The 115,098-nt window shown below is 44.5% G+C and overlaps 4 protein-coding genes and 2 long non-coding RNA genes across 12 annotated transcripts in view; 4 read left to right on the plus strand and 2 right to left on the minus strand.

Annotated features, from left to right (window-relative positions):
- Nucleotides 1–6,009: 6,009 nt before the first annotated feature.
- Nucleotides 6,010–9,329, minus strand: LOC109525186 (uncharacterized). Its single transcript, XR_002170091.1, has 3 exons — nucleotides 9,250–9,329; nucleotides 8,705–8,869; nucleotides 6,010–7,143 (listed from the first exon to the last, which is right to left on the minus strand). It is a non-coding gene; the product is annotated as an uncharacterized LOC109525186 (long non-coding RNA).
- On the plus strand, nucleotides 8,900–36,304 carry LOC109525167 (transducin-like enhancer protein 4). 7 transcript variants are annotated; one of them, XM_019885461.1, is made up of 21 exons: nucleotides 8,900–9,497; nucleotides 9,952–10,037; nucleotides 14,411–14,474; nucleotides 14,567–14,611; nucleotides 22,575–22,637; nucleotides 24,928–25,002; nucleotides 25,507–25,708; nucleotides 26,034–26,050; nucleotides 29,031–29,153; nucleotides 29,293–29,346; nucleotides 29,423–29,575; nucleotides 29,751–29,886; nucleotides 30,465–30,676; nucleotides 30,971–31,047; nucleotides 32,290–32,413; nucleotides 32,643–32,768; nucleotides 32,855–33,102; nucleotides 33,424–33,571; nucleotides 34,103–34,253; nucleotides 34,360–34,436; nucleotides 34,638–36,304. In XM_019885461.1, the coding sequence occupies exons 1-21, from the start codon at nucleotides 9,453–9,455 to the stop codon at nucleotides 34,743–34,745; spliced, it is 2,334 nt and encodes a 777-aa protein (XP_019741020.1). In that variant the 5' UTR covers nucleotides 8,900–9,452; the 3' UTR covers nucleotides 34,746–36,304. The 7 variants fall into 7 exon arrangements, with proteins under 7 accessions (XP_019741020.1, XP_019741025.1, XP_019741024.1 ...); XM_019885466.1 differs by having other exon boundaries at nucleotides 30,501–30,676; XM_019885465.1 differs by having other exon boundaries at nucleotides 29,751–29,883; nucleotides 30,495–30,676.
- A 4,872-nt stretch (nucleotides 36,305–41,176) lies between these two features.
- On the plus strand, nucleotides 41,177–49,761 carry mccc2 (methylcrotonyl-CoA carboxylase subunit 2). Its single transcript, XM_019885485.1, has 17 exons — nucleotides 41,177–41,308; nucleotides 42,300–42,366; nucleotides 42,662–42,746; nucleotides 42,918–43,019; nucleotides 43,690–43,817; nucleotides 43,929–44,041; nucleotides 44,171–44,284; nucleotides 44,414–44,478; nucleotides 44,636–44,735; nucleotides 44,805–44,900; nucleotides 45,346–45,418; nucleotides 45,870–45,946; nucleotides 46,835–46,901; nucleotides 47,480–47,636; nucleotides 47,956–48,070; nucleotides 48,445–48,530; nucleotides 49,423–49,761. The coding sequence occupies exons 1-17, from the start codon at nucleotides 41,177–41,179 to the stop codon at nucleotides 49,538–49,540; spliced, it is 1,695 nt and encodes a 564-aa protein (XP_019741044.1). The 3' UTR covers nucleotides 49,541–49,761.
- Nucleotides 49,762–51,302: 1,541 nt separating this feature from the next.
- Nucleotides 51,303–85,186, plus strand: tmem8b (transmembrane protein 8B). Its single transcript, XM_019885500.1, has 13 exons — nucleotides 51,303–52,550; nucleotides 57,163–57,352; nucleotides 58,272–58,479; nucleotides 63,219–63,352; nucleotides 64,204–64,472; nucleotides 69,487–69,869; nucleotides 73,816–73,912; nucleotides 74,033–74,156; nucleotides 75,643–75,785; nucleotides 77,316–77,494; nucleotides 78,224–78,370; nucleotides 81,268–81,384; nucleotides 84,321–85,186. The coding sequence occupies exons 1-13, from the start codon at nucleotides 52,475–52,477 to the stop codon at nucleotides 84,654–84,656; spliced, it is 2,403 nt and encodes an 800-aa protein (XP_019741059.1). The 5' UTR covers nucleotides 51,303–52,474; the 3' UTR covers nucleotides 84,657–85,186.
- LOC109525187 (uncharacterized) lies at nucleotides 60,133–61,721 on the minus strand. The gene is made up of 2 exons (XR_002170092.1): nucleotides 60,438–61,721; nucleotides 60,133–60,337 (listed from the first exon to the last, which is right to left on the minus strand). It is a non-coding gene; the product is annotated as an uncharacterized LOC109525187 (long non-coding RNA).
- Nucleotides 85,187–110,161: 24,975 nt separating the features above from the next.
- tars1 (threonyl-tRNA synthetase 1) overlaps nucleotides 110,162–115,098 on the plus strand; it is an 8,774-nt gene continuing 3,837 nt past the window's right edge. The window contains exons 1-11 of the mRNA XM_019885448.1: nucleotides 110,162–110,325; nucleotides 110,792–110,869; nucleotides 110,960–111,150; nucleotides 111,762–111,885; nucleotides 112,169–112,293; nucleotides 112,714–112,831; nucleotides 113,447–113,511; nucleotides 113,575–113,653; nucleotides 113,847–113,993; nucleotides 114,303–114,401; nucleotides 114,823–114,990. Of these exons, the coding sequence (XP_019741007.1) occupies nucleotides 110,266–110,325; nucleotides 110,792–110,869; nucleotides 110,960–111,150; nucleotides 111,762–111,885; nucleotides 112,169–112,293; nucleotides 112,714–112,831; nucleotides 113,447–113,511; nucleotides 113,575–113,653; nucleotides 113,847–113,993; nucleotides 114,303–114,401; nucleotides 114,823–114,990 (1,254 nt within the window). The 5' untranslated portion in view covers nucleotides 110,162–110,265. The remainder of the gene's footprint in view (nucleotides 110,326–110,791; nucleotides 110,870–110,959; nucleotides 111,151–111,761; nucleotides 111,886–112,168; nucleotides 112,294–112,713; nucleotides 112,832–113,446; nucleotides 113,512–113,574; nucleotides 113,654–113,846; nucleotides 113,994–114,302; nucleotides 114,402–114,822; nucleotides 114,991–115,098) is intronic.

The following is a 115,098-nucleotide window of genomic DNA, read 5'->3' on the forward strand; positions in this document are numbered from 1 at the left end:
TGTGTGTGTGTGTGTGTGTGTGTGTGTGTGTGTGTGTGTGTGTGTGTTTGCGAGCATGTGTGTTTACAGGACTCAGCTAAGTAGAATGTCAAATAAATCAAACTGTCTGTCCCCTCCTGCATTACTCCCCCATCACTCGTCGACGCTCATATTTTTTACCACTTTTCTCTCGCCATCACGCTCTCTCTCTCTTTGCTTTGTGTCCTGTAATTCTCTCTTTAAAGCTCATGGGGGTGTCACGTGTGCCCCCCCCCCATACATCACTGTCATCTGCAGATCAGAGTTGTGCATAGATACTCTTGCGATGATGATGCTATTTTTGTATACCCGCGCGTATTTGCTACACCTGCGTCAGGTATTACACTATGTCCGCATGCAGAGCGAGCAGACTTTCTGTCCTGGACCGATGTGCTTGTCCTGCTGAATGGTGGCTGATTGAGACACATGAACTGGCTTTGTGCGCTGATCTTGTTGCCATTGATTACCTATCAGGGTTTTTGATTGCATGCAGGAAGTAATTCTTTTAAATAGGCCCTAATGGCCTCCAATCTGGGCTGATGATGCCCTCCGAGAGTCCAATTGCGGGTCCATTTAGACCCTTTCAGACCTCTCGGTGTACATTGTGAGAACCTTTCCCATAGCTCACTGCACAGTTCCGTGACCTGCATCATGTCGCCTCCTTATGACTGAGCGTTACTATTCCAATGCCATGTACATAGGCTTGTGTATGCTGTAGATTTTTTTTTGCACTTATAAAGTATATTCTGTGAATTATAATTTGAGGATCATAAAGTTGACCGTATTCCTTTTTGCCTATATATATATATTTTTTTTGTTATCGTACTTGGATCGCAGATTATTCTGTGTATCGCCAGATTTGGCGGTGATGATTTTTTCCGCACGGGCTTTACTGCAGAGCAAAGCGCAAGCCAAGAAGGAAGAATATGTCAAAAACAGCGAATGTCCAAAGTTTGGGATCATTTCACGCCTCATAAGAGAAGCTAAAGAAGAAATGTGCTTTTTGCAAAGCGCAACTGCCTGAAGGTACACAACTGCACATCCAAGGTAAAGTGGACGCCGTTAGCTAATTTCATATCGTGTAGTTTATTACTACAAGGTAGCACGAATTGTTCTCCCGCCACCCATCGAAGAATAGACACAGCGGGCGGTGAACTTTCAGTCGCTTTATTTAACAAAAGTAACCAAATAGTTAGGATAGTAATAGTTACAAGTACGTATTCACACACAAACTGCCCTCCGCTGCAACAATTAGCTAATGGTTAGCCAATTAACAGTCAGTCATTCGGGGTGGATAAAAACAAAAGAAAACAAAAAAAAAGTGCTTCACTGCGGTCACATGACCCTGAACAAAATAACTGCATGTTAAATTGCAATTGCAATAATGACGAAAAAAATGCAATTGGGTTATCTGTCAAAATCGTTCAGCACCAACAAACAGTAACGTAAATGTCAGCCCATGACTCGGCTGTCACGTAATGCAGTTCTAGTAAAACGCGTTGACCGGGATGATTTAGGTTCCGAAACGTGAACGATGCAGCTTAGAAGGTGAACCAAGCGATTGAGGAGGCTGAGATGTGGTGTAATCCTGCTTTTAAAAGGACGTGACAAGTGCAGGTTTCTAACATGCACCGCCTAAAAAAAAGAAGGGGGAGGGTGGGGGGAAAAGGTGATGTGAGAGGAGAGCTTTGACAAATCTGTTGAGGATAAGAGAGAGCAGGCCCGGGAAGTGGGGGGTCGCTCGATCATCAGAATGTCGGGCCGTGTTATTATAGTCTGAGTTGGACAGCAGCGGCGGGGGGAGGACGAGGAGGACAAGGGGGGGAAGAGGAGTTGGAAGAGGAGGAGGGACGCAGCAGACAGGAAGAGGGCTCGCCGTCTAATCCTCCAATTTTCTTACATTACTAACCCCCAACCGCCCCACCTCCCTCCTTATCCCCACCTCTGCCGACAAATGAAACTGGAGATGGCGACGGCTTCTTTCCAAGATTGACTTGCAGGAGGAAAACACACATCGGGAAAGAGGAAGCAAGTCGGAGACCTGCGGCACCTCCGGCAACATAAATGGAGCCACAAGCCCTCCGTGAACCCCTTCGTGTATGGTTCCTAAGCAGGTTTCTGTGTGTGTGTGGGGGGCGGGAGGGGGGTATTTTCTTTATTTGCGACATACATTTGTGTCAGTAGCAGCTACACAAGAAGCCCTTCAGCGATCAATAACTTCCTGCTGATAAAGGGGACAAATCAGATGACGGCATATTAAATTAAGATATCGTTTTACGTTCTCATTCATGGAGCACGCTTGAGAGTTTCATGGGCATTTTTCTTCCTCACTTGCTTGTTGCAATTTTACTATGGTCTATGTTTTTGTTGTTTTTTTTTTTTTTTAAATGTATTGTTATTTTTACCTTGATCTACTCTTCAGGTCAAATGTGACTTGTGCTGACATTTGACAGCAAAAAAAAACAAAAAAACAAAAACAAACAGTTCCCCTTCTAGAACACAGCATTTCTGAGGTCTCTTGAGCAAGGCAGCCAACTCCACAGCTGCCGAGTTTTCCACTACTTCGGCCTGTCACGATTGGTTTTCTTTTGGTTCATTTTAGAATAATAATAGTCATGTGATGTCCAAAGAACCACCACGCAACGGCTCAATATCAATCGTGCACTTCATTTCCAGCATTTAACTGCAGCGAAGAGAACAAAAGCAGTGTTAACAACGATTCCGACATGGCTGCCGTGCGACTCTCTCCGGCTGCTAGATTGGTTCACATTCCAGTCACCTCTCGTTGGGCGAGGCAGAACCCTGACTGAGCGGGACTAATTTGCCATGCTAATGAGATGGCACCAGCAAACACAGCCAGCTGGAGACCAGAGTAAATGATCCTGTCATCGGGCGAGAACACAAACACGGCTAACCGCTAATTAGCGCGCCTCCGCTCGCCTGGGTGACATTCCTGCCGGAATCGGAAGAACGGCGATGAAGAACAGAGGGCCGGGTGGTGGAAATTGGACGCAAAGGCAGCTTATATATTTTGCAGCGTCGGGTGCTGATTCGTCCTCCTTTCATTTTTTTTTTCTTTTTTTTTTCGGTGCGCCGTGCGCTGAGGGGTGTGTGTAGTGTGCCATAAGAATAAGGCGGGAAAATATGCTAAGCAGACAATCAAGGTGTACCCCCTGGTGCTAAACAGCCAATCATGGCGGCCCCAGCGTGTGTCACTAGCCGGCGGGAGGCAGAATTAGTCCTGGTTAGCGGCCAGGGCCCCGCCGAGTGGCTGATTAGGCTTTTGGATGGAAGAGGAGACAGGACGGGAAAAAAGTCTGTCTGCTGCCATGAGGTGACCCAGACAAAGGACTTTTGATGCTGGGGAAAAAGTTGCTTAACCCTTTGACTGCAGCAGATATGGATGTAGCTTGACTTTATTTGAACGACTGGATCGCACTGATCCTCCCCCCCGCCTGAAGTGCGACACCTCTTGTGCTGAGATGGGCTGTTGTAACCTTGACGCAGAGTAAGCGTGTGCCTCTCACACACACACACACACACACACACACACACACACACACACACACACACACACACACACACGATGAAAACGGCCATCTATTCTTTCCTTGACTTGCATTATGTCAACGGAGACCTCTGGAAAAAAATTAACAGATCGAAAAATATGAACATAATGAGCACCGTCTTTTTCAACGAAAATGAATGGAAAGGCCAATCATTGCGTTTTAATGAGGGACACAATTAGGTCGCCGCCACGTGACTGTAAATTTTTTTTTTTTCATTTTGGCAGGACATGCCCTCCTCCAATACGATTGGCTGCTGCACCCAGGCAGTAAAGTAAATGTGAAGTTCAGTATGTATTATTTGGCCTTAACTCTCATTAATGCTCTGAAATTACAGGATTTCATTTGTGTTTGGTTTTAGGAAAGTATTTTATACTCCTTGAAAAAAAAAAGAGGTCTTTTGGGGGGTGTTTTTGGGGGGCTTGGAACGGAATAATGACATTTGCATTCATTTCAATTAGAAAAGATGATTTCAACCACAATATGAGTGGTTTTGATCACTGAATGATATTCGCTCGTATGTCAAGGCATCACATTTGAGTTACATCTGAGGGGGCGGGACGACTGAGCACCAGATGCTGATGATCCCCGAAGCTCGTGACTGTGATTAAGCCCACCCTTAAATGGCGTACACACAATGCCACACGTACACACGTCGCTTTCACCGTGCGGAGGCAGGATTAACCTGCTGCTGGCGGAGTAAATCCAGTGCTGCCTCCGCCTCGCCGTCTCCCTGTCTGGTTATCCCTTCGCACAAGCGCCGCGCTCAAAGGGGACGACCGCCGGGGATTAATGACGTGTTAAGGGGGCGACAATGGAGGATTTAGATGCAGCTTGCAGTAAGGACAGGAGATTTGAGAACACGGGCCACCGGTTAGTGCTCGCTGAAGTATAATTTGGTCCCAGCAAACCCGCCCGCCCTCCACACACAAACACACACGCACAAACGCACACAAAGCATGATGGACAGGTCATGTATTATTATCTTTGCATGTGCCGAGAGAATAGTGCGGTGGCAAGCTGGTCCTATAGTAAATACACCTTCAGAACCCTGCTGACCTTAAACTCAATAGCAGCCACCCACGGAATCAACTGGAGGAGCCTATGTATTGTTTTCAGATGTTGACACGTTCTTAAACGGGGTGCACACAAACCGATTTGTGAAAGTTACGCAACCCCACTCATGCCGAGGGGGGAAAAAAAAGACCCGTGCTGCTATTGTCCTTGTAACGTTTAATGCTATGTATTACTAATGACCACAATATCTCGACGGACAATGGGATTTAAGTTGTAGTACCAAGGCGGACCTGTGAGAGGCAGCATGGTACTACTGGGCATCCAAACTGAGTTCAAAGAAGAAGAAAAAGTATTCACAGCAGAAGGTAAGCCAACCCTTCGCTTGTCTGGTAGCTACATTGCAACTGCAAACTCACATTTTTAATGTAGTGAATGACTTATATTTAGTGATTTATATCATAATCTATCTGTGTCTGAAAACAGTGTGAGCATGGGGTAATTTGCTAATTGGCTCCCGTTCTGCTTCATGTCACAATCACCATTGCCTTTGTAAACATTGAACAGATGCGAACCGTTTTTTTTTAATTCAAAAATCACACTTAAGATGCACCCCCAACACTACAGAATGATTACTCAGGAAAATCTTGAAGCGACATTTGAAAATTCAGCCTTCAGACAGGAATAGAATAAAAATGCTCATATATCAGGAAGTGTGTAGCCCAATGTTGCCATATTTTCTTTATCCTCTGCATAGAATGATGATTACTAGTGCTGTACTGAAAATCCGAGAGATGAGTGAAAACATTTTGAACCCCACTCAAGTTCCAGTACCAACTGGTCTGGGTCCCCAAAATGGGATCCCACTGCACTTCAGTTCATTGATTTCTTCTTCCTGAGAAGACAAAAAAAAAAAAAAATGCTGCGTGTCCCCCATTGATTGATTTTGGTCACATTCATCTTCTTGGTTGAATTCACCAACACACCACCATGGAAACACCAACCAGATCGGGGTTTACCGTCGCGCAAAAGTACAGAACTACTGCCTGGTGGAAATGTGGCTCTTGATATAGCCACTGTTCCATTTGTTTAGCAGACAAGAAACTTTGCTGTTTAGAGGGCAGGTAATAAACCAAGGAAACAGTTTCCAGTTGTCACGTTTTGCAAGGTGGTAGTTGGAGGACCCCAAAAAGCAGGGAGGCAGGGAGGAGCAGGGTGGATTGACCAAAATGTATTTAACAAAAAATACACACGAGACAACGAGAAACACCTGGACAAGACACAAAGGGCTGAGGGAGCTAATTGGTTACACACAAGGGACACTGATAACGACAACAGGTGGCGAAAAAAGGGCACATGAGGAATCAAAAACAAACGTAACCAGACCGAAACATAACACCAGTGACCTTTAAAACTGTGCCACCAGATGTGGTTTGCGCGAATCAATGAGTTTTGACATTATGACATAAAACATTTAAGCCTCACCATTAAGTAAAGCAAGATTTACGTTACAATTATGATGTGGTGCTTTGACCTTTTGGAGTGTTTAGTCGCGCCTGCTTTCAAGTTTCAATTTTGGCTCGCAACACAAGGCAAAAGAAAAAAAAAAGTTTTTAAAGTGGTCAACTCATAAGTGAAGTGACCACTGCATAAATATTTTGCAGCACGTCTGCCTCACCATTTTTTTTTTCCTGAAACTTGAGGTCAGATTCTCACTTGCAATGCTGGCCTGGCTGCTGACAGCAGAGTAAAACACAGCAAAAATAAACACACGATTGAAACTACTGGCTTTAAAGTAAGCCAAATTGGGCGAAATAACTAAGCCCAAAACGGGGAATAGAAAATGGATGAATGCATATTTAGGAACTGGGGTTGTGCAATGTGTTTTGCTCATGCAGACCAAGTGTGGTGGGGGCGGGGGCGGGAGGGTTGAATTGGGTCATGTCAAGCATGTAGGTGCAAATCCAGCCTATGGTTTATGGTTGCACATTTGTACTTTATGTTCCAGCCAGCACTCCAGCTGTGGTTCGCCTCGCATTTAAGGACATGTACGAAATGAAAGTCGGCTCACCTTTGCTGAAATAGAACTCCTCGTGTGGCACACTGGACAAGAGCAATGTGTTCATCTTTTTTATTTGTATGGGGGGGGGTGATTTGTTGTGTTGATGAGAAGCAGTCATAGCTGACAATGGCCTACAGTTAGTCACCATACCCTGAACCTGCCAGCCCGCCCGGTTCCTTCTTACCACCACACACACATATACACACTGACACTCATATCCAGCCTGCTTCCCGTCTCAAAAACCTTCTCCCGTGCAATCTCCTGTGCATCAGCTGCCAAATGAAGTTCCTCTTTAGAAGACCGAAAAAAAAAAAACAAGAGCCTGTGCTGTCAAATCGTCAGAGGCTCGGTGGCCGGCGGCATAGGCAGCCCTTGTGCTGAAGCCAATAATCCGTCGTCGGGGCTTCAGGCGTGCAGAGAGCCGTGATTGACAGGGCTCGATATGAGGCCCTCGCCTCACTTGACATTTGGGTTTCATAAGGTCTGGAACAAAAGGCAGGGGCAAAATAATCAGAGACGGGCGCAGGCAAATAAATCTGTTTATTCCTCCTCACCTAACACCCCTCCGCCCCCCTGTGCGCCGCCTCCCTCACTTCAGCACCTCCCCTGCTCGCCCACATCAAGGCTCGACCGCTGGAGAAGATGGAGGGAGGGCACGATATTGCCTTTTCTGAGCCTTAGTGGATTCACGCGCCGCGACAGCGGGTCACTTTAGGCCCTGTGCTTACCTGAGATATTAGTTTGTATGTGTGCTGGATAGAGATGTGTATTTGGACAGTGTGTGTGTGTGTGTGTGTGTGTGTGTGTGTGTGTGTGTGTGTGTGTGTGTGTGTGTGTGTTTGGACTCACAACCCGGTGTCTGTATGAGCCAACAGAAAGGATGAAGAGACAGATGCGGACAGTGGAGAAATATGCTGTCAAAGTGTAGTTGATTATTTGGAAGAGAGAGCCACATATTGGCCCCCGATGGCCCCTGTTGGGGAATATCAGGCCCGACTGAATACCTCGGAATCGGTAGTAGGAGGAGACTTATTATGCAAACGTCAATGAGTAGTGTGAAAATGGTGGGCGGAACCCTGCGTTGCTTACCTCCATGGTTATTAGCACTTCACTTAGAGTGACGAAGGCGTATACAGTAGCACTGGTTGCTGGTATGGGGGCTTATTTCTTCTACACCTGCTCTATCTAATGACATCCAATATAAAATTGTATACTTTCGAAGTCTTTAGATCAGAGGTGTTAAATGGTCAGGGGCCACATAAATTGATTTCAAGTGGGCTGCATAATAAATAGTATAATTGAGTTTTTCTCTTTATTTCAATGCAACGCAATAGTACATGAGTAGGCACACGTCACAGAGAGAAGGTGGATGAGCGAAGGGGGAGCATAAGTTGGATGTGGCATTCAGGGTGTGGGCTACGTCTTTGGGCTGGCGCGGCGGCTGTAGAGTGCCTTGTTGTTGGCCGTGAATGCATGCAGGTCACGCAGGCCTTGACAAGCTATTGCTGGCTGGTGGCTAATGGGGGTAAAACAGAGAGATGGCTAATAGTGGTGCAGATCAATGACACAAAAGCGGGTGGGGGATAGAAACACCCCTCACTGTCGCACACTGCCATTGTGGCACGGGAGTGTGATGGAAAATGTCATCCCAATAGCCAATCATTCAGGCACAAAGTCAGATGTTTAGTGAGGTAATAGAGGTGTAAAGTATGAAGTTATACAGTCATTTGGACACAATCTAGGTTCCAGTCTGAACCAAAATACTGTTGTACAGTATATGGCCCACTTTTGCAGCTGTAATAATACAGATTGTTCACATCAGTACACCTTCGAGCCTTAATTATTCATGTGCAATACAAACAGAATGGCCTACCAGTAAAGCTCAGTGACAATTTAATTTAATGGGGTTGTAAAATGCAAAAACGCGGAAATCAAAGCAGACTGTTTTAATGTCTTAATAAATAAATGGCAGGAACAAACAGGAGCGCATGTTCGCCTGGGAGTCTGTGATAAAACACACATAAATCTACGGATAGTTACAAACCTGTGTCATTTAGCATCAGAGGCTTGGAGCCCCACGTGGGGTGCAGTATACTCGCCTCGCGTCTTGCAGGTGGTGATTGGACAACAACGGAATGATTGACAGCCAGCTCTCGCGCCTGCTGGCCTCTTCCCTCTCGCCATTGGTCGCCGTTAATGACCGCCTCCCCTCCAGCAGCAACGAATCGAGAGAACTAGGAAGTTGTAGTTTTTTGTGGGGCACTCACACACGCAGGCGGGCGTGTATTAAACTACACGTCCCGACGCGACGTCAAAGTCGCGAATGGTGTAATTGCGCTCATTTTTGACTGGCTGCTTCTAAAATGTGGTACGGCTGAGAAGGGGGGGACCAAGCGAGCAGTCAGTGTAGCTGAAGTGGTGGCCGCCACCGGGATGCGCACGTCAACCGGGGGGAGAAAAGTCGGAAATTAACCGCTTGCCACCGCAGCGGGAGGACAAGTGGGGTCAAGACAATGGCGGAAAAGCACCGCTAAGAAGAGGAAATTCAACAACATAAGCGACTACGCGGGAATATATTCTTTTACGTACCTGACTGTCCGACGGTGTGAGACTTTTCCCCCCGATTCGTCTACGAGAATGGCGACCAGCCAACGGTTCGAGGATGTTCTCACTCCGCTGGCCGGCTTCTAACTGACAGACTGACTGACTGACCTTTTACGCACGGGACCGAGCCACGCTTTCTTCTTTTGTTTTTCGTCTTCGCCGAGGAGGAACTTCTCAATGCCTTTTTAATGATTCGAGACTTGAGCAAGATGTACCCGCCGGCACGGCATCCGGTAAGTACAAAGCGGTATCCGTGTTGTTCAACAACAAAAAAAGGTTCTACTGTATTAAGAGGCACGCGCCTGATGCGTAATCACTTTGGATCGGGTTTCCGTGCCGTTGCGCACTCGCACGGACAATTGCGCTCATTGACCGACTTTTGCGCGCGCATGTGCGCTTGTGTCTGTGTGTGCGCACGTACGACGGCGCGCGCACGCGCTTGTGTGTGTGTGTGTGTGTGTGTGTGTGTGTGTGTGTGTGTGTGTGTGTGTGTGTGTGTGTGTGTGTGTGTGTGTCTAAAGAGAGACATGATGAAGGAGGCTGGGTGAAGCCTGAAGGCAGCGTGAGTGACAGAGGCTCATTGTGGTCATGACAGTGGAACCTCAGTTGTCTCAGTTGTCCCTCTCTTCTTCTTCCTGTCCATCTTCTTTCATGGTTCTGTCGCTTCGGTTTGAGGTCCCACCCCAGCCTGGGCAGCCATTTAAGTTCACCGTGTCCGAATCCTGTGACCGAATCAAGGAGGAGTTCCAGTTTCTCCAGGCCCAGTATCACAGGTGAGAGAAACACATGCATTCATTTTCGGTCGCAGGTGAGCTGGAAGCTATCGTAGCTGACTTTGGGCCAATTGCTGGCTATATTCTACAAAGAGCCAAAGACTCTCATATTCACAACTTAAGAGAGAAATCCCACATAAGCACGTTATATCTCCACACAGGGAGACCAGAGGTTGTTTTCAAAGCCCCAGCCTCAAACCTGTGAGGCTAACCAGGCCAACAACTCAAAGTCTACCACAAAATAAAATGAACTTTACACAATCAGGATTTCAGAGCCATTTAGTGAGTTAAAAAAAGAACGAAAGCTATTCACAGTATTATCAAACGGTGCTGTGCAGTCAACCACTGCTATCCGCAGTGAGTGGGACTGTCCCGGTCGACAAATAGTCAGAATTCCCGTATAATTGATGCCCATTGAAGTGCACTGGTCAGAAATGATAACAATTAATCCCCCCCAAATTTTCCCCAAAACGATGAAAAACATTCAATACACAGATAATGAGGGGAAAAAAACAGAAACTCCCCCACAAGCCGATCAGATATGTGTAAAGTCTAAAAATAATATCACACTTGTTTCAACTATATTAATTCTCTTGAGATACAATGACTTATGAAAAGACACTGACTTTTACACAATAAACGTGGATTTTTACGTTAAATCGTTCACTCATCAGTCAAATGGAAAGTAGTTTTCAAACACAACTCATTGTTGCTGTAAAATGTACGAGTTCAACTTCAGCTGGTTGATTCTGCGTAATGAATATTGCCCAAATTATATCACATTACATTGTTTAACGATACGTGTATTTTGCAAAATCAACACAAACAAAGCACTTCATTTTCATCCATCTTGTGATATGTTGCTCTACGCTCACGGCGAAAACCAAACAATATCTTTCTGTACTGGCCGACTGTATCGTTCAATACTTTTCATGATGCATTGTGGGATTCATTGAGGGCACTATATGCGACATATGACAAAGTCGAACAGCGCAACCCCTGACGGGACAAGCCGAAAGTCGCAACGTCACCGACAACTACAACATGGCCAACTCACGATTTAGGGCACTGGATAGTTCAGGGGTGCCCAAGTCCGGTCCCTGAGAGCCCCTATCCAGCCACTTTTAGATCTAGTCTCCCTCTTCCAACGCACCTGATGAAAATGATCAGGATCGTCATCAGGCTCCTCAGAGCTTGCTGATGAGCTGATCATTTGAATCGGGTGGGTGGAGGAGGGAGACATTTAAAACAGGATGGATAAGGGGCTCCTGAGGACCGGGCTTGGGCTCCCCCGGTATAGCTAATAGGGAGTAATTAGCCCTCGGTCTGGATTATAGTTCCCCTGACTCGCCCTGTTGATGTAAATGAATGATAAGAAAGGCACAAGACCCGATAAAAGTGACCCATTTGGGGAATCGAAGCAACGGTCAAGATTGTACCAGGCAGGGGTCCTTAAAATTCTTTGGTCCAGCTGGACGCTTCACAATCAAAGTCCCCCTTTGAATGCTAACGCTACTTAAACGTAACCGTCATGATGACCGCTAAATAACAGAGGAACATTATTCATCGTCACTTGGTAGAAATGCGACGCGCATGAAGGGACTTCAGGTTATATGTGATACGTTTCAGTCCTATCAGGGCTATAAATTGGCACAAAGCTCAGGTAGAAAGGAGTAATTTATTTCGTATGTTTGATTTAGTGGCGCGCTGGCACCCGTATATACTGGACAGTACGAGGCTCACAATGTTTTGAATCAATTCGATAATTTCGAGAATCACTGGCTTCATTTGAGGAGCAAATTTCTAAATTTGAGGAGTATATATATATATTTTTTTTTTTTGGGCATGTAAATCCCAGGGACCTGAAGCAAGGGTTTTATGAAGCAATAAAAATACGACACTATAACGAATAAACAATTGTTTTTCTTTTTAATATAATCAACTGTTGTCTTCAATTCACATTGTTTACGACAGCAAACCGGATTTTTTTTACTTCTTGTAGCAAAGCTTGGGGAAAAAAAAAGAAAAATAAGAAGATGAGAACATTTTGACTCACAAAATGTGATACTACGCAATTTACAGTAGATACATACCCTTTAAAAAAAAAAGAAGATACTGCATTGTAGGTTATTGGAATTATTTATTTATTTGTTTGTTTATTTATTTTTTGGGGGCGCTGGTTCTCAAACTGGGGTCTCCCAGGCGCCCGGGGAGCCCAGTTTGAGAACCGCTGCCTTCAGGAACCCAATTGGGCTTCCGCTTATTTCAAAGAAATATGCCTTGCGTGGACACGATACATGGCAGAAACAGTTTCTGGACAGCCATCGTTGCCGAGCCCACGTTCGCCCTCGTTTCCACCGATTATACGCTGGTGACTAACCACAGGTAAACCCCATCAACCTCCACATGCACGTCTGCCTCTGCGAGTGCACGAAGTGTGAAATACTTTTTCGCCGACATGATGAAGTGTGAAATGTATTGCTCGGGGCAGATCCACAAGCGCCATACCAATGCATAATAATCACCCACCTCTGTCCGCCCCTGTAATTATTGGCCAGTCACCTGGTGAGTGTTGGCCAGTGGCTTTCTTAAAGGACCGAAGTGAGACGCATTATGCGAGCCTGCAGGAGGAAAAAGTAAGAAAAAGCAAAGGAGATGTTTTTTTTTTTTCTGGAGGTATTGGAAAAATAAGCATTAAAACACACAAGAATCTCTTGTTTTCTCGCTTCGTTTAATTCCTAAAAATCCATGAATCCGTACTCAATCATTTCAATAGACAGCCATGTACTTCTTAATAAGGTGCTAAGTGAATACCGTATTTTTCTTGTCAGATGGAGAAACCAAATAAAGCACATGAGGACAACACTTGAATGGATTTCTTTTATCCGCGTCTGACATTATGAAAACGAATTTTTTCAAGTCATAAGGTGTCTCATTCAGTGTCACAAAGTAAAATCCTTATTTGGAGTAGTTGATATTCATGCTACATTTCCTCATCGTGGCGAAGCGCATCGATTCAAATGAAGAGGCTGTTTTAAATTTTTTGACTTGGGTTAGCCATTTTTTTCTTACAAAGCTTTTTTTTTTTATGAGATCAGTGTATACTTGAGCAGCTTTACAAATGTAACTTCTGTACCAAGGTTATTACAGGTAACAAAAAAACTAAAATTAAAATTAAAAAAAATTTTTTGTTCACGAAATAAAATAAAATTAACGGGGCTATGTTCATAAAACAAACTAAAACCAAATATAATTACAGCGAAAATGTCCTTCATTTTCATCTTTGTCATTTAATTTTTTTTTTTTTTTTTTTTTTTGGGGATACAGATCATAGACGATCGAACAGTTGCTTAGGAATTGTAGTTTATATTTTCATCTTGCCCCAAATAATCTATAAAAAAAAAGTAAAAATAGATACTAAAACCGACAAACGTGATTAAAATGAAGCAATCCGCAATATAAAAAACAAACAAACAAAAACGAATACCAAAACTCATTAAGCTAAACTCACACGAAGCATTCCCCCCCAAAAAAAACTAACTGCACAAGGGTTAAAACTAACTGAACCAAAACCAAAATTCAAAACGAACTAAAACGATCTATGATATAAAATCGCAAACCATTATAACCGCGGTCTGCACTTGAAGTTTGAAAGGCAACCACTACAGAGACATCTTCTAAAGATTTTTTTTTTTTTTCACTGAATTTCTTTACCATTTAAGTATTTCTGTAATGCACCACAGCTGTAGTGTGACCTTGGAAAAAAAGCAGTTTTCAAGCCTGTCTGTTAGAAAACGAAACTCATGAGGATGGAAACAAAGAAGATGTATCACCGATGCTCTTTAATGTATTACAGAAAAGCTCCAAATACACACTTGTAGTTATTCAGTTCACTCCTTTATTGGTGTGTCAGCAGCCTCGCTCTACCTGCACTGATAAGGTTCGGCCTCCTGTTATCTCATAAAACACTCACGCTAAAGAGTCATAAGTGGTAAGTGGATAGTTTCCTGTAATAGACGAGAAATAGGAAAGGGTTAAGCTTTCGTGTAACCACACTTGTGATATGGACCCTCGTTATATGGTCGTTTTTTTTGTCGATGGTGCAATTCGGGCCTCATGTTGAGGTTTGTATGGTTCTCTATTGATCCATTAATTACTGAGATGTACGTGCTGAGTAAGTGTCTGCAGGGGAAGCCGGCGAGATCCGAAATGCCACATTAAAGTAGCAGGATGTGGTCGCATGCTGCTCTTGCTTTTTCATCCTTACATCGTTTTTGTGACAAAACTGAATCGCTAAGAAAGTGCAGAATGTGTTGATGTGACAGATTTTTTTTTGTCACCCCACCCACCCCCAACCCACATTGACCTCACAGTCTGAAAATGGAGTGTGAGAAACTGGCAAGTGAGAAAACGGAGATGCAGAGACACTATGTCATGGTGAGTTTCGCACCGCACGATGGTGTGTGTTTTGATGCAAAAAGGAAAACACGCCGCGTTTCATTTTCTTCGCTCTGATCTTTGTTTTTCAGTACTACGAAATGTCATATGGACTCAACATTGAGATGCACAAACAGGTAGGAAACGTTTCAGAGTTGTGACGCAAACAAAAAGTGCTGAGACTGGTGGCAGAAGCAACCTGGTGGAATTTACTGGCGACTAATTTGACGATAGCAAATAGTCCAGTTTGTTATTTTTACCACCGGGGTACAGAAATTGGTTCACTATCGCCACCTTCCTTGAGGCAGAGGTACTAGCTGCCTCAAGGCAAGCATTTTCACTGTGGATTTTATGTCATATCGGCTGTCCATGCCTCTCCTCTCGTCTCCAAAGGAGACTCCGTTTATTTAAGCAGGAAATAGAGAATTTTCTATGATTTTTACTATTTAAAAAATGGTCAAAATACATAAAGAGCCCCACCAAAATCATAGTCCAGAGGACAAATATTAATACTTGTGTGATTTGATTATTTCGTTTCTTTTTCCTCTCATAATGACAGGGGAGGCACGGCCTTGCCTGCCTCCCCTGACTGCACGTCACTGGAGTTGTACAATCTACAGAACCCCGACCACAAATATAAGTGAAATTGTAGGAAGCATTAATCAAGATTTCTACTTTAACAATTGAACATGCAATCCACATGTCTGAAAGGTCATTGTTTATCATACCATCCACAGACAGCATTTCATGCATTAAAATGTATGCCACCCTTGCCCAACTCACTCGTAATACAAGTAGGAACAAATCCAAGTAAAAAGCAACATTTAGAATGAGTGAAGAAGTAAAGAGCATGTTGTGCCGTGATGTTTCTTGTGCTTTATTCAACTCGTGATGAGTTGAATAAAGGAGCCGTTGATCGTTGATCGGCGCTATGAAAAATGGCATCGCTCATCGGTGACAACTGACCACCGCCGTTGTCATCGTGTGTCATCACGTGGAGCGACTCTTTAATTCAGCGGTCACCAACCTGACGCTCGTGGGCAACATAAGTAGCCCGCGAGCCTGTTCTTAAAAAATAGTTCACCGGTGACGGGACATTGGCATTTCCGAAGTATGTGGTGGAAGTGATCTTTTAAATTTTTCTTAAATGATGAATACACAATTTAGTCATAAAAAGTCATTTTTGCTCAACATTTAGGGCTTCTGCCGGGTTTTAATGTCCGTCATTATGGTGACACTTTGAGAGCAAAGTGTTTTTTTTTGTTGTTTGAGAAGCTTGAGACCCACTGTACTCGGTCAGAACTCCTCCGGCAATCCTTATTATTCTTTTCATCCGAGTAAGCTGTTTCCCCTTGCCCCCCCCCCCCCAAAAAAAAATTATGATAATAAAATAAAATAAATTACTCTTATGGATGAGATTATGGCCATAAATGAGCTTTTGCAAACTATTTCCCCCCGCGCCCCCTAAGGGCAGGGTGGTGCCTTTAGGAGAAACATCTGTGTTAAGCGCTCATCAGCTGCGAGGTGAAATGGGCCACGGCTAGCCATGAATTCACCTAAACACGCACGTACGTGTGTGTGTGTGTGTGTTTGTGTGTGTCCCTCGGCAAAAGAACCCTATCATTACGCGAAATAATCCACACGGTATCATGACGGTTTGATAGCAATCTGTAGTTGTTTTTCTAATCCCTTGTTAAACTGTGTTGACGACTGAAAGCAGCTGAAAAATGCTTTGCCATGCATTGTGTGTTTACCTGCTTGCGTGTGGCAGCCCGTTTGTATACGATACATGTTTACTTATTGTGCAGTACCGTGTATATACGCGTCTGTATGCACATCGCAGTTATTGATTTAATTTTGCGTACGCATCGTTCCGCATTGTAGTGTGTATGTATGTTTGTGTGCATCAATTGCAAGGTGTTTATGTGTTTCGGTATGACAAGCGTGCGCTTGTTTCCACGAGGGAATGTTGCACACGTATGCAGCTTTCACGGCGCACTAATCAGAGCGTCATGATGAAAAATGGGGTGTCCATATAAATCCTGCTGCTGGCCACTTTTTGAGGCCCTTTGTGTGCGCGCGGCTGTCTATAAAGCCAAAATGGAAACAAATACAAATGTGGCCGTTTTTTTTTTTTGTTTTCGTTGGGCGGGCAGTTCAATGATTTCCACTGTGGAGTGCGAAAACCTCTTCCATCTGTATTTGCGTGTCTCTTGTGGAACCGAATGATTTTAGCTGGACGTTTGTGTGCACACTCCTACGCAAGCAGGCCTCTGTGTAAATGTGTCTTTGGCGTATGATCTGAGCATACCGCTCCCTGACAGAGGTGGCAAAAGTACTCAGGGTCTGTACTTAAGTAGAAATACACGCAACGCACTTGTGTTCAAAAAGACCAGTGAAAGTAGAAGTGCTGATTTAACTCCTGTACTTGAGTGAAAGTAAAAAAATGACAGATTTTCAAGTGTAAGTACTAACGTAAAAATGAAGTATTACTGATGATAAGTTGGCACAAGAAAAAAAAAACTTTTTTTTTTTTTTAAATAAAATAGTTTGAAAATTTGCAAGGTGTACCTCCAGTGGCCCATTTCACGATACGGTTGGGCAAAAAGAGCAATATTGTACAGTTTGACAAATATCTGGTCTTCCCATTTTTTTGTGACAAGCATTGCATTTGTCAAAATAGTCCCGCTGGTTAATTTTAATGCACGGCGCCATGTTAGGAATGGATGTGACATCAAGTCTTTGACTGGGCTATCCCTTGCACGCACCACGTCAGCGTCGCGGGCTTCCTCATCCCGACAGCGAGACATCCCAGGATCCACCCAGCCGGTTAGATGGCCGTGAACGTGGCACCCAGGCTCGGATGTTTATATATTGATTTAAATGGGAAGGATGTAACCTGACCCGCATGACAGACGGTCTTCCGCGTTCGCAGGCGGCATCTGATTATTTATCATGCGCCGCAGCACCGGCCTCGTCTGACACAGAGTCAGCAAAACGGGCGTCGTCACTGACGCATTGATAAACCTTCCGTCAATGTGGACTCTGAAAAACTGCTCAGATTAGTCAGGATCTGACCAAGAAAATACGGCGCGGAATTGGGGAGACGGCCGTGCCTGTTGAGACCGCTACCTCGGTAATAAGGAATCCCATTCGGGTAGCTCTAATCAACCAGTCAGAGGATGGAAAAATGTGACATCTGTTAGAACCATACGACGATAGCTCTTGAATGCAGAATCTGAAATCCAACAGGGTCAGATTGGTTTAAAAACAAAACCCAGCAATTTCTATTGTTTGTGTGTCCGACGCCAGCATTCAAGATTTTGGTACGCTCTGAAATGAAGACAAAAGACTGTTGGAAATGAATTCAATTGGATATACGTTGTAAATTGTCACTGCTTTTGATCGTGTTTCGCGCCTTGGAATCCCTGAGTGTACGATGCCAAGATCTCCATCTACGCGGTTGACTTAACCCCGTTATATTGACACTTTCTTCTGCTGTGTTGTAAAGATAGCCTTATCTTGATATCTTGACAAAGTCATCATAGATTTTGTCGGGGTAAAATGAAAGAGTCGTCAGAGCAAGATAGCCGAAACTTCTACTCAACTTCCCACCGCCGCCCGCTGAGTGGATGTCGAGATCGGAATACGGGGTGGCGGCGGCGAGGGTGCTGCCGGAGCCTCGAGCTCCGGTCCCATTATGGCAGACGCTCTTTCCCACCAAGCGAATCTCTGATATTGCTTGTTTAGCATTTTCCGAGGGTAATAGGACCATTGATTTTTTTCGGCTCGGCTCTCTGTTTTATTTACACAGAAGGACCGCGTCGCCCGGGGAGCGAAATGTACCAACACTCGTTAGAGAGAAATTGACTTGTGGACTGAGCTCAGGCTGGCGAGGAGCGAGGTAGGAAGGGAGGGAGACAGGGGACCGTGAGGGCTTCGGATCCGGCGACTGAGCTACAAGAGGACAGCTAATCAATTGCAAATTAGTGTGACTGAAAGAGAAATAAAGCAAGCGATGGACGGGTGGCGAGAGGCGGAAGTAATAAGACGGCGCGATAGTGAGGAATGGCAGCGTTCTCAACCGGGGCTGACAACTCATTTACTGCGGCAGATGGGGAGGGGACGCATTCCATTCACTCGAAAGCTTTAACGTGGTTTTAGCATTCGCTGTCACTTTTGGAGATGGATCTGGAGTGAAAATTAAAACGGCTTTAAATTACCCGGAATAACTTTGGTGTCTGAAATGTGCAGACAGGTGACCTAACCTTAGCAGGCGGTCGAACCGGATGCGCTGACCACAAATACACTTCTCAGAAAGCGAAAGCCAGCTCACACGTCGAGCTTTCTTTCGCCTGCATACGTCATGATAGATTTGTGAATCTCGGCCGCTTCCTGCTTGGTACAGGAAGCCTTTCACACTGTAAAAACAAACCAAAAGAAACCAAAATGCCATCCTCCTTTGCTTTTCTTATTGCTCACAAGCTCACAATAGGGTCAAGTTTTGCCATGTGGACTAGTGAGAAAAATGTGCCCGGTTTTGCGCACCTGTCGACCAAAATGGAGACCGATGTGTTTATTAAATCAAGAGTCTCATCAGTATCTGTTGTTTAGAGTTTCATATAATTCATCCATCCATTTTCCGATCCGCTTTATCCTCACAAGGGTCGCCGGGGGTGCTGGAGCCTATCCCAGCTGTCTTCGGGCAGTAGGCGGGGGACACCCTGAACCGGTTGCCAGCCAATCGCAGGGCACACACAGAGACAAACGACCATCCGCGCTCACACTCACACCTAGGGACAATTTAGAGTGTTCAATCATGTTTTAAGAACGTGCAAGGAAACCGGAGTACCCAGAGAAAACCCACGCAGGCACGGGGGGGAGCATGCAACCTCCACAGCCGGGATCGAACGCACGACCTCTGCACTGTGAGGTCGACGCGCGAACGACTGGACCACCGGGCCGCCACATGATTCATTCATTTGTCATTTGGAGCCAGTCTCTATCAAATTGCTTTTATATCACAATGGAACCAGTTTGTTTTGAACCATACCAAGACCACCCCGAAGAGATGGGTGGGTGGTCCTTTTATAAATCACTCTTAAAGCACTAAATCGGTTGTCATCAAAAAAAAAATTCTGTTGGTGTGGACATTTCTTGGTTCCGACGAAAGACCTAACGCTCACCTCTCCTGCAACTTCACATATGTCAATCTCCACCTCCTGGTGTTTGCCGCGTTTAGCATTTCACCTGACGCCCTCATCGAAACAGCAAACCTCTCCTTGCCATATGAAGGGAATGACATTTTAAAACTACACAAAGCGACCATTGATCACCTCATATCAATGCTTTTATCCTGTAGTTTGACATTCTGTGTAATGCCCTTTGTTCCACAACTCTGTTTCCCTCCCTGGCTATCACACTATCACGCAGAGTCAGTCAGTCAGTCCCAGGGGAATGCGGTCTTTATACCGAGGGGTCCATTAGATGTATTAGCTGGTGGTGAAAAAGCAGTGCTGATGCCATGCTTACAAAGCTCCACGGGGAACACGGACATTTGATCTTCTCTCTGACGCAATGTGACTCCAGGGTGCCTGCCTGGTTTCATTTATCGGATGTGAGGTGTTAAGGTGGAGGCGCTGCTGTTTTTTTTTTCTGGGGGATCTTTTCAAGCGACATCCACTGCGATAAGCGGTCGACAGTGAGCCACTGTCATCTTATTATTCCCTCGAGGCCACGGTACTTTAACCTACGGTTGCCCCGAGTGTCAAAACACAATCCTACTTGATTACGGCACGATTCAAAGAGGATGTCAACCCCAAAATGTTCTTGACGTTATGTTAGACGCAGCCCCACGAGTCTTAGCGCGGTTTTAAGTAGCAAAATCGAACGGTTGTTATCCATCGCAGGAGGCGGCCATTTTGCCACTTTCTGTCGAGTGAAAATGACATCACAGTTGCTCAAGACTCACGGCTCATCTCTTTATGAAGATGCGCCGTGATTGGTTGTTACCCAAGCAACTGTGATGTCATTTTCAGACGTCAGCAAGAGGCAAAATGGTCACCCCCTCCGAGATGTTCAAAAGAGGTTTTGCTGCATATTTCACAAACGTAATATTAGTCAGAATGCTCTGTTGAGACTCATGGGTCTGCATAGAATTTATTATTGTGAAGAATGTTTTTTGGGTTGACTATGGGCCTTAGAGATGTGGATTTTTTTTTTTTTTAAGCCTGATGCATATTCAGATTTTTGGCAAAATGAAATCCCCCAAAACAGGGGCAACAAAATCTGCAAAAGTCACACTTTTTTTTTAGGGGGCATGTTTGAATGATCTTTGCCTTATGGACTAATGTGCTAATTTTACCCCAAAAATAACTTTAAGAGCTAATTTAAACCGTTGAATCAGTCGGGCTTGAGCAAATAATGTAGTTTTTTTTTACCTTAATATCAGATTTCGAGAAAGAGAACATTGGCATGATGACCCTGACATGACACTGAATTAATCTAAAAAATTCTGTGGACCAGCCCAGGCAACGGTTAGTTTGATGTATATCATCATGAGATTTGTCATAGTGTCAACTCCAAGTTCCACAAAATGCCTTTATTGCCTCTCCCTGTATGCAGCATAGCAAAGAAAAGACTTTTTGGATATGTTGCAGTCCGTCATCATTCGTACAAAATTCGAACAGGAGTCATTTCAGTGGACGCAGGGTGTTTTATTGCATGCGGGTTGCTGTCTTCTCCCTCTTGTTTGCATGCTCGCTGGGTTTAAATTGCACTTCTAGCACTTCCTTTGGGAAGGTGGATCAGGCAATTTCCTGTTAAAAAAAAAAAAAACACCTAGCGGGGGTGGGTTGCTTTATAATCTTTAAAAGCCAACCCTTGGGTTCACTAAAAACATCTGATGAATACAGAGTAGCTTGGGGAGGTGCGTACACGTAAATGTGTGTGTGTGTGTGTATGTGTGTGTGTGTGTGTGTGTGTGTGTGTGTGTGTGTGTGTGTCCACTCTCATGGCCTCTGGCGGCTTGTGTTAGTGCTGATACCAACTTCAACTGCAACTTCACCTCTGTCAAGGTCATGGACATGAATTGAGTGGTTTAAGGTTAGATTTAAGCCCCCCTCACATTTTGATTGCATTGAACTTGTGCCTACTTTTACTTTCATCGTTGGGTTTTACCAGTTTAAAAGTCAGTTTTCTCTCACATACTTCTTATCTGTGTTGTACGATCACCAGGCACAACACATCCAGAGTTTAAAACAAACACAAAAAAAAGAATCACTTCAAAAGATGCAGAAATTGCCAGCCAGCCATTTTCTATGCATCCTGTCCTGATGAGGGTTGCGGTTGAGTTGGAGCACGTTCCAGATGACTTTGGGCGAGACGTGAGGATTATGAATGAATGAATTCTCTCCAGTGTGTATCAATTGTGCTTTGAAGGTATCAGGCAAAATGGAGGGCTGCAATCCAGCTGTGGTACTGTTGATTCACTCTCAGCTGGTTTGTGGTTTAAGGACACACAGCATTAAATCTGTGATAGTAGATGTGACATATATATATATAAGAACTCTGTCTGCCATTAGTCCGAGGAGTTCAGAACATTCACAGGGAGATTTGGCCATTCCATTCCAATATAATTCACTCATGAATGACAGGGAGTCAAATGCTCATCCCTCAGGATCAATGCAATACAAACCAATTCCCGTCTTTCTTCAAAACCAATTGGCATCACCGCTCGTTAACTTGTTCAGCAGCTCATCAACTTTTAGTTCATCAGAGAAGTTGTATTTTCTGTGTTAGTTTCGCTACCTTTTCAAGCCATTCCATGACAAGTATCTCTTGCTGTGTGATCCACACCTTTTTTTTTCGTCTTCAAAAAGCCCTTCTGCCATCAGTGCATGGCACTAATGTGGAAGCTTTCAACAGCATAGCGTAAATCACATTCTAATACCACATCAACTTGCCATACGGATTCGGATGAGAGTTTATGTCGGTATTTACCTCTCTGAATTGACTCGATGGCGGTATTTGTGGGGGTGTGCGTCGTGGCTGTCCTTATCAGCCCTCTGGTGTTTACGTGCCCACTTCCCTGTCTTCCAGGCGGAGATTGTCAAGCGGCTGAACGCAATCTGCGCCCAAGTCGTCCCCTTCCTTTCTCAAGAGGTATGGAGAAAAAAAAATGGCTGTCACTCTTAGTTAAGGAAGAGGCAGAGTGGGGGGGGGGGGGGGGAGAGCAAAGCGAGATGTGTTGCGTGTGCTGGATTGCGAGATGCCGCAGACAGGCATGGGCGCACATGCACGCTCACATGGTCACCGCGCACACGCACGCTAACAGATTATCCTGGCTTTATTCCCCCCCTCCCTGCTCAGGGGAGGCAGATATGCTTGAACCTATTAAATGTCTCCCACTAACATATGCGGGAAAGTCAGTGTGTGTGTGTTGCAAATGTGTACAGTGTTTTATTAGCAAATTGTTTACTATGGAATTCTTCTCTGTACGCGTGCGTTGAGCAGATAAAGTCCTCCTCTGGAGGAGTCGGAAGTGCTTGCGTGTGTACGTGTGTTTTCGTAGGAGGGGTGGGAACAGCGGTAAGGAGCGAGTGTGTACTCCACAACTCTCCTCCAGATTAGCCCTGGATTAGGAGGGTTTAAAGTGGATTAGAAATAATGGCATTAGACAGCAGAGCTGCTGCTCGCCGCGCAGCCCGCGAGGCCCGCAGAGGATGGAGGCAGCGAGAGGAAAGAGGCTTTTACCGTTTTGTTTGGATTCACCGCTACACTCGGCGGTTGTGAATGTGAAATGCAACGGCAATCATATTAACGCGGCGTAGCCACACTCTATGCGCTGTGTGAAGGTGTTTAAGGGGCATCGTCTATGTTATGAGATTGTCCTTTCATTCTTTTGGGAGGGTTACATTGTGTCGACTTAATTTTCGATCTCGCCTCGCTTTTGTTGGAGTAGAATTGTACATGCACACTCAGTCGTCAAAAATACGATCAGTATAATCGATGCTATGCTAAATTGCCGAGCAAATGCTAACAGCGCATTATTATGATTATTATTATTATTAATAGCGCAAGTGCTTTTTTGGGTAAACATCGACATAAGCAGTGATGTTTGGATGCTTTACGATCGACATAATGACATTAGTTCCTACCCGGCTCTTTGCCGGTGCAAAACCAAAAACGTTCTTCGTAAGAACTTGTTAAGCACCAACTAAGCACAGCACTGGCCCTTTTTTTTTTTTTGCTGGAAAAGGGGTATAATTGGGCCTTTAGGACTAGAGTCATATGTTCTGATCTCTTTGTTGTGGTCCGAACCCGAGCTGCAACATTCGGAATGAGCTGCAGCTGTTTGATCCTCTTTTGACGGAGTCCAACAAGAAGACCGTTACAATAGCCCAGTCGACTGGCGATAAAGGCAAAGACAAACCCACGCAAGCTAATGAGATCCGATGCAAGTGTCGTAGAACACATTTTTTTGCCTCTGCGATTTAATTCAAACACACACACATTTACCTAAACCACCAATGTGTTATTATTTACTCCACTTTAACCTGCAACCACAATAATAAACACATATTGTTTCATCCAATTAGCTCTTCAGTGAGTCTAGAAAAGTGCCGAGGACCAAAATTTACCATGGATTTTCAAGGCGGCTCGCCATTCCAGGTTCCTCCCCCGCCCAACAAAGCAGTCATGTGTTGTCCATCAGGGATCATGTTGTGAAAACGGTTCCAAAAGTGAACAAACAAGGCAATTATCCGTCTGTGGTCTGAACTATCATGAATAGTGGCTTAAGACGTTGTTTGCTGCAGGGTGAAGGTTGTGCGGCGTCGAGGCAGGATATACGCTGCAGCTACTTGAGCCCTGCAAACTTTGTTCATTTTCACCCCTGATAGGCTCTTTCATCTCTGGCCTACTTTCCTGTGATGGTCCTGGATGAATCGCTGGATTCATGCTTCTCTATTTCATTACTCTTTGGGTGACTTTGCAAGAGTTTATTTCATGTTTCTCCATGTCGTTACCTGTTTTTTTTTTTTTTCACGGCTATGGCGAAGGATGATGAATGTATTGAAAAATCTTAATAGACAGACATTAATGGGTGAAGATGCGAACTAATATATTACCCTATATCGCATCTAACACGCCTCAGACTTATTCTATTTTATTTCTTTTTTATCAAGGTCATACATTAATCCACCGATTGACGATATTCTGTTCGATGCTACTGTGTGCATAATTGGAAAGTATAATTTGGTCTTTGACAGAGTCCCGGGAGGGGGCGAGTCATATTCCTATTGTATGACAAGATGGTCAAAAAGTCTCCTTTGTCTCTCCTTTTTTTTCCTTTCTTTTTTTTTTTTTTTTGTTCAAAGATCTCCCAATTTTCCCAATCCAGATGTGTCTGATATGTCCTGATGTCAACCGCTAACTGCAAATTTTATCTCAGCATCAGCAGCAGGTGGTTCAAGCGGTGGAGAGAGCCAAGCAGGTCACCATGGCTGAACTCAATGCGATCATTGGAGTAAGTGTTCATCTTGCCTCTGCACGTGCGCACACACACACACACACACACACACACACACACACACACACACACACACACACACACACACTGATGTTAATTTTAAAATATTTTTACTCTAGATATTAAATGTGAAATTATCATAATTTGATTAAACATCATAATTGATGTCCATCTTTAAGGCACGTGTCTTGTGACACTTTGTCCTGACTAATAAGACAATTTATTGCACTCGTAGAATGAAGCGGACGCACTATTAGAATGACTTTGTCCTACTAGCTGAATTTCAAGAATGCGGAATACATTTGAATTCATTCAAGATGAACGGCTGTCTTCCAGCTCATGTTTATTCTAAGATTGCCTTCCACAACTGGATGACATTTCATAGTCATTCATTTCCTAGTTATTCAAGAGTGTAGTATTAGTACATGGACCTGGATGTCAAGGATATGGAATCCAACGGCTTTCCATTCGCCCGTGTGTGTGTGCGTGCGTGCGCATCAGCAGCAGCAGCTCCAAGCTCAGCACCTCTCCCACGGCCACGCCATCCCCATACCGCTCACACCGCACCCGGCAGGCCTTCATCCCCCCCTGCCCCCCGGCGCTGGTACTGCCAGCCTGCTGGCGCTCTCCTCGGCCCTCGGCCATCAGCTGCCTCTCAAAGACGAGAGGAAACACCAGGACGCCGCCGAAGAACACCCGAGAGGTACGGTCCCAGAACGTTTCATCATCCGAGCAAAACGATTCTGGTTTGAACTGGATCTGTAAAAGTAGAAGAAGAAAAAAATTCTTAAACTGTTTTGCGATGATAGCTGTTGAATCTTCATGAGCGGCTGTTCTCCAAAAGGCACACGTTGTAGCGCTGCTTTCTGTTGCATGAGATAATCTTCCTGAAACAGCGTCAATCACACAAACCCCCGTCAATTAACTGTATTCATCTGTGCGTTTCGCAGTACGTTGACATGATGACTTTGCGCGAGGCTCATCCTGAATTGTTTTGTTTCTCTCTTTCTTGCCGTCGACCTCATCAGAGAGAGACTCCGTGAAGGTAAGTCCTTCATCCGTCCCTCACCAGCTGAACACTCGCTCTCTATTCTTTGCAGTGTGACTTTTTTTACATGGCTTTCCACCAAGTCAATCAAAGCATCGTAGAGATAGAAGGCTAGCCGGATGAATGGATTACTTGATTGATTTCTGTTAATTGAAGCACTCTTTTACTCACTATAATTCTTTGCACTTCATCGTATTCCTCGAAAGGACCGAATATTTTGAATGGGACTTTTTTTTCTGGCCACTGGATGTTTGTTTCACATATTTATTTCTATTCATTTGATTGTGTAATCAATACAAAATTTATATTTTGTGAACTAATGGAACAAATATCATAGCAAATGGCTCCTAATTTAATGCAATTAGAAAATAAAATGTTATATTAGGATATATAGATCTTACTTGAAAATGATCAGTCATTGGTGAGTCCCCGTAGGATTCCGTGATTTCGGAATTTGCCGCCGTTTTCAAAGCTCTCAGCGGAATTGAAGGCAGTGCGCGGAAATAAGGGCGAGGTGCAGAAAATTACATTTACATGTCGTTTTCATCCCCCGCGGTCAGACCGGCTACGTTCACGCTGCGGGGCGCAATGGCCAATTCTTTTATTTTTTATTTTTTTAGTCCTTTACCCGAAGGCGATGTGACGCGCATGTGCACAAATGCACGACGTCGAGTGACCGTAAAGCACTTGGAGAATACTGATGATTATTATTTTATGACCACAATGTTCTGCAGTGTTTTAGTTTTGCAAATAATTTCCTAGAACAATTCTTACTTCATTAGTACATTAATTTGCTTTATAACTGCTCATTTTGGGTCTTGTTTTTTTTAATGCCCGCGGAATTAATTAGGATTGTTCTCTGCGGTGTCAACACTTTTTCTCTGCAGATTCCTGGGGGGACTAATTGTTTTAATCAAAATTTTAGATATCAAAATTACTATATCCAAATTACGAGTGGTATCCGTGAATACTCAAGAGTACCAGTCTCAATATGAAAAGACTGGTATCGAGCATCCCTAATTTGTATACAAGCAATTCAAGTGGATTTTCTCAAATATGTCCCTTCTAAAATGGATCAGTGCCGAGTGTTATTAGGATGCGATGTGCCTGTTCTCTGATCGGTTTTAAAACGACTCTAAGGTTTTGGCCTTGGGTGTGTTTGAAGAGTCAGAGATGTGCAAATGGAGACAAAAAAAGAGCAGCGTGGTTAGTGAAGGGAGAAAGCGCCAAAGACTAACGTTACAGCTTGTCGTAATTAGTCCCTTAAGCTCAGCCTTTTCCCAAGGCAAACGTTTGGTTTGTTGAATACTCAATGAGCAGATTAGCATTTCTTTATTCCAGCCGCCTGAGCTCAACCGGCAAGCACACACACGCGCGCGAGCGGGCGCACGCACACACTTTTGAGGCGGGTGTTTGGGAGTTGGTAGCGACTAGAGGAATGCTTAATACGTTGTCTCCTGCCCCCCCATGTCGTCTATCCTCCTCCACACACACTCACAGCTGTAGGCACTGTGATGGAAACGATTAGCAGCGTACAAATGTGTGTGTGTGTGTGTGTGTGTGTGTGTGTGTGTGTGTGTGTGTGTGTGTGTGTGTGTGAGAGGTCTTCTGGAATCGGTAGCAAAACTAGGAAGACCAAAATGATGAATGCCTTTCATTAGTGCCCTGTGGGAGATCGAACACAAACACGCTTGCGCACACACGCACACACACACACACACACACACACACACTTAGAGATGCTCTTTGACATGGCGGCCAACAGTCACTTCATGAAACCAATAAGCCCCTTGTCAGCGGTCTCCAGTTGCCTTGGCAACAGTCCATTGGGTACAGTGTATGTGAAATGCGTGAGCCTCTGTGGCTTCATGTCCTTGGTGTTCGCACCTCGTACACCGATAACACTGACGTGGGTGTGAACGGCACATTGCACGCCATGTTGGCCATACAGTATTGTTCCCGCGATGCTTCTGAGAAATTCAGAGGCCATTTTTTTCCTGCTCATCGCAACTCCTGTCTAACTGCGTGCACGGGTGGAATTTTCTTACTTGGTATTTTTCCTTGACGGGGGTGTTTGCGCCGTTGTGGGAAGGAACGCCGCTGACTTGTTTGTCATCCAATGGAAGCGGATCCCCTCATTCACTTGTTCAGGATTGCTTTGGTTCAGGCCTGATTAGGTTTTAGCGAAGAAACCCGTGCTAAAGAAACAATGAATGGCCTTCATTGTAATAGTCACAGTGTTTCAATGAGTGATCTTAAAAATGAGCCCAAAATTAGATGGAAATGCGTTTTTTTCTGCATTTGTTGCCTCGATAATTACCCAGCCAAGTTGTGTGCGTCCATTTTTCTCTTCGTGTTCTGCTATTAGGCCCTTTCTGCCTCTGTCCATTTTGCTATTTCTCTGCACTTTCTCGATAATATTGCTTTAATTTTGTATTAAGCTACAGTTTGACTCGACGTATATGCTACTATACATTATTATAATATAGATGATGGTAAATAGCATGATTCATTTGCGGAGCACTGAACTGTAACAGTGTTACAAGCACACACGCACAAATCCGCCCAACCTTGCTCCTCCCTCGCAGGCTCCTTGTCATCAACACCTGCATCACAGCAAAGGGCAGCAGAAAGGTTACAAGCGTGAGTTAGTGGAAAGGTCAAGTTAAAGGTCCTGCTTTATTTTTCCTCTCTGTGTTAGTTGGTGAGAAGAGCCGGCGAGAGATGCCGATTGAGAAGGCCCGCTTGATCGTTAGGGATGAGTGACGGGAGAAGCGTCCAATTAATGTTTATACACTCTCCGGCACAACTATCCAAGACCACATATGGTGTGTGAAAATGTGAGACATGCATCCGAGACTAGCGGTCCACAACCACTGGTCCATTGCCTGGTACCGGACTGAAGTCCATTTTACCGGGCCGCATTTCGGCACTCACTTTCAACGTGTGTTCAGTATGAAGTTGTTCTTTCTTCCAGAGCTCATCTGTGTCTCCGTCCGCCAATTTTCGGACCGGAGAGAAGCACCGCAGTTCCGCCGATTACTCCGCCGACAGCAAGAAGCAGAAGACAGACGATAAAGAGTTGAGCTCCACACGCTATGTAGGTTTTTATTCCACCTTTGACGTGAATATAGTCATTTTCTGCTACAAGGGCCAAATTCCATGAAACAATGCGTCGTTTTCTCCACAATCGGAAGCGCAAAAGTTGATACGTTTCTTTGTGAATGAAAATCGACTAGGAGAGCGATGGTGAGAAGAGTGACGACAACTTGGTCGTGGATGTGTCCAACGAGGTCCGTATGGCGGCCGTAACGTCTTGTGAGCTTCTCGATCAGCAAAATGAATCCGCTTTCCCAACCGCCACCCCAGGATCCAGCTTCTCCCAGAGGAAGTCCCGCCCACTCTCCTCGGGAGAACGGATTGGACAAGAGCCGCCTGCCGAAGAAGGATGCGCCACTGAGTCCCTCTTCTGTCGCCTCTTCCAGCAGTACCCCTTCATCCAAATCCAAAGAGATTAATTTAGTGAGTCGTCTGATCTTCTTCGTACCATTTCACTTGGTAGTTTCTATTTTTAGGGATAAAATGTTTATGAGGGGAAGCGTCATAGATGAAAACTTAGCTGTGTCATTTTTCTACTATTATTAGTTATTGGTTATATATTCGCCCAAATTAATTGTTGCCTTTTTTTTTTCTGGAGAAGAATGAAAAGTCCACCACACCAGTTTCCAAGTCCAGCACACCCACATCTCGGTGTGACGCGCCCACTCCCAGCAGCACCACCACCACCAGCCTGAGGGCAGCTCCGAGTAAGCCAACAGGAGTCGAGACGCTCGGTAAGTGTCGTGCGATTTGGAGCAGGATACACACAAGCCAATTTTTATTTTTTTGAACCATTTTGAAAAATAAGCTCAATGCGATGATATTTGCACGCTATTGCGATGTGATTTACAGGTAATGTGCCATTATTTTTTTCACTTTGCATGTTCTCCCCGTGCCTGCGTGTGTGGGTTTTCTCCGGGTTCTCCAGTTTCCTGAAGGTTTTGGTTTTATAGGTTCGGCTCACACCAAAATAAAGGCGAATGAATATGAAAGACAGTTTATCTATTTCAATTAGACTTTGGGTTTTCTCCGGGTTCTCCGGTTTCCTCCCACATTCCAAAAACATGCATGACAGGCTGATTAAACAGTCCAAATTGTCCCTAGGCGTGAATGAATATGAAAGACAGTTTATCTATTTCAATTAGACTTGTATTACAGTCTTTGACTTGCATAAGCATTCACTTCGACGACTTCAATTCTACAAGTGTGGCGTCGACATAAGTCTGTCGCGAAGTCTTCAGTCAGAATTCAAGAATAATACAAACAAATGGCATTAAAAATGTTTCTCCTTTTCTTCGCTCTTCCCATCCAGCTGATAAAAGAAGTTTGGATTGCCTTCTCGTTGCAGCACCCGGCCTGCGCACACCGATGGCGGTGCCATGCTCGTACCCCGGCCCGTTCGGGATGGTCCCTCACCTCGGCATGAACGGCGAGCTGAGCGGAGCGGGCGCCCCCTACGCCGGCCTGCATAGCATGAGCACTGTGGCCGCAGCCGCCGTGGCCGCCTACGGACGCACACAAGTGGTACGCAAAACGCATGCATGTTGTATAACGACAGTAGCAAATATATTTTCCCGGAGTTGTTCTCATTTCCCACGAGTCTAAATTCTCCCAAAGGCTTGTTTGTCTATATGTGCCCTATGATTGACTGGCGTCCGGTCAAGCGTGTACCCGGTTCCTTGGCCCATGTCAGTCGCTCACCCTTATGACAAGCGCTACAGAACATGAATGCAAAAGCGATTGATAACCGTCTCAAGACTTTGGTCTGCAGTGAATGTGGCCTCTGTTCTCTCTTAATTCAAAGTTCATCTTTTGTAGGTGGGTTTTGATCCTCACCATCACATACGAGTCCCCGGCCTTCCTCCAAACCTATCAGGAATCTCTGGTGGAAAACCGTAGGTCTCCTTCTTCGTTTCAAAAATATATACAGGATACGGTATCTGCCCATCTGTCTCTCTGTCTGTTTGGAGAACATGAATGCAAAAGCGACTGATAAACGTCTCAAAGTGAATGTGGCCTCTGTTCTCTCTTCATTCAAAGTTCATCTTTTGTAGGTGGGTTTTGATCCTCACCATCACATACGAGTCCCCGGCCTTCCTCCAAACCTATCAGGAATCTCTGGTGGAAAACCGTAGGTCTCCTTCTTCGTTTCAAAAATATATACAGGATACGGTATCTGCCCATCTGTCTCTCTGTCTGTTTGTTTGTGCGTGTGCTTCGTGCGGATGAGCGTCACATCACAGATGTGTTCCGTTCACATTAGAAGTCACATTTGTTTTTGCAGTGTGAACGAGTACAGATTGGATATAACAAACAAACAAACAAAACTAAAAAAATTTGAATCGAGCAGCACGCACTGCAGTGTGAACGTAACCTTGGATCCCGCCCACCTGACCGCAATATCTACCTGCCGAGATAAAAACGACATGTAAATGTAACATTCTGCGCTTCGCCGATTTCCTGGAGGGGACTAATTAATCTCTGAACCACAAGCAACAAAAGCGAGTAGTCCAACTCCAAATTGTGCCGTGCTTAGTGCGGATGAGCGTCACATCACAGATGTGTTGCGTTCACATTAGAAGTCACATTTGTTTTTTGAAGTGTGAACGAGTACAGATTGGATTTAACAAACAAACAAACAAAACAAAAAAAATTTGAATTGAGCAAGCACGCACTGCAGTGTGAACGTAACCTTGGATCCCGCCCACCTGACCGCAATATCTACCTGCCGAGATGAAAACGACATGTAAATGTAATATTCTGCGCTTCGCCGATTTCCTGGAGGCGACTAATTAATCTCTGAACCACGAGCAACAAAAGCGAGTAGTCCAACTCCAAATTGTGCCCAATATTTTGTGTGGCCACCTTTATTTTGGAGCATTGCCTCAATCTTCTTGGCCATGAAGATTATTAGGGCTTCATCAGTTGCCACTGGAATCCTCTTCCACTCCTTCCTCTCACGGAGCTCGTGAATGTCAGAGACACATGACCAAGGAAGCAAAATGCCCTCATTTTTGTTGTCAGTCATTTATACCATACATTAATGGCTGTGTTATTTTGAGGGAGCAGTAAATTTACAGTCTTACAAGCATGCAAAGTGTGTTCTCACTTTTTTTGTATGTATTTCTTTGCTCCAGAGCCTATTCCTTTCACGTGAGCGCTGACGGACAAATGCAGCCAGTACCTTTCCCTCCGGACGCTCTGATCGGCCCGGCCATCCCGCGTCACGCCCGACAGATCAACACACTTAACCACGGGGAGGTGGTGTGTGCTGTCACCATCAGCAACCCGACCCGTCATGTTTACACCGCAACAAGCGTGCAAAGTGTGTTCTCACTTTTTTTTGTATGTATTTCTTTGCTCCAGAGCCTACTCCTTTCACGTGAGCGCTGACGGACAAATGCAGCCAGTACCTTTCCCTCCGGACGCTCTGATCGGTCCGGCCATCCCACGTCACGCCCGACAGATCAACACACTTAACCACGGGGAGGTGGTGTGTGCTGTCACCATCAGCAACCCGACCCGTCATGTTTACACCGGCGGCAAGGGTTGCGTCAAGGTGTGGGACATCAGTCACCCCGGCAACAAGACCTCCGTGTCACAGCTGGACTGCCTTGTGAGTCACTTCAACGGCGCCCCGATTCACGACAGAGAACGGGCTCCTAAATGGGCAAGATTAGAATGAAACGTGTGTGCCATCAGAACAGAGACAACTACATCCGCTCCTGTCGACTGCTCCCCGATGGACGGACGCTCATTGTGGGGGGTGAGGCGAGCACTCTGTCAATCTGGGACTTGGCCACGCCGACGCCGAGGATCAAGGCGGAATTAACGTCATCGGCGCCTGCGTGCTACGCCTTGGCCATCAGCCCCGACTCCAAAGTCTGCTTTTCCTGCTGCTCGGACGGAAACATCGCCGTCTGGGACCTTCACAACCAGACTCTGGTTAGGTAGGCTCACAGAGGTGTTATAAATGATCCAAAATGTATTGTCATTTTCTTTATTTGAACTCAGACTTGTACGTAGGCATGTAATAAATACCTAAATTTCATTGGGAGAAAAAAAACAGCATGGCCAAAGTGTGGGCACATGTTTTCTTGGTGTGAGTCAGCAATACTGAACTTAAAAATCAAACATTTTGGAACTTGTGTTTTTCCAAAGAAAACACTGTCCCTCAAGGGCCGGATTTTGATGTCAAACCAGTATCCCGCCCTCCCATTTTGAAAGCAGAACGCTCTTTTCTATAATTGGCTTATATGCGTACCCCGCAGACAGTTCCAGGGCCACACCGATGGAGCAAGCTGCATAGACATCTCGAATGATGGCACCAAGCTTTGGACGGGAGGCCTGGATAACACCGTCCGCTCGTGGGATCTCCGAGAAGGCCGTCAACTGCAGCAGCATGACTTCACCTCGCAGGTAAACTCAGTGTGACTCGTACAGGCGGGGCAGAGCACAAAGAAAGGCAGTGAAATCCCAAATCGCAGGCGTTAGTTTAAGATAAGAAAACTTTGATTTGTCTCACAATGGAGAAATTCCTAATTTACAGCAGCAAAATTATGAAACGACAGCACACCTGAAAAACTGCTCTGGGACAGGCCAGCACCAGTTGTGCTCCGAAATGAGTAATCCAGAGTTAAAAGGACTTTTTTTTGTCAGTGCTATGGCTCCTTCTGGTAACTGTTATCCGAGTCAGACCTTATATTGTTCCGAAACTTCACAATGGCATTAAATCTGTGTTTCTGGAATCCCCAAAAACGTTTACGCGATCGAAAAGCATCTGTTTTCCCCGTCGGTGCACATTTTGTTTCCTTGTTTCAGTAACGCGGCCATCATGGCGCACGGCGGTGCCGCGTCGCTCCCGCATTTCAAATGTGCGATTTAACAACGCAAAAATCAGCCGTCTCAATTGTTCTCAGATTTGCGAAATCTCACACCTTGCGCTTGCAGATCTTCTCACTGGGATACTGTCCAACTGGCGAGTGGCTGGCCGTCGGGATGGAGAACAGCAACGTGGAGGTCCTGCACGTCTCCAAACCTGACAAGTATCAGCTCCACCTCCACGAAAGCTGCGTGCTCTCGCTCCGATTTGCTCACTGTGGTGAGTCAATGTGGTCTTGATGCGTTTGTTTGGACAAAAGAGGTCCTTGCCGAGCTGAAGTAGACCTTATCACTCATCGGCTCTTCCGCTCTGCTCTCACTTGCAGGAAAGTGGTTCGTCAGCACGGGAAAAGACAATTTGCTCAATGCCTGGAGAACCCCGTATGGAGCCAGCATATTCCAGGTAAGTCCAGGAACATACAGTATATGGCCGGTATCCATCAGTTGCAGTTACTTTGAGTCTAAGAGGAAGAAAGAGAAAGAGAGAGAGAAGCAGGGATCTACAAAAAAAGTAATGGGAGTGAAAACAAAACCGGAACATGAAATGGTAGTTTTGAGACATCTACAGGACTTTGACATTCTGTATTTCCTTCCCCACCAACAGTCCAAGGAGTCGTCTTCGGTGTTGAGTTGCGACATCTCCGTAGATGACAAGTACATTGTGACCGGCTCCGGAGACAAGAAGGCCACTGTCTATGAGGTCATATACTAGAGCAAGCCCGGGGGGGGGGTCATCCTCCCACCCAGGCACCATTCAACGAGGCCAACCCCGTGTACCATATGTAATGTGTATAATAGGGATTTTACGTTGTTCTTGGAATTTTTTAAGGCTGTTCAGAAATTGAACGAAGCACAGATTCTTTTTTTTTTTGAATGAGTGAATGTAATGAATGTCCATGCACACTGAGCAAACTGTCTGTTATTAAGTCATTATCCACACATTTCTTGACCCCCCGCCAAAAAAAAAAAAAAAAAAAATCCAACACTTTTTTGAGTGTTTGCGTAGATGTGCGGCACAAACACGAGCTTATTTATTGTTTCCTTTCAGTATTTTACTTATTCCTGTGTGTGGTTGGATGCTTGAAAGAGGGCTGTGTTGCACTTAACATTTGACACTGGATTTGGCCGTCAAAATTACCTGTGGATTAATAAGGCATTGAGATGCTTCCTCACATTTACCAGAAAATGCATGTTTGGTTCAATTGAAGACCCTAAATCATCCAATGGTATGAATGGGTGTGAAAATGCCTGTTTGTCTGTCATGTATGTCCAGGGTCCGACATTAACGGTGGCCCAGTGACCCTGGCCTTATACAACACCGCCACGTACTTACCTCAGTGTCTTCCATCAAGAGGAATGACGCAGAATATACGCCCCCCCCCCAAAAAAAAATCACAAAATATAATATCCCTTCCGCTCGTGAGTATTTGTGTGTGTAATAACAAGATTGCCCTCAGTGCCCTCACTACGTTGCGTGTAGGGGAAAAAAAACCACACTGTGCCTTTACACCTCTCTGTCCAACCGCGGTTACTGAATATTACTGTTGCAGAAGATGAATTATAAAACCTGCATTTTTGCCTTGTTTTTTTTTTGGGGGGGGGGGTCATTTTCCCCCCGTGTTAAAGTCATGCCAAGTTGGCCTATCACGGTATCCCATGTATACTGACTAAACTGACGCTCAATAAATGTTTACAAATAAGAAGTTTTCCATCGATAAATAATTCACAAATCCGGCTCTTCTGCCAAAACGTGAGAAAGCCCGTTTTTCATATACACGCCGTACAGTGTGGCTTAAGCTGATCGTACGTGTATTTAAAAACTGATTTACCAAAGAAATAATATAAAGCGAATGAATCCATTCCAGGGTTACCATCATAATATATTCACAACGGGAAATGTGTAAAGTAACATTTAACATTCCGACATGTCTAGAAAGTACAAAAAAAAAAAAAAACGGCGTCAAAGTAAAATAAAGTAAAATTGCTCACCTTTTGAAGATCCCCGACCGACACGAATTTGGAAGGGAACAGGTGCAATTAAGGACTAAAAATCTTTGAAATAGAAATTGTACAACTTTTAGAAATTCCACTCCCTGCTTTTGAATCCTACTGTAGTGGTTTTTTTTTTGTTTTTTTCTCTTCTGTGAAAAAGTGCGCTTGAAGGAAAAAGTATGTTTCACTCAAATTTCAGTGTCTCAACATAACATGACCAAACACAACGATATTCTTCTGGACTAATCTCAACGCCCTTGTGATTTTGTTCATCCACATTTCCATCACTTATATCACTTAAGTATTCATGCAGACAGTTTAAATGAGTAAAGTAACATTGACAAGCAAGAATTAGTGGATCGTATGTTTGATAAAAAAAAAAACTTTTTCAGAGTTGTGTTACAGGCAGATCTGTGCTCAAGACTGGAATCGATAGTTAGCTGCCTTTATGTTCCAGGATGTTAGCTTTTTCAGAGTTGTGTTCCAGGCAGATCTGTGCTCAAGACTGGAATCGATTCGATAGTTAGCTGCCTTTATGTTCCAGGATGTTAGCATTCTGTTATAGTTCAGAGTGCTTCAGTAATTCATGCATTTTGTTCTTGATTGTTTTTTCTTCCTGCTGTGTAAATATACTGTAACTCTCTCTCTCTCTCTCTCTCTCTCCCTCACGCTCGCCCTGATTCTTTCCCTCCCCTCCCCCCCCCTCCTTGTTTTTTTTTTTTTTTGATCAAGAAACAACAACAACAAAAAGTTCACGCAAACACAAGCTGATCCGGAACGATTACATCCAGTGATGATGCATGAAACATTCAGCTTGGAAGAAGTTTGATAGGATTGTTCAAGAACAGTAAACATGTAATTATTTAAATGGAAAAAAGAAAGCATCCTGCCGCTAACAGCTATGTTTCTTCTACTGTATATGAATGGCCCTTTTTTTTTCCTTTTTTTTTTTAAATGAAGTCTGTAGTTCATTAAATTATTGTGTGGATTTTTTTTGTGTAAGATGTGTTCATTGTTCTATAGTCCCATAAATAATCAAGAGTAAAATATTTCAGTGAAATACAATGGAAACATTTAAATATACCAAATTATTCATTTAAAATAATTAAAAGTAAATTAAAAATTTCCACTGAAGAGGGACAAAACTATTGGGAACTGACCTACCGCCTGCAATGGTTTGTGCCCCCGGTGTGTGCGTGTATATTGGCGCAAAAAATAATAAATAAAACAAAATAGCGGCGCTTTGGATGGTGGTGTTGAAATACTCCACACGTTGGTTGGAGAGGATGATCCAAGTGAGCGCTGTGGAGGAGGCGGATGATGATGATGCCACCATTACAGTGAATGATCCTCCTGTTTGCGCTCTCCAGCAGCAGGCCCTTCACAGGAGACCGAAAGGTGCTGCCGTCATGTGGAACGAGCCACCCCACTTTGCTGTGTTATATTAGGAGCTCTTTCGGGCGGCAAATTGCTCACTTTGCAGGCAAAAAAAAAAAAAAAATAGAAGGGGGATTAAACAAACGGACGGTGGATTATTCCAAGATGGTCAAAGTGTTGAAAATGAAACATGCAGCAGATGGCGCTGTGTTGAAAAACAAAACAAAGCAAAAAAACAGCGGATTACTTTTTACAAATGAGTGATTCATTTGTGAAATGAAGGTAATTTTGAAGCCATGTGTAAGTTTGGCTTCTCCGTTCCTGTCAGGACTCCCTGTCTTTTTCCTGAAGTGTTGTGCCATGTCAACAGACATCCCATTGAAATGTACTTGGGAGTACTTTTACTGTCAAGCTACGCACTGACACCTTTCGACGATTTCTACCTTACTTTTATGTCACCGCTGTTAATTAATTTGAACTGAAAAAAAGTTGAGAGCATCGCAACCTGCAGTTGTCAAGTAATAATGAAGATACAATGAAAAAAAAAAACAAATTATAACTAAAATGCCATAATTCCTTGATAACCTCCCGTTTCAATGTTGATCAGCAAAATTGATACACAATGTCTCCACAAGGGGGTACAAAGTCCCCATTGCCCAATAATTTGACGTTTGGAGGCCTTTCATTTTAGGATTTTTTTGTAGGCGAAATGTTGTGCTGTGCGGCCGCACATATCGCGCATACCAGAAACTGTCACTGAGTGTCGTTGTGGCTGTTTAATCACCGTCCTATCTTCACAGTGTGGGACAGCAGGGCCCCCTTCCCAAATACTGTTACCTTGGAAACAGCGTATTTCGTATGAGTATGCCAATTTGTTTGTATTTGGGCTTGGACAAATTTAAGCAACACATGCTGTGAATTTGATCGCAAGATCTTACATTTTGAAGTTTAAAAAAGAAAGGACCGTTTGTGTGTTTGAGTTTTTTTGTCTAAGTGTGCCCTGCGATTGGTTGGCAACCAGTTCAGGGTGTACCCCGCCCGCTGCCCGATGACACCTGGGCTCCAGCACGCCCCGCGACCCTTGTGAGGAGAAGCGCATCAGAAAATAGATGGATGGATGGACTGTTTCTGACATTTCTGACAAAAAAGTGGTGCGAGCAATTTAGTGCCCTGGTACAAGGCCCTCCGATGATTAATTCATGTCCATGCCGCCCCTTAACGAGGTTATGCCCCTGAGTGGGCAGGAGGGGGCCGCACTCAGCAGCGCTTTGATATCCTTCATTTAAGGCCGTGGCAGCCATTAATGACTTCTTTCAGCCGGGAAACGAGCGTCATTATCGCTTTATAAAAGCAGATGGGGGAGAAAGTTTGGGGCGGAGGCTCATTGTGTGCACGTGTGTTCTGGTTTTCAGCACTTTGTGAGGACAAAACTTTGTTTACACTGTCATGGGAATATCACAGTGTCGGGACAAACAAAAACCAGGCAGATGACTAAAGAGTTACTTGAGTGGGCAGGCGCAAACTATTTGTATGAGGAATGTTCGATACCAGTAGAAGTATACGCGCTCTTTCAGTACTCATCGATAGCTTCAGTACTTTTGATTTAGAACATTTCATCGAACACAATGACAAAAACAATTTTAAACAAAATATTTCATCTAATACAGATGATGATTTGCCGATGTGTCAAACTTTTTTTGCCTCTAGTATCAGTGGCCGGCATCGTCAGCGTCCACGACTACCTGATACCTGAAAATAAGGTCAATATTCGGCCCAGTGCCGATACCTCTATCATAAATCGCATATTTGTACAAAAGCAATTCAGAAGTACTGTAACATCTTCATAATATGTCTCGTAAAGATATAATGATGACCGCTGTACAACTAAATAAGAAATGATTGTTTTGTAACTTGTTTCGGTAAACGATGCTTACTTGTAGAGCACTTTTCTGTGCGTTTTTCAATGTCACTTCATTCACATAGTCATACAATGGTTAATGGAATCATTATTCACGATTTCATTGTGTTTAGAGGATGTGCTGTTTTGTGATTTGTAGTGTTTCAGTAGTGTGGCCATTAATGCACTGAAGCTGCGTCTCAGTATTCCAAATATATTCCTCTACACATGCTTCATTTAAAAAAAAAAGGAAATTCATGTAACTGAGAATTTCACATCAATTGTTAAACATTTCCAAAGCATTCATTTCATGTTCTATTGTATGAAGCACTCTCCAGCTCTTTACTCCAGCTGGCAGCTTTTCATGTCTTAACTGTAGATCCATTCTGTCACTCCACCGCTGCGGTTGGCGAGGAGGCAGTCAGAGGTCACCGCAAAGTAGAACGAGCCGGACGGGCGAGAGTGGAGGATCGTGCGTTTCCTAAGAAAACAGGAGCAGCCCGTTGGAGTGGAGGTCACGGGTGCGCCGGCCGAGCGTTGGAGGAGGAATGAACTGAACTAAAAGCTCTCGTTTGGAATGCTCTTCAGCACCACTCTGACAAATGGACGGTGCCTCTCCACGCAGCGCTTGGGTCAGAAAGGATGCTTTTTACAGCTTTTAAGCCGACGCTGATTTCCATTTAAAAACCTCTTTAGTTCACATTTCTAAATGAGAAACAGCACGTGCGTTTAAGTGTTACAGGTTGCCTGGAATTTTCTTACAAAGGACTCCTTTTGTTTGAATCCACAAGTGGGTATTAATCGTGAGCCATGGACGCTAAGTTCGATTCAAACAATTTAGTATGCTTCATTTACATCAACCATCGTATTGTCATTATCTCTGACCATAATGATGACAAGCGTTACAGAAAACGGATGGAAGGCTGAGTTGAAAGGCCCTGCATGTTAGTTTTGACCACTCCCATTTATTTTTCATTGATGGTTTTCCACTTTCATAATGGTTTTTGGTCATACACAATGGACCCAGCGGTGTGCTTTATAGCATTTATGGCAGTTATTTTTTTGAAGGTTGTGAAACGCACTTTAAAATAATACAAACACATTTAAAAACATAATGTATTAAAAGAGAGCAAGAGCATTGAATAAGACAAAAATATTGCACAAGCGGTGTAACAGTATACTGATCTCTTTGTGTTTACAGCAAACCCGGGATCACCAATATGCTGCCCGCAAGGACCACGTGACCAGCCAGAGAGCCTGTTCTAAAAATAGCTTAACAGTGATGGGACATTGTGATTTTCTAGGAATGTTGTCGGAGTGATAATTTGAAAATATAAAAACTGGCAGAGATTTTTCCTAATTATTATGAGAAACCCTAAACATAATCACCGTCTTTATATGAAATTAATATAATTAATTATTAATGATCACATATACAATAACATGGATGTAATACTGCTAGTAAAGTTCTTTTTTTTCAGACGTGTCTCAAATTTGTAGCGCTTTCTCTTAATCAGTTCAGAGACACTGAGTGTTTCAAGGTACTGCGTCTCCATCTGCTGGCAAAATGTAAAATTTCAAGCCTAATTTCTATTCATTACATTACAGTGAAGAAAAATGATCCCAGATATGAATAGAGTCATGTAACACATCAACTGTATTTCAAGATACCACTGTGGAGATTGATATAATTTTAACTTTCACTTTATTTTTGTATTTTAAAGCAGCGTCTGAATGCACTGCATCATACTGCCACCAGAGAGCGGTATGGATTTCCATTGGCGCTGACAGCAACCAGAAAGCAAGAGCGCTGCTAGGCTAGGCTACCAAGAAGAGGGGGAAAAAAACTTCCCATTGAGTAAAAACTTGGCCTCAGCATGCTTCTTCAGATGGTTAAGCCGCTGCTGCTCCGTTATAGGAGTCCCCTCCTGGCTTGGACGAGATGTTATCACGGTGACAAAGTCGCCCGGCTCGGCTCTCAGCCTGACAAACACTCCGCCGACTATCAGGTGAGCTACATGCTATCGTCAACTTGCTAGCGGCAACCTTGCTCATGTTATCGAGAGAAGCTGCACGTCCCAGGAAAAGGTCAAAATGTTGACTGACTCTGCAAAAGAAATCGTTTGAACCTCATATAAGTGAGAATAGTATTGGTTATCTTAAAAGTGAACATTGGCATTGACAGTGTCTTATGCTGCATTTGGAATTTGGGAGTTATGTTGTCAGTAGTTTATATTAGTATGGAATTAAAGAAACATGTTCATTTTTAGTAAAACTTGTAACTATATATAGCAAAACAATCCATTCATCCATCATCCACCAAGGTGCCCCTGACACAACTCTCTTATTTCTTTCTTTCATCTGTACTCGGCTACAACATGGGGTGTATTCCCCCAAAAATGCCAATAGTATTCACCAAGAGGAAAATTCACTTTTCACAGTGTGTGCGCAACAATTTGCATTCCTCTCTTAGTGTTTTGGTGTGTATGGACAACACTTAAAATACTTTGTGGGTGGATTTTAAAACTATTGCTATCACTGATTTTTACAATGTCTAATGTATATAAAGAGTTCATGACTTCTTATTTTGTATTCAAAGTCAATCTTTCACTGTGTGTATCTGTGATATAGTTATTTTTTATGTTTTATTCTCTGACTCTAACCATCCTCACATTAAAGGAGAATGGTTTGACTCTATTGTTTTTTTTCCCCCCTTCCGACTGTTTTCCTTTCACATCTAAAATATCGAGGTGCTTAACAACAACCCGCCATGCTTCTCGTTCTGTCTCCCCCAGGTTGGTTATTGGTGTCTTGTTTATTTTGTCTTGTTCCTCCGAATGGGTAGTAACTGGGAAGTACATTCGTTGTCTGTTTCTAATACCGATGCTGTTTGGTAATCCCAATGCAAATTTTTATACCATCCCTTAAGCAGGTTGGTGCACTTGTATCGCAGTGAGAAGTCATATGACTCAACATACAAATGTCATTTTTGTCTTCCAGGAGAATTATGAGCGGATGCAAGCCCTTGTTGATGAATTGAAAAGCCGGACGGAGAAGATTAAATTAGGTGGGTGGGAATTAGTTACAGCATTTGTAGTTGATGCTACTATGGTACGAGGGTTCTTGTAATGTCAAATGTATTTATTAGTGAGTGGTTTGCAATTATCTGCTGTTCATTTATATCACCATTCTGTCATGACGCATGTTGTGAGAGACTTGCAGTATCTTCAACTAAGAGCTTGACTGACTATTTGGAGTTTGTTGTATCACGAGAAATTACGTTGTGATCGTGATGTTCACGATGCAAAGGAATGGTCACCTCACACAAGAGCTATTCAGGTTTTATTGTGTTGTTATTGCAGGTGGTGGAGAAAAAGCCAGAAAACTTCACACTTCCCGCGGTAAACTCTTACCCAGAGAACGCATCGATAGACTCCTGGATCCAGGGTACCATCCAATATACTTACATTCTTTCTTTTGGGTCACACTCTAAAACCAAGGCACTATGTAATAGATATCAAATCTCTACATTTGTAATTTTACCCCTGATCATTTCTACTCTATGCTTAAGAAAGATGCTTAGTGTTTGCCTAATGATATCAACTGGTTGTTCTGCAGGACTCCTTTTTTAGAACTTTCCCAGTTTGCGGCGTACGAGTTGTATGGAAAAGAGGAAGTGCCAGCAGGCGGGATGATAACTGGGATTGGACGAGTGTCTGGGTAACATTTGAGCACAATCACAGTCCAACATCAAATCTTTCTTTTTCTCAGCAAACTTTTTGAAAAGGTTGTTTTTCAACAGCTATTTTATTTGAACCAATAAACAGCTGCTTTGGTCTCCCAATCAGGTTTTAGACCAAATCATACCACAGAGACTGCTCTGGTCAAAGTGACATACAGTATATTTAACCACATATCATGGTAGAACTTCACTCTTAACTTTATTCGATCTCAGGCCCGCATTCAACACAGTTAAAAAGTGGAAATCAGTTCTTCATCGGTTTTTAATATTGCTCAAATTACAGGAATTATTTGTGTCAATATTTAACTTGAAATAAGCAGACCAAAATTACATGTGGGATGCACCAAGGCTGCATTCTAGGGCCTCTCATGTTAAACATTTATATGCTTCCACTTGCTCAGATCATGGAAAACAACAAAATACAAAATTATGATATGCAGCTGGCGATCATGGCCCCATACAAACACTGGGTAAATGCAATTATAACTGAACAATTTGGTGAAATTCAAAACTTTCTTTTTACGTCTTTACTAACATCGTCGAAGTGCATCTTGGCCTATGAACGGATAAAAATACACACAAGCTTTTCTCATTTAATGTCACACAGGGGTGTCAGGTAATAAATAAATGTTCATTTTTCTTAACCAGGGTAGAATGTGTCATTGTTGCCAACGATGCCACGGTCAAAGGCGGGACGTACTACCCCATTACAGTCAAGAAGCATCTTCGTGCACAAGAAATCGCCCAGCAGAACCATTTGCCCTGCATCTACTTAGGTGAATTTTGGAATCTAATTAAAAACAGGTTCTATAAAACCTTCACTTTATTTATATATATATGTATATGTCTGCATCATCTGCTCAGTATGATGTTTTTGATCACTTCAGTGGACTCAGGAGGCGCCAATCTTCCCAGACAGGCAGACGTTTTTCCCGACAGAGATCACTTTGGACGTATTTTCTTCAACCAGGCCAGGCTGTCATCCGAGGGAATAGCGCAGGTAATACTGCAGCTCTTACCTGATGTTATTGAAAATGTTTCACTTCAAGAAAGTTGTTGTTATTTTTTTTGGGACCCGGCTTCATGAACGGCGCTTTTGAAAATGCTGTCTTTTATCTTTGTCCTCGAGATTGCCGTGGTGATGGGCTCCTGCACTGCTGGTGGAGCGTACGTCCCCGCCATGGCGGATGAAAGCATCATTGTCAGGAAACAAGGAACTATTTTCCTTGGTGGACCTCCACTGGTATTTCATGTTTTTTTTTCCAATGATAAAAATGTCACGTGTAATGATTATGATTGTCAGTTTGACTTTAATGATCTATAATTTGTTGCCAGTACTAAGTTGGTAATCTTTTTGCTTGTGTGCTCTCAGGTCAAAGCTGCTACCGGAGAGCAAGTTTCCGCTGAGGACCTCGGAGGTGCCGATCTTCACTGCAGGTTGAGAACGGCACTTTTACTTTTACTTTTTTTTGTTTTGTTTTGTTTTTGTTTTTTACGTACGTTTTTTCGTGTCACCCAGATTTTTCAGTGACCTCACACCATCATTTGTCATTACACAGCGTGTGTGAAATAGCTCTCTGATCTGTTCTGACAGGAAGTCCGGTGTGACAGACCATTACGCCTTAGATGACAACCATGCTCTTCATTTAGCGCGGAAGGCCGTACGAAGCCTCAATTACAAGAAAAATCTAGATGTAAGTCCAGATAAATGTGTGTTGGGTGATGTGTGAGACAAGCTGATGTTGTGTTGTTGTGTCTCGCAGGTTACTACGGAACCCACCGAAGCTCCTCTTTACCCTGCAGACGAACTCTATGGCATTGTTGGAGACAATCTCAAACGGAACTTTGACGTTAGAGAGGTACATTGACGACATAGATTGAAGTCTATTTTTTCCCCTGCTATTTCTATGCACATTTTCATTTTTATTCTTTTCCCCGAGAGGACCATTTCTTTTCAATGTGCAGAATCATTGTGCTGAATGCATTCCACCACACAAAAGAACCAAATTGCACAATTTACATACAAGCAAAAGAATGATGGGAAAGCACGTTAGTGTCGCAGCAGTGCCCAGGAAGCAAATTTGTACCTCTCCAACAACCACTTCCACTTTCCATATTTTTACATTCCCAGCTTCAACATTCAAACCTTTAACCACATAGCTCCAAAACCAAGTCTTTGCATACCACCGGTGGGCTACTTCATAATTTTTTTGTGGGGGGGATGAATTATTCACTCAAAGCAAAAAAATCGTCCGTTTGCTCTCTCAGCATGTGTGCATAATTGTGGTTTTTTTGGGCTTGTAGGTCATTGCCAGAATTGTTGACGGAAGTAAATTTGATGAATTCAAGGCATTCTATGGAGACACGCTTGTGACAGGTACGTTTAAGAACAAAACTGAACAAAATGCCTGGGGAAAAAATACTACATTGTTATTTCTACAAGGGGTCAGTGATTGTGTAGCGTTACACTCGCCTGACTTCAATGCAGCCAACTTGGGTTGGTTTAAGGGCTGATTGATTTTTAAAAATAATCCAATTGCAATTTTCTTCCCCTCGGTATTATGATTGCAAGTATGCAATTTTCTTAAGGTCCACGTTCCTTGTATTTTAAAATTGCATTCTACAACATTTCAATGTTGATTTGAATTAGATTAAATTTCACTCCGAGTTGGTTACCATTTCAGTGACGGTGTGAATGGAGGGGAAAAAAAAATGAACGTCATAGAAAATGGATGAATGGGTACCTCTCCCCCCATGAAGGAAATTATGTCTATTATTGGAGTCCACCGCCTGCATTACTGTCCTTGACTGTGAATATTTCCCTGCAGGATTTTCCAGAATTTTCGGTTACCCCGTCGGAATCATCGGCAACAACGGAGTGCTGTTTTCAGAATCTGCAAAAAAGGTAAAATATTACTTGTTGCGGCAACACGGGCTCAACGGCTCAGTCATGTGAAAGTTTTTCAGAGAGTGAGACCGCAGTGTTCTTGAAGTGTCAAGGACTTAAACACATTAGCCGCCGGAAGCCCCCTCCCACGGGGATATGTGCTGCCTCCAACAATGAATTCCAATATTCCTCTCATGAGAGTGCCTCGTCCTAATAGATGATTTGTTCTGACCCTTCTTAGTGGAGGGGCCGCTACAATAAGCTCTCTAATTGCGTTTGTCTGGGCCTACTCCTGAGTGGCCCCGAATACTATCGTAATAGGGTTGCGTTTGAAAGCCACGGACCATTTTTATTCACCGTCGTTCGCTTAATTTGCCAGGCCGTTCTGCCGTGAACAGAGCTGAACTGTAACCGCCCTTTAAATGGACGAGGTGTTGAATGTGTCATTATGGACTCGTACGCGTTTCACAATTGGCATTCGATTTGGTAGCGGGGGAGGGGGGAGGCCATCTGATTCATTTTCCCGTCTCGGTGTGAAAGTGCGAACATTGGGTGTTTTATCAGTGTGATTGCTGTTGAATGCGTCGGGCGCGGTGCCTCAAATGTGCTCGCCAAGCACATCCATGGAAAATCAATACTGCGACCGCTTTTGGATGTCATCGCCGAAAATGCAGGCGGCCTTCTGCGACGCTGAATGGCTCACTCAGAGCTGTTTGTGTTTTTGCAAAAGTGAAAAGCTGCAAAGAAATGATGGCATCTGTGCTGTCGGAAAGTGACGTGACTGATAATTAGTCTGCCGATTTGTTTACACACTCTAATAAGAGAAGAACCTCAAAACAAAGACACGAAGAGCATGGCCGAACACTTCTGTTCTGAATTTACTCCAGCCACTTTTTTTTTTTTTAGGGCACTCATTTCATCGAGTTATGTTGCCAGCGAAACATTCCACTTATTTTCCTGCAAAACATAACAGGTGAGTGGGAACTTGCCGGCGTGTCTTCATAAGTAGCTGTGACCGCCGGCGTCGGGCAGAATCCTCGTTCTCTAAAACCAAACCAAAAAATACCTTGTTTGATGAGCTATTCGCATTGCACCGTGAAAGGGAGCAAGCCTTGTAAATAACTGCTCAGTAATTTGTTAAAAAATAAAATAAAAGAAATTGGTCATGGATGCAAATAAACATAATGCTAAGTGAACCCCTTCAAAACTTTTTTAAGCCTAATTTTCTCTGTGTATTTTTAGAGAGAGGAGTTTAATTTCAAAAAGGTCATTTTTCTAATCAAAAAAGACATCTTTCATGAAAATAATATAAAATTTGTCAGGAAAAAGTTGTGTGAATAAGTTATTTTTCAAGAAAGAAAAAAAAACGTCTCACCTTTCCCCATTCTGTGAATAAAGATTTTATTTTTCAGGGCATAATGGTAAGTAAAAAGTTTGAATTTTTTTTAAAGAAAAAAAAGAAAGGAAAAAAATTTGGTTGTTGTAGTCCACAAAAAATCTTACTTTGTGTTGATGTGACCAGTGAAGTTGATAACGTGTCTTCCCGATAAGGTTTCATGGTGGGCAGAGAATATGAAGCCGGAGGTATCGCCAAGGATGGCGCTAAGATGGTCACTGCTGTTGCCTGCGCGAATGTCCCCAAGATGACCGTCATCATCGGCGGCTCGTACGGAGCAGGCAACTACGGCATGTGCGGACGAGCCTACAGGTACGACCACTTTGCACTTGGACGATCTGGTTTTGTTGTGCCGTGACTGGCGGCAGTACAAATTGATGAAGTGCACATCCTCCGAGTAGTTTAATAGCAGAAAATAAGGATAATTTGGGTTGTTAGGAGATGAACTACTAGTGTGTTGTTAGATCTATATTGATTTTTCCTTTTTTTTTTCAACCAGACTTGCCTTGCCGGCTATTTTCCCCTCCAGGCTTCCTAAAACACCACTTTGTGTTTTTTTTCCCCATCCCTCTCATCATGGCTAGCACATCCAGAGCACGCTAACTGACTGAGTGATTGCCTCCTTCCACAGCCCCCGATTCCTCTACATGTGGCCAAATTCCAGGATCTCCGTCATGGGCGGAGAGCAGGCCGCCACCGTCCTGGCCACCATCACCAAGGATCAGCGAGCCAGAGAGGGAAAGGAGGTAACAAAAGGCTTGCGCTAGCTACTCAGGATATCCTGCCAAAAGCATAAACATAATGATTTGACATCTTTTATTTAAAGATCACCCATTATGCCATTACTTAATGTGGTAATGATTCTGATTAGTGCTGTCGTTGGCTGCAATTAAAATGCGTTAGATGTCCTGTGGGGGATGTGCGGAGAGCTTTCATAGCTGCAAAATGACACCTCAGCTTGGTACTGATGATTAAGATTATTAGACATTATGCTATGTGAACACAATGAGACGACACATTAAAAGGTAATGTCCACATGGTGCCAAAATTGGCATTTTTTTTACCTTGTGTAAATGGAAAACGCTTAGCAACAATCTCATCATTATTGACCTCTCAAAAGTTCACAGCAGAGCAGGAAGCCGCCATGAAGGAACCAATAGTGCGGCGATTTGAAGAAGAAGGAAGTCCCTACTTCTCCAGTGCCAGGTAATGTTGGCCATTTTCTGTTGTATGAACAGCAGGGCCACTTTGCTGGTACAGTGGAACCCCCAAAGTGAAATGTCATCTGTCAGTCAATATCTGATTCGTTCATATTTTAAAACTAGCTTTTGTCCTAACGAATACAGATAAATAAATTTGAAATAATTTTCACTCCGCGCCGCGAGAGTGGCTGCCTTTCCTGCAGCTCCTATATTTTGTTGTTCTACTTCTTCCTTTCATAACTTTGCTGCTGTGAATTGGGAATTTCTCCATTGCGAGACGAATAAAAGTTTCTTATCTTATCTTATCTTATCTTATCTAATCTGTCAAATCTACAGTGTTAAATAAAGGAGTGTGCCACCTAGTGGCCGGCAGTGTAATCACACCCATAATAAACAGAACTATGCAAAAAAGAAGGGTTCAAGTGTTGCCCTCATGTTTTAACAGTAGCGGGCTGCATGTTAGGTACCTTGTCCTTTAGTTGGGGGCTTGCTCGAGGGCACTTTGGATCTGTCTGTCTAATCTTAATTAATAACATTTAATTAGATATGTTCGGAAATACATACATTTGACTTTGGAGGTTCCACTCAATTGATTTGCTTTGAATACAGGCGATCATAAGTCTACACACGCTAATGCCAGTTTTTGGGATACAAAAAAAAAAAAATTGTCAAAGCATTGTTACCTATGACCTGTACAGCTCTATTGGGAAAAAACACGTATTTTTAAGAGGGGAAGTAAAATTAAACGAGTGAGATCATCTATTTGCACAAGGGTGCACACCCTCTTCTAGCTGGGAACGTGGTTGTGTGTGTTGTAGACTTTTTATATCTACTGTTCATCTGTAAGCATGAGAGTAGTTTTCATCTCATGACGCTTCATGTTTCCCCCTCCCTAGACTGTGGGATGACGGAATTATTGATCCTGCTGACACTCGCCTGGTGTTGGGACTGAGTCTGAGTGCAGCACTTAACGCACCAACAAAGAAGACCCGTTTCGGAGTGTTCCGAATGTGATACACCCAGCCTGGACCCCGTGTATACTGGTCGTCGTCCTTTTGGGTTCGTGTTCTGCGTCACACAAAAACAGGAGAACTACAGTAGCAGAATATTGTTTATATTTTGGTGATTGGATGATGTACTGAGATCTTATCAAGGCCCAGTGTGAACTTGTGCCTTAACTGTTACAATTTGTAAATGACTCTGTCCTTTAAATATCATAAATTGTCGAAACAAAAGCGTTTCAGAAGAATTTTCTTCCGGAGCATTACCGGCTGCAATTTGATGGATTATCACATGGGGGCACTGTTGAGCCACAAACATCTTGCTGTAGCAAACCGTGCGATTAAAAGTGTTTTAAGGGTTGTGTGAGGATTGAGAGTTAGTTGCACCGTGGAAACTTAAACTAAACAGGTGTCTGGAGAACAGAAACCCAGGTGGGTTTGTTTTTCCTTCCGTGCAAAGCATCTGTTTTGACTTCATTTTAAAAGAGTGCAAATATCGTGTCCTAACAGGAACGAATCGAATGCCGTGATGGTGCATGCGGAGCGCAGGGGATGTGTACCAGAGCTTTCTCCCCCACACGGTCAGTTTATTTGTCGAACTTAACACGATAACGTCACAGCAGTGACTCATTTTTTCACAGCGGAACATTTGATGCAGCAGTGCGTTTCTGTTCGAAACTAACAAAGGCTGCTGGCTGTTGACAGCAGAAATAACTCAGACCCCGTGGGTGTGTGTGTGTGTGTGCTGTTGTGGGAGTGTGAATGCCACCCACAAAGCGCCTCCTGTAGCACCTCCGCCAGTTTTTAAAGCTGTTTTACCGGCCATCCGTTTTTTTCTCTTCCATCAAATGACCCTGAAGGGGGGCATGTATAATGGATAAAGCTGAAAAGTTTCACATTTATGGAAATTGCAAAAGTTAACACATTTGAAATAAGGAAAAAAAATCCTTGAGTCTGTGTCACATGCTTTTCCTAATGAAAGGAACTGAAATGCCCGCCCCCGCATGTGAAAATTTTTACCCTAGTGTAAAACTGGAGTCACTCCGGAGAGTCCCCAGGTGATCGTTATAGTGCAGTGGTTCACGTAGCTGTCTCGCTTGCCCTCTGATAAACAGGATACGCGTCCAGGGTGCAGTTCTCAACCCAAGTCAGCCCCTGCAGTCACCCTGCACAGCATAAGTGGTATAGAAAATGGATTGCTGGAATTCGAGTTCCATCTCCGTCGACCCATGATTCACCCCTCCATTTATTTATTTATTTTTTTGCTACCTATTTTTTTGCAAAATTCTGCCGACAGAATAGCGATCACAGAGCAGCACCATTTACCAAGTCTGAGACAAATCCTAGCCCAATTCTTACAGCTCCTTCGTTGGCCATTACTTCATTCCCTGCGCTAAATTTTAATCACTGAAGGGAAGGACCGAGCAGCATCTCCCATCCGTAGCCGAGAAATGTGCTCATATTTGCTTGCTAAGTGTGCAGTGTCATGTTTAATAGATGCCCCTCGGTTCAGCGGCTTGTTCGCTCCCTGACGAGAGTCTGCTCAAGACAATTGTGACTCATATTGAAGCAGCGGCCTAAAAATAATCCCGACTGCAATTCTGAGTCGGTCTCCACTTCTTGTAGAATGGGCGGTTGTTGCGCAATACTCTTACCTGTTGCTTTTCCCTTCAACGGTCTCTGCTCAATTTATTATGTTTTGATATAGGGGGGAGGGTATTTGAATGTGTAAGTGTAAACATAGTCATTAAAGACCCTGTAAAGTGAATTTGTTTCTAAATATGTGATATTATCATGTTATCACTGCTAAAATGGTACAGTGTGACGCACTTAAATCTCATATCTCACTGACAGGTGAATGCTTGCGAATGTGGCAAATTTGGGATTTTCATCAGGGTGCGTTGCAAAGCTGTTCCCAGGCAGTTTTTACTTAAACTGTTTTTCTTGTCGCCAAGGAATTTTTGATGTTCAAGATTCGCCACGTTTGCAAGTATTCGTCCCTCAGTAAGATATCCGTTTTTGGAATCCAGCTTGACTTGTATAGCGGCTCTAGGGCGCCTCGTGGTGTGGAATGGCCCTGAGATGACCAGGTGGGATATATTCCATCCACCGAATGCCTTAAGCAGATTTATTTTCGTGGCTCAAATGTAGTGTAGGGCATCAAGATGCTTGATGAGGTTGCATCCATTTGTCCATGTCACAGTAGTGGAATATGATTGACAGTATCAGTTTAGACTCAATCAACAGAACATGATCTATTAAGTATTCTGCCCTCCTCAAGTATTTATACTTGCATGCATCCATCCATTTTCTTTATAGCTTCACCTCGTTGCGGTTGTGGGTGACCTGGACACTATCCCAGTTGACTTTGGGTCAAGACAGCAGCGTACACACTGGACTGGTCGATCACAGAGCACGCTTTGCGTACGTATTATTTGTATACACACTGACAGGCCAGAACGTGACGTATACGCGCACAATGTAACGTGATCCCTGACGAAGCAAACTGGTCATTGGTCAAAATGTGAGTCAGAGCTGTGAGTGACTTCACATTCCTGTCAACACTATTTTGCGGTTTCAACTGTCTCAACAATCGATACCCTTGCCAACCGCGATGAAGCCCATGATGAACTTGTCAGTGTGTCACCCTACTGTTGACATCATTGCTAGAAAACATGCGTGACGTGCCCGGCCGCTGCACGTCTCCGTGCGCGCGCCCTCCCCCGCCGACTGCCCAAAACAAAGCTCCCCCACACTCCTTAGCCAACCAGCAGGCGGCGCGCGCCCGTCGTCTGGGTGACGTCATGCACTAACAGCTGGTCGATGAGCCAGGGAGAGAAAGGGAGGGAGGAGAGGAGAGGAGAGGGGGGAGGAGGATGTAAAAATGTAAAGCGGCAACAGCGAGCTGCACCGCGGCTCGAGCCCACGGCTACGAACACTCGGAAGCATGTGGAGGGTGGACTGCTGCCCCGTCACGAGGATGCTGCCCTTCATCGTTTACACTTTCCTCTGCGTTCCTGTGGGTGAGTGCACCGCTTTGTGTCAATGTATTTGTTTGTGACGGGCGGGGAGGCGGGGGGGGGGGGATTCTCGCGTGGAGCTGTTCATCTGGTCCTGGTGCTGAAACGGTTCCGGTGAGCGAGCCGCTTGCCAACGTTTCACTGCATACTGCGTGGTGCGTTCTTTTTTTTATGACATACTTTCATCGTCCCTCTTCTCTCTTCTGCGTTTATGGCGCATTGTTCAAGTTACTCATCCCAAAAAAAAAAAAAAAAAAAAAAAGCCGAAGTGACATTAACAGTGAGTTGCTTGGATCAGATTGTCACAAGCAACTGCGGACCCAATTTTCTTTGCCCTCCATACATAGATTCAACGTCAAGGTGTGAGACCAAACATGTAACAAAGACATCAGCTATGACAGCATGCATACCTTTGTGTCCTCCCGGTCTTCTTTTTTTTATGCTCTAGTAGGATGAAACCCACCCCACCTCCTCAAAAAATGTCTGTCTGCACTTTGTTTTACTGTTTGTGATAACTGGGAAAGAGTGCTTACTCCTCAGTGACGTTCAATTATCTTGTGAAATGTGTTCTGGGTTCTTTTTTTTTCCTGCGAGAGTAGGATGACCAACTATGTGAATGAAGTTTTATATTTAATGGACAAAATGCCGTGTACTGTATACCTTGTATATTTTAATGTTGTTATAAAAGCACCACCCTGTATGGATACTTAATATAAAAATCTAAAGGAAAAATGTATCCGTGACCCATAGGCTCATAAACAATGTACACACTCAAAAATGATGGGTTGATTTTCCAACCCACTCGCTACAACTGTGGATTTTGAGTCGATGGGGTTAAATATCAAATGCTGGGTTGTTTGCCTAACCCGCTCGCTGGATAGCTTTGGATCGTGAGCAGGTTGGGGTGGATTTACACATTGAAAAAAAATTCGTGGGTTGTTTTCCGAACCCACTCATTGTGTGGTTGTGGATTGTGAGCAGATTGGGTGCATACCCGAGTGGCTTGTTTCAATCCGGAATTTTTTTTGGAGGGGCACTTTCAGAGGAGTTATGTCCAAGTGGAACAGTTCGCATCCACAGACATGCAGAAGCCATCTGTGGTGGCTACTATGTTATTTATTGATTTTAATAAAAGTTTTTATATTGATCAAAATTAATTGAGAAGTACTATAATACCCTCAAATGCTCTTCTTTAATACCACACATGGGCCTCTTTCGTATGTGGACATAAATTGGATAAGAATGTGATGCGAGCCGGTAGTTCTGCTTCTGTGAATCTGCAAAGTTGTTTTTCGTAACATTCCAAAAACATGCGTGGCAGGTCAATGGAACACTCTAAATTGTCTCTAAGTGTGATTGTGAGTACAAATGGTTGTTTGTCTACTCTGCGATTGGCTGGCAACCAATTCAGGGTGTCCTGTGCCTGCTGCCCGAAGACAGCTGGGATAGGCTACGGCGTGCCCGCGACCCATGTGAGGGTAAAGCATTGATGGATCTGTTTAATATTTTGGTTAACCCCAACCCAAGCTTTCAAATTGTGCTCTCATCCACTTGTGTCATGATTCTGTTTTTGTTTCGATTACGTTTGGTTTTGTTTCCTCGTGTGCTTTTGTCTTCCTTGTTTTGGCTTTGTTTCCACCTGTTCTTGTGATCCTTTGTGTCAACCAATCAGCTCCCTCAACCCTTTTGTGTCTTGTCCAGGTGTTCCTTGTCATCTCGTCAGTCTGCTTGAATTTAGTTCCCTGGCTTTAATTCTTAAATAGTTTTCTGTTCAGTTTGACAGTAAACTAAAAATGGGAGTGGCTTTGAACAGCTTCAAGTGTTTTTTTAAATTTTATTATTATTATTTATTTTTGTAATAATGCACAGCCCACACCATCGATGGGAAATTTTCAGTGGGCAGTCAAGTGTTTATAGCCGGGCCATAAAAATATTCCATCCGCAGGGGGCGTCAATCTCAGACAGAATGGCATAATATCGGCAGTAAATTTCAAAATCTTTAGTCTGCACCAACCCCTGTCGACATTTTATTTATGTATTTATTTATTTATTTATTTTTAGGGAGCATCACCTGTGTTTTTGCACACCGTCGGTCTCACTGGACATCTGAATTTTGTCATGCATTCCGATAGAAGCACAATTACAGACAAGATTCTCTGGTCTAGCTCGCCGGGACGACTGGTAAATTTCCTTCTTATCAACCCGACGGCAGAACAAACGAGTCGCCCGGGAGCAGGTGGCTAGACAGGAGGTGGAGTAGCAAGTGGTGGGCTGGCGAGGTCAGACGGAGGAAAAGGTGTGGCTAAGGAAGATGGGGACGCAGCGGGATGGTGGGCTGGGTTGAAACATGGAATCCGAAACATGAGTTGGTGCGCCGATCTTGCCCGAAATCATGGAGTAGAAGTGTGGTGGGATTGGTGGAAAACTCACCGTTAAGAAGGTATATAATTGTCTTGTTACCTTCAGGGGCATAAGAAAACTTTGAAATTAGACAAGGTATCGGTCATGGAAAGGGTAAGTAGGGTCTGGAAATATCCTTATGCAGCTGGAACATATTTGTGTGTGTGTGTGTGTGTGTATGTGTGTGTGTGTGTGTGCGTGCGTGCGTGCGTGCGTGCGTGCGTGCGTGTGTGTGTCTATGTATGTATGTATGTGGAATTAAATTACCAGCTATGGTTCCGAGTGCTCCAATAGTTTCCTCCATCTTTACTTCAAGTCTTCAGTAAGTTGGTTGAATGGACAGATTTTTTTTTTCTTTTCGATGCTGACAAGTGAGAGGGAGTTAAATGTATAGGAAGCTCCCGTATGTAGCGGAGCGCGAGAGCACAATAACAGGAGCTTGGAGCTTTATCCAGGATCAGAGTTTAGCTCTTGACAACAAGATTGCTTCATTCTCCCGAGTTTCTCGGGCTTTAGCAGTCAAGGTTACTTGTGAGAGAGCTGGTGTGCGCTTTATGTGTGGTAAATTTTCTCCTTTTTACGATTACACGTCAGAGCAGGCTGCTGAGTGTGGGCCTCGATTTTCCTCCCTCGACGTTCCGATGGAGGCCTCTTAGCATCCTTTTATTAATGTTCACAAGAGATGCAGTGCATAGAAATTAAATGTTTTTTTGTTTTTTTTTTAAACTGGGTTTTTGCCCACCTGCTGTCTGAGTTAAATGCCAGACCGGCTTGTGCGTATAATGTGACAGATTACACCTGTCGCTTGATCTGCTGCTTTTATATGCAGAGCGTCGGCTGGGTGTAATCCAAGGATTTAACATTAAGCAGGATGCCAGTGAGCATACATGCACACAGCTGCCTTAAAAAAAAAAAAAGCCTATAGTGGGGCTGTCCAAAATACAGCCCACTGTAGGCTGGTGGCCCGCGCTACATTTATTTGTCAGTCTGAAGCATAGAGTGAAAATATCATTTGACACGGCTCCCAACGCTATTTATATCCTCTAGAACTTTTTTTCGTTATGCAAAAATGCAAAGTATCTATTTTACAGTCATCCTTCGCCAGGGCATGCTTCACTTTTTGAGGTTTCATTGAATTGGGGAGATTTATATTAATCTTGATTAAAAAGCCGTGCAACGTGGCTGTTGCAAAGCGTACCTCGTGAAAGTTGCACGACTGCACTTCTATGGTAAAGTAGTTAGCTAATTTAATTTAGCCTACCACTGCTACCTAAGCAGAATGAATCGTGACCCCAATGCAATTTCAGTCTATTTATTGAAGAAAGCTAACAAAATAAACACATGAACATATTCACACACATTTGCCGTATTGTTTACCACAAGCGACGCCGAGTCGCACGACACAGTGGCTAACCGTTTAGCCGGTTAACAGCCCACCAACACTCTACTCTGATTCATGGAGTCCCGGCTTTTAAAGTCACACGCATTCAGTCACGGTCACAGATACGTTCCTGTGAAACGTGAGGGTGACGACCCCGAGTGGATAAAAATTATACCTCCACCTCACGTATTGTATTGGTATTATGCAAATTCAACATTTGTCCATCCATCCATCCACTCTCTGCATATCTAAATGCTAATAATAAATTCGGGCCTTTCAAAATCGGACATAGATGGCTTCTTGAGCACCAGAATTTGGTTTCATGACCAAGCAGGAAACTTTGCTTTCAAGGGGAAGTGAAATACATTTTTTGCGATATTAGTTGTATGTGCCCCCACTAGTGCAAACATGGCATTCTGATTAATACTGCCTTTGTGGAATAAGACTTAAAACAGATGAACTCACCTATTTTGATCCATCTCAGGGAGCCGCCATGTTGGGAAATATCCCCCTCCGCTGTCAACCAAAATTATTATCAAAACTACCCTGCTCAACGTTGGCACTAGTGTATAATACACATACATAACACTGGTCAATATGTTGTTGTTGCTTTTTTTTTTTTTTTGGCGTGTTTAATGGATTCAAATTGTATAATGTCCAAATATCCCTTGCGTCCTTCCTTTCACTTTTCTGTATGCGGCCCATGTAGGAAACGTTTGGACACCCCTGCTGACTAAGATTGCACGCATAGATGTGACTTAGTTAAAACAAACAAAAAAAAAAAACCCAACAACATTGTCCATTTTCTCAGACGTTGTTCTCTTTCCTTGGCAGATTGCCTTTTTGTGACTGAATACTTCACCCGAACGCCTCGTAAGCTCAGTGCTTTCAACTCCTTCGCCAGTGTGGAACTGTTCCACTTCAATGTGCCTGACGACACCATAATGGCCGTATGGAACCTCATTACCTTCAAGGAACAAGGCGGTACCTTCGGAGACAGCTGCCCCAATCGCAATGTCACTGTGTAAGTCAATTCCACTTTGTTTTTTTCCCTCCCCCAAAAGTGGTGTTTAGTTTGCAATTTTGATTGGACATGCTTTCCCTCGCAGAAGCCGATAATACCAGGCCCTATTATTTCTAGTAGGACTTTAGATTGCACATCATGGTGATGGGACTACTTCTAACAGTGAAACCACAAAACGCGAGTGTGCAATGGCATGCCAACAATTCCGCGTTATCATCATTGGGGTTCAGTTTACGTAAAGCACAGTGAATGAAGAAAATGAATACCAAATGTTATGATATTTGAAATGGTACATTTTGAACGTTTCGATTACATTTTACTCATTTCGATATGTGATGGTTGTAGTCCGGTCTGAGGCGACCAAAACTCAAAAACGTTTTTTGTGAGGCCACCTAGCCTTGTTGTAAGCATGCTGCTAACGCCACAGAAGCCGCGTGTGCTGTTCATTTCGACACACGGGGAACAGCGACATCCCTGCATTTTCAACACATACAGTAAACATATTAGCACAAAAAGCTAACTTTAGCCGGTAGCCAGCTAGCAACCAATCTCAACTCAACTCAACTTTATTTGTAGAGGACTTTAAAAACATGCAACTCAGCTGCATACAAAGCTGCTGTGCATTCTGTAAAAAGCAAACATAAAAATATCGTTCAAACAATCAATCAATTACATCAAAACGGTAAACACACGAAAACAATGATGAGTCTCATGCTGGAGTTATGTGGAAAACTTTAAGCCTACTATGACATTTATCATAAGCCGCTTAACATATTTCAAGAGGACTTGTTTGAGCTTAGCTTGGCGTTGACTGTGCAGGCGTCCTATTATTTTGGCGAGTGAGTGTTGTGTTCGACATCCCCGTTGTTCACGACCCCGAGCGGTGAAATAATGATGAAAAATGCCCTGTGATTGACAGGTACTTCAGGTCCGGCGCTCCTCCGGTAATCAACCCCCTGAACACTCACTTCCCTCGGGATACGGTCGTCCCAGGATCTTTCGCGGTGACTCTGACCTGGACGCTCCCGAACCGAACAACGGGGGCGTTCAACGTGACCAGCCCGCTCCCGGGGGACTGGTTCCTGGCTGCGCATTTACCCAAGGATGAAGGCAAGATCTCAGTCAAGGTAACATTGAGAACAGCTCACATCACATCGATGGGGGTCGCCACACACCGAGCCATGTGCACAAATGAGAGTAGCGTGTAGACCACATGTGTCAAACTCAAGGCCCGGGGGCCAGTTCTAGCCCACCACATCATTTTATGTGGCCCGCGAAACAACTTTCATGATGGTGGCAAAAATCTCGACCAAAATGTCAAATTCTCATTTGTAATAAATAAGAGTGATACTGTAAGCATTTTCTTGTGACCAAACCCTTCATTCCAGTAATTGAAACAATAGGTGAATCAACTGTTTTTCTTGACTTCTTTATCTGGTTTCAGTCATAATGGCCCTCCAAAGGAAACTGTAACTAAAATGTGGCCCGCGACAAAAATGAGTTCGACACCCCTGGTGTAGACTAATGTGCCACCTTCAACATTATTTCTCGAGAGGAACACTAGGCCTTGGAGTTTTTTTTACCCGTTGCAGTGAGTTGCTATGTGTGTGAGATGCGAGTACCTGACATTATTTTTTTTCTGCTATTGTGCAGTGTTTGATGGTGTCACTCAATGCGCAGTGGGCCTTGAGTTGAAAAATAAACACTGTAGCTTTTTGGGTCCAGGCATTCCAAGGGCCCCCTCACCCTCTCAAAATCCAAATCAAACGGCAATTAAACATAACTACACTCCTAAATGCATTGGGAATCGTTATTTATTTGAGCGTTTCAACCTAAATATTCATGACCTGATCCCAATTTGTAACCCATTGTTCATAACAACATGCAAATGCTAATTGTCATCTTCATGGGGTTGTATGCTCTGCATTATCCACAAGTAGCTTGCAAGACGGACGAGTGAGAGAGTCCTCACACTGCGTAGCACAACAGTTTTATAACCGCCAGTAATGATGTCAAATGAATCCAGCTCCAAGGACAAAATTAGCTGTAATTGAATCATTTGTTGCTTAGTGACAGCTCAATCACAGCTTGTGGTCACTATTTTTGAATGTCAAGTCTCATGTGCTGATTCTTGTATTCCACACAGCACGTGACCTGACTAATCGCAGGGTAAGAAAGCACAGCAACAGGTAGTAGCCATAGTAACGGACGCCGCGCTACAATAGGTTTTCATAAATAAACCATTAAGATTATTAGACACCACAGCGCAGATGGCAGATTTGGGTTGATGATCTTTAATTTGGGATATTATAAGCTCATTATCGTGTGTATCGTGCATAAGTGTCAGGTGTTTGTGCTGCGCCATCGTCCCACTCGTACACCGCCGCCGCTCCTCTGGCGACTAAAATAGATCCACACTTGACTGCTTTTATGATCGGCTGTCATCGCCGCAGTGGCGTTCATAAAGCTCCGGAGGGAGGAGCGATTTAAGGATGCGGCTGTGCAGTTATTATTTTTTCCCATCCTATGTCTGAGCTTTGCTTTGACCGGACCCAGGTGATGGACGGGATGCCCCTGTTGACCAAAACAATCTCCCTTCCCCTCCCGATAGAAACATAATGATGCGGATTGAGCAGCGTTATTGTCGAAGCTTGCAGTAGATTAAAAAAAAAAAAAAAAAAAAAATAGAAAGTTGCTCTGGATCTATCTATCCACCCATCCATATACAAATAAAATGAGTGCATATATGAAATATGTATAAAAATGAGCGAACTATTGGCTTTCTTTTTATCAACTGTTTTTAATTCCTGAAATTCCATAACTCTCACAATGGAGGGGAGAATTACTGTATCCTTTTAAAAAAATATTCTGACGGTCTCACAATATCGCAGCTGGTCATAAACGTATCGCCCGTGGTGAATGGAGGTTTCACTCGATTCCTTGCACAGCCTCAGGTTCCCCTCTGGCCACTTGCCTTTTGTTCACCTGGCGGGGGGGGATGGGGCAGACAAGAAAAATCCCCACGACTGATGTATTCAAGAGATTAGTATTCTGTCTTGTGCTGCGGAAACTAAAGAGGCAGAACCGTGTCTGAGGAGTTTTGCTTCATCTCATCGCGTCCGTCGACGTGGTCACATCAAGACCAGCTGATTTCCATTGCAGGCAATTTACCTGCTGCCGCCCCTGTGTTTGTTTGTGCTTTCCTTTGTGGTCTCCAGCGGTCCATGCAAAATACCCCGGCAGAACACGAAAAAAAAAAAAAAGTCATGAATGTCATCAGAAATTGCCCAAGACGCGCAATTGGTTCTGTTTGGAGACGCCAATGACACACGGCAGAGATGGAAAACTCTTAGCTTTTTCTAAATTCTGCTATCTGAGGCCATTTCCCGCCAGGCAAGGAATAATGCTTACACGCCTGCTTGCACACACATATAAAGTGTAATAAATCCTGCGGTACTCATCTGTAATATGGAAAAAAATGTTTGCAGGTGTTGTTAGTGCACACTCGATGGCTCCTTGAACTTCATATGTGTCATTCATTTTACAGTTTCAACCTCATTGACTAAAACGTCAAACTATTAAACTTTTGCTTGCAACACGCACACACAAAAAAAAACGATCAAGTGATGGCTCTTAAAAGACTTATTGTATCTGTCTGAAGCACGGTGTAATTATTTCACAGGGAAGTGATATTAAAGTAGGAATTGTTGTTAAAAAATGCTAACGATACTAAAGCTACTTATATCTCAAAGGACCCACATGACACCCATAGGGTGGCCCTCATACTGCCTGATTGAATATCATGACGAACATCAGTAAATGCTGAAACATAAAAAAAATATACACAAGTGTAAAATTGTACAGAAAACTACTGAAAAAGCCAGCTCCTTGTGTTCTTTAGAGTAGAGTAAAAATAGCTGGTTCTTTAGTAACGTTATAGCTTAGTGTGCTAACATTAGCCGCAGGGTCTGCATTAGCAAGATCAGAGTTGTTGTTAGTTCACATTTCACGTTTCCTAGTCATTCACGTTTATTTCATTTATTTTTACAGTTTCAACCTAATTGACTACAACTAGCCTGGCACATAATGGTGCCATTTAATACTGTCTGGTTTAACGGCTTATCAGCCCAGCGCGCCCGACTCCTGATTACCCATCATGCAAAGCTTGGCGTTCAATGAGGGATTTAATGGGAGGCAATATGAGATGTGAAAGATATCGACTGTGTAACCCAGCGGCTGGCCATCCGTCTTTGTTCTCCCACGTGTTGGGTGCCCTGATAAGCAACGAGACTCTTATTAATGACACAACAATACGACACAGACTCATTACCCCACTACCCCCTCACTTAACTGTTGATTATTCTTTCCTTATGCCATTTGGTAGTGTAGCGATTCGCATAGCAGACTTGGATGCATCTGGCATTTGTGAGGTTTCCATAAAGCAACACATTACAAAAGAGTCAACCTGGGGCGGGTGCAAGAAACGTATACACTGTTTTTGGAAAGCCGTAATTTTTTCTATTGGTGTTTTGCTTCCCAAAAAATATATATTTCAATTTGTCATTAGTATTTTGTAGTTTTAGTTGGCTTTACAAAGATGGGTAGATAGCTGAACGTGTATTTATAGTGATACTTAGACAGACAGACAGACAGTTATCGGTTCATACGTAGGTTGATGTATGCTGTATAGGCAATATTTAGTATTATTAGCTTAACGTGCTCATATTAGCAATAGGGCCTCGTGGGATAGCGTTAGCTTTTCATGTCCTTGGCTACTCTAAAGTGATGAACGCATGCATGGTTAGTCGAGGTGTAACCCAAAAAATGTTTGGAATCGGAAAATTGGTTTTGATTTGATGTGCTGGATCAAATCGTTACATTTTTAAATTATTGCATATTTGAATTATATTCACCCCCACACCTCCGCCCCATGTTTCGAGATTCGAGTTACACATCAAATTGTGTTTTATGAAAGATGTAAACCAGATATAAATCGGTCTGACGGTGGAGATGATTTGTTTGTTGTTGAATTTCATTACCTTGGATAGTTTGGGCTTTGTACAGATTTGAGATGCATTTTACATTGGCATCGTTACAGCCGTACCATATTGAATCGCAACCCCTCTAAATCCAACCAAATCGAATTGTTAACATCGGTCATATTTTAAAATCGTCACACCCTTGAATCGTGTCATATCCCGTGTGTTGATAATTGTATTGAATCGTCTTTTGGAAAGAGATGCCCACCTCTCATGGAGAGATACGTAGATAATTTCATCTTCTTTGGTAAATATGAGCAACATATACAGTACAACCTGATGGCTGAATAGGAAGATAAACACGTGAAAGATGTCATCGGAGGCCTTCAAAAGTTCCTCAAATGGTGTGCTGCAATTTGAAAGCCGAATGGCGAGCTGTAATCCATCAAAGGGTGACTAATGACGCGCCACATCATCATGACTACAGAGAGAGGACAGAGGAGGGCTCGTGTTCACTTGACAGGAACTAAAGACCTCATTGGGCATTCACACCTGTCCTACTCGTGACGCTCTGTTCCTCGTCAAACTAATTTGGCGGCCGATGGTGCGAGTAGACTGCCGGCTTCGTGTCACACACACCGACGTACGTGACGCTCTAATGGGACGCCGCAGCAGCACCGAGTGGGATGGAAGGTGCTCGTTTCACTGGCTGGCTCGCTGGAGGGAAATGGCGGGGGCCCAAATGTGTTATTAATCCCAGGGACAGACTTTACGCTCACATGCTTTTGGAGGCAGATGGTCTGAATGATAAGCATCTTTCAAGTCTTGCACAATTTATAAGACGTCCCTGCAAATCCACTCTGTCTGTCTGTGTCCTTTTGGTGTAGGGTTTGTCTGAGGAGTGCCAGTATCTGTTCCAACCTCAGCTCATTGTCCAGAGGCTTGTTGGGATCGCGGTGCTGTATCCGGGATACTTCATTGACCAGATGATTCCTGCTCACAACAGATCTGCTCTTTACAAGTAAGTCCACTCCAACGGAATGATTTTTGAAAAATAATCAAATTGCGATTTTCTTTCCCGCAATATTGAGATTGCGATTTCGTATGCAATTATTTCTGTTCAAGGTCCTGATCCTGTGTATATATTTTTTAAAGTTTTGGTAATTTGTACATATTTTAAAAAAATTAAATAATTTACTGACTGACCAACAGCCGTATTTTTTTTTCTATTTCTTTATTTCTCTTTTCGAACTGCAGCGTGCCAAAAATTGCATTCTACTACATTTTAATGTTGAGATGAGATTGATTCATGCGATGCTTCTGCCAAACATCCCGTCAAAAGTTTCAATACATTTTCCGAATAATCATCTAGTCTTTTTGCAACTGCACACGTCGCATTATAAAAAAAATAAAAAATAAAACCATATTTGCCTCAAGTGGCTCCCCTAGCTTATTATTGTAGTCTAGAAGTGCAACTTGTTCATTAAAAAATGCAATTTTCTCTGCTTCTTTATTGAGTTTGCCTCCTGTAAAAGTGAAGTGTCGGAGGAGCAATATGAAGTTTTTTACATTCTGTTTTCAATTATGTTTTTTGGTCCACTAAGTCAGTGTTGTGATGACTCTTTCCGAGGTGGTTGATCTGTTGTTCGATGAGTCTGCCGGGAATGTTGTTGTTATAATTTTTGAATGTGCTTTTAGTGTCTTCATTGCTTGAGATCTAAATTCATTGGAATAGATTTTAATTTCTTTAGTTTCATTTGCTGTGGTGCATCCTCTCATGCGAAGCGCGCGTGTGTGTGTGTGTGTGTGTGTGTGTGTGTGTGTGTGTGTGTGTGTGTGTGTGTGTCTGTTTGTGCGTGTGCGCACTCGCAGAGTGTTTGTTCCCAATTACATATCAAAGGTGAAAGTTCAGCTGTTGAACTGCGGCGTGAAGAACAAGAGTGGCGACACTTGTCCCGTGGTGTTGAAGATAAGAGCGCGGGCGCCCCCGGTGCACAACTCGAGTGCCCTCGACTGCCGCGAGTGGAGCCCCTGTGAGCTGGATGCCTCGGTGCCTGCCTGGGAGCAATGGTACTACATCCTGGTGGAGAGATACCTCACTAACGCCAACGTCTACTTCCGCATCGGCGTGCAGGTTACGGGTGAGTGCCACGTCAACAAAGATAACACCTGAACAGCGTCATGTGGTCCAATGCAAGCGTTCCACTATCTCTGTTGATTGTGTGTCCGATAATTAGCATCACAGGCATCTTCAGACTCGTAATCAGTCAGTCAGCCTATTTCAATGGTAGCAAGTAGTCACTGTGCTCTTTGGTGACATGAAGTGTACCACACGAAACGTAGACCAGAGAAAGCAAAGGAGCGAGTTATCGCAGGAGATTAGAAAGAAAATTATAGACAAGCAGGTTAAAGGTAAAGGCTATAAAACCATCTCCAAAGTAGCCTCAATGTTCCTGTGACTCCAGTTGCACATTTTAGAAATGTAAGATCCATGGGACAGTAGCCAACTTCCCTGGATGTAGCCGCCGGAGGAAAATGATGACAAATCAAAGAGACGGAGAGTACAAATAGTACATCGGTGTCAAGATTGTGCCATCTGTCAATGTTTGAGCCAAAGGACTTCATTGGGAGACCAAGATCGAGGAGGACACCACTGTTGAAAAAAAAAAACAAAAAAAAACAAAAGCAAGACAGGAAGTTAATAAGCAGAACCAATTCGAAATATTCGTGTACTTTTTTTTTTTTTACCTTATCTACCAATGACCTGGCACATCTCTCCAACTTTTCTGATGCACTCCTTATGTTTGACAGCACTGTAGCAAAAAGACCACTGCAAAATGATCATTTTCATCGATTTTGCTATTTTTGCATTTGTCTTCGTGTCAAATAAACATAAAACCTCTGAGTACAGTTACTCACTGAACAAAAATAAAGTCATCGTTACGCCAGAAATGCGTTTTAATTTGTGACTCTTATCAGCACAAGTGTGTACTTATGACTGATACTTACTATCCATGCTCAAATATATTTGTTTCTCTCTCTCTATTTATTTATTGGCTTTCAGTTTTCCGATCCAAACTTCAAAACGTGTCCAGATCCAGCGGGCCCCATTAGGGGGCTCGTTCCCGAAGGATGCAACCCAAAAAAGAGGGGGTGGGGGGGGTCTTCATGTGGTACTATAACACTTAGTTCCTCACAAAAGTGCTCCATGTTGTTTTTAGCTTGCAAAGAGCAGAGATGTTGCGCGTTCTCAGCCCTGCGGGGGTGCCGAGGCGCCGGAGAAATCTGCGGGAAGTCCGCTTCCCTCTCTCTATTCGACATTGTACTACAGTGCACCTTGTCACCATGGCAACGCCGGCAGTAATTATTCACAGTATGTCTTTTCCCCGCTGGACCAGCCTGATCTTACTTGACCTTTCGTGGGCTTAAATTGAAGAACCCTTCAGGATCAGCCGGCATGTTGTTGGAGCACTTCGACTTTCCTACCAGGAAGTACTGAAAGTAGGCTGCTCTTTATAATTGATTATGGTTGTTTTTGCAACATACTTCGCGCAGGTTGTAGCCTCAGTGGAGAATTTGGCATTGTGCATTTGAGCCAAATGTTTGGATTATGAATAGTCTGGAGTTTTTTTTTACGCAACCTCCCCTCCTGTTCCACCCCATCACATAGACACGTAGTAGATTTAGTTTTGAGTGTTAAGTTATGATGACCGTAGCCTAAAATATGGAACACTAAAGTGTTTTATTTCCGTTTTAGCAGCCTGAACAAATGAGTTAAAGCCATGCATCGACAACATTTGTTCAAAGGAGGCAGGCCTTCAACAACCTTTGCAAATTCTTTTTCCCCCCCTGGGTAACGCCTGCTTTTTGATTGTTGCCCGTCACGACCATTTTTTGCAACGGGGCGCTTTGTGCTCGGTGAAAGCACACGGCTCGCAATTACTGTGGATCTCTGTCTCATTAAAAAGCTTCCTGTTTACATAGTAGAAGCCCGCCGAAGGGGATGATCTGCAAACGACTCTTTCTGCAAAGCGCGCCTTAATACCGCCAGTACAATAACCCAGGCTGTTATTGCCTGTTTGTGGAGGACTTGCTATGGATTACCACCCCCTCCCGTCCGCCATGACGCCTCAAGTAAACTGGCATGTAACTCTCAGGAAGTTTCGAAACACTAACAAACCTCACGACTTTACTGTGGGGGGAGGGGGGAAGCCTATCATGCTTCATGCTAATAAGCCATACAAAGCGCCATTGACATGCCAACGGGTGACACTGATTGTCGCTGTTTTAGAATCAATGGATATGTGAACACAAACTGTGGAGCAACACATGTAGACAGATAAAATAACAATACTCACAGCCATATGTTGTCTATCCTTTATGAAAAATGACTAATATTGGAGCATCTTACATAGTCAGTCACAATAGTAGAAAAAAAAAATCATTTTCTTAAAACAACCACCGCTGTATACAAAGTGCTGTACGTGGAGCAACTATCATATTTACAACAATAAAAATCAAAAAATAAATTAATAACGAAGACAGTAGAAAGCAGTAGAAAGCAAGACAGTAGAAAGAAAGTAAAACAAGACAAAAGTCATGCTGAGTCAAAAGGCAACCAATATAACAGTACTCAGTCATATATTCTTTACCCTCTGCAAAGAACGACTAATATTAGTGCCGTACTGATGAGCCGAGAGGAGTTTCGATGTGAGGGGGACTTGTACTGCACACATGTGGCCAAAAACCGGCACACCAGAAAGAGCGGCTCAATGGCCATTCGATTGTTGCAGTGTGAAAAAATGTTCAAGCCTTTACATTCCATTTAATTATGTTCACGACTGTGTATTTTGATCAAGTGCAATTTTGGAGAGTGCTTTATGCCTTGCTCAAGAGGCCCCTTGACAGCAAACAAGAAGCAGATTAAAGCAAATCATTTGTCTGGGGGTTTTGATTTCCATCTGTCTTTTTTCCTATCCAGACTGCACCAAGTCCAATGCATCCAAGGAGCAGTCCCCCGCCAGCTCGTCCATGAACATGCCGCAGTCGTTCGGCACGGCGATGGCACTCTCCCTGTCCGACAGCCTTTCGGCGGTGCCGCCGGCAGGCCCGTGGGACAACGCCCCCCCGCCCCAAGCGTCCGGGCTTATCAGCACAAGTGTGTACTTATGACTGATACTTACTATCCATGCTCAAATATATTTGTTTCTCTCTCTCTATTTATTTATTGGCTTTCAGTTTTCCGATCCAAACTTCAAAACGTGTCCAGATCCAGCGGGCCCCATTAGGGGGCTCGTTCCCGAAGGATGCAACCCAAAAAAGAGGGGGTGGGGGGGGGTCTTCATGTGGTACTATAACACTTAGTTCCTCACAAAAGTGCTCCATGTTGTTTTTAGCTTGCAAAGAGCAGAGATGTTGCGCGTTCTCAGCCCTGCGGGGGTGCCGAGGCGCCGGAGAAATCTGCGGGAAGTCCGCTTCCCTCTCTCTATTCGACATTGTACTACAGTGCACCTTGTCACCATGGCAACGCCGGCAGTAATTATTCACAGTATGTCTTTTCCCCGCTGGACCAGCCTGATCTTACTTGACCTTTCGTGGGCTTAAATTGAAGAACCCTTCAGGATCAGCCGGCATGTTGTTGGAGCACTTCGACTTTCCTACCAGGAAGTACTGAAAGTAGGCTGCTCTTTATAATTGATTATGGTTGTTTTTGCAACATACTTCGCGCAGGTTGTAGCCTCAGTGGAGAATTTGGCATTGTGCATTTGAGCCAAATGTTTGGATTATGAATAGTCTGGGGTTTTTTTTACGCAACCTCCCCTCCTGTTCCACCCCATCACATAGACACGTAGTAGATTTAGTTTTGAGTGTTAAGTTATGATGACCGTAGCCTAAAATATGGAACACTAAAGTGTTTTATTTCCGTTTTAGCAGCCTGAACAAATGAGTTAAAGCCATGCATCGACAACATTTGTTCAAAGGAGGCAGGCCTTCAACAACCTTTGCAAATTCTTTTTCCCCCCCTGGGTAACGCCTGCTTTTTGATTGTTGCCCGTCACGACCATTTTTTGCAACGGGGCGCTTTGTGCTCGGTGAAAGCACACGGCTCGCAATTACTGTGGATCTCTGTCTCATTAAAAAGCTTCCTGTTTACATAGTAGAAGCCCGCCGAAGGGGATGATCTGCAAACGACTCTTTCTGCAAAGCGCGCCTTAATACCGCCAGTACAATAACCCAGGCTGTTATTGCCTGTTTGTGGAGGACTTGCTATGGATTACCACCCCCTCCCGTCCGCCATGACGCCTCAAGTAAACTGGCATGTAACTCTCAGGAAGTTTCGAAACACTAACAAACCTCACGACTTTACTGTGGGGGGAGGGGGGAAGCCTATCATGCTTCATGCTAATAAGCCATACAAAGCGCCATTGACATGCCAACGGGTGACACTGATTGTCGCTGTTTTAGAATCAATGGATATGTGAACACAAACTGTGGAGCAACACATGTAGACAGATAAAATAACAATACTCACAGCCATATGTTGTCTATCCTTTATGAAAAATGACTAATATTGGAGCATCTTACATAGTCAGTCACAATAGTAGAAAAAAAAAATCATTTTCTTAAAACAACCACCGCTGTATACAAAGTGCTGTACGTGGAGCAACTATCATATTTACAACAATAAAAATCAAAAAATAAATTAATAACGAAGACAGTAGAAAGCAGTAGAAAGCAAGACAGTAGAAAGAAAGTAAAACAAGACAAAAGTCATGCTGAGTCAAAAGGCAACCAATATAACAGTACTCAGTCATATATTCTTTACCCTCTGCAAAGAACGACTAATATTAGTGCCGTACTGATGAGCCGAGAGGAGTTTCGATGTGAGGGGGACTTGTACTGCACACATGTGGCCAAAAACCGGCACACCAGAAAGAGCGGCTCAATGGCCATTCGATTGTTGCAGTGTGAAAAAATGTTCAAGCCTTTACATTCCATTTAATTATGTTCACGACTGTGTATTTTGATCAAGTGCAATTTTGGAGAGTGCTTTATGCCTTGCTCAAGAGGCCCCTTGACAGCAAACAAGAAGCAGATTAAAGCAAATCATTTGTCTGGGGGTTTTGATTTCCATCTGTCTTTTTTCCTATCCAGACTGCACCAAGTCCAATGCATCCAAGGAGCAGTCCCCCGCCAGCTCGTCCATGAACATGCCGCAGTCGTTCGGCACGGCGATGGCACTCTCCCTGTCCGACAGCCTTTCGGCGGTGCCGCCGGCAGGCCCGTGGTACAACGCCACTCAGCCACAAGCGTCCGGGGACAGCGTCATCTACTTGGCTCCTCCCACCGCCAGCAACCAGTGCTGGCCCATCCGTCCGACGCTTCGCAACGAGCTGGATACGTTCTCGGTGCACTTCTACGTCTTCTTTGGTCCAAATATTTCCATTCCGCCGGACAGGGCGGCCGTGTTCGCTATCAACCTCATGCCAGTCTTAGACAGCGGCGGCGTTCTCAACATGGAGCTCAAGCTCAACATGGTGAGTTCTTCGGCGCGATTGCTGTGGGGGATTTTAGATGAAAACAAACAGGGGGACACATATGAAAACCTTGGCTTCGATCCACCTGTTTTTTGTTTTTTTTGGGGGGTGGGTGTTGGCACTCATCTATTTTTACTGATAATAGACATCTCATACTCAGAACTTGTGCCCAAAAAGCAGCAATAGCAACACCAAGCAAAAGTGGTTATAGAAAAGGCATTTTATACATTTTTTTTCTTTCTTGCAACTAAATGCTCTTATTGACAAAATGTGAATTTGGGATTTGGGAGTGGTAGTAGACTAGTAGTAGTAGGTAGTAGACTACAACAAAAATATTATTTCCCCTCCAAGCTAGACTGTACCTATAACTAGCCAAGTCAGAGACACTAATAACTTTGCACAGATCTCTTCATTTATTTCAGAGATAGGCGACTAGTCAACAACCTCAAGTGTCAAGAAAATATAATTTAGTTAATTAACTTTTAATTGAGTTAATTAACTACACACGACACGAGCCCACAACCTTTGTATTGCTGCACCCTTGCTCATCTCGAAGACCAACGCGCTGCCCGTTGCGTCACACGGACACCTGTCCTAGCAAGTTGGGGGAGGGGGGTAAGAGGGGGGGGGGATTCCATGTTTTTAACACCGTTGACACCAATTTCTATCGATGCTTCTATCACATACACCGAGGTGACAGTTGTAATGTCACGTCAGGTCAATGTCATACATCATCTTCATTTCATACTCGCTCCCGTCCACATGACAAGGAATCCCGTTCATTCATTCCACACAATTAATACGGTTCTTAATGATCAATTAATTACCGTGCTCAAACCGAGGTCAAAGTGTGAAATACTTGACTGCCTTTTAAATGCTGCGGCAGCTGCAATCGTCGGCCCCCGAATGGTGCCGCTTTGCAAATCTGAGACTGCACAGTGGGTAAAATGCATCAAGAATGTGTCAGGAGGAGTTGGAGATGTCTTTGTTAAGTTGTCCTTCAGCCGGTAATGGCATTAACAATGCACCTGCAGTGACTCTGGAGGTCTGCGGGGAGACGCGAGCTGGGGAGCTGCCAGATGGACTTTTAATAGAAAGCAGTCAGTCAGTGTTGAAAGAACAAGCGGGATGACACATTCAATCCCAGCTGAAAACTTTGACTGTTCCCTTCAAAATGTAAGCCTGCGCAATATGCCCCCTTCTCGGCAGATTTGATGGATGGATGCCATTTTCTATCTTTGTGCACGGCACACAAGTCAGTTGAGCTTTTAAGTGGCTTTAAGGTTTACTGTGTACACAACATTCGCTGCAACCGCGCACCCCGATGAGCTACAGGGACGGGTGCTGTATCACACTTGATGCTTTTATGGAGAAATTACAGTTGCACCGCTTATCGCAGGGCACACAATTGTTGGTAAAAAAAACAAAAAAAACAACCATTCACACTCACAATCACACCTGGGGGGACAATAAAGAGTGTCCAATTAACCTCGCATGCATGTTTTTGGAGTGTGGGAGGAAACCGGAATACCCGGAGAAAACCCACGTGGACATGGGGAGGAACATGCAAACCTGAAGGAAGCAGCTCCGTGGCCATTGAATCGAAGCAAAAAAAATGCTGCAAAAACCGTTTCCTTATTGACATTCTACTTAATTGGATCACAGCGATATGTCTTTCCCAACGCCCGCCAAATAGCTCCGGCAGGTGCAGCGCGCGGGTCCGACGTCCTACCTGGATGCCGTTTGCCTTCCTTGCTGTCCGCATCATGTGATACGCAAACACGTCTCTCATCAGCGGCGAACAAACGCGCGCGGCTGAAATTGATCATCTCATCCGAGCGGCCACAAGAAAGCAAACAGGGCCCCCGTGTGCCTTTACCTCCCGCTTCCTCTCCAGGAAATGAGATTAATGGACTGAATAATTCATCGGATGGCTTATTGACTGATGTCGTGGAGTGACGGTGATTACTGTCACCTCACAGACAGACTTTAATGTGAATCCCAGTTCTGATTTTTTTTTTTTTTTTTTCCCCCGCTCTCCAAAACTTCTCCCCTAATCCCTCCCACATGGGCACGATTGCCATATGTGTGGAATTGAACTCGCGGACGTCATGGCGTGATGAAACCTGGCCGCTTCTACAAGCCTGGAGATATAGGCTGTCATGCGTTATTATTTTATAGACATATTACAGACCCCCCACCCCCCATCCACCCTCAAGTCGTGATGTGTCTGTCACTCGCTTCCATTGGGGAACCCTGGCAGAGTTGCAGTCACAAAAGCAAGAACATCTTGTCTGCATTGCGTCACGCTGAAGAAAAAACACAGCAAAAGCAGATGCAACGTGACTTTTTTTTTTTTTTTTTTACCCCTTCTCATCCATTTAATCTCTTTGAATCCAATTTTCAAAGTTTTCTTGATGTCAGGCTTCTGTGCGCTGTAATGAGTTACTTCTTGGCACTCTGTCTGTCTTATTAGCTTTTGTACATCACAATGTGGTTTTTTTTTTTTTCCATCAGCGGCGCACCTCCTTTGAGAAACTTGTTTAGCAGACGGTGTTGAACTCAGTCAACACAAATTGGTGAGAGTCGAGCAAAAGCCAATTTAGTTCCCGCCCTCGCAAATCACATCGATGGGAACGCGCGTTACATTAAGGAGCCAAACGAAAGTTTATTTTAATTAGTTTGGGTAGCGGAACGTGCAGGGGCGGTTCTTCGCCGTGCATCCGGCCAACTTCTTCCTCCTCTTCCTCCTTGCGTCGGTTGACTCGACGGCCTCTGGGGCGCATGCTCGCCACCAAATGCAGCAAATAAAAAAGTGAAGTGACATCAACTGGCATTTATCAAAGCTGTCAGAGGACGCCGATGAAATCGCAACTCAGCCGTTCGCAGAATGGATCCGACACCGGTGAATGGATTACCCGGGCAAATGTTGACAAAAATGTTACTTTCCATACGCCGATGAATACAAACGAAGTGGACAAATTTGACAAATGTCGCAAATGCAGACGGCTTTTTGAGAGTGGCCCAAAGACGTTCATCTTCGTAGAAGCTTGCACGCTATCCTGAACTGTCAACCATTCAATTTCAGACGTGTCTTTTCTTCATTTTCAACTTTTGCTCTAGATCTTGGACCGACAAAAATCGTCGGGTCCTTTGTCTCACAAATCACCAAAGCGGTAATTTCTTTATTTTGTGCAACATCTTCCTCTGGCCATTTCATTTGCACACAGACGAGTGCTGTCCTTGAGACCTTGAGAAACGGCTCGGATCTTCTTTTCAATTTCATCTTTTTACCGACGTGGAATTTCATTCCGGGTGGCTTTATATTCTCTTTAAAACGTTAAATCAAAGACGTTGTAAATGCAAAAAGGCTCGCGATGTGGCTGTTGGCATGCAAGAAAACTTTTGCGACTTTTGCAGGTCGCTGCCACCCAAAATGTCATTTCGGTCTCGACCTTCGGAGCAGAGTTTACGCTTTGTGGCTCTGGGAGGGAAGCGCAAGTGGAACTAAGGGAGGTGTACGACTCATTACGGGCCGAGTTTTGAAATTGGTTTTGATTGAGGCGTTTTATCCAGAGATTGTCGGGCAGATGGTGACTCGAGGAAGCACCTGGCAAAGTGTCTGCCGGCTCCTTTCATTAATCAGCACTGTCCCGACGTCACCACACTGTACGCCGTACTGCAGTTTCTTTTCCTACTAAAAGGTGATCGTCAATAAAAGGACTCATCAAGGTTTATTTACTGCAAAGTTAAGGCATGAATAAATTGCAATCTGTTTTGTAGCCATCTCTTTACCATTCTGCTCGTCCTCGTTAGGGTTGCGAGTACCTGGAACGCGTCCCAGCCAGCTTCACATCATGCTGCGGGATCTGTTTTTTTTTTTTTTTTTGTCTTTTACTCATGGTTTGTCCTTTCTCTTGATATTTGCTCATCTGGTGTGTTACAGTCGACGCTTAAAGACAGGAATGTCACCGTGCAAGGCTGCCTGACTCACGGGATGCCGCTCTTCCTTTGGCAAAGCTCATTGTCGAAATGTGACTCAGGTACGTCCGACCCGGCGATGCCGCGATCCCTTCAAAAGTCAAAAAAGTCTTTACGAATGCTCTCTGTGTCCAGCACGGCCGTGTTCGCGACAATTTCCTTTTTCTTTTGCTCCGTCGTAGAATCCGTCGCCGGGTTTTTCCTCTCAGTGAACACCTCCACCAATATCACCAAGCTCAGGATTCCATACCCTCAGACAGGCACGTGGTACCTCAGTCTGCGCTCTCTATGCGCCGCACAACACGGGTAAGACTGCTCAAAATGTGTTCAAGTCATTTTTTTTTTCTCCATATTGCTAAAGACATTTTTAAGAAGTCCAAAAAAAAAAAAATTACGGAAGGGGGAAATTGCTTGTTTGGGGGAAGTTGTCAGCCACATTAAGAATTTACTGAGTTGTTTGGTTTTGCCTTAAAAATGCAAAAATGTGAACAGAATTGAACAGACCCCCCCTCCCCCCCTTTTTTTTGATTTCTTTCTCCACTCGGGATTTGCAATTCAGTGTGGGTAACAGATGGTGAGAGTGAGCCTAGCTGTGCTCTGAAAAATACCCACATGGCAGTCTGGGATTTTTTTTTTTTTTTTTTTTTTTTTTTTTATATTTACTTGCTCTTAATTATTCAGGTCATGGTGTAAGAGGTAGTGCCGGTGACAGGTTTGCTTCACAAGCCCAATTTAGTTGATTGATAAAATGTGAAAAATAAGCAGGCGAGCAGCTGCCTCAATTTAATATGAATTCAGGGAAAAGGCAAATGAAGACATTTGTTAGCTCCTGCAGTTTCAATCGCCGTGATTGATTGCACGATCTGGCAATTAGTGAAGTGACAATTGCCAGCGTGATTGTTTTTCCTGTCCACCGATTGTCTTAAAGAATGATTACAAGTACATCCGTTGTCTCGTTTGTTTGTTTTTTCGGTAGCGGTTGGCAGTTTGTGATGATCGCCGCATGAAATGACGATGGTCTTTTTGTACAAATCGCAAATAAATAATTCCATTGAGACATTTTTAGGTCATGAGCATATAAAAATACCTTTAAGCATGAAGGGTGAAGGATGAAAGACATGCAGGATAAATATGGAAAATTTCACACGGGTACCTCAAAATACTAAAATATTGTCTTTTTTGTTTGACAAAAGGCTGACTCAGCTAAAGCCGCTAATGGCTCTCAGGCCCCAAATGACATTCCCCGTGACCTTCTACTGCCTGATTAAATATAATAAATATCATCCTAAACTACAGTCCAACATAAAAAGCCTGGCGGTGTCAAACTGTCATTCATTAAAGCTATGATTTGCTTATTTGATCGGGAGACAGTAGTAGACTCTGTTAGCTTAGCATGCTAACTTCTAGCATCACTTTGAACATTGTCACCAACAATACATTTCATTGTGATGATTCACCTCCTCCCCCCTTTTTTTTGGGGGGGGGGTGATCGCCACAGAATGAATTCAACACATGTCTCAAGGCACCCTTATTTATGGAAGACATTCAACTTGAAACTAAAGCAGTCATGTGCTACGCTAATGCACCACGAACGGCTTGATTAACTTCGAAAATCCACGGATACGGTCCAACTTCAAAGCTTTTGATTTACACAGTGCATTTTTCTGGCTGAGTTGAATCGGGGGGCAACTTTAATCAACCACATTTCCACATGTCTGAGGCCGATAAAAAAAAAACCAAAACAGATAAATAAAGAAATACATCTCTATCTGCATATTCGTATACGTTGCAGTTTTGAGGTGTGCTCCAACATCACTGCAGAGGTGTACATGCGCGCCTACCTGACGCCGTGCATCAACGACTGCGGCACGTACGGACAGTGCAAGCTGCTTCGCACCAACAACTACCTTTATGCCGCGTGTGAATGCAAAGCAGGTAAGGAGCTAACGCCAATTGCATCATGTGAATCCAAAAAAAAAAAAAAAAAAGAGGTTGTTTTCTGCAACGGATTTGACGATCCGCTGATGAAATCTATCGGTTGAGGTCACGCAGCGGCTGATGCTAATCTTTTGATTCAAGCAATTTGGAAAGTACAATGAAAAAGGCGCTTAATGAAGAGCAGCTCTTCAATAAATTAGGAGCTTATAAAGCTAAACAAAGCTCGTTCTTTGAGGGTTCTTGAAATCCTGCTTTGATTGCCAAGTTATCAGCGGCGCTAAATTTTACCGTCGTTGCTTAAATGTGGTTCAGCTCGTGCCCCTGGCCTCAAATTCTCCATTTGGCTGCGCTCACAAATATTTCATTCACGCCGTCTTATCCAATTTACCTCTTGATCGAGCTCCAATTCGTGTTGCGCAGAGGCGATCTCACCAGGAGGCCCTATGTTGCCGGATAAAAAAAAACAAAAAAAAACTTCCCAAATCCCTCTTTTGCATATTTCTCCACAGGGACGGCGTGTTGTTTACAAAGACGACCTGACGAGGGAATAGTTCAGTCACTTTATGAGCGATGCTGCGCACTAAAACAATGTTGGGTCGCCTTCCTCAGCCACTTGTTGTGTAGCTGTGGATTTTGGGAAGGTTGGGGTACTTTACCAAGGTTGGCTTCAGTATTTTGGCCCAGCAAATTGGGTTGGGGATTGTATTTGGGTGGGCTGAAGAGGTGAAGCTGTTCGTGGACTAAAGTTGAAGTCAATTTGATGTAACATTCTTTGAAAAATTTGCTGGTGGCTGGACGGCTCAGTGGGGAACAATGCTTACGTGAGCCACAGGGATCCGGGTTCAAATCCCGATCAGGGTGGCTGACCCGCCTGAAATTCATATGAAAATGAAAAATTGGTTCACTTTAAATACCAGTTGGGTCAAAAATGCACTGATCCACCTTTTGGGGTTATTTATTTCACACCAAATTGTATTTTTTTTTTTCCACCCAAATTTTGTGTTAAACGAACAACCTAAATGTTGGGTCGGTCCCTTTTTGCCCCAATGTGTCTTATTTTTCACTCACATGTTTTTAGAGTGGTGACCCCTGATAGCGGAAAGTTGCGTCGTCTTCTAAGACAAATAGTCATCCAATTTTTAATTACAAACTATACTGATAGCCTGATCATCCATCCGCGCCGCCATCAAAAGAACAGTGAACACAAAATGACAAAATAATACAACACAACACATAGGACTTATCAATCCTGAGTGAGCTTTTTAACTTTTTTTTTTTTGTTTTTTATCTTGCCCTGCACAAATCTTTAAACGTCTTAAAAAAAACAAAATAAAACAAACCCTCCCCCCCAAAAAACTAAAGCTCATGCTAAAACTAATAAAAATGTGACTTAAAAAAAAAACTGTTTTAAGAACGAATTAAAACGATCCAAAAAAGAAGTGAAAATGAAATACAAACTAACAATACTGAAAACAATCCCCCGCTGACACAACCGCGATGCGCGCGTGTGTTGGCTGTGCACATCAGGCTGGGAAGGCTGGGGATGCACAGACAATTCCGAGGCCTACTCGTACAGCTTCCAGCTCCTCTCCACCCTGCTGCTGTGTCTCAGTAACCTCATGTTCGTCCCGCCGGTGGTCATCGCCGTGCGCAGCCACTACCTGCTGGAGGCCTCGGTCTACATCTTCACCATGTTCTTCTCCACCGTGAGTCCCTCCAGACAATCAAGCAGCTCTTTTGTCGCTGTGTCATTCCACTTATTTCATGATAGGACAAAAGACCCCTGAGCTTTGGCGGAAAAGCCTGCGAGGCAGAGCGCTGACAAGGAACGCGCAACCGACCAGTCTAGACATTTGAAGTTAACCGCGTTATCAGTCTTGTCAGTTTTTTTTTTTTTAACTCTTAAGGGAGCTTGCTTTGACAGAATAATAATATGAAACGGAAGACTCGTTTAGAATCGAGGCATCCATCTAAGGACAATGATTTGTTGAAATGGGTAGAGTTGAAGTTTACTGTCAAAGTAAACACCAAACAAAGAGAAATTCATAGTGTATTTAAAACAACCAAACAGCTTTAAAAAAAAAGCCCCCGTGAGCTTCATGCTAACATATAGAGGAAAACGCCATTGACATGCTAGTGATTAGATTCCAAGCGAGACCCACTTTGATAAAGTCTCACAAGATATACTAACAGCTTGCGAGACACACAATGGCAGTTTTGACCTTTGTTGCATTTTGTCTGACATTTTTCCAGACATCTTTATTAAATACAGAATCCGCTGCCCTCTTTCAAATCACAACCACACAAAAATGACATTTAAAAATAAAAAGTGATTTTTAGTTGTACGTTAGACCATCAATTTTCCACCCATTTCCTACAGTACATCGTTGCGACATCGTCTCACGTCTCCCGTTTTGTCTGGCCCTTCCCGACAGTTCTACCATGCGTGTGACCAGCCGGGCATCGTGGTCTTTTGCATCATGGAGTATGACGTTCTGCAGTTCTGCGATTTCCTGGGCTCCCTCATGTCAGTGTGGGTCACGGTCATCGCCATGGCGAGGCTGAAGTCCATCATTAAACAGGTACACGCTGACGACTTAGATGACCGTTTTTCTTTTGTACACTACGTTGGGGATTTTGGGCTTGCTGAGATTCTACTTTCTTCTTTTAGCGCTGAGGTCTGATGATCCTTAAAGAAAAGACAATTTAGTGAGTGCTAAGCTGTAATGAGTCAGTTGTGTGTGTGTGTGTGTGTGTGTGTGTGTTTCTCGTAGACAGAAAGATCAATACGTTTGGTTATGTGACTGTCTGCTTGTTGACACGATGCGCGGAGCAAACACTAACAGGTGCGGCTTCTCCACGGGTCACCACGGCCCCGCTGTGAGCCAGGATGGCGCGTGTTCACAAATGAGACGGAAAAGAGGCGGGGGACCAATGGCAGGGCGCGTGTACCAACATCTGCCGTCCTCCAGAGTTTTGCTTTTTGCTGAGCGCTGCAGTCCGTAGCCTCTAATCAAATGCGCGTCAGGACTGGCAAGTGCAAGTGTGTGTGTGTGTGTGTGTGTGTGTGTGTGTGTTTGTTGAATGTCGAGAGACATTGTGGGTGCGTGCGCGCAGCGGCGGCAGCAGCAAAGGACCTGAGATTGTAAATATATGCTATAATTAAAATTTCACACAAGGACTTTGTAGCAACCTCAAGGGAGCCGTTAATCTCCACTGACTCCAGGCTAATGCGCCTTCAATCGGTCCGAATCAAATATGACACCATCAGACTTTTACGCTGTATTGATTTCCCTTTTTCTTGTCGCGTCCTCTACTTGATGTTTTGGATGGTCGCGTTGTACTCAATAGAATAGCTGAGTACCAGGGGGGGGTCGAGGGGGGGGGGGGACCTGATAAACTCGTGGGCAAGTTCAGAGCTCCGCTAAAGACTGACCAAAGCTAATATGGATCAAAACCAACATGTAGACTTGGAGACATGGAGACTTTCGCACTTTCTGCGAATTTCCCGCCATGTGTTTTTGGCACTGCTTTTTCTCCTGAAGGTCGCAGGTGAGTTGGATCGTAGATGGCAGACTTTGAGCGAGCGAGACGGGGTCGGACCCGTGAGTGCTTGCCTTTCACACTCACTTTCATACCTCAGGACAGTTGAGCCCTGCGTGTGTTTTGAACGTGGCGAGAAGCTGGGCGAGCTGGGGGGGAAAAGAAAATCATACATTTTAAAATTTCAATTCCCTGTGACGGTGGTCCGGTGGTTAGCGCGTTGACATCACAGTGCAGAGGTGCAGGGTTCGATCCCGGGTCCGCCCTTTCTGTGTGGAGATTGCATGCTCTCTCCGTGCCTGCGTGGGTTTTCGCCGGGTACTCCGGTTTCCTCCCACATTCCCCCCCCCCCCCCCCAAAAAAAACATGCGTGGCAGGCTGATTGAACGCTCTAAATTGTCCCCAGGTGTGTGAGCGCGGATCGTTGTTCACCCTGTAATGGGCTGGCAACCGGTTCAGGGTGTCCCCCGCCTACTCCCCGAAGACGTCTGTCATAGGCTCCAGAACCCCCCACGACCCTTGTGAGGATAAAGCAGATCAGGAAATGGATGGATGGTTGGATTTCCTGTGCCTTGAGTTTTCATTATAAGTTAGTTTATAGTTAATTCACTTCCCGTAGTTTTAATGACTTTCGAGGGGATGTTTTTTTTCTCTCAAAATGCTTTGTTTTAGTTATTAGTCTTCATATTAGTTTTGTTAGTTTTTGCTTGTTTGGGTGCTAAGATTAAAAAAAAACAAATGGCCACTAAGTATTGTGTACTATAGTAAACTACAATTCTCCAAATAGTATTTGACCTTCCTTCTTCTGAACGGACGCACAGCAGTACCTCAACCAATACCTTTAAAATGAGCCCTGAAAGCCCCCCGCCCCGCTTCACCGTCAAACCTTCCCAGACGTCTTGCACTTGAGTGAGTTCTGCCGTAATTGAAATGACACCGGATGCAGCTTCATCGAAAAACGCGGTCATCGCCACAAAGGGAGCGTGCGGCGCACCGTTGTATTTTGCCACGCGGGTGATGGTGTCAGTGTAAATGACAGATCAAAAAATTTAATAAATAACCCCCCCCCCCCCACACACACACACACACACACACACACACACACACACTTGAATCCTCCGAAGCTCATCCATCACCATGACAGATAATGATTCATTAAGGTGCCCGGCCTGTCGGCAGGCGGTCACATGTCCGCGCTTGAATACAGTACAGTGGGGGGGTACGTGCGTGTTGCGCCAACAGCGACTGCGTGACCCGTGGCGCGACGTGACTGATGACTGCTGCCGCACGACGCCGCACCCCTCCTTCCCTCGTCTATTCCAATTAGTGGTGTACTCCTGCGGGCGGGTCATCCCTTCCCTGCTCGAAAAACCACCAAATGTCTCCTCACGTTTCCCCCGGCAGACGAAACGCAGACGGCGGGCGTGTGTGGCATATCTTATCGATTTCCAGCCGCTCCCTCCACTCGCACTTTATCTTTCCCTTACATGCTTGTGGCTTTGTGTCAAAATTGTGAGCTTGACAAAAAAGAAAAAAAAAAAAAAGCAAACAAAAACTTAAGCTGGTTATTTATAGACGGTGCTTCACGTCCTCCTCTCTGTGCTTTGTTGTCATGGTTGTGATGGCGGCCGCTCACCGCAGAGGAGGCCCGCTTGGATGAATTTTGTTCCAGTTGCACTTTGGAAACGATGCTGCCTCGAGATATAAATTCAATTTGTTTCCGGGAACACGCTCGTAATGTAAAACACCCGTTTTTGGTATGTAAGTACATTTTAATTTTTGATGTAGTGTCGAGATACCTTCAGTGAAGAAGTACAGTCCACGTTTGCACATGATTGGACTTGAGGTTGCTCCAAAATCCTTTGGAGCCACTCGACATTGATGCATGTGCTTGTTGTTGCCCCCCCCCCTCACTCCCCCCACTTTTTTTTTCAAGGTGCTGTATTTGCTGGGGGCCATGTCCCTGTCCATGGCTTTGCAGTTGGACCGTCACGGTTTGTGGAACCTGCTGGGACCCAGCTTGTTTGCTCTGGGCATCATGGCAGTGGCATGGGTAAGTCCAATATTTGCTCTCCAACAGACCCTTTTTTCTTTTTTTTTTTTTTCCCAACCAAGCACTTTGCTGCTATTTGAGATGTATTGCTTGCCCTAGCAAAGGTCCTGGTAAATTTTCATGGGAATTTCAGATGGAGTATTTAGGGACGGGGGGGGGGGAATAGTCCAATTTGGAAACTATGGTGATTGGAGGAAGCGATGAGAATTATTGGAGGGTATTATATTTCAAGCATGAATGTTGCCGCATCACTGTGGGCGTGACGGCTGAGCCAGGGGGGCAACCCCCCCCAAAACAAAACAAAACACTAAGTCATAAGAAGTGGCTGTTGGTGGGGCAACTCAAGTAACGACAGTCCTTCCATAAAATCGGGTTGTTCTAAAGGATTTTGCCAAATTAAATTTCCCTCAACTACATTTAAGTTGCATTCGACGAACCCGCCTTCAATTTGATTCCTTTCCATTCATGCCAGTTTCCCCCTTGGAAAATTCCCATCCTTTGCAGCCCTCCTCAGACTGCACCGACGTAACATCAGGACATTTGGCTCGAAGCTAATGCCGCCGGGGTGTGGGGGGTGGGGGGCGTTTGACTGCCCCCAACGCTCTAGTTCCTCCCGCTCGTAGGTGTTAATCCGTCACTTCGGCTCACATGTGCGTGGCTAAAGAACTGCGCCCCTCCGACCGGCGAAGCCTTTTCACATTAGCACCGAAGGGCTTTTAAAAGTTCTGCAGCCTGCGCGGGTATTAGTCATGGCTTACAGTTCCATTACAAGTCATCGTGTGCGTGAACTGACTCTTTTCTCCGACCTCATGCGCGCTCGGAAAAAAAAATACAATAAAAATTGAACGGCACACCTCCGACGGGGGCTGCAAAGAACACGGCGTGCGGCTTCACCTACAAAGCGACGCGTTGAGGAGTTTTGTCTGCCGGAGGATCCGCCAGACAGCACGCGTGTTTAAATCGACCGCCTTCGGTTTTTGAGCCCGTAATAATAGACCATTTCGTGTAATCACAGACCCGAGTCTTAACGTCAACCCTTTAGTCTCGGCGACAATTGCGATTTTCACCCCTTACGTTGACGTGAATGCAAATGCCGCGTGAGATGCGGCGGCAATATCTGCAGAACACAATTAATTGCGGGCTGGCATCTCGTCTGCGCCGATGAAAGCAGGTGACGGATCGACGCTGACAGGTCCCGGTAGCCGCAGCTGAACGATCACGTTGCTGCCTAAACGTCCGGCGCATCTCTCCATTTGGAGCGTTTTCAACAAGCGCGCCTTCATTTTCGAGACTGCATATGCGGCCATTGTTCCCGCCGGCAGACGCCAACAAATTAGAGCAGTCAAGCGGAGGGCACCCAACGTTTGCCGGCTTTGCAGGAAGTGTCGTGCGCGCATCCAGGTCGAAATCTGTCACCGCCAAGCTCTGTAATTCCCCAAACTAAACCAGCTTCCTGATTTACGCAGGAACAAAGACCTCCCCGGGTTCCGACAAACAGTAAAACACAGCGGTTGAGGGTTTTTTTCAGTTCAATTATTTCCTGAACCTCACCAGTATTCGACATGCTAATTTAATCGCCGCCATTTTCCAGCTGGAATCCATGTAATTATTCTGCTCACTGATGGGTGCTCTATATCTGTCTTCACAATCCATCCCAAGGCGCCTTGGGAGACATATCATGCAAGCAATCAGTCTTTATGAATGGGAATAAAAGGGAAAGACTGGAACGTGTCGCCGGCGCGAAGAGAAACATGAAAAATCGACCCGCTCAGCACTTAGAGCCTTTTCGGGCCACTTATGAGCGGATGAGAATTTTCCGTACTAAACTCAAAACGACATCCGGTGACGATGCCACACGGGGGGAACAAAAAAGGAGCAAACAACAACATTAATTGTGTTTTAGTGGCAGCCGCGGCGCGGCGGCGCCATTGAAAACATCGATCTGTTGATTGTCGCCAGCATCGCGTGCGGCAAGAACATCAAATCAGTTAAAAGACACCAAAAAAAAAAAAAAGGAAAATAGTCCCTTAGTTGGGACATTGCTAAATACTGATATGCCGTGAAAGCTGTTACCTGGAAACACAAAATCCAACTTGAGGATTTCAACTCGCCGTGATGCGCGTTGTCCAGATGCACTTAGGCCTCTTGTTCTTGTGTTCAGCGCAGGTCAAGACACATGCAGCATATTACAAACCCCCCCCCCCCAAAAAAAAACGTACATACACAGCAACATCTATGTATTAGTCGACACATTGACTTTCACCGCTCCACAATGATGGTTAGCACTTAAAGTCAAGCGCCAATCGTGTTTCAGCATCAACAGCGAGGACACCTTGCGTTTTGGTCCGCACAGGAAACGAACATTGGTGCCTGGAATTTGTGGAACTGCATGACTACAAATCGGCCCGGTAGCATGGGAACTTGCAAAATATGCAAGTCTGACATTTTCTAGTTACTTTGGTAAATTATTACATCGCAACTTTCTGTGTAAGGTGAGAAGACAAATTGTTTCGGAGTTTTATTTTTTTAGGGTGGCCAACGGCCCTGTATCTCACTAGACTAGATCCACCCCTGCACTGAGCAGTAGCCGAATCCCTTTTCCACATTCATAACCAATTTATGAGTAGTAGTGGCGCCGATTTTTTATTTTCTTTTTTTCGACACTGCACTTTCTCACACTGTCCATCTCCACCCGATTTTTTTCTTTTAGAAATTTACTAGAGTTGTGGGCCCTGTCAAATGTCCTTTTTAATATCTGCCGCGGGCCGCTGAAAAACGGGTGGTGGGCCGTAAATGGCCCCGGCCCCTCTTTTGGACACCACTGGTCAAAATCCCCAAGTCAACTGTCAATTAGCGAATTCACAGATGGCGCGTACTAGGCGCAGTCCGTAAACAGCGCGTAATTATTCTTTCTCTTATTTTCCCGGTCCGGTCAGACGGTGCGCACCGTTCGCCGGCGGCGATGTTACCCGCCCACCTGGAAGCGCTGGGTGTTCTTCCTCTTCCCGGGCACGGCCATCGCCACGTCGGCCGTGGCCCTTTACGCCTTCGTGGAGACGGAGGAGAACTACTTCTACATCCACAGCATCTGGCACATGCTGATTGCCGGCAGCGTGGGCTTCCTGCTGCCGCCCCGCGCCAAACCCGACGCCAAGGTGACGCCGCTGAAGCGCCGGCGAGGCTGCGGCTATCAGCTGTGCGTCAACGAGCACGAGGAACTGGGCTTGGTGGACCCGGCCATCATTTCCATAAACAGCATCTGCACCAGCTGATGAACTCCCGCACTGGCGCCTCCCTCCTCCTCCTCCTTCTACCTTAGTGACACTTCATTGCCTTCTTTGACTTGGGACGTTCACACACGGGAAATAAGCCACAGAACTTGAAGAACAGATGTAAATACTTTTATGCAGATACCGACCCATGGTCATCTTCTTGTCGTCATGGTTACCGTTGTTGGCCCGCCCCCCCCGTGAAGCGACGCGACACCACACGGTTCGGTTGCTACACTGTCCCAACGTTTCTCGCTAATTGATCCATGTCAAGTCCGTTTGATTTGTATCGCGCCACTTCACAACAGAAGTTATCTCGAGGCACTTTACAGATTGAGCGAGTCAAGAACCACACTCCAGACATCATACAGCGGAACCTGAATTTACCAGACCCTGAACCAATTCAGCGGGCAAAAAGTAGCTATCAAAGGCTGACAGTTCCGGAATTGGTTGCATTAGCATTACACGTGTTTCTTGCTAGCACTGCTCTCTCATCCGAGGTATAAGAGACGTTACGGTAGACCAGAGCAGCCTAAAAAGTGTGCCGTTATGGCACTCATCTTGGCAGAGGCGACTTTGTCATCAAAACAACGCATGCGTCGGCCATGTTAGCATGGGAGAGCATTGCTTCAAAATGTAATGTAGCATAGATGTTAGCTTAGCATCCGCGGCTCCAAGAGTGCGTCGTATTGACCTATTCGTATCATTTTCACTGGAGTGAGTGGCGTACGCATCTCTTGACCATACTCATTTTGGAGAGTTGTTGTTTTTTTTTGTAAATCCATCCGATCGTAATAGAAGTGAAAAAAGACAGCGCTAACATTGTGGCTCATGAACGCGACCAGACTTTCCAATCGAGTCACGTTTTTTTTTTTTTTTTTTCATATTTAGTGGACGCTAATTTTGTGCGGTACAGCACGTTTTTACACCATGAAAAGTACAAAATTGTATTGGGTGCCTTCAGGCCAGGAACAAAAAAAAAAAAAGTACTTTGATGTAACGGCCAGTCGGCTCTAACGGCTGACAACTCAACCCAAATAGTCTGTTAAATCGAGGTTCCACTGCATAACAATGTATAAAAGGTTTAAAACCCAGGCCCACCAGGACTGAAGTGGACCATCTTGAAAAGGTTCCACTTGGCCACTCACACCAGCACACCATGCAGTTGAACACAGGACATCTGCACCGGCATTAGTTTTCGCTGAACCACAAAAACACGGCGCGATTGTCAAAGAAGAAGCAGATCGAAACAAAGACAGGAAATGAGCAAAATAGGAAAGAGAGAGCGAGAACGTTTCGAGAGAGTGTTGACAACGGCCCATCGTCCCATTCACTGACTGCGCCCGTGCGTTTTGGCGAACAGAGACTCTCCACCCTTTACTTTTCAACCAGCGCTCTGGTTGCCGAAGCCCGCACACCGCGCGACGGCGGGTTTCGGTGTGCGCCACCTCTCGCCCCAAAGCTCACCTGTGACCCTAATTGAGGGCAAGCGCTGTAGAAAATTGACGGATGACTGTTCCGCGGCAGCACGAGCCCGATCGATTTTGACTCTGCCCGGCGCACGGGGTGGGGGGTGGCTTTCGTTCACCGCTCTTGAGCGATCGCTTCGCGGGGGCTTCACACCGACCGTCGACTTTGGCGCTTTTGTAAGTTACCATGGAGACAAGTGCAAGTACTACCGCTGTGTGTATAGTGATGTCGTTCTAATGGCATATGAGCGTGTGCCGTGCCGGTACAGTGCCCGCGCTTGTTTGTGAATATGCATTCAAAGTCAAGGCTGCTATCTGACGGTGACTGTACAATTGCTTCCGTTGGTTATTTATTGAAACGGGCTTGAAACGTTACTTTTTGCGTACAGGGTTTTTTTCAAGTTCAGGCTCCTCATCACCTCATTTCATATTTCAACACATTGTGCAAGATATCCCCAGAAGGGAGACAATTTACATGTAACTTTGGACAAGCCTTTGTAGAATGGAATAGCAAAATATTACTTTGTGGGTCTGAAAAAATCAGTTTGGAAAAAACAAGAAAAATCATTGGAATGAGTTTATAAAATTGTTGCAAAGAAGTTGAATTTTTTTTTTTAACTAACCACAGTAGGTCAAACATTTTTTATTTTTTTTTGTGGTGGTGGGGGGGTCATTTTCCAGAAACTTTCATTTCTGCTCATGCTGTCTCATCTCATTTGGATTAAAAAAAAAAAATTACAGTTAAAAAATAAAATGAAAAAAATAAAAAATACTGCCCCCTCTGGCAAACCACTGAAATTGAGTGAAAAGTACTCTTACGATTTCTCGAGGGCACATTTTTATTAATTTTTTTCTTTTGGATGATAGGATACCTTTTGCACTGAGACGCACCAAATGTCATGTCCATTTTCGTAACCCGCCGCGGGTGTTCACGAATGCAAAAAGAAAAACTAGTTGTCCTGTGGAATGTTAGACAGTCTTTTGCAACGGCAATGTTATCGCTTTCAAACCAATAGTGCTGATTGCTCTCTGAAGGAACAAATCCGAAATGCAGCCGCGGCCTGTCGGGAGGAGAGCGAGACCGAGGTTGGATCACTGCAGACCTCAAATCAACACCGGTCCTCCTCTCCGCCCCCCCCCCGCCCCCACCCCCGCTGACAGGACCTGCGTGACACCACATTCATAAACAATAAATGTTTTCTTTCTTTGCCTTTGGCTCTCACGACTGCTTTTCCAACGAGGCTTTTCAAAGATTGCAATTCGCGGCCCTTAATGGAAGCCGGGGAGAGTGAGATGAGACGGCGCTGTCAACGGCATCCTCGCAGGAATAAGGCGGGAGATGAATAATTCTCCCGCGCAAGCATCGCCGCTCTCTGCCTGCCACAAAGCCGTCTGCCTGTTTGCTCATTGCTAAAGTAGAAGTGTGACTTTGTGCCGTCGGAAATTACGACACGGTTTCGGTTTCCTCTTGGGAGAATGACAAAAATATTTACGAGCGTTCCCACTGTTTTTTGCTTTTTTTGTCACTGTGAATTTACTGCCTGCGCGATCTTATGAGCGATGCGTCAAAGAAATCATCACACAGAAGGTAACAATGCTGACTTTTGACTGACAAGGTGATCAGTGTTTGTGGCGGCGATTGCGGTTCTGCACTTCCGACAACCGAGTTAAGGCCACCCAAAAATTTGACGTGGTGAATGTCAGCCCCACCTGCAATCGGTCAAAAGGTGCAACGTGGAAAGAAGGGCCCATACCGTTGATTTTTTTTCTTCTTTTTGGCAGATTCCGATATTTGGCAGAATGAATCGCCGGCCGATTAATTAAAAGGAGACAATGACAACCATCACACTTAAAAGCTATATTTGTATCGCTCAAACTGGACCACTGGATTATGTCGGCTATCATTCTGCCATTTCTGAGTCTGAAGGGGTGCCGAATGAAGCGGCCAGTGATTTGCAATTCCAGCGTTGCGCCAAACCGGAGCAAGAGTCATTTTGAGTTCACCACAATGCAATCAATCGCTTGTTATTCCAAGTTTGTACATTACATTTTTTTTTTCACCAAAACTGATCCAGTTGTGCGGATTAATCACACAAAAAATGTGCAAAATGTATTTCAATGAGAGCACCCGAAGCTACTGAACATCCTTCGGTCGCACTCTACAAAATGAAAACCGGGACGGCAACCTTTTGTTCCGATTTATATTCTGCATGCTGTATATTTATCGCTCGTCATTACATTAAGTACGATAACAAGGCACAAAGGAACAACCCGTGCATTCAAACACTCTTTGTTGTCTCTTCATCTCTTGAGAAAAAAAAAAAAAACCCACATCTTGGCACTATCCTTTTTAGTCCAAGACATTCAAGGATGGCGCAAATGCAAAACGACGGACTGCTTCCATATCGAGTCCTTTCGAGATATGTATCAGGCACTTCAAAAAAAAAAAAAAAAAAAAAAAAGCATGAAAATTCTTGTCATGAGAAAGCAAATCTGCCGCGTGTCAGAGTGGCGTCCTTTGCGGCCATAAAAGCCCCGCCACTGTGAGCGGTGGCGCGACCACAAGGACTTTTTTTTTTTTTTCCTGGACATTTGAAAATCGTCCTTCCACCGCGCGTGAAATGACAGGCCCCTGTCTTCTTTGTATTCATGGCATCTTGATGGCCTTAATCTGATTTTACGGATTACTATTCCTCCGACACGCAACGGCGACCTTCAACACGAGAAACCGCATCAGCCCGAAACATTTGCCTTGACTGAGCGCCGCCCCTCGACAGAAATCTGCGACCGCTGAAATCATCGCAAAAACGAGAAAATGCAATTGGCAGTCAACATCTTCAACGCGAGGCCGAGAAACGACGCTCCGCGGCGTGCCCCTTCTCGACATTTATGGAAATGGTTGAATGGATGCCATTCGGACTTGCTTCTCTGCTTTTTCGAGTACAAGATTTCAAGAAGATGCGCGCTGAGCATCTGGTGCGATTCGTCACGTCTGCTGATGGCTTAGCGAAGAGGAACGACGAGAGCCGTTGCAGATGTTCTCCAGGGTGAAAACACGATGCTTGGGTTTGTTGCGCGCCGTCAGACAGAAAATCAACTCAATTGGGTTTTTTTGGGGGGGGGGGTGGAATAAACACGACAAGCAGGCACTCGTCACCGCCTCATTTCATCCAACAACGAGCGCCTCCACTCTTGCCGTGAAAAGCGTCGCGCCTTCGACATGGAAATGCGAGATTAAAACTTCTGAGAAGAGTGTCGGGAGTTGCTCGCCGCGTTACCGTTTGCGGCAAATCCGACAAGCAAAAAGTCACCGGGGGCCTCTTGACATTTATCTCCGTCAGCCATTCAGGGCCGAGCGCTCGACGAGCCCGGCAGCCAAGGCGGCAATTAGGAGGAGATGAAGGAAGTGCGCGGAGATTACGGAGTTTGAAAAGAAGACGCTGATGAAGACGGCAGATGAGGATAAAGCAGGAATTATTCTGTCATGGAAGACAGCGGCATGGGGGGGGGGGGGAAAAACATCTTTTTGTTCTGTTCTGCTCGTCGGAGAGGCTGAATGTTGCGTCATGGATCTCGAGTCTGAGTGCACAGTGGAACCTCAAACCACCATGCATATATTCTTTATCCATTGCGTAGAACACTCAATAGCAGTAATATAGCAGCCGTATAACGCATCTGGCTGCCTTGTACTGCCCTAGGTTAAAACTTTAATTTGAAACCCTAACCCGAGTTTAAAATTCTAAATTGGAACCCAATCAATAGGTTAAAACCTTACTTTAACACTCTTAACCTACTTTAAAATGTTTATTTGAAATCCTAACCCCGGGTAAAACCTCTACTTTGAAACCCTAAGCCTCATTTAAAACCCTACTTTGAAACCCTAACCCTAGGTTAAAATGTTAATTTGAAACCCTAACCCGCGTTTAAAACCCTACATTGAAACACTAACCACAGTTCAAAACCCTACTTTGAAACCCTAACCCTGGTTTGAAATCCTAGTTTGCAAACCTAACTCTATCTTGAAATCCTAGCCCTAGTTTGAAAAGCAACGACGTAAATGTTCTCTGCAATTGTGTGTGCGTGTGTGTGTGTGTGTGTGTGTGTGTGTGTGTGTGTGTGTGTGTGTGTGTGTGTGTGTGTGTCTGCATGTGGAAACGTGTCAAAACGAAGCTGACGTAAACACGCGGCCTCACATCGCGGCCTTACTGTCAGTGCAAAGTGGACTCAGACGCGTCGAGGCGACAGGGTGACACCAAATAGGTCATGTTGCATTTCAGACGCCGCCCGGCGGCGGGCGCTTACATGTCTGAACGGCGTCTGTCACGGCGCCCATCGACGACGTGTCTTTCACGCCGCGCGCTAACCATGCTAATCGCACTTCGTCCTTGCAAAGGCAGCGTGCCGCCCACCAGCGGCGGAAGGCCTCTCATTACGGCCCCTCGCTGTCAACGTTTCAATTCCAAATTTAAATATCCTCGGCGCGGGTCCTTCCAGGTTGTCTGAGATCATTCTGTGACTGCAATTAGCCTAAGTGGTGGTGGCGTCTACTGTAGCGTGAAGACTGATGTTGTGGCAGGATTATTCAGACTTTCAGAGCAATGACCCTGTCCCGAAATCTTCATATGGGCGACGCCTTGTGGTGCAAGTTCAATTTGTTCCACGCTTGTATCTCATATCATCTTTTCCTCAGGACAGTTCATATTGGACTGATTGTTTATCTTCAGTTGTTCTCTGCGTGACACGCGTGCACTCACAGCCAACACTGAGGCGCTCTAAAGCGACTCTGCCAAGATGCAGTCTGTAGACACCGACGAAAAAAAAAACAAGAACGAACTGAAGCTACATTTTACCTTGGTAAAATTAATGACAATTACGGAAAAAATGTCCTTAGTTGTCGTTTTTGTCAGTTAATTTCATGAATGACCTTTTGGGGTTTATTTTAAATGAACCCATTTCAGTCCAGCTGTACTGTCATGACGGCGTAAGCCTCGGCGCGCTCGCTCGGCAAATTGACAAAGCGCTCTCTGCCAAGCTGGACCTGCCGCCACAGCGCGCGCAGTGTCTTGGTGCCTGGTAGATTGACAGTCCTGTTGCCGAACGTCAACGTAAACCGGAACAGGGTCGACAGCTTGCCTAAACATGACGTGTTTTTCTCATAAATACGTGAACCGACGACAAAAGAAGGCTCGGCCTCAACGAAGGGCGTTCGGGAAGACATCTGGCCTTTGTGCTGCCGTCAGGGGACTGTGCAATTTGCTAAATCTCCCCCCACACACACACACACACACACCACATGTCGTCTTGTTCCAACTGCTGACTGCAGCAAAAATGTATTTGAAAATCACTTTAGATGAGACTAACATTTTTTTTTTTTAAATGGCTTACGTTCTTAAACTTTGTGAGTGAATTTGTGTTACTTTTGTTCGTGTCAAATAATTAAACAGCCGTCCATCCCAGCTGACTTTGGGAAAAAGGAAGGCAACGTCCCGGACTGGCCGACGAGATTAGAGTTACATCCTCAACCTTAATTGATGATGATGTCAAAAAAAAAAACATCCAGAATGTGGACATACCATAGCATACATAGGTGTCTAGCTGTTATTTCTAATGGCTCTGTGGGCCACACTAGGCTGTTCCTTCACATCCAAAATAATTTGAAGGTTGGATGCATTGACGTGAACTTTGCTCCGGTATTCATGATAGACGACTTTGACGACGGGCATGTCGGAGGCTGACAAGTCATTTGGCGCAGACCTCATTCCAAGCAAGCAACCGCGTTCCCCATTCCCGTCTCAGTGCTGACAGTCACCCTGACAGGCAAATATTAGCTCGCTAACACGCTAACGACATTCTAGCTCAATCGTGAAGCGGTAGAGTGACAGAAAGAAGCAGTGTAACTTTTTGGCAAACGGGAACAATCATTTCCGGAGTGAAGGATGGATTCTTGTAGCCTATCCCGGTCATGAGCCAAACTTTCAAGAGATGCTAACGATCGCTTCCGCGCGTTTGCTATCTTTTGACGAACCAAGCTTAGCCTCACACTAAGCAACGCGGTTGAACTGGACAATCAAACAAACCAATTACAGTTACCGACTGACTACCAATTAAAGTCATCCATTCTTTGTTGGTTTGACCACCCTGATCATTATCGTTGGGGTTCCGTTTCGAGAAAGGTTGGGGAAGAGTGATTTGAGCTTTGAGGTTCAGAAGTTGCCTTAACTGGACCTGACGGTGAAATATGAACAAACGGGAGATACGGCTTTCAATGTCACACAACTTTTTTTGTTGGACAGCGTGGCCGATTCAGCACAATCTTACCGACATTGAATGGATTCTTAAAAAGTGAGATATCAAAACAAAACATTTAGCCTTGGTGTTGATGTATTCGGTGGTGGTAACAACGATATTGTTCCGTGGTGCGGTTTAAAAATATCTCGGTCCAGATGCACATTCCAGTCATGGACAAACAAGGACGCCAGCACCAGAGGTGTTAGATGTATAATAAACTGCGGCCAAATGTAAAATTGACACTCCATACTACGTGTCAGATAGCGAAGCAGCCGCAGAGGATCCTCAAGAGAATTCCGAAAGGAGAAAAACAAAGAGCACGCCTCACATACAGCCATTGAGTCGAATCGCATCATCGCAACCTGTCACAACCCGAAAAAAGCTCATCGGTAAAAGCGTAAACGCACCGTCTTTGCGGACGCGCTCGTGCTACAGTAAGTGTTCCTCTTGATTTTGCACACACTGTACGCATTCATTATTTATACCTGACAACACGCAAGGCTTATTTTAAGGGCGGTTTCGAGGGCAAAGACAATTTTCTGAATTTCGAAATAATGGGAAAAGATATTCGGCGATACATTGAAGTTGTCAGGTTAGATAATTCTACAGGGAATGCTGAGTTTGAATGTAAACAAACAACTGCAGTTTTCTAACATCCTGTAGCTCGTCCGTTGGCGAGTAGCGCACATGCAGAAGGGATGGCTTCAATTCTGTTGACCCATTTAGTCGTCTCTTTGGCTTCACTTGATTTTCATTTTAGCGAAGGCGCCACGTTTGTGGGCGTTAGCATCGGAGACAAACATCCCATCGTGCTGAGATTCTCGGCTCAAGGAAATAACACGGCCAAAATGCCGCAATCGTGAAAACGGCCCCAACGCGATTCAAAGAGTGTCAAGTGTGAAATAAGGGAGAAAGTAAAAGCTGTTGATACTCTCCGGCGATGAATCTCGCAGCCAAAACCGTTGAAAACACTCCAAAGCGAGTTCGCACGTTCACTTTTCGAGATTCCGCTGTACCGCCACCATTTTGCAGTTTTAATCCGGCAAACTGGACATCGTTATCAACGGGTGGGATAATAATCGTGAATTTTTAGCCGGCTTATTATTGTCCTCACGCTTTAAGCCTCGTCTAAGTCCGCGCAAATTCCTTTCAAGCGAACCAACGAGTGGCTGACGTTCCAATGGCATCATGGAGCGAGCAGTCCTCGTTTTATTCGCGTATCTTGTCAACATTTGAACAGTGTGGGGGGGGGAAATGAGGACAGGCTATTTGAGGCCAGCGGAGGACCTGCTTCTTGTGGAGCGGAACCGACTTGTTCAAACATCTTGAGTTTGGAGGGGGGGGGGTATAAGAATGTGGCTGAGTGGGAGCTTGGGGACTTTCTAGGTCACGGGAAGTGAATCCCGGGGAGGCTTTTTACTTTGAGCAACACGATTTGCTTATCGGGAGTCACCAAAGCCTTAATCACATTGTCACTCTGCCGAGCTGCCGCTATTTGGATATTTCCCTATTTTTATAAACGGCAACTTACCAGCAAAAGTGATCGTGCTCCCCAGTCGTGAAGCGTGTCGTGCTATCAACCGTGTGGCCGTCCTTCTTTTGCCATGTTTACATGTCAAGCCTTTATATTCTCGCCTATGGAATCACTACATGCAGGGATCACTTCTTTGCCTCTTTTTTTTGTTTTGTTTTATAACAGAGCATTTGCCAGACATGAAAAAAAAAAACAACAACAACAACATAAATAGAGGGTTGTATTGTGCGTAATGCCATAATGGAAACAATATATATAAAATGTATTTATTTATTTATTTTTGACTGCATGTGGATGAGAGGAGGAAACTAAAAGAGAAACTTACAGCACGGAAAGCAAATCGGCATCATATCATTCTTTATTTTCAGTGTCGGGTTGATTTGTCACTTTTGTTGTGTTCTGAAATGTCTGCAGGATTTTTGCATTTATTGCTTCACGCTTTTCCCGCAGACATGAAATTCGGACGGATCCCAGAGTGCCTCCCACACGCTTTCATTAGACGGAGTGCTCATATTCCATTTCAGCGAGGTTCTGTTTTGCCAGCAGACAATTGGTGGTCAAGTTGGAGTTGGCCAACAATCACGGCGTCGAAATCGCCTCCGACGTACAGCTTACCTAAGAGTTGAGTCACCGCGGGGAGTTAAATGTTCCCAAAATGTATTCCGTCGGCTGCGGTTCACGGCGGTTACAGCGCGCAACGCTGCGGGCTTTTCCATCTGCATTGAAATGTTTGGGGTCAAATCAACTGCTAATTGGAAGCCACTTATCTTGCATCGAAAATGTCTGCTATTCACTGGGCCGATTTTTGGGGCCTTAATGGGGAGGATATCAAGAATGAAGGCGGAGGCAGAAAAGTAGAAGCGCGCTCCTAAAAGGTAATGGACCTCGCCGAGCTGCGTCGCCGCTCCCCATCTGCAACGAAGGGGCTTCCATTTTGGACCCAGAGAACGCTATTTGTCACTGACAGCTTCTAAAATGCTGTTGGGGCGACGTTGCTTTGCTCAGAGCTCGCCGGAAATAAAGCTCCAAGACACTCCAATCAGCACCCAATAATGTACATGGGCAGACTGTGCCAAACCACCAGTTACTTTTCGTAGAATAATGCTCGTGGGACGAGGGCGCCATAAATGTGCTTGCTATTGCAGCTAATTAGCTAACCGCTGTTGGTCGCTATATCTAGCGATATGTAGAAAAAAACTTGAATGCCAAAGTGGGTTCAACCAGCGTGCCGTTGAAAGTCAGGCAGCGGCGCCGCTGTAACGACAGACAGCGCATCCGATAGCGGAGGAGCAGGCGGAGTGATTTCAGAGTGACAACGGCCCAAAGAAAATGAAGGTAAAAATGCAACGACATTTTTTTTTTTTTTTTTTAATCTGTTAAACAGATGCAAGTCAATTTTTCGAGATGAAGTTTTGGTGCTGATTTTGAATCTGCCCTTGTTTTTTTTTTTTCCTCGAGCATATCAGATTTCATCTTCATAAAAATAAGATAATAATACAATATGGATGATAGCGATATTTTTAGTCATACTTATATGACTTTAGGGTTAGGTTTGAGCGAAAGGTGTTTTGTTTTTTTGTTTTTTTTTCCTTGAAACGCTTGGTAGATCGGTATTGGGTAAGCTTTTATAGATTCAATTGAAAAGCCCCCAAAAATGAAAATATCTCCAAAACCCGATAGAATAGAAACTACAATGTCAGCATCAAACATCAATTTGGGGACACATGAAGCCACCGGTGATTCAAATTTGCTGTCGACCACGAACGCGGCGTGCCAGCGTCCTGCTGTGACGTGATCGAGAAGGTCGCGGCGATGGATGGAACTCTCCACGACTTTCCAAGTCCCGGCTGCGTTGAAAAAGGCATCAGGCTACTTCCCATTCACTTGCTTAGGAAACAGCAGCAAATGTGGGCGGCAGTTAGCTTCCCGCAGCTCGTGGTAACGAAGACCTTTTCACTATCTTGGAGGAAAAAATCTGGTCGTTGCAATGAAGTTGACGTTATGAAAATGTTCGTTGCAAGCGAAATCGGCAAATGGAAAAGGAACGACGTTCTGAATGTTATCGCGGTGAAAACGCAAACGAGGTACGACTGTCTGCAGTTCAACATTTGACGCTTGCTGAATTGTGGTCCCCGTCTCACCGTATCCGTTTTTGCACATCTTTGGCCAAATTTGTCGCGGAAATTGCACCATTGTGGCACCGCGGCTTGCTTTCCCGTCAAGGTAATTGCCGTTATTGACCCCGTCGGCTCGGTTTGACTTTCCCGGGGTCCCGACGAAACGCGCTCCTCGCCGGGGCGGCTCAATGGCTCAGTGGGAGACTTGAACGGACAGTTTCTAACCTCCCGCTTTATTGGATTTGGGAAGTGCCTCAGCCGAGCATTAGCTTAAATGACTTCCATTCCCCCCCCCCGGCCCCCCCCAAAACCGGGAAAAAGCGTCGAGGTGCCTTCTGTCTGCGAAAGGTCAGAGTCTGTCAAAGAATTAGAAAGACGCTTTTCCGCTTGAGCGCTCGTGGGCGCGCCGTCGTCCCATCAGGAATATTGGACATATTCCTCAGATTCCTCGAAAAGCCGAGTGGAATTTTATACGAGCGTTTCATCAATTCAACCCGTTCACGGAGCATTACGACGACCTTTCCCCGCTGAAATGATAGCGCCACGGTTTTAGTTTTGTACCTATGCAGGTCGCCAAGCTCGACGGTCTGACAATAGACGGTAGAAAATGGATGAGACGCACTCGATTTCGAACCGCGGGGATTCGCATTGGTGGACAACATGGCGACTGCAGCTCGATTCCATTTCTTTTGGTATGTTGATTACCGGCCCCCGCCGTTCAAATTGCTTCGCTTCGTATCCTCGCTAACTAATGAGAGGAACATTTTGTGAGGTCGAAATGTTTGGCTGGATGATACATTGAGGCTTTTCTCAGAGTCGTACAAAGACATGATGTCAAGATCCAGTTTGCTAACAAACCCCTCCAGAGCTTGAGTGTCCGTTGCGTTCGCATGTTCAACCCGGGCCTGCGTGGGTTTTCTCCGGGTACTCCGGTTTCCTCCCACATTCCAAAAACATGCACGGTAGGCTCACTGAACACCCCAAATTGTCCCGAGGTGTGATTGTGAGCACGGATGGTTGTTTCTCTCCGTGTGCCTTGCGATTGGCTGGCAAGCGGTTCAGGGTGTCCCCCGCCTAACTGCCCGAAGACGGCTGGGATATGCTCAAGCACCCCCCCCGCAACCCTAGTGAGGATAAAGCGGTTCGGAAAATGGATGGATGGATGGATAATGTGATTACCGACTAATCATTCATCTCAAGAACACCTCTGGGTCAAGTGACATGTCAATCATTCCACTTGGCACCGGCTGTCAGGTTTCTCACCGTCCACAAAATGAAGGCAAATAATTTTTTTGTCCAAACATTGAAGCCGAAGAACGAGGATTGTTTGGCCACAAGGCATAACAAAAGATGAGTTATTGTTGTCACCGGAGACTGAGGAAAAAATATCAAATGAATAAATTATGCAACGGTACTGCCAAGGTCATCCAAATGGCCACTTGCACAAGTTTTTCCAAAAGTCTGACTTGAACAGCAAGGCCGCTCGCAACCAAAGTCTCCATTCGGGAAGTTTATCGAAAGTCAAATTATTCACGCAATTTCAATACACTTTGGCCTTTCTTTTTTTTTTCTTCATACAAAGAAATGAGAAGCGTATCTTTCTCTGACCTTAACCGGTGACTCTCCAAAGCGTGGAAACATTTGCTCCGAGCAGCTAATTAAATCTCGCATTCTGTCCTCACACTGACACTCGGCAGGTGACTTATTCAGGGAGAGAAAATTAGCTGCGCCTTTCTTTCCTCGCAGCCGACTTGAAACGTTCGGGCGCATTGTAATACAGCGGCAGACTTTCAAACAGACCGAGCGCTCTTTGATCCGCAGCGGCTGTCGAACTCCTGATAAGACGACGGTGTGACAAGAGGCGCGAAAAAGCTCCGCGGTAAACTTCAGTTGTTCGGAGAGAAGCCGCCGTGCCCACCGGCTGCAAATTCCCCGACTGTTTAATCGGCCGTATTAATCATCCATTATTTATTGCGATTACAAGGAGCGCCGCGTGCGCAGCGGTAGCTCGGGCCCTCGAGGGCAACGGCATGAATAGATTTAAGTGAGCCGTGGGTGGTTCTCAAAGAACCAGGGGCGGAGCTAATGTGGGTGTTCTACGCCCAGCGCCACAATTAGAGGAAGATTTTGGATAACCACGATCCCGTCACCAAAGCAGTGTAACGACGTCGGCCGTTAATACCGTTCCCACGCTGTCGCATTACATCATGAACATGGCCAAGATGGCCTTCTTTTTCGCAAGACGGGCGCAGCTCGGAAGGGACGATTGCACCGTTGTGGGAATGAACACAGCGGGCTTTTTTTTCCAGTGGAAGAAACTCCCCTCATTTCCTTTAAATTCAGCGCAGGAGAGGCGTGCGGTCCGCATGGTGGAAGCAGAACGGGCTCGCCGGAGTCCGTGGAGGAGGTCGGCGCACAAAGTAAACTTGTAAAATTGGCTGCTGTGAACTGGACACTTGGAGACAGCAGTGAGTTGATTTCTGCTGTGATGATGCGGTCATATTTAGGAATAAACGACATCCGCCATACATGTCAGCAAAACTGAGAATCCGTTGGCCTGAACCTCATATCCACCAAAATTGTCTCACACCACCTGCACCGCAACTTAGACCTGCTTTTACCTGGTCTAAAATCTCGTTTACTTTCTGTCACCAAACTGTCAGGCGCGGCAAGGGCGGGTAACTGAGAAGTGGAAATTACAAGAATTAATTGCGGTGGCGTGATTAATATTAGACATTAAAAACCAAATCACGTTGACCTTTTTACCGGTGCTGAGAACTGTCACGCCCAGAAAGGCCCAAACACGATCAACTCGACTTGCCCCAGCACGAAAATGAAGATGCGGCAGTTTTTACAGAGCCCGCATCGCAATCTTGCCCAAAACAAATCCGAGTACAAAGCAACTTTTTGACATTATTGTGTCATTGAGTTTCTTGGATATGATTTGAATGAATGAGCCATCGACCGGCAGGATGCGAAGTGGCCGTTGAGCACTCTGATTGGCTGTTAGCTCGCGAGATGGAAGTACACTCGAGCAAAGAGACGGCCAATAAAAAGGCACGATTGAGTAAATTAACCAACATTATTTTGTCCCCCGCTTGTATGCTAAGCGCGTCGGGCAAGGTGTTGTAAATGTGCGCCTTTTATTTCAAGCGGCTGAGTCATCCTGGCCACCCCGCTGAAAAATTGCGCTCCGCACCCCTACAGAGAACAAAACGTACAGAGCGGCGAGGGAGAGCGGGGAAGACATCTTTCAATCAGCCCGACATGATGTCAGTCCGCAGGCAAAACGAAACCACGCGCGTGTCTTCCCGCCGCGTGGCATTAAGACAAAATGTCAGGGAAGCCCCGGAAGCGTGCCGTGCCTTCACTCGAAGGCCCCCCGCCGCAGCCTTCCCGTCGATGATCTCCCCGAGATTCAAAGCGGGCCCAGCGGGGACGTGCCGTAATTAAGAAAAGGCGAATGGGTTGCCGAGCGCTCGCTCGCTCGCGGCGCGGGCCTCACTCGTGCTCGTGTTTTTTGGGGGCCGGCCGACGCCGAGCCGGGCGGGGACTTTGCCCTTGCGCGTCGCGCTGCGGGTCATCCATCATGGCGGCGCGGCAGCAGTGAGGTACACTGAGGTGAGCCTGATTAAAAGCACGGATGTCTCCCTCGCCGCTCGGATGAGAGGCGAGGGAGGCGGGAGCGGAGGCGCCCCCGCCGCATCCATCTCCCTTCTGCTTTATTCATGTGCGACGTGGCACCGAGCCTTTTGCTCGGGTCCCCTCGGCATTATTTCAATTCCCCAACAGGTGCCGGCCGGTGAATTGTGCACATCTCATTGCGCGATAGCATCATCTCGCCGCGCTTTTATGTGCGTATGATTTCCCCTTGGAAGAATATCTGCATCCATCTAATCTCAAAATCAAACTTTTGGAAGAATCAAAATAAGATTATTCATTGAAGTGCAGCCGAGGGGAAAATGATTTGATACTCTTTTACTGTGCTCACTTTCAGATGAAAATATCTTATTTGGCGGTGATTAATTATGAATAAAACACAGCTTACACGGGGAGGGATCTTAGGAGGCAGGAGAGCTTGGCTTGTTTTTATTTATTTTATTTCTTCCCGGTCGGTCATTAATTTGTACAATGGAGCCTCAAAAGTCAAAAGACTCCGAAATTTGGAATTCTACCAGAATATGGGGCGGAAAAAAGATCCGTCTAAAGACAGACCAAACTTCAAACTGGCATCAGTTTAAAAGGCTGAACGTTTTTACATTTTACGGTGATTAACTTCTTTTTACACTTGATAGCGCAACAGAAAAATATATTGGAGCAAAGTGAATGCGAAGGCCTGCAATGACACCAAGGTCAACTGCTTGGAGCTCAGCTAGATTTTATTTATAGAGCGCTTCAAAAACATTGGAAGGACTCTATGCTAACCATGACACCGCGAACTTTCACAAGTATTAGACGCATGAGATGCATATGCGACAAAAACAATAAATCAGCATTGTATCTTTGTCATTGAAGTTAAGGGCTCGATTTTTGTCTATGCCATAAATCCTGGATTAGACTGGGCGAGCCCACGTGTCGATAATTTCGCAGACAAACACAGGCCGGCGGAACTGAAATGTCTGCGCCGCTGTGGGTGCGATCACAGCCAATTTCAATCATGGCCAATCAAAGCGGTTCCCGTCGTTCCTTTTAAATGCGGCGCGCCAGTGGTGCACTGATCGTCTCGACATGGTGGCACTTGGGTGACGAAAACATCTGTGCCGTGAAGATTGACCCACCACACCCCAAAAAGTTGTGCCAGCCAGTCGGGATGATTTTAAAAATAAATGATGATAATCATAAAAATTCATCAAAATGGCATTCGACCAGCCTACTAAAACACTTGAATTGAAAAATTGGGTTTTAAGTATGTAGTTTAGATGATCATGTTGTGGTTTTGATAGAGTAGACAGCAAGAATGCACATACAAATGAGCGGGAAGACATTTCATCTTTTGCACTTTTCTAGTGTCTGATTCAACACAACAGCAAGTTATTAAAAAAAAAACCCCCAAAAAAAAAACCATTAAAAATTCTGGAGCAGCACCAAAATTTAAATGAAATGAAGCTGTGTGGAAATGGATGAAGTCGTTTTTGCGTTGCTGCTAACAAGTACACCGCTTCATATTCTTCATCGACACGCTTGAGTTAAATATTCTGGAAGGACTTTTTCTGTTTACTAGTCATTGAATAAAACATTCTCGTGCCTCCTGAATATATGAACTTTGCATTTCAATGTGTAACATTTTGAGCACTTGCGAGATTAATCTTAGCTCTGGAGCTACTTTGGACACTTCGAAGATATGGGAATACCTTTAAGAGGTAGAAGAAGAAAAAAAAAAAGTCATGCTCAGGTCAATTAAGGTTTTGCGCTGTTAATGAGGTGCTTTTTCTCGAGGGTCTGATTGCACTTTGGAAGAAGCGAGCAAACTTTGCGTATGTTTGGAATTTAAAATGAGTGGAACTCGCATGTGCTACTAGTGTGTAATTAGGTTGCCTTTGTTACAGTATGTGTGCGTGTGTGTGGGGGGGGGGGGGGGTGAACATGACTTATCTAATGCCGAACATTCCAGCGTGCGGCAAACAACTTCGACACCAACGCACGACACGCTTGCTTATTGTGTACGGAGAATGCATTTTAGACGACACCGGCATGCTGTGACAAATTATTTATGGTGGAAACTGTTAGCTCAAACTTCCAAAGTGAGAATGACATGACATGCCAGTTATTCAAATGAAGTGTAAATCAGGATTGTGCACTGATGCAATAAGTCAATAAATGTGGCGAAAAGCCCCCCCCCCCCCAACCGCAGCACGTTTACATTCCAAAGCACACACACAGCACTATACTAATGAATGACCAAAGTCGGTGCACAACAGCGTCCTCGTCCAATCCATATTCCTGGCTTGCACTTCCAGGAGATGGATTCCCATATTAACAAATGCTGAAAGTGATTTTTTTGTTTCGGGGACGGCACTTCTTTTGGCAGCATGAAGGGTAATCCTTTAATGGCTGCCATATTACTACGAAGAGGTAGTCGCTACGGCAGATCCTGTTAGTTTCAATTTTCTTCCCGCTGCTGAGCCAGCAGCGCACTGAACTGAATGATAAGGGGCCACGATGGAGCCCTAATCCCTCTACCAAAAAGCCCCACCCTTCATCCCCCCAACCGCTTCATCTGCCATCACCCCTGGCTGGGGGCCAGTTGCCAATACAACCTTCTTGCGTGCGTCGCGTCTTTTACATGGGCTTCGCTCACGTGGCCACAATCTCTCGTTCTATTCCAGGAAAACAGCTTGGCTGCCAAGCAGACGCGTTGACCTTTTTCGAGCCTTCCCTCGCTGTGTGACATTATGCGCCGAGATGGCCCGGCTCAAGAATATAACAGCAAAATAGACGCCAATTAGTCATCCATTTTAAGGCCGCCTCAAACCGGCAGCGCGCGGGGTTGTGCGACAAGCTGTCGTGAGTGGATGACGGGAAGACGCCGGTTTTGCTGGGATTCAAAACGCAACACAAGCGCCGCAGATGTAATCGTTGCTTAAAAATGCGCTGCAGCTTAAACCAAAATTTAAAAAATGTTTTTAAAAAATCTGTGTTTTAAAGGTCAACTCGAGCAAGCCAAGTGAGGGCTACTGTGGTGCCACACCACTTTCACATTCGTTTTGGATTTTTTTTTTTTTTTAATTAGAGTTAGTTTTTATTTCGGTTTGACTTATTTTTATGAGGTTAATTTTCATAAATTTTTAGAACATTTTTTTTTTTAGTTTATATGATTTTTTCTCCCCCAAAAAAATGCTTCATTTTAGTTGAGTTTTAATTTGTTTTAGTATTACAGTACATGTGGATAGAAAGCAAAGCGTGGAGAGTCTCTGTCACCAGTGAATGGGCGAGCGATCGTTGCTCACAGCCTCTCATTAGCCATCCACCTCTTCCTTGACAATAGGACCATATTGTACAGCCCTCAGTTTCCTCCTCCATTCCAAAACATGCATGTTTGGTGAAATGATATGCAAACAAGCATTTATATTTGTGATGTTCCTTCATCATTTCAGGTCGACGACAGCGTCTCTTCACACTCACACGGAACTTCTTAGTGACTTGTTCTTCCTGCTCCTAAATTTACTTGGATGCCTGGAGAGAAGCTCTCATATGTCATCATAAACTCTTTGGGCGCACTGTCACCAAACAAGGCGCAAGGTGCTCGGCGTCTACAACAACAACAACAACAACACTCCTCCTGTTTTTTTTTTTGGTTTTTTTTTCGGCTCTCCTGTGAACATTTTCCACTTTTTGTTTGTCGGGGCTCCGCTTGACGGCTGTCGGGAGTCGTTTCATGCGCATCACCACCATCAGCAGCGGCGGCATACGCTTCTACTGTGACGGCGCACCTCTGTCTGAACCTCAAACTGCAGGGAGCGACCCAGAAAGAGAACGTAGCTGCACATTATTTTCCCAAGGAAGGCAATAGACCCCGTGGCAGAGCATTCATTTGGCACCTGCGCCTGCAGGAGCGACATACCAGACTTTGTGAAAGCGCTACATGAATAAAGATGTATTGATTGTTAATCTCTGACGGGAAGACGCCGGTTTTGCTGGGATTCAAAACGCAACACAAGCGCCGCAGATGTAATCGTTGCTTAAAAATGCGCTGCAGCTTAAACCAAAATTTAAAAAATGTTTTTAAAAAATCTGTGTTTTAAAGGTCAACTCGAGCAAGCCAAGTGAGGGCTACTGTGGTGCCACACCACTTTCACATTCGTTTTGGATTTTTTTTTTTTTTTTAATTAGAGTTAGTTTTTATTTCGGTTTGACTTATTTTTATGAGGTTAATTTTCATAAATTTTTAGAACATTTTTTTTTTTAGTTTATATGATTTTTTCTCCCCCAAAAAAATGCTTCATTTTAGTTGAGTTTTAATTTGTTTTAGTATTACAGTACATGTGGATAGAAAGCAAAGCGTGGAGAGTCTCTGTCACCAGTGAATGGGCGAGCGATCGTTGCTCACAGCCTCTCATTAGCCATCCACCTCTTCCTTGACAATAGGACCATATTGTACAGCCCTCAGTTTCCTCCTCCATTCCAAAACATGCATGTTTGGTGAAATGATATGCAAACAAGCATTTATATTTGTGATGTTCCTTCATCATTTCAGGTCGACGACAGCGTCTCTTCACACTCACACGGAACTTCTTAGTGACTTGTTCTTCCTGCTCCTAAATTTACTTGGATGCCTGGAGAGAAGCTCTCATATGTCATCATAAACTCTTTGGGCGCACTGTCACCAAACAAGGCGCAAGGTGCTCGGCGTCTACAACAACAACAACAACAACACTCCTCCTGTTTTTTTTTTTGGTTTTTTTTTCGGCTCTCCTGTGAACATTTTCCACTTTTTGTTTGTCGGGGCTCCGCTTGACGGCTGTCGGGAGTCGTTTCATGCGCATCACCACCATCAGCAGCGGCGGCATACGCTTCTACTGTGACGGCGCACCTCTGTCTGAACCTCAAACTGCAGGGAGCGACCCAGAAAGAGAACGTAGCTGCACATTATTTTCCCAAGGAAGGCAATAGACCCCGTGGCAGAGCATTCATTTGGCACCTGCGCCTGCAGTAGCGACATACCAGATTTTGTGAAAGCGCTATATGAATAAAGATGTATTGATTGTTAATCTCCCTCTTAAAACCATGACAGCGATCATACTTGTCAGAGATGCTGATTTTTAAAAGTAGGAATGGGCGACAACTGATACCAGGTATCGGTATCAGGCCAATGGAAGCCTGATTTTAAGGTATGGGGTACTCAAAGAGGCTGCCGAGATCAGCCACCGATACTTGAAGGTACAGTGTGTAGAATTTAGTCCCATCTAGTGGTGAACTAATAGAATGCAACGACCTCTGCTCGAAACGCATGCATTTTGAAGCATGACGCGGTGCCTCCGAACGAGAGAGAGAGAGAGAGGCCTCCCTTTGCAATTTCTCGGCAGAGGTGCAAATTGTCACCCCAAACGACTTCTAGTATTCCCTCAAGTGACGGAGTAAGTGCATGGCATTGTTTCCACACGCTGTAGTCATGATTGTTGAGGAACTACTTTCGCTAAGTTTGTCTCCTTCGGTTAGCCATCGCAGAAAGATGGCGGCGAAATGATGGCCGCTTCCTGTAGGGGAGGCACGCCTTCTGTAATATAAACAGCGATTATTTCACCTGCAATTTACATTGAAAAAAAAAATGTACGTTAATCTGATAGAACCTATTTTTTGGGGGTGGAGGGGGATATAATTACATACATGGCAGCAGTGGTTAGCGCGTTGAGTGCAGAGGTACTGGGTTCAATTCCCGCTCCGGGCTCCCTGCGTGGAGTTTGCATGTTCTCCCCGGGCCTGCGTGGGTTTTCTCCGGGTACTCCTGTTTCCTCCCACATTTCATAAACACGCATGGCAGGCTGATTGAACACTCTTAATTGTCCCCAGGTGTGTGAGCAGGGATGGTTGTTTCTTTCAGTGTGCCCTTTTTCTGTCTTTCTTCAATTGATTTGCTATTCTTTGCACCGTTTCATTACAAAAATAGATCATTGGTTGGTTAAAATGGGAACGACAGAAAACGCAAACGCGTGCGCATTACGCAGCGGCTATTGTCCATTACCCAGCCAATGATGTCACGGCTGTCGCGAGCCAGTGGAGGAGGTGTCACACGTCTCGTGATGGACTTCTTAGCAGATGGTTGTCAACGTGCTAGCGGTAGCACGCTGCCCCCCGCCCCCCTCCCGTCCCCACCATGGCTGACCCGTTGTCATCCGTCATCGTCTCCCAGCGTGGAGGGCGGCTGAAGGCCAGTGATTTTTCATGGCGGCGCCTGCCCTTGGACTCGCTTGTAAGGAAAGCTTTCAGATGCGCTTGATTGCAACCCAGGTTGGAGTTGAGCCTGTAAAATCCTTTCCGAACGCAACCCTGCTCCACACTTCCCTTTTGATCCCCATTAATTCGCCGGCGCAACCTTTTTTTTTTTTTTGCATCATGAACGTACGGTCTTCTTTTGAGTGAGATTGATAGAAATTGTTGAATAAGTCAGGTGAGTGCCCTGCGTTATTCAAGAGAATGATTTGTGGGAGACGGCCGATGTGAGCGATGGTCTAATAATGCGCCGAAGCGACGCGAATGTAGAAAAAGGAAGGATCAAATATTCATGAAGTGTTTGGATGGAGCAAATCCCATCATGTGTTGTCGTCTGTGCAATTTCCTCGCGGGGGAGTGAACGAGGCGGGCGCAAGGCGATGCTCCCTCCGGAGACAAACACCAAACTTCAGTGATGGATGTGACGCGCAAGTGACGGCGAGTGCAAAGTGCAGGTAGTTAAAAAAAAAAAATAAATAAAAAAGTAGAACCTCTCTACTGACACCTACAGGACAAGTCATATAAAATATTCAAAGTTGCTGCAAATAATGAAAGCTCACTTATTTATAGACATGCAAAGTGACATCCTCTCAACAGCAGGACTCCCCTAAATAATTCCACACTCACAGGGTTTGACCCACTCTAGTTTTTTTTTGTTTTAATGTCTTTGCTATAAATAATAACCATTCTCATCAAAACACCATCTTCAACCTTTCTTTTGGATCTCACTCCTTTTTGGCATATTTCAGTCCGTGGCAAATCATTTCTGTTTGGCTCCCGTAGAAACAAGAAAACATTGAGAAAAAGAATATGTAGATCAGCTTACAACAATTCGTAATTTTATCTGTCCTGTTTTTTTAAGTCTGTCACAGACACGTTTTGAAGTGCATCAATTTTCCTGAAATAAAATAGTAATAATAAGTCACGAGTAATAAATAAATAAATAATAATAAAAATAAAATTAAAAAAATAATAAAAAAATATAAATAAAATAATAATAATAATAATAGTAACGAGAGTGCAACAACTTGGATTGGAACACAACCTCTCCACTGCGAGACAGATTTTTTTAACCACCAGGTGCTATCTCAATACTTCTTAATTTATTCCATCATTCCCATTAAGCCCCAAAAGTCATGCTGGAGGTTCGCATCACTGACAAAGGAGCCACTCATGTTCGTTGCAATCACAAAGTGATTGACAGGTGAGCGCAGTCCGCCCTGCTGTAACCCTGAACAAGATCTGCCATATGTAAAATCAAGGGAACATGCGCCGATAACCAGGAGCAGAGATGACTTGAAATCAAAGTCGATCCCTCTCTTCAATCTCGAGTTGCAGATCGTCTTTGCCATACATTTGGATCAGAACCGCTGAGTGCCTGACAAGGCTTTGAAGCAAACTTTGAAGCCAAAAACAGAGGCGAGGATTCGACAGAGCATCAACATGCTCTGTGTGCGTGTTTGATTTATTTATTTATTTTGCAGCTTTTGAAGGTGAATTATTCAACACTTCCCTCTCTCCCTCTGAGCACCCCTCCCCACTCCTCCAAAAAAAAAAACAGCATGGAAGCTCACAGTGCGCTTCATCTTCTCCACTAATTCCCACAGAGAGTGTCAGGAGTTTAAAAACTGCTGTCGAACATGAACTGCAATGTGCATGTCGTCTGGAGCCCAAAAAAGAAAGAAAATGTAGGACAAATATCACCTCAGCTGCCAATGGAGCAACCCGGCTATCAACGGGATGATTGCAATCATCTGCTCTTTGTTGGTTTTATTTAAGGCCTTCCTTGTGAGGGAGCTCCTTGACGGCGTGCGCGGCTCCATCTCATTCGGATGCACTCGCTTTCGTCGGAGGGTTTAAGCGATTATTGGACGGTATTTAAGAAGCACTTCTGTGGATTACCACCTTGGCGGTGCGACGTGAGAAATGTCGATTCACTTTTGTGAATTATTGTTTTTAGTTTCACTTTCCCCGTTTTGACAAATATCATGAAAGAGTCCAAAGCTTGAGACACACAGCACATAAGTTCATATTTCAATTGCAAAATAATACTTTGTGCATACTACATGTATCAAAAACTAAATCACCAACTCTCCCAAAAGTTATGTAATTACTAGCAAATCAACTGGTTGAAGTCCCAAAAGTTATATGAGTGTAAAACATACTAAAATGTTATCCAAATTGCCCGAACTCATTTTCAACCTACCTAAATTGCCTAAATATTCCGATATCAACTGAAATAGTCCCAGAAGTTACCTAAACTAAAATACTGCTGAAAGGTTACCTAAATGCGCCAATACCTATATCGGATTTCTCATTTCATTTATTATTTATTTCAATCACAAGGTAGGAAAAAAATCATAAAGCTCTGAAGATGTTTATATTTTCAAATAATCATTTCCACATCGCAATATCCCGTCACTGGGTCAGTTGTTGTTGTTTTTTTTTTTTTTATTAGGAATAGGCTCACAGGCTACTCAAGTGGTCCTTGGGGGCTGCCATGTTAGTGACCCCCTAATCTCAACTCCTTTTAGATAGACTATATGCATTTATAGTTTTTCTGATACAGACCGGCGGCAGACTACATTCTCAGTTTTGCCACGGTTCTCATCCACTTCTGAATATACTGCCTTGTATCCATGTACAAGACTGCTCAGTATCACTGCCTGATTTTTGATTCTATGATCCTACTTTGCTGTTGTAAACCTGAAGTTCCCCGTCGCTGGACTAATAATGGCCAATTCTATTCTATTCAAAAATTCAATGCAGCTAAATAACACTGAAAATAGTCAACATAAAACATTGTTAAATGACCTCAGATTTTTTTTCACGAGAAGGCTTGGACTGAATCACTTCAAATGGTCAGTAAACGGTGAGTTTTTGTGACAAAAACAGACATAAACTGAAATCTAAATCGAATAAATGTGTGTTACAAAAAATATGGATTGTTTTTTTTTGTTTTGTTTTTTGTTTTTTGTTTTTTACCCACAGGTACAGATGACGACTGACAGAACCCTTTCTATCATGAAAGAGTCCAAAGCTTGAGACACACAGCACATAAGTTCATATTTCAATTGCAAAATAATACTTTGTGCATACTACATGTATCAAAAAGTAAATCACCAACTCTCCCAAAAGTTATGTAATTACTAGCAAATCAACTGGTTGAAGTCACAAAAGTTATATGAGTGTAAAACATACTGAAATGTTATCCAAATTGCTCCAACTCCTTTTCAACCTACCTAAATTGCCTAAATATTCCGATATCAACTGAAATAGTCCCAGAAGTTACCTAAACTAAAATACTGCTGAAAGGTTACCTAAATGCGCCAATACCTATATCGGATTTCTCATTTCATTTATCATTTATTTCAATCACAAGGTAGGAAAAATCATAAAGCTCTAAAGGTGTTTATATTTTCAAAAAATAATTTCCACATCATTAGAAGGGAAATCGCAATATCCCGTCACTGGGTCAGTTGTTGTTGTTGTTGTTTTTTTAAGAATAGGCTCACAGGCTACTCAAGTGGTCCTTGGGGGCCGCCATGTTAGTGACCCCCTAATCTCAACTGCTTTTAGATAGACTATATGCATTTATAGTTTTTCTGATACAGACCGGCGGCAGACTACATTCTCAGTTTTGCCACGGTTCTCATCCACTTCTGAATATACTGCCTTGTATCCATGTACAAGACTGCTCAGTATCACTGCCTGATTTTTGATTCTATGATCCTACTTTGCTGTTGTAAACCTGAAGTTCCCCGTCGCTGGACTAATAATGGCCAATTCTATTCTATTCAAAAATTCAATGCAGCTAAATAACACTGAAAATAGTCAACATAAAACATTGTTAAATGACCTCAGATTTTTTTTCACGAGAAGGCTTGGACTGAATCACTTCAAATGGTCAGTAAACGGTGAGTTTTTGTGACAAAAACAGACATAAACTGAAATCTAAATCGAATAAATGTGTGTTACAAAAAATATGGAACATATGGAAAATACATATTTAAAATACCAGTTCATCTTTTTATCAAAAAGAAAAATGACAACTTCGAAAAATTAAACATGTTGTTACTCAATTAAAACATGTAGGAGTGCAACGTTGCATCATGAAATAGCAAAAAGACGAAGAAGAAATTTCTCCTCAGAAGAATAAAATATTGCATCAGATTTCCGGGTGACGTCATCAGCCGTCACCACCACTCGTCGTGACAGTCCAACAGCTCGCTAAACCGCGAACAAGTCGCTCAAAGTGGGCCAGTTTGTCACTTGTTATGGCCGAACTGCCTGTCGTGGAGAAAATGAGCCAACTCAACGTGGCCGAAGGTCAAAAGGTAACGTTTCGCCTTCGTTTCTAGCAACGCTCATTCAATGTAGCCGGTTAGCTTAGCCTAGCCGCCGCTCTGTTCACATTGACGACGACTAGCAATGCGCCGCTAACGTGTCGGCTCTCGTGAAAAACTCCGCGACTCCCACTTTTATGTCGCTGGAATGCGCATATGATTATGGAAGCTTCTTACAACAACCTCGCTTAAGTTGTACCTTTTAACAGTCAACTTGAACTGGAAGTAGCCGGCAAGGCACATTTGATTTGTTTCCCCTTGTACTTGCACGTTTTCAAAAGTATTTCACTGTCATAACTTTGTAATGTGTCAACAAGCACGTCCCTTGTCATCATTCGGGATGTCAATCAATAGTTTAGCGGTTCGGTACTGCGATTATGTGGAGTAGACTCTGGCACACGCACGTAGCATTGAGTAAACACAAGTTAATATCCTGCACTGTCTGATGTTTGGACAGGAGGGAGCATTCAATGGGAAAGATGGAGGAAAGAAGAAGGTCAAAAATAATGCAGGAGATGCTGGAGGCAGAGCTGAGGTGAGCAACAAAAACGTGTTTTCATGTCCTGCACATCAGTAGTTTATACACTTAGAAATGTATTTGTTTGGGGTTTTTTTTCCCCCACAGCTTTCACCAGCACCCGAGTACATCGACGAGCGCCTGACATTGTACGCTAAGCTCAAAGGTGAGCATGATGCCCTCATGGCAGAGAGGGCCGCGAAAGAGTCTCGTCCCATTAAAGTCACCTTACCGGACGGGAAGGTGGTAGACGCAGAGTCTTGGAAGACCACGCCCTACCAAGTGGCCTGTGGAATCAGGTCAGTTTACTGTGGTTACTTTTTTTAACTACCTAAATGGGGGAATATTCACTGCGGCCCTGCCAAATGCAATGATAAATAGATGAGGCCTTGAGACTGTGACCAGTATGCTTGCAAATGCTGTCAACTATTCAGTGGGCTGGTAAAAAAATTAAAATAAAATAAAATAAAATAGTCGCGCGAGCATGAGTGGATGTTTTAATGCTCCCTCTGCAGAGTAAAAGTTTGAAATGTGGTTGAAACTCTTCGTCTTTTTTTTTAACTTCTTGGGCATACTTCTTCTTTGGGCAATACAGGGGTGGAAAAAAAAAGTAGCAACAGAAGGTTGTTCGGCTTCAAGGCAAAGCTTGAGCGGAAATATGTTGTTTCCCACTTGTGCTAAATAAACACGGAATACACATGAAGGCTCCTTTTTCATTGTGAAGCCCTGCCTTTGCAACGCCACGCATATTATCAGTGTTGTCAAACTTGACTATTGTTACTATGCTGCACTATTATTTTGGACACGTCTGAGCACTTTTGAACTACGCTCGTCTCTTTAAAGTGGACTTGTCAGCGTAACTCAACGTCGCGGCGTGAATTTGATGAATATGTCCCACTGTGGCATCTAGTCAAGGTCTGGCCGACAACACTGTGATCGCCAAGGTGAACAAAGACGTGTGGGATCTGGACCGGCCTTTGGAGGACGACTGCAGCCTCGAGTTGCTCAAGTTTGACGATGACGAAGCTCAAGCTGTAAGTCCAAAGCCGTCAATCATCGTCGATCGCGATCGACATATTGGGCAGCCCTGGTCTCGGAAGACATTTCCGTTGTGCTAGTCCGTCACAAGGCAATTGATAGTAAAGAGTGAAATGTTTCTATGGGGGGAGGGGAGGATCAATTCCAAACAATTCAGTTTAAAAAAAAAAAAAAAAAAGCACACATTGTTATGTAAGCTGAAACGAAAAATCAATGTTTAAGAAACGTTGCTATGGAAGTGGAAGAAAAAAAAAAGACAACTTTTCTATGTCCTTGAAGGTTTACTGGCATTCCAGCGCTCATATCCTGGGCGAAGCCATGGAGCGAGTGTACGGGGGCTGCCTGTGCTACGGCCCGCCCATCGAGAACGGCTTCTACTACGACATGTTCCTCGACGGCAACGAGTGAGTGGCGCGGGCTGCGGCTTCACCTTTCTCCAAACGCTCGTCGATGAGCTGAGCTTTTTGAATCGCGTGGACGGGAGATGAACTTCCTTTCCTTTTTCCACCGCAATTTTCCCGGGCTGCGGGAGAGCGCGGTCTAATTAATTCCATAACCCTCTTAATGAAGTCATGTTATGCTAATGGCCTTCCTGACTGACTGAGTCTTACGAAGGAGATTTTGACATTGCAGGACCCTCGCAGCCAATTACTCTCCACTATTAGTCCAGATTTCTCAAAGGTTCCTTCGCTAATCACAACGGTGCTGACACTTGGATGCCCTTTAAACGCCGGCGCACTAAATTTAGCTGCGCTTTAGAGATAGTTTGAATATCAATGCGAGATGCAGTGTTGGCATTTCTACTTTGTGGAATTTGTGTGCAGCGGGGTGTCGAGCAATGACTTCCCTTGTCTGGAGGGCTTGTGCAAGAAAATCATCAAGGAGAAGCAGCCGTTTGAGAGACTGGAGATCAAAAAGGAAACCCTGCTGGAAATGTTCAAGGTATTCCACAAAAGGAACATCAGCCGAGCGAACCCTCGCTATTCGTGCGGGATCGGGACCGCTGCGAAAAGATGAAATCTGCCGAGAATTGGTGCAAAAAGAGGTTGCAGTTGCTTGTAGATGCCACAAGATGGCGGCAAAAAGGAGAGATTCATAAAACATCAACACCTCGCACACGTCGTAGACAATCTCGGATTCGTGGTATTCAGTCGTTTCGTCTTCAACAGAAACAAACCACCTTTAATTGAGGCTCATTAGCCGAACACGTTAGCGCAAACGAATACCGAATGTGGGCTGCAATTGTGCAACTGAAAGTCATTCCACTAACTTGCTCCAATGTGCACACAACAAATCGTAAGGAACACAAACAAAGTAGACCACGTACTGTTCAGTTTCGATTTTGACAGTGCGCGAGGTGCATTCAAGGACCACCAACGAAAATAGGACACCTCAAAGGCAGGCAAAAAAATTATATATATAAATGCGCACAAAAACGGCAAAGGTGTTCAGCAAATAACAGAGGATATGTTTAAAAAAAAAAAAAAGAAATCTGCAAAGGCCAAACGGCGATTATGCGGCGGCTCGCCGTTAAACAGACACTCTTCGTCTTGACAGTACAACAAGTTCAAGTGCCGCATATTGAACGAGAAGGTCACCACCCCCACCACGACAGTTTACAGGTGAGTCAATGTTTGTCGCGGTGGGTGACGGCTCTTTGCGTCTCAACCCTCCCGACGTTTCAGGTGCGGCCCTCTAATCGATCTGTGTCGGGGTCCACATGTGAGGCACACGGGAAAAATCAAAGCACTTAAGATCCACAAGGTGAGCCACCTCTCTTCCGTGGGTTCTGTTACGGTTTGTTCAGAAATGCCGTGCCACAATTCATTTCGATTTGTTGAATTCATCTGAACTTGATAAATCCAGTAAACTCCAACGTAAGGAAATAAAAGTCTTGAATTACGAAAGGGCGGCTATCTGGGCCATAATCCTGAATGTTTGTATTTTTGGCGCACAGAGCTCGTCCACATACTGGGAGGGAAAAGCGGACATGGAGACCCTCCAGAGGATCTATGGAATCTCCTTCCCAGACCCCAAAATGCTGAAAGAGTGGGAGAAGTTTCAGGAAGAGGCCAAGAACAGAGATCATCGCAAACTGGGCCGGGTATGAATTTACGGCGCTCACAAAGTAGACCACGTATCAAGGTCTCTTTATTTTTTTTTTCTTTGCCTCGCCCAGCCAAAATTACTCCTGAACGCTTTTCAGCTTTGAGTGATGATAAATTGAGCTGACTGCAGCAATCAGGTCCCGTTTACTAGCGCCGCCGCTTTCTAGGGCAGATTGAGTTCATTTCAGCCAAGCTGCGGGGAAAAAAAAAAAGTGAGCTTAGAAAGACAAATCCTCATTCCAGCACGTGATGAGTCGGTCCAAATGAAATCCGGTTTGACCTAAATGCAAATGTGTCATCCTCAGGAACAGGACCTGTTCTTTTTCCACGACCTGAGTCCAGGCAGTTGCTTCTTTCTGCCCAAAGGCGCCTTCATCTACAACACCCTGATCGAGTTCATCAGAGTAAGTCAGAGTCCGCGTTGGACAAAAAGTGAGTTCATTCGTGGCCGGGCAGCCAGTTTGGTCATGTTTGAGGGGCGCCGCTTTGAAGTTCAACCGAGTCGACGCGAAAAGGGAGTTCATGGCGGTCGGCGGTATCGCGTCGATGAATTGGCTCAGAAAAACGTTTTCGTTGACATCTGTTTATTCACACGTGATTTCGAACGGAAGGTGTCGTAATTACGCAAAGAAAACTTAAATCATGATTCACTGACTGATTTGATTCACATGTCCGAAAAATAGCCGGCGATGTTGATCATTGTTTTTCAAAGGGCAAGAAAATGTTTCATTTGGATTCATCTGCTTTATGAATTGATTCCGGCAATCGGCTAAACTCCGCCTGATGAGGTTCTATTCAAAGCTTGGCTTGTTTTTCCCGTGGCAGAGTGAGTACCGGAAAAGGGGCTTCCAGGAGGTGGTGACGCCCAACATCTACAACAGCAAACTGTGGCAGACCTCCGGTCACTGGCAGCACTACAGCGAAAACATGTTCTCCTTCGAGGTGGAGAAGGAAATTTTCGCCCTCAAACCTATGAATTGCCCCGGCCACTGGTGAGGGTCCCTTTTTTTTTCCATCCCCGCTATTTCTTTATCCTTTTTTTTTTTTTTTTTTTTTTTTGGGACTGCAAAACTAAGGAATTTTTTTGCAAAAATATTTTGC

This window comes from Hippocampus comes, unplaced genomic scaffold (assembly GCF_001891065.2).
Source record: "Hippocampus comes isolate QL1 unplaced genomic scaffold, H_comes_QL1_v1.1 scaffold78, whole genome shotgun sequence".
NCBI lineage: Eukaryota > Metazoa > Chordata > Actinopteri > Syngnathiformes > Syngnathidae > Hippocampus > Hippocampus comes.

Bases quoted from the DNA above. Each gene is read 5' to 3' on its own strand.
- LOC109525167 (XM_019885461.1), top strand. From the start codon at position 9,453: ATGATTCGAGACTTGAGCAAGATGTACCCGCCGGCACGGCATCCG. The intron at 14,612-22,574 runs GTAGGAAACGTT...CCTGTCTTCCAG, and splicing joins ACATTGAGATGCACAAACAG to GCGGAGATTGTCAAGCGGCT. The intron at 29,154-29,292 runs GTAGGTTTTTAT...AAAATCGACTAG, and splicing joins AGTTGAGCTCCACACGCTAT to GAGAGCGATGGTGAGAAGAG.
- mccc2 (XM_019885485.1), top strand. From the start codon at position 41,177: ATGCTTCTTCAGATGGTTAAGCCGCTGCTGCTCCGTTATAGGAGTCCC. The intron at 43,818-43,928 runs GTGAATTTTGGA...TGATCACTTCAG, and splicing joins TTTGCCCTGCATCTACTTAG to TGGACTCAGGAGGCGCCAAT. The intron at 45,947-46,834 runs GTAAAATATTAC...TTTTTTTTTTAG, and splicing joins TTTCAGAATCTGCAAAAAAG to GGCACTCATTTCATCGAGTT.
- tmem8b (XM_019885500.1), top strand. From the start codon at position 52,475: ATGTGGAGGGTGGACTGCTGCCCCGTCACGAGGATGCTGCCCTTCATC. The intron at 63,353-64,203 runs GTAAGTCCACTC...GCGCACTCGCAG, and splicing joins AACAGATCTGCTCTTTACAA to AGTGTTTGTTCCCAATTACA. The intron at 74,157-75,642 runs GTAAGACTGCTC...TATACGTTGCAG, and splicing joins CTATGCGCCGCACAACACGG to TTTTGAGGTGTGCTCCAACA.